The sequence below is a fragment of the Sus scrofa genome, chromosome 3 (assembly GCF_054392235.1).
Source record: "Sus scrofa isolate SSC_HxYL_T2T_F1_AM1 chromosome 3, Sscrofa_HxYL_maternal_Yorkshire_Landrace_v2.0, whole genome shotgun sequence".
NCBI lineage: Eukaryota > Metazoa > Chordata > Mammalia > Artiodactyla > Suidae > Sus > Sus scrofa.
The window spans coordinates 85,894,647-86,038,825 of NC_139385.1; the positions used below are offsets into that span (position 1 = coordinate 85,894,647).

Below are 144,179 nucleotides of genomic sequence, written 5' to 3' on the forward strand. Positions count from 1 at the left end.
TTTGTAGCTAGAAGATGATATGAATAGATTTCTGGTTCTTCTAAGACCTGCTTGATGTGGGTGGCCTGCAGCTCATTGGCACTGCAGGCAAGCTTCAACTATTCATCAATGCTGTCCTCTGGCTGTTTGAATGACCTCGTTCTGTTACTTAAACTTCAGGATCTTCCAGCATGGGTGAACAAGAGCAGCCTTTGTGTGCTGAGCCTCTGGTATTCCATCCATGAAGTCCACTGGACAGGGAGTCTGGGCAAGGCTACTTATGTCCAACCACTCCATTTGCTCCTGTTTGAAGTGCAGCAACAGCACAAGCTATGAACTGGTGGAATCTTCAGTAATACTTGGAGACCTGGGCTGGCCTGACTATAGCAGTTGCCACCTTCTGTCCAGATTTCCCATCCATTTGGTGACTTCTCTTTGGGAGTCTCTGGCTTGCCATGCCTATGATGAAAGTTCATCTCTGTATTTATCTTGGGTGGCAGTTGGAACTGCTGCAGGATTCCATTCAGAGCTGGAGGGTGGATGGAGACACCAGTCTTGGCACATGCATTCTTGTTTTCCAGATCCATTTCAGGCTCTGGGTCTGCCTGAATTTACTGCACATCATGTGCAGACACTGCTGGCCTCCTGTGCTGATGCTGAAAGAGGCACTTCAAGCCTTGGCCAGTCGCATTATTGTTCTCCAAAGCATTATGGGTCATTTTAACAATAAGTGTTCTGATTCTGCCTGCTTTCTGGCCTCTGCATTTGAAAAGTAGAGAATATTGCCTTTTCTATAGAGATGCTATTTCTTGATGCTATTTTTCCTTTCTCTCTCTTCCCCTCATTAAGGAAGGTTTGCAACTAAGCCACCCTCCCCTGACCTGGTCCAGGCCCTTTACCCCACCTCCCAAAACATGCCCTTTGGGTCTTTAAAACATGGTTGTATCTTTGATGGTGACTGTCACCATGATAGCTTTCATCTGACTCAATGAAACAACAAGTATTCTTCTGTTAACGACTTAGCTGTGTGATTGTGTGACTAGACGATACTTGGAGTCAGTCATAAGAAATAGCAAGTCATGCTGACTGCAAAATTCTTTGAATCTGTTTTTGATTCCATGGTATTGATGTGGCAAAGTAGCGGAAACTGAACTGAGTATAGGTCTGGCTCTGGTTCTGCAGCTAACTAGCTATGTGGCCTTGAACATGCTTCTTTACCTTTCTGGGTCTCAACTTCCTCACTCATTCAGAAATATCATTTGAGTACCCTTCATGTGCCAGGTTCTATGTTTATCACAGGCAAAGAAAATATGGTCCAGACACCTTTGTGGGTGTAGAACACAAACAAAAAAAGAAAGAAAAATAAGAAAGAAAAGGAAAGAAAAGAAAACAAGAGAAAAGAAAAGAAGGGAGGGAGGAAGGAAGGAAAGAAAACAGGAAAAGATGGAAGAGTAGATGGGGGAGGAGGGTAGAGAGATAAAGTAGGAGTTTGGGATTAACAGATACACACTACTAAACATAAAATAGATAAATAACAAGGATGCACTGTATAGCATGGGAAACTATGTTCAGTATCTTGTGTTAATCTACAATGGCAAAGAATCTGAAAAAAGCATACACACACACACACACACACACACACAAATCACTTAGCTGTACATGTGAAACTAACACAACATTGTAAATTAACTATGCTTTAATTTTTTAAAAGTTTACCTAAAGATGTAAATACCTAATCACAAATTATAATATAAAATTGAGTATAAAGTTTTTTCTTTAGCCATGGAACTATTTATTTAAAGAACATCTACCATGGAAGCCCCTGAGCTGACCTGGCTGATCTCAGATTCTCTCATACAGTACCGTGCCCTTGCTCAGCCCACGCCTACCACTGTGGCCTTCTCATTCCTCCTGGATGAGGCTAACACCTCTCCCACCTCAGGGTGTTAGCACTTGCTGCTCCTTTGCTTGTAGCACTGCCCCTACATTCACACATGGCCCAATCCTTCATTCTCTCATATCTTTGCTCAAATGTCACCTTAGGGAGTTCCCTCTGTGGCACAGTGGAATCGGTGCTGGGATGCAGGTTCAATCCCTGGCCCGGCACAATGGGTTGAGGATGTGGCATTGCCACAGCTGTGGCTTAGGTTGCAATTGCAGCTCAGATCTGATCCCTGGCCAGGAACTCCGTATGTCATGGGGCAGCCAAAAATGGGGGGGAGGGAGAATCACCTCAGAAAAGACAACCCTGGGAACCTTATTTAAAATAATTTAGTGTCTTCCAGTGCCCTCTTGCCCTATCCTGCTATGTCTGTCTGTCTGTCTGTCTTTCTTTTTTTTCTTTCTTTCTTTCTTTCTTTCTTTCTTTCTTTCTTTCTTTCTTTCTTTCTTTCTTTCTTTCTTTCTTTCTTTCTTTCTTTCTCTTTTTCTTGCATTCAATTCCATAAGTTATATACTCATTCTTTGTCTCACAAATGTAAATGTCATGGCAAGGACTTTGTCTTATTAATTTCTTTTTCTGAAAAAAAAAATTTTATGGCCACACCCACAGCATATGGACGTTCCCAGACCAGGGATTTACTCCAAGCTGCATCTGTGACCTACACTGCAGCTGCAGCAACATTGGATACTTTAACTCGATGGACCAGGCTAGGGATCAAACCCACACTTCTGCAGTGACCTGAGCCACTGCAGTCAGATTCATAATCCACTGTGCCACTGCAGAAACTCCTGTTTTATTGATTTCTAAGTTCTTTGCTACTATTACAAGGTCTGAGACAGAGTGGGAGCTTAATTAATTCTTGTTAAATGAACATGAAGGGAAAAAAACTATTGTGGAGTTGGTTTTGTTGAAACATTAAGGAAGCTGTGGAGTTCCCATTGTGGCTCAGTGGAAATGAATCTGACTAGGATCCATGAGGAGGTAGGTTCCATTCCTGGCCTCGCTCAGTGGATTAAGGATCTGGCATTGCCATGAGCTGTGATGTAGGCCACAGACATGGCTTGGATCCCTAATTGCTGTGGTTGTGGTGTAGGCTAGCAGCTAGAGCTCTGATTCAACCTCTAGCCTGAGAACCTCCATATGCCACTAGTGTGGCCCTAAAAAGACAAAAAAAAAAAAAAAAAAAAAAGAAGGCAGGAAGCTGTGTACTAGATCATCCTTCCATCTCTATGTAGACCCTGAGGACACTTCCAGGTCTAGCACTAGAGGATTTTGTGAATCTTTTCATCAGGAAAGAGGTCTCATATGCTAAACTTCATTCATTATTCATTAAAAAAAAATTCCAGACAGTTTGGGGGGGTGGGGGGATGTGCAAAAAGAAAACAGATAAAAAAGAAAAAAAATTCCAAAAATAAGTACCTTGGTTTTTGTTTTTCTGTTTTTTGTTTTGTCTTTTTAGGGCCACACCCACACCATATGGAAGTTCCCAGGCTAAGGTCAAATCAGACCTGCAGCTGTGTGCCCATACCACAGCCACAGCAACACAGGATCCAAGCCATGTCTGGGACCTACCCCACAGCTCATGGTAATGCCAGATTCTTAACCCACTGAGCAAGGCCAGGGACTGAACCCATATCCTCATGGATACTAGTCGGATTTGTTACCACTGAGCCACAACGGGAACTCCTGTACCTTGTTCTAAGAATTATGCCAATAGCACAAATAGCATTATCTTCTCTGTCTTGCAGTTCATGGTCTACCTATGAAAACAGGTTAATCACAATTATAATGATATGACAGATGAGCTGGGAAGACACGGAAGACAGAGCATGCATGACACCTCAAATTCCTCATCTATAAAAGGCACATCAACTTCGAAATGTCAAGTTTTTTTTATAAGAATGAAAGGGAGAAATGGAGGTGAAATTGCTTGAAATACTGTGTTATATCTGAAAATGACCAGTACTGGTGTGGTTATTCAACATCATATAGGATTTCAGCAAAGTAGCAGACTAAGGGACTCCAAAAGGATGTTGTTCCATGAAAGCAATGAGAAAAAATGCCCAAAACTATAAGAATCAGCTCTGCAGGAACTCTGGAAATTAACTAAAGACTGGCAGTAACAGGGAAAGCACTTATTCAAGAAAAACAGCTAAATCTATGTAAGAACAATGAGCTTTGTGGTGTTTTAACTTACCCTAGCTCAAGCCTCCACTTTCCGGCTCAGTGGCAGCCTTGAAAATAACAGTCCACATGCTCAATACCACAGAGACCAGAACAGGCCTTATTCACCAAGAATTGTAGTTATTTGACCTACTAGTGACTCCCTGGAAGACTGCTTAAAAGGCTTATCTTCATCGCTCTTGAGTCTAAACTCACCTCGTAGTAAAACCACCACTTAAGGGACATTTGTCAAAAATAATTATAGGAAAATGCTTTAGTCATTGTTGCCTGAAGCAATGGATAACAGTTAAACGAAACTATATACTAACCTCAAAGCTTGAAAATAAAGAATGGGGAATGAGGAGCTTTGAAAATCTCCTACATATTTCTGGGAATATAGAAGGCTACATGCATGCTCAGAGCTGTGTACCTGCTCAAGAAAGAGCAGAGAAAGCCCATTTCTGGTCTTGTGACTCTGTACAAGTGTAAGAAAAAGCCTAAGACCTAAATAAGTGGAAAGATGTCCCATGTTAATACATTGGAAGACTGTATTATTAAGATACTCCCCAAAGCAGTCTATAGATTCAATGTGAACCCTATCAAATTCCAAAGGCCTTATTTAGGAATGCACCTTTAGGCTGGCTAATACAGCATATACCCATGAGAACTGAAAATACATGTTCATTAATTAATTAGTACATGAATGTTCATGGCATTATTCATAATAGCCAGAAACATCCAAATGTTCATGAACTGATGAAAGGATAACAAATGATATCTCCTTTCAGTGGAGTATTAGTAAGTCATAAACAGAAATGAAATAATTTCTCTTGCTGCAAAAGAAATACATGCTACAACATGGAACGTCGTAAAAACATTATGCTGAGTGAAAGAGGCTAGACACAAAAAGCAACATATTGTATAATTCTGTTTTCATGAAATATCCAAAATAGGTATGCATAGAGACAGAAAGAGGAGTGGTAGTGAGAATGGGGAGTGACTGCTTAATGGCTCCAAGAGTTTCTTTGGGGATGATGAAAATACAATGGGTACCCGCAGTAAAATGCGTAGATGCACAACCGTATGCAACATTATATTATTGCTGCCCCCAGCTCTATACCCACCACCCTCACACTCCTGTTTCTCCAGGTGGGGGGGCGGGGAGGGTCTCCATCTTTAGCTGTATTTTAATTCTTATTCTAGTAACTGCCTCAGAGGAGATAGCAAATGACTGCACCAAAGTCCTCCAGCTAGGGGCCAAATTTATTCAACTCCCTTCAAGTGTTTTAAAGTATCTCTGTCCCCAGCTACAGCAGAAATATCAAAACATTAAACTATCAGTTTCTTCCTTCCCTGTAACTTCACTTCTAGGAAAATGAACATTTAAGTTCTACCACACATGCCAAGTCCTATCCAGAGCCTGGGATCAGGATTTAGTCACTGGGCATGGCCATTGGACTAGCATTTTCCTGGGGCACAAAAACCTGCTCTGTGGGACCTTTGTGGGAAGGTCAAAAGTCAGTAATTTGAGGAGTTCCCTTTGTGGCGCAGCAGAAGCAAATCTGACTAGTATCCATAAGGATGTGGGTTCAATCCCTGGCCTCGCTCAGTGGGTCGGGGATCCAGCGTTGCTGTGAGCTGTGGTGTAGGTCACTGATGTGGCTCGAATCTGGCGTTTCTGTGGCTGTGGTGCAGGCTGACGACTCTGATTTGACCCCCAGCCTGGGAACTTCCATATGCTGAGGGTGTACCCCTAAAAAGAAAAAACAGAAGAAGAAAAAGAAAAAAGTCAGTAATTTGAGTAATCAATAGGAAAAAACTTCATCAAAAGCAGTTAGTAGATTTTTTTGAAACCCCTGTAGTCTTTTACTCATTCAGTTTCATACTCCCTGCCCCACAGACTTTTCAAATTAAAAAATAAAAATAAACCAAAAGAAACAACCAAGAGCCTTCACAGTCAATATTTCACCCATACACAGCATCTTCACATGAGGTGCACAATTGCTTTCCGGAAATGGGGAAGACTGATTCCCAAGGGGAGAATCCAGGTTTTTCTCCAGTATTCTCTTCCTCCATGACCTGGTCACCCTCTGGGAAGGAAGGGAGCAAGTGTTCTCTGCGCACTTATTATGTGCCAACACTGTGATTACATTATTTACTTAATCCTCACAACTCTAGGAGGTAAATCTTAAAATTAGTTCAATTTTACATGGAAAAAGGGGGAGGGGGGACAATGCCTTGAAATCACACAGGGAGTAAATGACAGGGCCAGAATGCAAACTCCTATTTCCAGAATCTGAATTGTATGTTCTTTCCATTCTTTGGGGGCAAAAGAAGTAACGATTTCGAGAAGAATAGGACTGGACCTGGCCTCCCAACTCTCAGGTATTTTGGGGGGATTAAGAGGCTTCCTGAAGTGTCGTTCTGTTACTCCTTTAAGCATGATTTTTTAATATGAGTTGTGCATGAGAATCACTGGAGGAACATTTTCATTATAAACATGCCTGGAATTCACCCACTGGAAGATCTGGTTAGCAAGATAATAAAAAAGTGCTTTGATTTTCTTGTAATTTTTAGCAAAGATACCAAATAAAATTTTGAGAGCACTAATTAAGCTCAAACGAAATTTATTGACTAAAAAAAATAGACTTTAATTAATTGAGGCTAAGTTATTAGCCCTTAAAGACATCAGAAAATCTCATCAGGATGGCATTCTGTTTTCTTGTTTGTCATCCTTGAATCCAACAAGGTTGTCTGGGGTCTCTGTCAACAGCTATATTCAAAAGGCTGTTCTTTTTCCTGTCCTCAATTCAATTCAGTCATCTTTTTTGAATGCCGGCTCTTTGAAAGGCTAACTTTTTACAAGTCACATCAAGAAGAAAAGGCTAAATTTAACAAATATTTATTGACTGCTTGATGTATGCAGAGCCCCATGCCAGGAAATGCAAGTCTTAAAAGGAGAAAAGGGAGACAGTAGTGGGGAGAACATTCAGGAAAATCTATCAAAGCAATGGAGCAGTTCAGAAGACTTCTGCTAGATTTTAATGAATACAAATGTGATTATGTGAGTGTGTGTACAGTGAAACAAATATGATTCTTTTAAGCCTTAGGGGCCATGCAGTAGATTGTATTATTTGTTAGTAATTATTTGTTTGTACTTGTCTACAGGTAGAGTATACTTTGATGACTCCATCAGCTACAAGTCCTGGACCTTCTCAGCTGACTTTGGGCTTCATGTTCTGACTTGCTTTGGCCAATGGAACATGAGTGAACAGACTCAGTATGACCACTTGGATGGTTTGACTCAACTTTCTGGACTCCTGCCTTCCACTTGTAATAACATGTCTCAAAAGTGGCTGCTCATTCAGTCTTGGTCCCCAAACTAGAGGACAGAGTGACCTGGATCTTTCACAGGATCAAGTCCAGCATAGCACATCAGCACTAAGCAGAAACAACCACAGATCCATGAGTGAAAAATAAATGTTTGAGATTTATCCTACTAAGCCTTGAGGCACTTAGTAATGCACCATTATTGCTGCAAAAGCTAATACAGCCTGTAATGGTTTACAAAGACAAACATCATGAAATGCTGGGGTACCTAGAGATACTCCCTGAGAGCCCATCTGGTGTTAGTTTGCTAGGGCTGATATAACAAAACACCACAAACTGAGTGGCTTAAAAGACAGAAAGTGATTATCCTGCAATTTTGGAAGTTTGGAGTCTGAGATCAAGGGGTAAAGTTGGTCCCTGCTGAGAGCTGTAAGGAAGAAACTAACCCATGTCTCTCTCCATTTCTGGTGGTTTGCTGGCAACTTGTGACATTGTAGAAGCATCAGCTCAGTTTCTCCCTTCATCATCAAATGGCATTCCCCCTGTGCCCAAAGGTTTTCATAAGCATGAAACATTTTAATAAGGACACTGGTCATATTGGATCAGGGGCCCACTCTCCTCCAGTATCACTGCATCTTAACTTACTACATCTGCAATGACCCTGTTTCCAGTCCTGTGGTATTCTGTGGTACTGGGAATTAGAACTTCAGCATATGAATTTAGAGGGTACACAATTCAGTCCATAATGGCGCTTTTTATACTTCTGCTCCTTGAACCGTGGGAAGACTAGAGGCCAAACATGATTATGGCCTACTCTTCCCACCTTGGGCCACTAGCCCTTATTTTAATAATTCTCACTTTGAGAGGAGGGGTTGCTCATGACATGGTATGTGTTTGAGCCTTAGGCTTACGAACCTTGTAAATTCTGGAACCAGGATGAGAATCCAGGTGTCTGGATGTGAGAACATTTTTCCTATTCTGTTCTGCATTTTTGGTGGTCAGTGGTTTGGGGAGGCAGCTAAAGTAAATAGAATGAAGGAATTAACCAGTTAATGCTAGGAAAACAAAAAACAGCAATCATACACATTCAAATCACCCATAAACCTCATTCACCGTTACCAAAACAAAATTTCCAAGGTATGAAATCACTGAAGAAAATAAACAGATCAATGGTGGAGTACAGCTTTAGCAATCAGAAGAGGGAGTAAATATGGTCATATAGGATTTTTTTAAAATATGAAAGTAAAGTTTTATAACTTTGATGAAGTGAATCATTTTTTGGAAATTACAAAAATTGACTCAAGAAGAGGTAGAAATCATAGCAATCATAGATAAATGAAAAAGTAGTTAAAGGTCTCCTGTAAAAGGTAACAAACCCAGATTTATGCAAAAAGCTGATTGAACTGTGAGAAACAGATGATGGAAATCTCTCCCAAATATTTACCCATCACCCTTATGAACAAAAACTTAAAAAAATCCTTTAATAAACATAAGTAAAATTGGATAGAGCAGAAGACTCATGACCAGGATTTATTCCATTTATATAAGGCATGGTTCAACATTAGAAATCTATTACGTAATTCATTACATGAAAAAGTGAATGGTAAAGAAACATACTTACTATATGCTAAAGAACTTGATAAATTCAAAACTTTTTCTTTAAAAAATTCTTTATAAACTATGAATAAAAGTAAACTTAACCAGAAACCTAATGTAAAGAAAAAAGCAGATCCATTATCAATAAAACTTCATGTCACATATACCAAATGTTAACCTCTCAGCAAAGAATTAATGCTTTACTTCTCTGGAACAACTTCATGATCTTTTGAAATGTCTTCAGTGTTTTACTCCCCTGGAAAAGATGCTGTGGTGCCTTCCCAAATACTTTCCTGGATAAATACCACGTGTGTTATCAATGCTTATTTTAAAAATGGACCTTGAATTTTCTAAATTATGACACAAGTGCCACTTTTATCTTCCTTTTTGAGTGTCTTGGGTCTTATTTCCCCCACTTGATGTCATGAAATCCCTTTATTCTTTGCTCATCATAAGGCAATTCTTGAAGAGCTCTTAGGTTAAGCTTAGGCTTTTTTTTTTTTTTTTAAAGAAAAAAAAAAGACCCTGTGATTTTTATGTGAGAAAAAAATGAATTATTGTGTTTCCTTCATTTCTTCCTCCATACAATTATCTAGACAAAGAACAAAATAAAATTCTAACTCTGTTATCTTTTTTGTCTATATTGGCAGCAAGTCCCATACCTCATGGTGAAACCTTAGAAGCAATCCCATTAAAATGAGGAACAAGATAAGGAATCTGGCTATAAGTTCCCACTATTCAACACCTGTCAATGCAACAAGAAAAACAAATGAAGTGCAAACATTGGTAAAGAATAAACAAAGTTTCCATAGTTTATAGATGGTATCATTATCTAACTAGAGAATCTCAGAATATGATGAAATAAATGTTAAAACTAGTAAGACAGTTCACTAAATTGATTCAATAAAAGACCAACACAGGAAATTTGGATTGTTTTCTTATTCATAGCAATTGCAATAACCAATTATAAAATGCAAAGGAAAATATATTCCATTCATAAAACAAAAATAATTATGAAGTACTTAGAAATCAAAGTGACAAGAAATATGCAAGGTGTTATTTTAAAAACTATAATTCTAAAGGGGCTAATATATTTTTGGATGAGACTGAATTTGTAAATATGCACCTTCCCAAAAAATTAAATTATAAAATTTGTGCATTCCCATTAAAAGAATTACCATACGACTCAGGACTTCTACTCCTGGGTATATATCCAAAAGAAACAAAAATACCACTTTGAAAAGATACATGCACCCCAATGTTCATAACAGCATTATTTACAATTGCCAAAGTATGGAAGCAACCTAGATGTCCATCAACAGATGAATGGATAAAGAAGATGTGGTATATATAAAATAGAATACTAGTCAACCATAAAAAAGAGTGAAATTTTGCCATTTGCATCAGCGTGAATGGACTTGAAGCACATTATGCTAAGTGAAATAAGCATAAGGTCAAATACTGTATGATATCACTTGTATGTAGAATCTAAAAACTACAACAAATTAGTGAATATAACAAAAAAGAATCAGACTCATAGATATAGAGAACAAACTAATGGTTACCATGTGGAGAGGAGACGGCATAGAGGCAAAATAGGGGTAGAGGGGAAAAAAAGAGCTATTATGGGATTATATGAAATCATGTTTGAAAATTGTTAGGCATGATAGAATTTAAAGAATTTTTCATTCAGTAAAAAATTTGTGGGTTTTTTTTTTGTTTGTTTGTTTGGTTTTAGTTTTTGTTTGTTTTGTTGGTTTTTGTTTTGTTTTGTTTTGTTTTTTTGGTGGGAGGGTTCCTAGGTTAGTGATCAAATCCTGCCACAGTTTCGACCTGCACCAGCTGGATCCTTAACCCACTGCACCATAAGGGAACTTCCTAAAGAAGATTTTTTTGTCTTTTCAGGACCGCACCTGCGGCATATGGAGGTTCCCAGTCTATGGGTCCAATCGGAGCTGTAGCTGCCAGCCTACTCCAGAGCCAAGGGAATGCCAGATCCAAGCCTTGCCTGCAAACTACACCACAGCTCACATCAGGATACTTAACCCACCGAGTGAGGCCAGGGATCGAACCTATAACCTCGTGGTTCCCAGTAGGATTTGTTTCCACTAAGCCATGACAGGAACTCTAAGAATTTTTTTAAATAAATAAGTAAATCTCATAAGCCATAAAAAATCAGAATAGAATTCCTTATTGAATTTGACAAACTGAGTATAAAGTTCATATGCAAGAATAGCCGTGACAATTTTCTACAAGAACAAGGAGGGTTGTAGTAGGCAGCTTCTAAAGTGACCCCCAATGACGCTTGCTTCCTAGTATTCATGCCATGTGTAATCCCCTCCCCTTGAGCATGGGCCAGTCCTAATGTCTCACTTCTAATAAATATAATATGGCAAAAGTGGAGTTCTCTTCATGGCTCAGTGGTTAATGAACCCGACTAGGATCCATGAGCATGTGGGTTCCATCCCTGGCCTTGCTCAGTGGGTTGGGGATCCGGTCTTGCCCTGAGCTGTGGTGTAGGTCACAGACATGGCTCGGATGTAGTGTTGCTGTGGCTGTGGTGTAGGCCAGTGGCTACAGCTCTGATTCAACCCCTAGCCTGGGAACTTCCATATGCCGTAGGTGCAGCCCTAAAAAATAAATAAATAAAAAATACAAATAAGACCAAAAAAATATGGCAAAAGTAATGATATGTCACTTCTGAGATTACGTTAAAAAAAGACGTGGCTCCATATTGGGCACATGCTTTTGCTCTCTCATTTGACCAAGATCCAGGAAGGTGCCATGTTGCGAGCTGCCCTTTGGAAAGGCTCACAGGGCAAGGAACTGGTGTCTCCCGTCAATAGCCAGTGAAGACTTAAGGCCTGCCACAAGACATGAGTGGGCTTGGAAATGGATGCTCCCAGTTTTCCTGAGATAAACACAGCCCCATATAACATTTTGATTGTGGTCTTGTGAGAATTCCTAACACAGAGGCTCCCAGCTAAACCATGCCCAGGTTTCTGACCCACAGAAGTGGAGATATAATGTGTTTGCTGTTTGGGGTGATTTTTATACAATAATAAGTAATTAATAAATCCATAAATATTCCATTCCTTTAACCACAACTGCCTCAATACATTCAGCTTCCCACAGGAATGTAATGAGTCATGGGGCTCTGAAGATTCAAGGTCCCATGAGAGTTAAACCTCCTCAGGACTCCTACTCTTATGCCCAAGTAACCACATTGAGGGAGTTTGTGTGGAAAAGCAGGTGCATTCACCAAAGGAATGGCTTGAAACCTGTCTTTTTTTTTTTTCTTTTTAGGGCTGCACCTGCAGCATATGGAGGTTTCCAGGCTAGGAGTCTAATTGGAGCTGCAGCTGCTGGCCTATACCACAGCCACAGCAACACAAGATCCGATCCACGTCTATGACCTACACCACAGGTCACGGCAACACTGGATCTTAAACACTGAGTGAGGCCAGGGATAGAACCTACATCCTCATGGATCCTAGATGGGTTCATTAACTGCTGAGCCATGAAGGGAACTCTGCCTGAAGCCTGTCTTAACCTCACAGGGCGGTCACTGATTTCCTGTATTCAGCTATGGTCCTCAGCCTCATGGGCTCAGCCACCTGATTTTGTGGCCAAACAATTACTGATCCATCTCTTAAGAGGGGACTCATATTGGTCAAGCATGAGACTGAAGAATAAAATCATTTCCATTTTCAACTTTAGAAAAGAGAATTCTCGCTCACATAGGGTCACAAATACACTGATCTCCACGAATCATCTCTTCTCCCTGGATAAGCTTCTTGGGCAGCAATGGAAGATAAATAAGGTTGGGGAGCTGGTTAAAGGAATCAAATTAAACATTAATTACATTAATTATCGATTGCTACATCAAAATTACCCCAACCAAGCAGCTTAAAACAACCACTTTGAAGCTTTGAAGTGCTTCAGAACCTAAAATGCTGACCGCAGGACCTGGCAGCTCTCAACAAACAGGCGGCTATTAGTACCATCCATCACCTATGTTCTCACCAGTGCTTAGGTACAAGGGGGGCTGCACAGAGTCTTGGACAGAACCTGGGCCTTGGGATCAAAATAAATCTAGGTCCAAATTCCTGTGCTGCCATTTATTATCTGTACTTTTCACTTCGACTACAGGAAAGGGAGCTGCACTTTGCTTCTGTCAGAGGTATTTCAGAAAGCAAGTGGATGCATAATAGAGGTATTTAAGCCTACCTCGACGCAACAAATAGTAAATAGGCTTTAGAGACATAATGTACAGTATTGTGCAACATATTGCATTGTAATCATCAAACTTGCTAAGAGACTATAAGAATTCCAACCACTAAAAAGAAAGGGTAATTATGAAATGTTATAAAGTTGCTAGTTTTCACTACAACGGCCATTGTATCAGTCTATAAATGGATCAAATTAATGTTACAAAAGTCAAACATATGGCAGTAATAAAAACATAAATTAAATCAATAAAAACAAAACTAGATAACATACTGCCACAGAAAAAGAATAAAACTAGATAACATATTGCCACATATTGAGAAATCCAAGAATTACAAACAAAAATACCCCTTAACAAGGCTGAAGGGCAAAAACATTTTAGAACCAGGGTTACAAATTCAAATGTCTGCCTGTAGGCAATGTAAATAGGTAAAGCCTCTAGGGGCAGATAAAACTAGATCTGAGGCTCATCTAAATCCTTCCAGTCTTCACTGCCCCTGTTCCTGCTGGCTCCTTATTAAACCAACCAGTTATGCCATGGCCCATGTGCTGTGGCCTTTAAGAAGCCCCAAGCTTCCTCATCACCAGCTATCAGAGTCCCTGTCAAACATGGGAGATGAGAGGGTAGGAACAGAGGCTGAGCTGTCCTGCCTTGGAGTTTATGTAGTCTGAACGCTTGTGCTACAGTGGTTTCATCATTTTTTGGTATGGTGTAAATCTAGATCTGTGTATTTATTTAGTGTTTGTGTATTGTAGGAATTATTGAGTCACTTAAGATGGTTTTTTGCTGTTGTTTTTGTTGATAAGTCTGGTACAGACACAGAATAACACCATAAAGAGATATACGAAAGTGAAAGAGACTTAACTACACTCAAGTCCTAGGAGAGGTAAGCCCAGCACTACACACAGGGGCGCCACACAAGAGGACCACCAGAGAGAGTGGGCTCAACCAAGCAGGTAGGGATCTGAGAGAGAGATGACCTGTGGACAAGTGCTTTATTGCAGGTCAGGGTGAAGTCCATAAGCAAATAGTATGAGGGGATTCACTGCTGTGACTGAATGAGACTAGGTCACAGTCAGAAGAGGGCAAGAAGGCGAACTTCTGGTAGCAGAGCCAGCCTTATCACACAGGTGCACTTGGTCCCCTGGGCAAGTACTCCAGCCTATTTATGGGGATGTTCAGGCATCAGAAAAATAGGAAGTTTTAAAAATTTTAAATATAGTTTGATTTTAAAAATTATTTTGTGGAGTTCCTGTCGTGGAGCAGTAGTTAACGAATCTGACTAGGAACCATGAGGTTGCGGGTCCAATCCCTGGCCCTGCTCAGTGGGTTAAGGATCTGGTGTTGCCGTGAGCTGTGGTGTAGGTGGCAGACGCGGCTAGGATCTGGCATTGCTGTGGCTGTGGCGTAGGCCGGCAGCAACAGCTTTGATTAGACCCCTAGCCTGGGAACCTCTCTAAATATGTTAAGATTTGTTTTGTGGACTAATAAATGTTATATATCATAGAGAATGCTCCATGTGTACCTGAGAAAAATAAGTATTGTTGGGTGGAGCGTTCTGTATGGGTCTGTTAGGTGATTGGTCTATACAGTTGCTTAGGTTCTTTAGTACCTTACTGATCTTCTATCAGGTTATTCTATTGACTATTGAAAGTAGGGCGATGAAGTCTCCTACTATTATTGTAGGTTTGTCTATTTCTCCCTGCAATTCTAACCATATTTGCTTCATATATTTAGGATCTCTGATGTTTGGTTCTTATATATTTATAATCGTTATAGCTTCTTGATGAACTGACTCTTTTATCATTATATACTATCCTCCTGTGTCTCTTGTAACAATCTTTGACCTTAAGTCTATTTTGTCTAATACTTAGTATAGCCATCTTTGCTCTTTTGGTTATCATTTGCATGGAATATACATTTCCACCTTTTACTTTCAAATTATTCATGTCCTTAGTGCTAAAGTATCTTGCATATAGCATAGGGTCGGATCCTGTTTTTTTTTTAAATCTGCTCAACCAATCCACTTCTTTTAATTTGGGAGTTTAATCTATTTACATTGAACATAATTAGCTATATGGAAGGTCTAACTATTGCCATTTTTAAATTGTTTTCTGTAGTATTTTTTAGCTTTTGGTCTCTCAGAGAATATTTTCATGGTGCTCCTATTTGTAATTGAATGATTTTATATTTTGTACTAGGACAGAATGAAGTTGAGTAGGCCTACAGTTTTTTGGGTTTTTTTTTTGTTTGCTTTTTTTACAGAATCTGAAACACTTTGTTGAAAGACTCTAGACTCAAACGCAACATATATTTGATGATATTGTCTTATAAAAACATTTGTTAAAGAAAGGTACTCTGAATAGCACTAAAAGTACCTCTGAAAATATTTGGATTGACATATTTTTCCATTTCAATACAAAAAGTATATATATTTGGAAATAGCCTCCATTTAGCAGAATTGGCTCTAAGTTTACTAGGTACCTCAGCATCTATAGAATACTTTCTCTCTTAACAATATTATATTCTACAGAGAAGAGACAGATGAAGGTATAAAAAAATCTCAGATTGATTAACCGTAATGGCAATTTTGAAGAAAATTATAGATGACTTTATGAAAGCATTAAAAATAAGACCATATTGAAAAAAAATTCTTCAGTAAAATACTAGTGTCGCATAATAAGAGAGAGATAGCCATGAAACTAATTAAAGTACAAGAATATTTGCCCAAAATAAATATTGTGCTTATGTTATTTTAATATAAAAAACTCCATAATGGAATTTTAAATTTTGATCTAGTTTACATTATTATTCAAGTTTTTTTAAGATTTTTATTTTTGAAAAATAGTTTTGAATAAAACTCTTCTGCAGATCTCCCAATACAATAACCAACAAAGCCAAATTTTTGTTAACTAAATAAATATTTTAAAAATAACTTAATTCTATGGAGTTCCCATTGTGGCTCAGTGGGTTAAGAACACAGCATAGTCTCTGTGAGGATATGGGTTCAATCCCTGGGTTAAGGATCTGGCATTGCCACAAGCTGCAGCAAAGATGGCAGATGGGGCTAAGATCCGGTGTTGCTGTGGCTGTGGCATAGGCCGGCAGCTGCAGCTCTGATTCGATCCCTAGCCCAGGAAATTCTATACACTGCAAGTGCAGCACTAAAAAGAAAAAAATAATAAAAATAAAAACAAAAAATTTAAAAAATAACTTAATTCTAACAATTTTAGTGTCTCCTTTTGCTTTTAGAAGTGTCCCAGTGTGGTGGTATATTATATGGTCACTTTGGCTTTACATAACATGACTGAACATCCCCATGCACACTACAGGCCTCTGAGGCTTATGGGCTTGTTCTTAGACTCAGTCCAGATAAGTTCTTAGAGATAGAGTCACCCTCTCATTTACAGATGAGGTTGCCTCCTTAGAGCTGGCTGAGATCTGGGAGGTGGTATCTTCCACTGTTAGAAGAGGACTGGAGAAATTCCAAGGTAGGCACTCCTCAGACAAAGAAAGTACCCTGGGATATTCTGCAATAGCCAAACTGACGATGATACAGGGGGGTTTATCTCAAGGAAAGGATTCTCTCTGAAGCATTTGAGAAAAGTGCTGGAACTAAAGTTAAAAAAAAAAAAAATGGTAAACTGCAGACCTCACACAGCAGGAGAAATAAAGGTCATAAAGAAGACTGTATATGTAAGAAAATGGCAGCTGTTACATGTATCCAGTGCCTACCACAGCATGTGCCAAGCACTTGATGGGCACATTATACACATGGTCTGGCCTCATCCTTTCAACACATCAGTGAGATGGGTATTGTTATTCCCATTTTACAGTTGAAATCCTGAAGCTCACTCAAGTCTGAGGGCTCTTTGCTGCTGCACCACCAAGTCTTCCCCAGTAGAGGGGGGTGGAGAGCAATAAGGAAACAAAGAAGGAAAGAGCAGCAAGGGAAGAAAGGCAAGAAAAGGCAAGGCTACAACTTGTTCACATGAACTAGCATGAACAAAGATCCCACCAGAATGTGAAAGATCTAGAGGTTCAAAATAAATAGGTTTTGAAGGCTCTTGACAGCAGTGGTCAGGTAGAGCCTTTATTCATTCAATCAGAAACAAACATGCCCTCTTTTGGGTGATGAGTGTGCCGAGAGCCAAAGCTTGGAATTAATTACAGAGTGGCTACACTACCCGCCATCCTCTAGAAGTCCGCTGTGAAGTAGTGTAGAAATAGCCCAGGTAATCAGATCCACGGGTTGCTGGGGATGATGCAAACACATTACTCTCCCCAAATCAAAGCACTCTATTCATGTCCAGAGCTTGAAAATTCATTTCTCAGTAAAGGTCAAGAAAAGCAAACACTGTTTGAATTTAATTATTAAGCCAGCTGTCAGTCACTGGCCGTGACAGAGGCAGGAAGACATTTTGAGGCAGGAAATTGGCTGAAATTAGCATGACAGGGTCCTTGCATCTTTAATCAGGAACTCCTCTTTCAGAAATACTCAACCACTAAAACGTGATGCCAAGTTAGCATTTATTTTATTCCCTTATAGGTTTATTTCATTTTTTTTATGTAGCAAGTCTAGCAAACAAGACCTTAGTTGGCTAAGAGGATGGATTTCAGTAGGGCTGATAATTGGATTAATCTGTCATCCACTGTCCACATTCTAAAATAGTGTCCTGAAGCAAGATCAAGCCTGAGATAAAAATCTGACCTCTTGGCACACTGTCTTGTTTACATTAGCTGTGAGAGTTGGTTCAAGCATCAGGTGAACCAGTTCTATCCCTGATCCCATTGCTGCTAACTAGAAGCTGCTTCAGAAGGTGGAAGGGACCTGGTTGGTTGGAAGGGAATACTTGAATTGCTGATGGAGAGTGAAAGAGGCAAAGGCCCAAGTCACCAGCCATCCCCTCCTAGAACCACCATGGCCACTAATTTTTCCTCTGTAACTTTGGGGGATTCACTTACCATCTCTAATCTTTAATTTGCCAATTGCAAAATGGGAATAGGATACTCAAAATGGGATTAGTGATGGTCTGAAGGTGGTGGTGGTTGGGCAAATTTTTTTATGTTCTGTTTCTCTGTTTCCTCTGATTTTTTGGAAATGAAATCTTAAGCATATTGTAAAATTTAAATAATATTTGATCTTTATAGATCAATATTTCCTTAAAATTGTTACTATCTTGCCACTGATGAATGTTCTGACTTTTTTGATGGTTCTTCATACACAGGGTCGGTCACAACGGAGGAAACAATCCCATCATTGTCTCAAACTATAGTTGGCATTCTTCCACGGTCTACTATTATCCTCAATAAATTCTAAAATTGAAAGATAATCATATATTTACTACTTTCAACCATTACATATTCTCTAGTCATCATGATGAAACAGAAATGCTTTCTGAGGTTAATGTCTCTCACGAGGAGTTAATGAGCTCTATGGAAAAGTTCATAAAAGACTATTAGCTAACGTCATCAATTTGAGAAACTACCTAAAGGGCATGTTTAGTCACATTTTCAATAGCTTTTAAATTTTTCAGCATAATGATGGCCATAGAGAAGAAAGGACATTTTTGAGTTTGATGGAATTAGATAAAAATGATATAAACTTAAAGAGGAAAACAAAGTTTCAAATACACATCTAACACCAAACAAGGTTTTATTTTTAAGTTTAGTGCCTCTTATAGGTGTATTAACACATATATCATTAATATGCATACAAGATCTTATTTTCATTTGAAGTTGGGTTTTTTTCCCCCTTTTGGCTGTACCTGCAGCATGCTGAAGTTCCCAAACCAGGGACTGAACATGAACCATTGTGTAACCAGAGCCAAAGCAGTGGAGATGCTAGATCCTTAAGCTGCTGAGCCACAGGGAACTCACATTTTAAGTTTTTAAACTTTTAATAATTTGATGTTATTAATGGTTATAATAGAAATGTTTATAAGGTCTCTTGTGTTGTATAGATTTGCTTTTCTCTCAGCTTTTATGGACTCGGATTCTATTGACCATAGTGTAAGTCGTTTTCTCTTCTGGAGTATTCACTTTCTCAAAGTCGCAAGGTCTAAATTCAATTCACTTGAAAAAAACACCTACTGAGAACCATGTATACAGCATAGGTCTAAGAATTGTGTGACAAAAAGAGAACAGAGTCCTCTCCCTCAAGGAAACTGGACCCACGGGACTCTCCCAGGATGATCGTCCTTTCCCTGGCTGGGACAGGGCCTTCAGTCAATAATGAAACCCACAGGAGTCCTGAATGTCCCTGGTAATGTATCCTCCTGTCCTCCTTCAGGACACCACAAGCCTCAGCTGCCCATGAAGCCATGTCAAGACAGAGGCTGCAATTAGAGCTAATTATTTTCTATTGGGTTTATCTCTATTTGCCTCAGTCAAGTCCAAGATGCCACGTCATTCGTTCCTCACCTAGTATCTTATACCTGTGGGTTCAACATGTATACAAATGGGATTTAGTTTCTCACTCCTCCCCAACCCCCAAAACGTACCCTCTCACTCATAGTGTCATCCCCCAAATCCCTGAGATGCTCACCTCCTCTCTGAACAGTCTCATGCTCTGGGCCTATGTGATCTGGCACCTCCCTGCCTCTACTAAAGGGAGGAGTCTCTTATCCCTCCTGGCCTCCTACTCCTTCTCTCTCCTTCCTCTTTCTGCCTGCAGTACTCTGGCTTTCCTAATGTTTCTGAAACTCTCCAAGCGACTTTCTGCCTCGTGGCCTTTGAACCTGTTACCTCCATTGGGAATACGCTCCCCCTAGATTTTCACATGGCCACTGCCTGGTTCACTCCTGTCTCTACTCAAATATCCCTCCCCAGGGACACCTCTTCCTACCACTGATCTAAACTAGCCACCACCCCTCACACCCACCACAAGTCCCCATCCCACCACTTCCTATCTCCTTGTTACTTTTATAGCATTTATTACACTGCTATCACAGTCTGTTTTGTGGGCTTATTTGCTGCTATCCTGCTAGAATAAAAGCTACAACTGGGAAAGAACATTGTGCCAAGAACAATGTCTTCCACAGTCATAGTTACTCAATAAGTATTTGCTGCATGAGCACGAGTGACTATTCTATAACTTCTAGAATGCTCCAGAAATAAATATTAATGGTTATATGTTTCAGAAACAGTTAATACTATAAACCCAATTTTGAAGATTCACAGTACAAATTTGCTTATGCAAGGCTATGCCATGTCTCAGAGTGAGAAACTCATTCAGTCCAGTATTTAACAAACTTACTTCATTGCTGTATTCCTTTTTGAGTCTAACGTATAAACATCCTATAGAATCAGAATCCCACTTGAGAAAGGCTGCCATTGCCTATGGAAATCTGTTGAGGATATCTTAGGAGGGGACATATTCTGACCTTCGAGCAATACCTTGCTCCCTTCCCCCTTCAATTTTATTTCTCTCCTAGACCAGGAAAGGAACCTTACTCTTAGCAGTACATGCTCTTAGAATCTGGGAACCTGAGTCTACCTGCTAGTGGCCACTTGGGAGATTTTGTTACTCAATGAGCCACATGTGGACAAGATATGTGACATCAAAGCTTGTCTCACACAGGTCACATGAACCTCCAGTACAGCATTATCCAGTCTTGCCCAGTTCCAGCCTTCCTCCCAGTGCTCAATTCTTCTCCTCATTGTAGGATGTATGGAGAGTAGGATAAAGCCACTTGATATTGCAACTTGCTACTTTCTCCCAGATCATTGTATTGTCTTCCCATGAGCCTTGGTCTCAGGGAACACTGCAGCCAGAGCCTTAGGGAACCCGACTATAGGAAATATCTTGATCATATTACATAGACTCCAAATCTCCACTGGGGCAAAGTGAGTTCTTCAAGACAGAGAAATGCAATTTAGAGTGCTCTCTCCAATTTTGTTTGGTGCAGGCATAATTCTAACTTCTGATGCTTAAGTGAGAGCCACACCCAAAGCATTCCCAATCCTGTCTGAAGCATCCTAACAAATTCTTCCTAATTGATTACTCTGCTTGCTTACTTTTTACCTACGATCCTGCAACCAGGGTATTCTATTTGCCTTGGTAGCAGTTCAAAAGTTGACCTGGAAATATGAGAAATTATAAGCATGGAAGTGGTCTCCAAATGTTTTTGATTGCACACTGCATGAACAGGAAATTTTGAGCATGTGTATGTTTTATATCGTGTTTATATAAATACTTGACAAAGTATTTATATGTGCCATTATATTAATATGTGCATTATAAAAAATGCAAAAAAGTAAAAATTGTTAAGGATGAGGTCAACTCGAACTAATATTTGTAACATAGGATTCTATTAGGATAGAGCAATGCACCATTTTTTTTTTTTTTTGTATTTTAAGAAATTATCCCCAAGTTTGATATTCCTTGATTTTGTTCTAAGGTTTTTAAAGAAAACTTTTTCAAGCACAAAGTTAAAATAACAGTATAATGAACATCTGGATACTCTCCACCTAAATTGAACACTAATTAACAGTGTTATATTTGCATTATCCGTGTATGTGTATAAATGAAACCATTTGAAAATAAGCTAAATATATCATACCACTTCAGCTATAAACCTCAGTGAAAATGTTTCCTTCTTTTACTTTGTAAAAAATATTTATTATTAATAGTATCAGTAGTATGTCTATGTACTCATTAATTTGTATTTAATGTTTTATTATGAATGTAGAGTCACTAGTTTTTTGTTTTACCTGCAACTGTGGTGGTTTAAAGCTATACTTAAATCTCTAATCAGCTAAATATATGCTGGTGCACTGGGGATCTGCAAGAATTTTTTCTTTCAAGAAGCCACTGTATAACTGATTCATTTTGCTGTACACCTGAAATCAACACAACATTGTAAGTCAACTATACTCCAATAATTTTTTTAAAAAGACCCTGTACATATTCGAGCTTAGGAAGCACTGAAATAGCACATGTGTAACAGAATAAACTTTTAGACCTACTACTTCATAAAATGCCAAAATATTCACCTTAAAACATTGTTAGGTGTTTTAAAAAGACAAACTAACTTTTCAACATTTCTACCTGTCTGTCTCCTTAATGACTTTTGGAGAAAACAGGAAAAGAAAGATAATGATTAATCATAAAATCCCCTTAATTAAATGAAAACTGTAGTGTTGATTACACAGCTTAACCATAATGTGTACTTTAGTGTAATAATTCAAAGGCTTTTTGTTATTCCTTTATGCAGCATACATAAATTCTGACTAGCTTAAAGAAAATAAAAAAGATCCTGTGGCTGTTCAAAGGTCTGGGGACCTGCTCTTTAGAAAGTCACCAGTGCCCAGCTCCGACTGCTCCTCTCTGTCCTTATCCAGTACAAGTTCCCTGGAAGGAGCACCTGCTGGGCGGGCCAGGTAGGGTCTGGGCTTGCTCTGCATCAGTGGCTGAGGTCAGAGAGATAGGGGGGATGTGGCCCTGGGAGCCACTCCTGGGCATGTTCTCTGAGACAGTGGATCATCACCAGTGGGCAGCCTCCACTGAGGAAACTTCAAATATCCTATAAAATGAACTGAGGATGTCTGTCACTGGTGTATGTCTGTCACTGGTGTGATGGTGTGTTGAGTAAAGATGTGGCAATTTCACTAAATTTATGCTGTCATTCTGATATGGCTGATAGCTCTGTTTTGTTAAAACATCTTAGGTGAATGCTTGTGATTTTTACCAATTTAGAGGGACTATAGATAAGAGTGCCAGCTTGGAAAAAAGTTCAGGGGAACAAACATGTATCCTGGATTGGGAAAAATTTACATAAATATCCAGACTGATAACTCCAGACATTTTTTTTTTTTTTTGGCCACACCCTCAGCCTATGGAAGTTCCAGGGTCAGGGATCAAATCTGAGCTGCAGCTGCAACCTATATCACAGCTGTGGCAGTACCACATCCTTAACTCACTGTGCTGGCCACAGATTGAAGCTACATTGCCGCAGAGACAACGCCAGATCCTTAACCCACTGCAACACAAGAGGAATTCCCAGACATTTACTTATTTTACAAACCAGTAAACCTGCCAAGTCTTAAAAGGGTCATTTCTTTATCGGGTGGCATGATTAATATTTAGGCATAGATGATTTGTGCCATCTTGAAATGTCAACCATCAATCAGAAATAGCAAGTGCTGTATCTAAGAAGAAAATACAAGGCAGATTGATCTGTGGCTATTAATTAGTCACACTGAGCAAAATGATTTTTATCTCCTGTCACTTAGACAGCACTGTCAAAGGAAGGTAAATTCCTCCAGTGTCTAATCAACGCTGCTGGACACACGGCTTGCTTAATCTGTTTTGGAAGAACTAATTTCCCTTAAAAAAAGGATGAATTCCCATAATATGCTTTTATTAAGTTAGCATTAACACAATTAGGGAATATTCTGGACTTTCCATTTAAGCAATGGGGTGGGGTGGGTCTTGTTTGGAGTCTTCATTAGCTCACATTTTCCCACCTGCATTTTCTTATTCAGTGGTCAGTACCAGTAAGTGAAAACCTCCTGGATTTTTGCCTGACCCTGTTAAAATACATAGAATATCCATGATCACGGGTGTTTGTTTGCTGAGCTAATGATGGGGAGGAGTGTAAGCACCAAGACATCTAAGAGACCTTGCTCATTCAGTATTTATGATGGAAGCTAAACACCACAGAATGCCAAGAGATCACCAGAAGGGGAGAAGAGTCCTTCCAGAATAAAGAATGAGGAAGTCGTACTGGGGTCTTTCATCCTGGCTTACTTTGCAAGGCTTTTCCTCCAGCTGCCCCGGACTCCTCACCCAGTAATGCCTTACGGGATTATATTGCTAAATGCTTGGAATCCAGAGGGAACTGGGGAAGTAAAGCTTTAATTTTTTTTTTCCTAAAACCTATCAAACTTGTTCATTGCTTAACATCCATGGCATGGGTTATGCCTTGAATCCATAGAAATCTGCTGCATTTCAACTAGTTAAATAATTTTTGTTTTAATTTATGTTTTGGCAAAACCCCAGAAGCCATGGGCATAGAGGGGTTTGTCCTGGTCACTAACACAGTTTCATTGACCGAAATGTGGTTGATGGTATCAGAAATAATGCATGTATTTGAGTGCTTTACCTTGAGACTGCACTGATATCTCTTTCACTGCCAGCCCCGACTGGTATTTTCAGCAATGATTTTTTTTTTTTTTTTTTTTTTTACGCAAGTGGTACTTGAATACATTCTTGTTATAAGATAATAACATATTCAGGCAATACACTAGTATGTAGACTGAATTTGACAGTTCACTTTGTTCCCCTTCTCCTCCCACATCCATGTCCACTCTCACAGTATTATTAACAATTACCTGTATCCTGCTCTTTTTCTATTCAAACATAAGTATACACAGGCTCTTCTTTGCATAAGTGCAGTCATACTGGCCTCATAGTCAATGATTTCCTTTTTTACAAACGGCATTTCTTGCAGAGGTTTTCATATTTGTATATAATTCAAATATGTTCTTAATGGCTGCATAGTATTCCATAACATGGCTGCTTCTTAATTTACTTGATGATTTCCCTATTGATAGATGGAAATTAAGGTTCTTTTTTGTTTTTCTTATTACAGACAGAGCTGCAATGAACTTTTAGAATAGTCATCTTTATATCTGAATACAAATGTTTTTGTAGGACTGTTTCCTAAAAATAGGAACAGCTGCGTGAAAAGGCATGTCCTTTAAATATTTATAACTACGGCGAAATTGTCTTCCAGAAGGGCTTGACCAATGAATACTTCCTTATTATTACTGAAAGTATAAATGTTTTAGATTTTAAAATGATGGTCAAGAACTATTTCATCATTTTAATTTGTACCATGTACCAGTGAGGCTGAACATGTTTTCACAAACACACTGGCAAACTGCTTATCTTCTATGAATTGCCTGTTCATGTTCCTTGTCCATTTTTCTTTTACATTATTTGTAGGACCTTTTCATGTGTATACATTACATACACTGCCAAGTATGTTCCTTCAGTCTGTTTCTTTATTAAAACAAAAGTTGCTTAATTTTCTAAGTGAAATTTGTGCTTTTTTTATAGATTCTGAAGCGTAGGTTTTGCTGAGGACTTTCCCCTAGGTTAGGAAAACATTTTACATCTACTTTCAGTACTTTATTTTCCACTGTGTTTATTCTTTAATTCATCTGAATTTTATTTTTCAGAATCTGAGGCAAGAGGATAATTTCATTATTTTTCAATTTGTCCCAATTGGTTTAAAATTGCACTTTTATCATGAGTTAAATATATGTACATACACACCTGGGTCTGTTTCTGGAGTCTCTATTCTGTTTTATTCATCTATTTGTTTTTTCCTGCATCAATAGCATATTTTTCAAGAATGCATATATACCTCTATTGTTGACACAGACATTTTGCCTAGGTAGTCATTTTCTGTTTTCGTTAAAAAATTATTGATTTGTCTAGTGCATTTTTCCTCAACATGAACTTTAAAACTGCAAACTTATAAAAACTTCAAGTTGTAAAACTCTAAAAAAAATTCATTTGAAATTTTCTTTTGGACATAATATACAGTGAAATGATTACCACATCAAGCTAATTAAAGTATCTTTCAACATTGCATTTTCTATCTTGAACTATACAAGGCAACTTTCCATGTCTGTCTCTCACGCCCTACAAAGTTTTAATATTCTAATCCTATAGGCCTTACACATTTATGTTAGGTTTATTACTAGGCATTTTGGATTTTGTTGCTCTTTTTTTCTTTTTACGGCTACACCTGCAGCATATGGAAGTTCCCATGCCGGGGGTCAAATTGAAGCTGCACCTATGGCCTAAGTCACAGCCATGGCAATAGTGGATCCACACTGCATCTGAAACCTATACCACAGCCTGTAGCAATGCTGATCCCTAACCCATTGAGTAAGGCCAGGGATCAAACCCACATCCTCACAGAGACAACATCACAGGGTCCTTAACCTGCTGAGCCACAACAGGAACCCCTTGATGCTCTTCTAAATAATACATTTATTCATTACATTTTTCTAACTTGTTCCTGCAGGTGTAAAGGGAAGCTATTAACTTTTGGTGATTTCTATCTGCCCAATTTAAACAATACCCTTGTTATAAAAAAAAAAAAAAAAAAAAAGGAGTTCCCATTGTGGTTCAGTGGTAATGAACCTGACTAGTATCTGTGAGGACATAGGTTCAATCCCTGGCCTCACTCAGTGGGTTAAGGATCCAGCACTGCCATGAGTTGTGGTGTAGGTCACAGACATGGCTTGTATTCTGCGTTGCTGTGGCTGCAGTGTAGGCCGGCAGCTGCAGCTCCAATTTGACCCCCTAGCCTGGGAACTTCCACATGCTGAACGTGCAGCCCTAAAAAAGCAAAACCAAAAACAAACAAATACAAAAATTGAAAATACCCTTGTTAGCTTTAATAATTTTTCAGTTACTGTGTTTTCTAAGTAGCCAAACATGTTGTAATTGTTTGTAACTGATTTTCTTTTTTTCTATCCAATACAGAATGTGACTGTCTCTCCATTTCTATTACTTGGGGAGGAACACTCAGAAGAACATGAAACTGTAGAGGTGATCCTGGACATCCTTGTCTTCTTCTCTGGGACCACTTCTAACAGTTCCCTGTGAACTCGGATGTTTGCTGTAAATTTCTAATAAGTACTTTCATCAAGTTAAAGCAGCTTAGTTCTATTCCTGGTTTACCAAGCATTTTATTTTTGTTAGTTTGTTTTTTGAAGAACAATGTTGAATTATCAAGTACTTTTTGGCTTTTCATGAGATCCTAAGTTATTCCTTCTTTAACCTGTTAATGACACGAAGTACATTAATAGCTGTACTGACACTGAACTAGCCTTACACTCTCAGCATAAATTCTGCTACCTCAGGATATCTTAACGCACTGCTGGAGACACCTGAGTAATTATTTAGGATACTTTATATCTATGTTCAAATTGAGATAAGTTGTAGGTTTTTCAGTGTTGTCCTGGGCTGATTTGAAGAAGTGGGGAGTTTTCCATGTTCTTCCACACTCTGTAATAGTTCTTATCTAACAGGAGTATTATTCGCTGACTAAAGGTTTGATAGACTTCCCTAGTAACAGCCAGCATCTAGTACCATACTAGGAGCAGATCTTTGAATACTTTCCATTTTCTCTACAGCTATTGATCTATTCGTTTTAAAATCTATTTTAAAGTAAATTTTAGTTAAATTATATTTTTAAAGAAAGTCATACCTTTATCTAGATTTGTGAATTTATTGGCAAGAAGTTGTACCCACCCGTCTGACAAAAATTTTAGAACATTCATATTTCTAGTTCTAGCCCTTTTGATTTCTAATATTTGTCCTTTTTTGGCCAAGTGGTTATTTTATCAATCATCCCAAAGAATCTATTTTTGTGTATTATCGATCCAGTCTACTGCTTTTTTGAGTTTTTTATTTCAAGGTTTTACTTTATTCTGTCTTATTTTCTTTGGGTTTATTTTGATGTTTCTGTTGTGCTTCTTGAGAAAACTTAGTTGATTTATTTGTAGTCTTTTTCCTAATATATACATTTAAGGCTGTATATTATCCTTCTTCAATTATATCTTACTCTAAAAAAATTTTATTAGTGTATATTTGATTTACAGTGTTATGTCAATTTCTGCTGTACAGCATAATGACCTAGTCATACATATACATACATTCTTTTTCTCATATTGTCTTCCATCATGTTCTACCCCAAGAGACTGGATATAGTCTCCTGTGCAATACAACAGGACCTCATTGCTTACCCATTCTAAATGGAATAGTAAGTACAACTTACTTGATATATAACATAATACTCTCATTGCTGTTTCTAAATAGTTTATAATTTTAACCTAATTTCTTTTTTTGAAAGAATTATTTTAATCTGTTCAGGGGAATTCACAATTTCAGTAGTTAGATGTGTTTTTCCTATCCTTTGATTGTTAACTTCTAATTTCATAGGAAGTCTTCACAAAGCCACTCATGGAACTTCATCTGGGGAAGTTCCCTGATGGTATAAATATATTTGGCACCAACATGAGCTGCTAAGCCCACAACCTAATGAAGTTTAAAATCTCAAGAATAACTTATGGTGCTGGTGAAAGTACTATCCCTGTAGATTTATGGTTTCAGAGTACCAGCTACTTTTGTTTATGGCTTTCCACCTTGTGCGCTTCGTGAGAAATGGAGTCTCACAGATTAATTCCAAACTTCAGAATGATTAATTTTCCTTTGAGATGCCTCACATCCTGCTTGATTTTCTTTATTGAGGCTGCAGCAACTGCTCATCAGGGATACATAAAACTGGGCCTACACTGCCTGCTTTCCCAGAAGCTCTCCTTCAACCACCTCTCATCCTTGACACCAGAAAATAGTGTTTTACGGTTATGGGAAATAAGTGGTACTTCTGTTTAAATGGATTATTCAAAAGATCTAATAAAGTTTTTATACCGCACTTCCTCCAGACCAGTGGTCCTAAACCAAGGTTATGCCTGGTCAAAACGGGGAGTTTAATTCTAATGCCCCATCTGAAAGATTCTGACCTTGTAGATCTGTGATGGAGCCCAGAACTCAGCTGCTTAAAGAGCTTCACAGGTAATTCTGATGCACATCTAGATTGAGAACCACTTTTAAATTTTTTTAAATGCTCTTTACCATTCACATCATTCTGAATCTCCCACTCCACAGATTCCTTCCTCCTGTCTATAAAACACTCTCTTGAGCTCTGATTGTTAAATCAACACAAAATAAAACTTGACCACTTGTGTTTATTTTTAAACTTCTAAGGAATGACTTCATGTTCTCTCCACTACTTCTTCCTGAAAACCCTGCAATCTTGCTTCTGCCTCTGCTACTCGTGGGATAATAGGAAACATATATATTTAGTGTCTACCCCCAGTTCCTGGCACAGAGCTCCTGAAACCCTCATCAATTCCTAAGTGATAAGAACACTAGGAGCATCTTATTCTAATGAGGAAACTCTGGGTGAGCTCCCAGATGACTCCTGGATGGGCCTGGGCAACAGAAAAGACCAAGCCATGATCAGAAGCTTACAATTTTCTGTCCCATCATCTTCCAGAGAGGGAAGAGGGGCTGGCAATGTTGTTAATAATTGATTATGCCTACATGAGGAAGCCTCCATAAAAATCTCAATAAGTCGGGCTTCGGGGAGCTTCCCTGTTGGTGAACACACCCACGTACGTTAGGATGACATGCTTCAACTCCACGAGGACTGAAGCTCCTGGACCCTGACACTTCACTTAAGGATCTCTTCATCTGACCATTCATCTGTCTCCTTCTGCCATCTCCTTTCATATACTGGTAAATGTAAGATAATAATTCCCTGAGTTATGTGAGCTGCCCTAGCAAATTAATCCAACCTGAGGAGAGGGTCATGGGAACCTTCCATTTGTAGACAAACTGGAGAGGAGCTGTGGGTAACATGGGGACCTACTACTTGTAACTGGCATCTGAAGTAGGGTGGGAGAGGATCTACAGGACTGAGCCCTTAACCTGTGGGATTTAATGCTATCTCCAGGTAGACAGTGCTGGAACTGAGTTATATTGTGGGACACTCAGCTAGTGTCAGAGCATTGTTCAGTCAGGAAAACCCCACACATTTGGTGATCAGAAGTGAAGTGTTCTGTGTGAGTAAGTAAAGGAGACACACAGGAGGGAAAAATGGTATTTTTTTTTCTTAATTTTTATTTCTTATTTTTCTTCTTATTCAAGATTTTTCTGAGTGTGGGAGAAAGTGGGTATTCAAGAATAACATCAAGTTGGTTAGTCTGATGAGGAGAGGAAGGTTTGAGGGGAGAACGGAAGGCAACTGGAAGTCAGTAATGAACATGTAAACTCTGAGATGTCTGTCATACAGTCAAGTGGAGATGTTGAGCAGACAATTGGGTATATAAGCCTTGAATTTAGGGAAGAGGTCAGGGCTTGAGATACAAATTTAGAGTTATCTGCACAGAGAAAAAAGCTACAAGGTTGCATGAAATCACCAAGCAAATAAACATACATAGGAAAATGAAGTCCAAGGACTCTGCTGCAGGGTACTCTTAATATTAAGAGCTCATAGGATAGAGTTCCCTGGTGGCTCAGCAGGTTAAGGATCTGGCATTTTCACTGCTGTGGCTTGGGCTCAATCCCTGGTCTGGGACCTTCTGCATGCTATGAGGGTGGAAAAACAACAACAACAACAACAAACCTTATAGGAAAATGAAATATTCAACAATGGACAATGGGAGTAAGGTAGAGAAAACTCAAGATATCCTAATTTCCTAGAAGTCAAGGAACTGTTCCAAGGAGGTAGAGGGATTTATTGCTTCAAATGTTTCAAAAAGTCACTAAGAATGAAGGCTGAGAACTGATCATACATTAGATTTGGCAGAGTGATCACTGATGCCCTTGACTAAGGCAGTTTCGATGGAGAAGTGGTAAGGAAGGATTGATTTGAAAGAGTTTCAAAGGGGCAGAGGCACTAGTAACAGCGAGTATAGATGACAATCTTGGGGGAATTTTGCTGTTAAATGGAGAAGAGAAACGGACTAGTAAAGTTGTAGGGACAAGTAAAGTCAAGAGAAGATTTTCATTTGTTTTGGGGATGGAAGAAATATTCTTTATATGGTGATGGAAATGGTTCAGTATATAGGCCAAAACCCAATGACATGGGAGCGAAAGGAAGGAATATCCAGGAGCAAGCAAGAAGTGACTGAATCTGGGGATCAGCTATAAACAGGAATACACGATTCATCTGTAATATCTCAGAGACCAGAGAGAAAATGGGAATGACTAGGAAACAGGTAGATACAGCTGAGTCTGTGGAGGTTCTTATCTAAACAAGTCAAATCTAATCTCAGTACTTAGGTTTGTAACCATTCTGTATCAGCTGACAATGTTGGCTACTTTCTCTTTTAATACTCTGCTCTACTTTTAGTTTTTGCAACACAGCAAGTTCCTGACATCCTTTTCCTCCCTCTAACTGCTTTGAAGAGTCTTCTTTATCTCCCACTCCTTATATGGTGACACCCAAAGGTCTTGTCCTTAACTTTCTCTTCTTTATTTATCACTCGCCCTTTGGTGACCATAGACATTACTAGTGTTCATTCTGTCTGGTTCTCATCTTTTCTGGGTACCCAAACTGTACTTCCCAGTCCCCTTGCAGTGGGCAAGGCCACATGACAACTTCTGGCCAATGGACTTTTGAGCATGGGTGTCACTTCCAGTCTGAAGCATTTAATTAACAGGGGACAATCCTCCATCTTCTCTAGTCCCATGCAGGCATGATTACTAAGTTCTCATGTTCCAGTGGTGCAACTATAAGATGACAGAGCTTCTGAAAACCTGGAATGATGAGTTGCTACATGAAAGACTCTCTACTACTTGGAGAGTCACCCAACATAGAACATCTTGGCATAAGAAAACTTTCCTTGTATTAAGGCACTGAGATTTTGGAGTTATCCCATCATAACTAGCTTAATTGAATGGTAGAGTGATCTAATTGAGTGGTCCTCAAAATTTTGAGGCTTTAGGACTCCTTTAACTCTTAAAAATTATGAGGACTCCAAAGAGCTTTTGTTTATGAGGGTCCTATCTATAGATACTTACCTTTTTGGAAATTAGAGAAATTTAAAGTATCTACTTGCTAATGCATTTAAAAATAATAAACCCATTACACATTAGCACAAATAATATATTTTATGAAAAACAATTTTTTAAATTCAGTGAAATAAGTGGCATTGTTTCACCCTTTTACAAATTTAATGCTGGCTTAATAGAAGACAGCTGAATTCTCATTTCTGCCCTTGTATGTTGTTTTGCTTGATGTGTGTAGAGAAAATTAGGCCTTACGCAGATATGTAGTTGGAAAAGGAAGGAGTATTTTAATAGGCTTTTCAGATAATTGTGAATATTATTTTCGATATGTTACCAAAAATAGACAGCAGCTTCTGAAATGTTAGGTGCAGTGTGCAATATGAAACCGTGTTAATGAACTTCACAGACTCTGTTACATTAAGCTTCACTAGTCTACCTTATGCTTGAATGGATCGTTTACCCACGCCGATTTTATAACACGCGTTGGTCATTTGGAAAATACTGCCTTGCTCAGTTTTATAGATCTTCCAAACGTTGACACATTTCATTGTACTATATCACCGATAATATCATCAAAACAGTTTTTAAAGTTTTGGGAAACTATCAAGGTCACAGTGACAGATACAGGTGTTCTGAAATTCTTTTTTTGTTTTTGGTTTTTAGGGCTGCACCTGCAGCATATGGAAGTTCCCAAGCTAGAGGTCAAACTGGAGCTACAACTGCCAGCCTACATCACAGCCACACAACGCTAGATCCAAGCTCTATCTGTGACCTACACCACAGCTCATGGCAACACCGGATCCTTAACCTATTGGGGCCAGGGATTGAACCCACATCCTCATGGATACCAGTCAGGTTTGTTACTGATGAGCCACAACAGGAATTCCCAAAATTCTAATTTTTGTTTGAAAGCTCAGTTTTTACAACATATGTTGTTGGTTTCCTTGAAACAGTAGGCTTGCTTCATTTTTGAGGAAACATCTGCCACATATTCAAGTCTGAATAACCATAGTATGTCTGCCAGTCATTCTTTCAAGCAAAAATTATGTTACATGAAAACATTTCCTAGTTCAGCTCGCAACTCAATCAGAAAAAGGCTCTACCTCAAGACAAGACCGTATGTCAAAATGTAGCAAGGCAGGACACTGAAATCATACTCCAGCATTCCTTTTTCTGACTATTTCATTTCTACTCATTATGTTGATTGCATACTTGCCTCACTGCCTTTGTGAGCTCTGACGGCAGACCCCAGGTTCTTTTCTTTCTGTATTCTCCACAGTGTTCAGTCACTGTTACCGAATGAATAAATATCCTATCTTCCCAAATAGACTGTAAGGACACTGAAAACAGAAACTCTGTGTTATTCTTTGAAACACCAGTACCTACCACAGGGTCTTGGTAATAAAGAGAGCACAACTGTGGTTGTTTATGTTAACAAAGTTTATCATGTACATTACATAAGGATGGCCAGTAATGAGCTCAGTAATAATTACTCCCCCCCCCTTTTTTTTCTTTTTGCCTTTCTAGGGCTGCTCCAGTGGCATATGAAGGTTCCCAGGCAGGGGTCTAATCGGAACTGTAGCCACTGGCCTATGCCAGAGCCACAGCAACGCGAGATCCCGAGCCTCGTCTGCAACCTACACCACAGCTCACAGCAATGCTGGATCCTTAACCCACTGAGCAAGGCCAGGGATGGAACCCGCAACCTCATGGTTCCTAGTCGGATTTGTTAACCACTGAGCCACAACGGGAACTCAGCAATATTACTCTTTATCATTTTTCTTTCAATACCTACTGTAGGAGAGTAGCTTCATAAATCAGGTTTGCAAACTGACAGGAAGAAACCAGAGAGAGAGTTTTAGATTCTTGCTCAAAAAAGAGGAAATAATGGGAACGAGCTGGTCTCACAGAGAAGGGCTTGATGCAGCATGTCTGCGTATGATTTCTCTCTCCACGGGTGTGTGGGTGACATGTAACTCTGCACAGATAAATCAGAAGAAAGTCACTCTCCATTTATTCTCAGCTTTATATCACCATTCTGGAGAAGTTATGCTGAAATCTATTTGCTTTCATTGAAATGAATGTTTGCAACCACTAGGATCTTCTAATTCTAGAAACCAGCAGTATCAACAAGACCATCCTCAACCTGGGGGAAACACAGCATCAGTGCTCAAGCGTCACCGAAAAGTCTTCATGTCTACAGCTTCCCAAGGTCCCAGAAAACCCACCTCCCCTCAAGACAGTCAACAAAAATACTGGCTTCTAGAATTAAGCACATAGGTGAGAAATACATAGGTGAGAAATGCATATGTGATCATTTTTAGCTTGATGGAGAAGGTTAGGCTATAGTTTAATTCCATGAATACCAAACCAAGATAGGGAGAGGTGGCTCTTATCTACTGTCAGGGACAGCAATTAAAGAATCAAGTTTTGTTAACATTGCTTTTGAGTTCACAAATGTCATCAGCTTTCCATTTTGAAAAATCATTCCAATCACAGTCCAATTACAAGTTATAAATTTTCATTACACTTTAGTCAAACTGTGTACTTATATATTAGTTATACTCGAAAGTGTCCTCAGGATGATTATGAAAGTCACATCAAACTATCCTTAAAAAAACAGCTACACTTCTCTACTTCCAAGAAGAATATATTGCTACTGAACGCTTCTTTTCTTTCTAAAAGCCTAGCATCCATCACCTTTTGCGTTTTTTTTATAACAGCCTTATTGAGATATATAGTTCATACACCATAAAATTCCCCCTTAGAGTAAATTCAGTGTTTTATTGTATTTACAGTTTTGCACCATCACTACTTTTAGAATATTTTTATCAATTCACAAAGAAACTCTCTATGCACTAGGAGTCACTCCCTATCCTCTCCCTCCTCTAGACCCTGGCAACCACCAACATACTTTCTGCGTCTATGGTTTTGCTACATTGGACATTTCATATAAATGAGTTCACACAATTTGTGGTCTTTTGTGTCTGACTTCTTTCACTTAGCATAATGTTTCCAAGGTTTGTCCATACTGTAGCATGTTTCAATCCTTCGCTTCTTTCTTTATGGACAAAAAGTATTCTGTTGTAGAAAGAGACCACATTTTGTTTATCCATTCATTAGCTGATGGCCATTTAAGTGTTTCTACTTTTTGACTATTATTAATAATGTTTCTATGGACATTGTATACAAGTTTTTATGTGGACACATGTTTTTAATTCCTTTGGGATATATCTACGAGTAGATCAAGAAATACTTTAAGGATTAAGTTGGTGCAAAATAAGAATAAGTTCAAAGAATTGTTTTCACAGGTTTATAAAGCTCCCAAGACTAAAGGAACATAAGAAAACTAGTTCCTAAATAACAAAAGAGACAAAGTCAGAATAATAGATAATAATAGCCTAGAGAAGTATTTATATTTTCCTAGCTATAGTTTAAGTAAATTTTAATATTCTGAAATTACTTGAAAACATATTTTAAAACACTAGGAAAACAATTATAAATCTGTCTGGCTCTTTTAAGATATGAATTTTTAGGTTCTCTTAGAATGGAAAATATTAGTGTTTACCGAGGAAACTTTTGGTTTAGTGATTTATGATTTCAATACTCTATCTACTGCTCTGTGCACACATACCCTGTTATTAAAGATTCTAAACTATATTTCAAAGATTCTAAGTCACCTAAAATGAAGAGTATTACAAGGCCTAAAGTAGTTTAAGAATAGAGATTCAGAGATATACTACTTAAATGGAAGAAGAAGGGGTTTCTTCTTAATATAAAAGGCCAAAATCTTGAATGCTGGCAGACAACTTGCTATTTTCAACTGAGGATAAAAAAAGAAATATCATTTGAGAAAATTATGGCTAAAAATAATTTCTATATTCTTAATGTAAAGAGAGCACATTGAGAGTTAAAATAATCAGGCAGAACTTTAGTCTGAGAAAGAAATGGTCAAATTCTTTTGAGTTTTTCTGCTTTTAAACTCAGTAAATTACAGACTGGGGACACAAAATAACATTCCCTGCATGGTGGACGTTTCTCTTCTATAGTCTAGTTGAATCTATTTTTAAGTATCCATTTACTACTAAATCCCCCAAGTTTCAAAGAATAAAAGTTGCAGATAAAACTGCAAAATAAAGTACTAGAAGAAAATCATAGCCATTACATATGATGGATGTTATTTTTTTAAGTCTAATTCTGTTTGAAGAATTACTTTAATAGGAATTCGAAAGAAGCATGCTTTCCCATCAATTATGTAATTTGCCTGGTTACGCTTGCATAGTATTCTATGTAAAGACAAAATCTTGGGGGGAAAAAAAGACCAAAGTTTTATACAACCTATTGCTTTTACTTTTTATTACTAACACACAAAGTATATGAAAAATATCAATTATTTTTCTTTATAACTCTCTTACCATTTCCAGATGTTTTAAATAGGATGGAAAAGGAAAGCAATGAAACAAATTCCATTTACTACACTGATGGCTGACTTTTTTCAGTGTTTCATTTGCAAAGGGTCAACAGTAAAGTTATAAGAAGAAGGAAAACAGTGATCATTTAAGTGCTTCCTTAGTTCCTGAATTATTTTTCCACTAAGAAAAGATTATATATGAGCCATATACTATGCAGAGAAGAGTTACTTTTTTCTTTTTATAAACTTTTTTGCTTCTTTTAAAAGCTCTTCCGTATCTTCCTTCTCTAGGTCTTCCTTTCCTGGTTCCCAGTCGGAATCTTCATCTGTTGGCTCGTATTCCTCTTCCTCATCATCTATAAAGCTGTCATTCAGGTCATACTCATTGGGTTGCCCAACACTGTCATCTTCGTCTGAAATGCTTCTCACTGAACAACAGAAGTTTAGCACACAACACATCAATCACCACTCAATCTGGAATAGAAACATCTAACTGTAAAATATCTTTCTTGATCAAGAATTAATTTTACTTAATACATAGCTAACCACTACAAATTTCTGGAGAGGGGCTAAAATTACCATGTGTTATAATTCTAACTTTTTAACATTTGCTTAATCCTAACTTTTCCAACCATGAGGCTCCTGAAGTGAAAATGTCCTGTGAGATTCATAATTTAGGCCCCTTAGTCACATCGTAATCATATTCATGCTAGCCTACCTTCTGTGCTGGTAGAGTGTATTTTTGTCGCAATTATTACTGTCCCTCCCTGTGATGTGATTCTATTTACCCACCCCCACTGACATCAGACTGGGCCAAAGGAAAGTGAATAGAAATAATGTGTGCCACCTCCACAAAGAAGCTCTTAGCTCCTTTCTGTGGTCCTGCTCCTGCCATTTCCCCTCTGCCATGGGAATAGCATGTCCCAGACAGGGGTTGGTCCTTCAGCCTGGATTCAGGATAAGAACACATATGAGACAGAGCCACAGCCAACATGCAGCTACATGCATGTGACAGGAAGGAGGAAAACACCTATTTGCTGTTGTAAGGCACTGAAATTTGATGACTGTTTGTTATCATCAAATCAGACCTAGTGTAATCTGATCGACACATCAGAGTTATAACCAAGTGAGGAAATAAAATTTATATACTTTGGAAAGATTAGTTTTATAGATCTTGCAGCTCATGCCTCAATAAGACTAGGATTACTATGGTACAGCCATTAGAATTTACAGATTTTTAAATACTATTATAATAGTAGAATTCTTAATTCTAGAATTCTTCTGTCTCAAAACTCATTTTTTCCCTCATCCCATTGTTTTATTTTCTTTCCACAGCAAGCAACAGAGTTGGTTTAAAATCAGTAGCAAGAGACTCTAGGATGATGTGGAGCATTTAAGAAACAGGTAGGAAAATTCTATCTGGAAATCTTCTCAATGGCAGAGGACAATCTCTGTGATGACCAGCAAATGTATGAGTTAAAAATGTTTGTACTTTTGTATATGCATTAGGTAACTTCTTAAAAAGTTCATTTGTAATAGATATACCTTAAATGAAAGTCAAGAAATCTTATGGGGAAAAATCTAATGGGAGAATGATGACAAAGGATATAATTTTTCTGTCCTCTTAACTTCCGGAGCCCAGACAGTTATATTTTTCTTAATATCACTAGTCATTCCAAAAGGATTTGAGCTAGCTTGTGATAATAATAATGAGATAAAAAATGCAAATAAAAGTAGAAACTAAAACCAAAAAGCAGAATATAAGTATGTCAACCTTGATTTTTAACATAATTAATAGAAACTGAGCATCACATTTCTCCCTGAGTTTTCTTGCAGCCAAGGCTAAAAAGGCTACATAATAATTTACACAATTCTCATTAGCATAAGAAGCACAGCAGTTCCTTAAGGGAAATCTGGCATTATTATGTGTGTACATTTTTTATCTCCTGTAAGCATCTTGAGGGCATGTTTTATGTCTAATCGCGATTCCCCATATAACTCTAATGATAGAATACAAATTAAAAAACATTTAGAGGGTAGTCTGCAGATGCGGAAGGGAGAGCGGAGGAAAGAACATGAGTATTTCTGTTTTTATCCATTGCACTTTTGGAAGTATTCCATATACATAACTAATGACATCTCAATAATAAGTTTCTTTTAAGATTCAGAAATTATCTTAGCAAATTTACAAGAAAAACACACATGAAGCTAAAACAAACTTGCGGTTCTCCTACTTTGTTGGCTGTCCCTTCTCTAGCTCCTTTGCTGGATCTTCGTCATCTTCTAAATCTCTACATTTTGTAGTACCCAAATTCAGGCTGGGACACTGCACAACTGGCTCACTGCTAGCTTTTCTAACCTCATGTGCCACCGTTCACTTATACTCTTTGCCCCAATTCCACCCTAACTTCACTGCTCCTTGAACAGTCCCAGCAGGATCATCTCCAGGGCTTTCCCAGTGCCTGGCAAACTCTTCGCTCAGATAATCCGCTGTATTGTTCTCTCCTTTAGCCTGCTACTCTAATGTTAAATTATCAGAGTCTTACTGAAGTGGCACCTACCTGCCACCCCCACGCACACCCATGCCATTCTGTCCTCTTCACAGCTTTATTTTTCTTCTTAGCAAAATCACTACATGACATCATATTATTGTTAACATGTGCACCGTGCACGTTTGTGAAACCCTACAAGAGCAGGGCTTTGTCTCTATTGTATCCTCAGTTCCTAGAACAGTGTCTAACATGTCTAAGGGCACTTTATACATGTGTATACACACACATACACACATACATATATATATACACATGTTTTTTAAATATATGAATGGATGAACAAATGAACCATTTACAAATCAACTGCTGAACACATTTAGCTTATAGAAACCCTTATTATAACCTCCCTTTTAAATTACTAGACAGCCTGTCAACACAATGAATTACATTAAAGACTTTTATTTAAATCCTACTTGAAGGAGCTTCAAGCCTCAATGAACCCTGGAAATCTTTAGCAACTTGCTGGGCAGGCTCATTTGTTAAAGCAACAAGGACATATTAATCAGAAGAATCCCATTTTGTTTCATCAAAAAATAATGCTTATATCTATCAAATCATCATTAAATTTTGATAGATATAAACAATTATATCTTTGTTTAAGATATAACTAAACACATTCATGTTATTTTAACAGGAGGTCCAGAATCTGAAAAATTATATGCAACAGAACTTCATGTAGCTGGTAATCAGATTCCATCCCCTTTGCTTTATATGAACATTACATTACAGAACTTTAAAGAACTCTGTGCTTTAATAAAGGCACCTGGAAAGCCAAAGTCATGACAAGGGCAAGTCAGCACTAGAACTCAGCTCTGTGCCCTTTGTCAGTGGTACCACATCCACATTTCTCAACAGGATTTGAATGCTGACATGAGATTATCTTTGTGAAACCAATTAAATAGAACCTCTTATAGTAAATTCAACAAGTGAGTTTAAATATTCCACAGCACAAATGCAATCAAGATGGGAGTTTCTTTTCTTTTTTTTTTTTAAGTGCTAAAGATGTTTTTAGAGAAATAACAATTTCTGCCTTTCAGTGTCACTGTGCCACAGAGATAATGAAAGTTTACTTACTTGGAAAACGCTCTGAAGCAGTGTACTTGATCTGAATTATTACAGGATTTCCTGAATTGTGGGAATAATCTCAGGAAGCAGGGTTCTAAAATAAATATGACTAACACCTAATTTAGGAATAAAATGGCTATCTTTAGCAAAACAATTAGTAAGTTTTTTGCAAAAAGGATTTGAAGAAAGCAGAAAAATCACCCATGCATGTATTCTCTGGGAAAGCTGAAGCATGGTATCTGAATATCTAGATTTAAAGTGATGAAAGTAGTAAAGTTCACATAAACCTTACATAACACTGTCTGCTTTACAAAAATTCCAAAGAAAGCCTCTCAGACAAGGAAGCTTGTCAGAGACCAGGTAACTTGGTCATGAGGAGTCACAGCATAGAAGACTTCAAGCCAAGACCCCAGTACTGTACACAGAACGCCACGGTGAGTGAAAAGCTTATTGAAGCACAAAAATCATAACAGGAGATGAAGTAGTAGTTGTTTAATTTCTTTAAGCAGTAGCAAAAATAATTTTTATAGTTTAATTTTTTGTAGTTGTGACTTCCAATAGATTTCCATATATTTAAATGGCATAATGCCATTTAAAAAAAAAAAAAAGCTACATAGAGCATTTTCTTTTTTCTTTTTTTTTTTTTTTTTTTGTCTTTTGTTGTTGTTGTTGTTGTTGCTATTTCTTGGGCCGCTCCCGCGGCATATGGAGATTCCCAGGCTAGGGGTTGAATCGGAGCTGTAGCCACTGGCCTACGCCAGAGCCACAGCAACGCGGGATCCTAGCCTCGTCTGCAACCTACACCACAGCTCACGGCAACGCCGGATCCTTAACCCACTGAGCAAGGGCAGGGACCGAACCCGCAACCTCATGGTTCCTAGTCGGATTCGTTAACCACTGTGCCACGACGGGAACTCCTAGAGCATTTTCTTATGCTGCAACTAGCTTATGTGAAATAATTGCTGAGCATGTCTGAGAAATCAGAAGGGAGCTTGTTTCTTCCAAATCAAAGTGAGCTTGGAAGGAATAAATTCTTTTTCCTCTATTTTCACCTAGGTCGCTTCTAATTTTCTAGCTACTACTTACTGCTGTTTCTATGTGGTGTTCCATTTCCCTCATTTAATCAAAAGTCTTTTAAAACAGCATGGCTTAAGGAAAAGAGACTAGGAGGGTAGAAGCATAAAGATCTGTGTCATAAACAAGCCTATGATAGTAACCAAGGCACTTAGTGGAATTTCACTTTTTATCTATGAATCAAAGGACGTTGATTAAATGACCTCAAAAATTCTTTCCAACTCAAAAGTTCCCCAACTTCAAGGCCAAAGCAGGAATCTTCACTTTCTACAAATCAGTAAAATAATACGAAATGTAGAGATGAGGTTGACAGCTTGACTACTTGGAAGCAGAGCAAGAGAAATAAGCTGTCACTTATTTTTTAAAAACTGATGGGTAACACTGGACTATCATAATGATGAAAAATAACAACTTTTAGAAAAAGCAACAAAGTCTTTAACAAGTTTGAAACAATATATTAACTATTCAGTATTAGAATGTGGTCAGTTTTGACTTTCCTATTTATGCAGAGGAATTTGTAATATCAGAATGACAATTCTAAAATTTGTATTTAACATTTCCTTTACAATGTAAAATTTCACTGTCAGTTCTTATTCCAAAAACGAATGTAGAGCACACTGTGTCTTGTGCATACTGGAAGATTTTTACAAGGAGAAAAATATCTTTCCAAATTGCTGATTTTCTTCAAATAGTTTTTTGGTAACAAGATCTAAGAAGACAATATCTCAAAGCAGATTTACAGTTTAACATCAATAATTCTTCAAGTTTTATTCTCCTTTATTTCCCACTAAATCTTAGAACTATTTAGGATATTAATTTTCACTTAAGTGAAAAAAAAAATTTTAGCTGAATATCTCTAAAGATGAAAGCTTACTACATCCTATAAGAATAAACATTTTAAATGACTGATTTTACTACTAAAGACTCATCTCTCTAATGTACCAAGTTACTAATGAGGGTATTCATACTTTTAACTTTAGAAAAGCTGTTATGCAGGGGTCTGATTCACTTTACTATAAATGAATTTTATTTCTTTTTAAAAACACCATTGGCAGAGTTCCCGTTATGACACAGCAGAAACAAATCTGATGAGTATCCATGAGGATGAAGGTTTGATCCCTGGCCTCGCTCAGGAGGTTAAGGATCTGGCATTGTCGTGAGCTGTGGTGTAGGTCACAGAGGCAGCTCGGATCTGGGATCTGGCATTGCTGTGGCTGTGGTTGTGGCACAGGCCAGCAGCTACAGCTCTGATTCGACCCCTAGCCTGGGAACCTCTATATGCCTTCAAGTGCAGCCCTAAAAAGACAAAAAACAAAACAAAACAAAACGAAAACCCATTGGCATTAACCTTTTTTATATTCCAAATTCTCTGCCTTCCCCATTACACTAAGAAGCAATTTATAGAATTTCATTTAAGTCCTACTAATATTAGCTTTCTTTCTAGATCTTTTGGTTCCTACTTCTGAAAGAAAAGTATATATAAGCATGTGTGCATACAACTGCAGAACTAGAGAATATTTAAGATATGTCAATGATAATTGAGAGAGACTTTTCAAAGAAAATTCAGATACTCAGAGTTGCCTTGCTGAGAAAGGTATGATTCATTTGATACGTGTCAAATGCACTTTTATGAGACAATGCTAAAATCTGTCCAAAAAATAGAGTTTTAATCAAACATTATTATATTACTGCTTGAAAAAAAGTTAATTTAACAACCATAAATGCTATATAGCTTTAGATATGGCCCCAGGGAAGAAAGTGTAGTATAGCCTTCATACCATATTATCTCAGATAGAGTGATTATATTTGCGTCTGGAGGATCAAAGCACTAAAGTATATTTCAATAAGAAACAGCAAACAGAATTCTCCTGTGCTGACACTGATTATTTTATCACTTAGTCACAAGTTGGTTGTACACATACAAAGGCAGTATGTGGGGATAGTTTGCACTGTACATTTTCTCCTCTCTTCTGTGGGCAGAAATGCTGGATGCCGAATTGGCCTCTGTATTATATAAATGATACAAGGCAGCCATAATTTGTTTTGTAAAGGGAAAAAACATTAGGGTTCAGAAAAAAAGAAGGTAAACCACATTGACATAAACAGGACTGATGGTCATTTGATAGTTGCCTCTCTGGTCTATATCTCCCTGCTTCTTTCCTTAAACCTAGTTTCTACTCAGGATCCCTGTGGTTCTGAAGAAAGGGACTCTACCCTGGTTCCAAGGGGACCAGAGCCAGTCTCAGGATAAAAATCACCCCTCTAAAGACAGAAGGAAATTGGGTTGTTGGTGGTATTATTGACATTATTAATGAGCCAAAGCAACAAATTTTGTCTAAATCTAGCCCTACTTCTAGATTTTTCAGTTACAGAAGTGAATAAGATCTCTTTATCATTTAGACCGGTTTGAGATTTTAAGGTACTTGCAAACAAAAAATAACAAATACAAAGGTAAATATAATTGACAATGATTGTAGAAAACATTTGCTATATAAAAATTTATCATTTTCTAAATCTAAGAAAATCATTAAAATCATCAATTCCACAAAATCACAGAAGCAAGATAAAGATAAATTCACAACAACTGGAAACTGTACTTGTGATTAACAGAAGAAGCAAATGAAGTTTTCATTTTTGAGTTTCCTAAGGTAAAATTACTTACCTGGAAATGTACTATGTCTATATTCGATCTTGTGCTGGGGATTCTTCCTAAAAAAAAAAAAAAAGGGCAAGCAAATATAAGGTCTAGCTTGACAATCACTAAAAATGAAGAAGACTATTTAAATTAAACTAGACCACTCACTAACATACAAAGAAAATTAGCAATATGCTAATTTGAAAAGCATTTGCTTTGTTATTGTTGTTGGCTATAGTCACTAAGCTGGAGAAAGCATTTGCTTTTTGATTACATTTACTGAGTGCCTACTTCATGCCAGGCATAGGTCTAGATGCAAAGGAGGAGTGGTGAACCAAAATTCTTTCCTCATGACTTACATTCTACAGAAAGGCAGTATGAGACAAAATATATTGCATTTCTAAAATGCCAATGTTATACAGCACATATATATAATATATAAATATATAATGTAAATTAATATATAAAATATATAACACAAAATATCAAACAAGAGTGTGTGTATGTGTAGTATCTAAAAGGAGACTTTTAAGGCTCTTCTTGAATCCAAAAACAAAAGCATAGTTTTGAGTAAACAAGAAAGTCAATTTGCACTGAGAAATTTATAATAATAACATATCCCAAAGTCAAAGAGAAACTACTATTTGAATACCTATTTTTGATGACATATACTGATGATCCCTTCTATCATTTACTAAACAAATGTTTGGGCACAATGTATATATAAGACATTCTCCAGATAGTGCAAAACTGCCCAGACAGCAAAAAAAAAGTAACTGGTGGGTTATGAGCCACTTGGCGGGTACGTGTCTCTTAGCGGACTGACAAAGGAGAACATGGGAAACACTGACAATAGACATGTGCCAAGGTGTACAGGTCACATGAAGATGTTTGAGGATTCATGAGGAATAAACAGTAAGTCCTTAATTTAAGGATACACTAGGTGGTCAGTAGTTAATGTAAGCCATTGATTCATTCATCAGTGGTCCAAGAAATAGTCACAGAGCAATTACTACATGCCAAGCTCTGTGTCAGGTGTCAGCAACATTTCTTCATTTCTAATATATCTTCTTTTGGGGTAATTTTTCCTACAATATGAACATTATACATACTGCAAGAGTGCAACCACACAGTTAATTGGGGTCATAACCCAACGGTTTTGAAAAGTGGAAAACAGATTGACCAAAAGATTATGGGTTTGGGGTAATTAACTCAAATCTGACCTCCTGATGGAAAAGAAAATTGAAAGTTGAAAGAAATAAACTGGACAACTTAAATGTGATGAAGAGAGCTGCAAATGAAAAAAGCTGCCACAATGCAAAAAAGGGAAAAGAGAAATAGGTGTGATGTAATTTTGTGCTCAGAAAAGGAAAAGATTTTCAGCTCCATGTGCAGGTTTTCATCTGCCTTAGAGGGAAAATCTGTTTCTTTGAGGTTCTGCAAATAGTTTCCATCATGTCCTAGGAGGAATTGCTATTTTCCTTAAAATACAGGTATAAGACCGTAATAGAGGCCAGAAGAAACTAGCTGAGTGAGTGCTTTTCCACATTTAACTGAGAAAGCAACATTAAGTATCCTGAATGTTAAATTCCATAAATGATCCTCTCCTTCAAGGTCCCCCATAATCTCAGTTCCCACCTTTATTTGCAGCCCAAGCCTTCACGTCTCCTCTGGGAAAACAGTTTTTGCTTTTCTGCCATGGATACACACTTGCTCACAGCGTTTTTGCCAAGAATACTCTTTTAACTCTACACTGCTTGTTCAAGGTTCGAATCATACCTTCCTCAGCAAGGCAACTCTGATAATTACTGGGAAATATCTCTACAACAATTGTCTATATCTACCATTTGGTACTGAACACAGAACTTCTTATACTGCCGTCTAAATCTTCAACACAAATGTGTGTGTACTATCTCTATGGTCTGTCAAATATGCTTCTTGAGGCCATGGGTTTTTCTTACATTTTTAAATAATGTTTCATAGCACCTACAAGTGTACCTTTCACAACATGCCATTCAAAAAGGTTTTTCATAAATAATCTACTATGATACAATCAACTTTTTTCCTTCAAAAAAAGTTTATTAAGCTTTTCTGTGAGTTTCCAAAATGAAATAATTTTTATTTTCCTATTTCATAGGAAAAAAAAAAGACACACTTTTTGCTACCTCTACTATTATTTCTTAAGAAAATGACTGTTGAAAGAACTTGTATAAATCATTCACAATACAAACCAAAGCTTAAAATTCTCATTGGTTGGCGTACAAAAAAAAAAAAAAAAAAAAAAAGGTTTCTAATAATTTCTAGACTGTATTTTCTGTGTTTTCTTAACTTTTCTTATGTTAAAATTAATTTTTTTTCCCCAGTAAATCATAATCCATGGATCCTGATATTTTTAGAAGTCCACCCTTTGAAAGGCAGTTTTTCCATTGGACATGAGCCAAAGAATGCCTGCTCTCACTGGGTTGAAAAGACTGTCGATGTGCTAAAATTGCTCTGTACTCACACCTATAAAGTGAATAAAGTACTCACGGAATCTTTTTACACAAGCCTAAGAATAAAATATGTTTCCTGCCATTAACAGTTCATATTACTTCCCCAGGAAACAATGAAAACCTGACAAGCATATTAAGCAGACTCTACTGTAATCGGGTTCCTGAGATACTGACTGCTCAGCATCATAGGTTGCTTAGCTCTAGTTGATCAATCACTCCAATCACCAAAGAACACAGTGAGTCCTTCACAAATGCTTAACAGACAGATGCCACTGTGTCTCTGACTTGTTCTCATCTGGCTTGTTAAACTATCCATCACCAGAAATTATGTTGTGGAAGGGCTCAGGTTTTATGATCAGAAGAACTGAATGTGAATTCAAACTACCCAGTTTAGTGGTTATGTGATTCAGGTCAAGTCCTGTGACCAAGTCTCCACTTCCTTATCTGTAAAGCAAGAATACTACTACTTACCTCACACAGGGTTGTTCAAAGCATTACATGAATGATACATATAAACATTTGTAGGCCATTAAGCATTTTATAGCTGTCAACTATTTTTATAGAAACAGAAATCAATTTTACTTTCAAATAGCCAACAATGCCTAAAAATTCTATGTGCTAGTAAAAGTAATTGCCAACTAATACTAAATAGCTGAATTTTTCCTTCAATAATACATGCAATTACAATGGTTGAATATTTCCTCAATCACATTTCAGATATTTATGGAGTATTTTTCTAACATTTGTCTATGCATATCCCATTTTCAAAAATCATATTTCACAATAAAGCAGAATGTCTTTTTTCTATAACTTGGGTTAAGGCTAAGTGGCAATACTGTACATCTCTTTGAAGACTTATGAATACATGAACATTTCAAGGACAATGCCAAATCCCCCTATGACATTTTCCTAATAATGAATGGAAATACTCAGAGTTCATTCATGAAAGATTCACATCAAACTTTTTCACAAATGGCATTTTCTACAACTCAGCAGCCTCAAAATCGTGTTTTGGGTGTTTTTTTGGTTTTTGTTTTTTTAATTATCCTTTGGATTCTAAACATAGAGGTACACACCCATAATCATACCAGGTTTTCATGAGCTGTTATATTAAAAATATACATTTTCCAAAACATTTCTGATTTTAATGATATAGATACATGAATAGCAAATACTTATCTGAAGGAAGAACACTCAAGAAGAGAAAATAGAAAAAGTCTTCAAATTTACTAAGGCTCTGAGGTAAGGGTATGTGGGAAAACACACAAAGATTTGCACAGCTCGAGGGGAGTGAGTGAAAAGCAAAGGAGGAGGAACCGAAGTCAGAGAGGAATCTGTACACCATGGTAAAGAGTTTTGTGGGAAGCTATTGGAAGATTTTGAATAAGCAGAAATCAACATGCTGTAACTTATTTTTAGAGAATTGCTCTGGTTGCTGTGTGGAAAATGAACTATTAAAGGGCAAGAGAAGAAACGAGGATATCAGCTAAGAAGCTGTTGTGATTTATCAGGTTAGAGATGATGGTGGTTATGACTAAGATCACTGAGGTAGAGGAAGTAAGAAGTGGTCAGGTTCCCAATGTATTTTAAAGGTTGAGATGGCAAGAACTGCTGATGGACTGAATGAATGAGTGGTGTGAAGAAAAAGAGAAGAATCATGGGTGCTTTGTGGTTTGGCCTAAACACTATTTGAATGGTGAAGTCATCTACAAAGTTGGAGAACACTTGGGAAAGAGTTTTTTCGTGATAAAAATCATGAGTTCTGTTTCACATAAGTTTGACTGACCTATTTTACAACCAAGTGGAGGTACTTAAACATGTGAGTCTGGAGCCATTACACTAAATTAGCTCACCGAGGGAGTAAGAACAGAATAGAGAAGGGAGAGCTCAGAGAACTGAGCCCTGTGGTTTGGCAATAATTAGACGTAGGGGAAAAGGAGACAGCAAAGAAGGCTAAGGAAGACTAGACAGGAATGTAACTGATCTGACTTCATGAATATGACAATATTGTTCTCTGCTCTAGATTTCTCCACGACTGAGAGGGAGGCCCCAGAGCACAAATGACCCAAACTTCTTGTTTTCATGAGAAACTGAAGTCCAGGAAAATCAAATAACATGCAAAATTTTGCTACAGAAATGGCATAACTAGAACCTAAATCTGTTGATGTAAAAACTCATCTCTCCATCATAAAGAGCTACTTAAAGATTAACTAGGCAGTAATAAGAACAGAAACACTTTTATTCTTGTTTACTTCAAAAAAATTTGATATCTTAATATCAAAACTTACCCTCAAAATTTTTAATGAACCTAAAGTATTGTTTTACATCAGCTTCTATAAAACTGAGGAGCCTGCCAGATGCTCAAAATCTGCTCAATGAAAAAATGATCATGATATACCTTTGCTTTTATTCCCAAATAATTTATCTCACACTTTTGAAATTCAACACTCATTTTAAAACCTAAAGCAAAAACAAGAATCCTATGTTATAAAATATCTAAGTCTAAAATTTAGGAGAAAAAGGAAAATTAACATACATGATCTTTGTTAAATACTAAAAAGAGTAAGCCAGCATTAAAATAAAACAGTCAACTTGTTAACGGAAAATCATTACAATTTACTATCTCTGACAAAATAACTGAAAATTCATATATATGTGTAATTAACACTAAATATAACAAAGAAAAATAAATTATTATAAAAATAAATTTATATTCAAATAAAGAAAAACAAAACCACAGAAGACACTCCAGTCCATTCTGTCACAGCTACATGACACATTACACATTAACAGCAATGCTGTTACTGCTATTTCTAAATAAAAAAAATTATAGCCAAATCTTATGTAAACCTGTGTAGCAAATGATTAATGATGTCTAGAAGACTATCTTCTTAGACATGATTAAGGAACTGTAAGCATGGCAGGTGATTACAGCTTACTTCCTCTATATGCAAATTCTATAAAAATGGATTAAGATGCTATCAACTTTGACTATTCTTAACTACAACAAAATGATCGATATCCTCGCATGACTGATTCTGGGAAATCTCAACTGTGAGGCAATTACAGTTTCCTATAAAAACCTATTTATTTTGCCGCAAATAATAAAACATGAATTTACATTAAATACACATTCCTGTTTTTTATTAAGCAGCTTCTAAAAATTAGTATCTTGCAGTTTAAGGTATATATTTGTATACATGCTCAATTAGGATAATATTGCAATAACTTGGAACACTTCAAAAATAAAAGAGGAAACAGCAAAAGACTTTAGATCATAGCTTGACTGGGGATCAGCAAATAATAAAAGATAATATTTTACCATCGAATATACATTTTTAAAAATCAATTATTCTTGTGACAAAAACAGTATGTTCTTTCACACTATACAGACCATGTTGCAGATTCATTACAACGAGAGCACTTACAGTTGATGACTGACGCACTTTCTTAGGTCATCCCTCTTAGAAGGTATTATAATTAAAAAAAAAAAAAAAAAAAGTGAGGCATTCGCTTCTAAAAACACGAAGGCACCAACACTTTCATTTGTGCAATACACTCCTGCCTAAGGTTTTGTAAATCTAAGGCAATATATGTTAGTTTGACAACATTTTTATACTAAGCTGAAGATGGATTCAGTTCATTTTAGTGTATATATATTCTATGTTTAGTGCTTAATTTAACAACAAGAACAGGAGCAATGCATTGCGTAAAATTCTATTATGCACCAGAGGAAGTGAATGAGTCAGAGGCAAGCACAGCAATCACTGGGCCATCCTGGACATTAAGTACCTAATGGTCTAATTTAGAGAAGTACCTTAAGCTAATCAGAGCATTAAACTGAGACAGTCTTCAAACAGACTGTGGTACACTGCACAAGGAAAAAAATCAGTTAAATGGGCAAGATACTGAAAATGAAAATATCAACTAGTTCTTTCAAATGATCATTTTTTTGAGTTGATTTAATTTTGTTAGATTTTCAAAAGTATAATGTCAGACAAAATACTAACAATGCCTGTAATTTTAGAAAAAATTAAAATTGATAATTAAAGATCCTTTTCTCAACATCAACTTCCTATATTATATGGGCTAAGGAAATCTTTATTTTAACGATAGCATGTATTTATTAATATGTGATCCAAATCTGTTATTCTATTTTACTGTTTTATTCATGGCATGAAAATGTCTGAAAAATAAGTAGACCCATGCACGTACAGTTTTATGTTTTCATTCTTGCTCTATAGTGATAAAAACTTTGAACATATATGATAATACTTGCAAATACAATATGATAACATATAAACCTAGGTCCTGATGTAGTATAAGATTAAGATTATTTAATGTATTATACAACATTTGACATCAGAAAAAGAAAGTTATCAGAAAAACTATCAGAAAAAGAAAGTTATTTTCATACATTCAAGGAATTAGAAGGTAAGACTGGAAAGCAAATTCAAAATCAACCTAATATTTTACTTGAGAGAGTAATTGTTTTTACTTGAAAATAATTCTTATTCTATTGTGTGAAAGCAAATTTTTAAAGATAAAAGAGAGCAAAGATGTTTTAGCTCATGAATTTCATCTTCCTTCAAAACATGTCAACCATTATGGAATGGAGGCTTATCCTAACTTCACTTTTAGAACATACATATCTTTAGTTTTCTAAATATAATAATTTCTGACTGATTTTATGGGTTATTTTATGATCAGTGAGGCTGCAATATTTTTCTTCTGTGGCTAGAGGAAAAAATCTAGCATGCATTTACATAAAAACTTGCTTTAAGCAAGCTAAATTAGAACACTTTATCATTTTGATACAGTAGACTTATATTCTAGCACTGCTGAAATAAACATTTAGGCCTAAGATGGAGTCACTCCTGTCTAGGGCACCATCTCAGCAAACTGAAACTTAGATAACTTTCAGGTCCCTGTAAATGCTCTGCTTGACCAGAGACACAGCACCTCCAGTCAGCCAATCCCCAAAGGCCAAGCCAAATCTGAGCTCTGTATTTATTTCCTTAGTTCTTATCCTGAACAAGGTTGACTATGTGGCCAATCAGATATTTTCTATTTTTCTCTTGGGTTTTTTTGTTTGTTTTGTTGTTGTTATTTTTTGTTTGTTTGTTTTTTGTTTTTTGTTTTCCTATTTACAGCCACAAGCGCACATGGAAATTCCCAGGCCAGAGGTCAAATCAGAGCTGCAGCTGCTGGCCCACACCACAGCCAGAGCAACACCAGATTTGAGCCACATCTGTGACCTATGCTGCAATTTGGAGCAACACTGGATCCTTAACCCACTGGGCAAGACCAGGGATTGAACCCACATCCTCACAGAGAAAGCATCAGGTCCTTATCCTCTCTTCCTTGTTCTTCATTCTTTTTTTTTTTTTCTTTTCCTTTTTTTTGGCTGTACCCACAGCATATGGAAATTCCTAGGCCAGGGATCAAATCTGAGCCACAGCTGCAACCTACACCACAGCTGCAGCAACATCAGATCCTTAACTCACTGTGCCACAGAAGGAACTCTATTTGTTCTTTATTCTTTATCCCATAAAAGCTTCCTGTCTTCTGCCCCATGTTGCAGTTCTCCAAATGGAGACTGTTTCATGAAGTGTTAATAAAGTTAATCTGTATCACCCAAAGTGCCCTCTTTAAATCATTTTTTAACAGCACTAAACCAGTATATGGCTAAAAAAAAAAAATCTATTCTTGCAAATCAAGATTGTTAAAGAGGGAGGTCCCAGTATGGTGCAGTGGTAATGAGCCCAGCTAGTATCCATGAGGATTCCAGTTCAATCCCTGGCCTTGCTCAGTAGGTTAAGGATCTGGCGTTGCAGTGAGCTGTGGTATAGGTTGAAGACATGGCTTGGATCCCCACTTGCTGTGACTTCGGCATAAGCCAGCAAATGTAGCTCTGATTCAACCCCTAGCCTGGAAACTTCCAAATGCCATAGGTACAGCCCTAAAAAGCTTAAAAAAAATTGTTAAAGAGTAAACTGAACCGATCATAATATAATATCAATTTAGTTTTAGCAATGACACAAAATTAACCTACAAAATCATGTTTTTTGCTTAACTAAAAATGATAATTGACAAGAAAGGGTATATAAGTGTTTCAATCTGGGTTTCTAACATCTTGTTGATTTGAAAAATTCATGATTTCTTTAATCAGAGTACCTTATCTGGGTTTTTTTTCTAAACTCCAAAATATTATTTTGCCATTTCGCTAAAAAGACAACCACTATCAATACTTCAGAAGCTATCACTAACAATGGTGGAATCAGGCCATGTCACAGAGAAATGTTGGACTGGAGAAGAGAGGAGACTTGGCTTTTATCTCACTAGCTTGGAAGTCTTATCTTTTTAGTTTCCATTGCCTTACTGGTAAAATGGTAGTCAGAGTAAGCAATCAGATCTAGCAATCTCCAAGAATCTCTCTGAAAATACAATTAAAATTAATGAGGAGGAAAAATCTTAAGATTTTATCTTCAATCAGAAACAGGAGACCAAGCAGCTCAACAGATGAAAAATACAATATACATACATATAAATATATTTAGATAGAGACACTCTATTAGTACATGGAGTCACTGACCTTTGAGTAATTTCTCTTGACTACTCTGCCTTCATTTAAAGAGACTGATGAAATACAGGCAGCAATTTCTGACATCATTATTCTTAGCAAGGCTTTATATTTTGTTTTTATTCTCCTGGAGAACAGACACATTTGCATTTTGCTTCTGAAAAGGGTGCAGGACATCATGGCAGACCAGTACTCTTGTTTTAACAAACAGGAAAAAAAAAAAAAAAAAAGACTATAAAAAATATTTTTTGTGAGAGAATTGTGGGAGCAACGAGAAATTTTACATCATCATCTAGAGAGAAAAAGTTGTGAGCTGACAATAACTGGCTCTATTCTTCCCTAGAGCCCTTTGACAGTTCTTAGTATAGGCAAAGAATAAGATTTGGCCCGAGTGAAGGAACACTATCAGAGGAAAAGAGAAACTGGTAGAGCTTTTTTATGGCCTCATGAGGTTAGCATGATAGTCTACAAATTAAAGGAATCTAAAACACAAGGCTTATTTTTCCCAAGAAATATCTGTTAAGTTCCTGGGAGGATTGAAAGGCTTAAGGTCTGAATTTGGATCTTATATAATGCTGAGTGAAATCTGAACTTGGGTAGTTTCAAAGACAAAGTACCACTAGAAGGAAGAGATCTGTAACAAACACCTAACTAGTCTCCCCTCAAGAAATGTGCCTGAATTTAAGATGCCTGGGAGGTAGGCTAATAGCTCAAAATCTCCAGAGGGAAATTTGAGCTGAAAAGACAAAGACCTGACTTTTAATGAAATGTCTAGAAATATCGTGTCAAAGGAACAAGAATAAACCAGGCGGAAATTTATTGAAATGTCACCCTGGCTATTAACTATCTAAATCTCTAACTGGACAGAGATGACTTGCTTCCTGTCTGTCAAACAAAGGGGGTACCCTCACTGAGGGAAGCTAACATCTAGAGCTCCTAGAGTTCTTAATAAACAATGTTAGTATTAAAACAAAAAAGTACTAGACATGAATTGGCAGAAAAATATGACCACTATCACAATAAAAGAAACTGATCCAGATATGGTGGTTAACAAATACATATTTTAAAATAAATAAGAGTGTTAAAAAATGTCTTTAAAGAGAAGGGTGAAAAACTGGGGAATGTAAACAAAAAGATAATACTTTCACCAAAATTGAAATTTAAAAAAAGAAAATCATGGAATGGATATTTCAGAACTGAAAAATGAAGTTCTAAAATTAGGAATGCTTTGGATAGGTTTAACAGCAGACTAGTCAGAAAAGACAAGAGGATCAGTAAATTTCAAGACAAGTCAATAAGCAAATATCTAATCTGAATTAGTGAGGGGAAAAACTGGAAAGAACAAAACAATGTAGAAGAGACATGTGGGATATGGTTAAAATATTTAATATATGTTTAACTGGCATAGAAGGAGAGAAGAGAGAGAATTCTGGGGCAGAAGTATATCTGATGAGACAAGAGCCAAGCAATATCCCCATCTAATAAGACATCAACTTACAAAAAAAGCTCAACAAACCCCATATAGGATGAATACAAAGAAAAATATACCTAGACTCATCTTATTTAAACTGTTGAAAGTAAAACAAAGTTTTATCATTAAAAAAATGATACAGCTCTTAAGAATGATCAGAGTAAAAGGTACATTAATTTTAAAAGAGGAACAATAAGACAGAAAATGGACTTTCAGCATAAACCACGGATGCAAGAGTCAAGGAAAGAACATTTTTAAAGTGATGAAAGGAAACAAAACTTGCCAAGCTAGAATTCTATACCCAGTGAAAAGAGCCCTAAAAAACAGTAATAATAATCAAAATAAGCCCATTTTCAGGCATACAAAAGCTGAAAGAATTGTTTTCCAGCGGTTTCTCACTACAAGAAATACTGAAAGAAGACTGACAGAAGATGATCTCAGAAGAAAGCCTCCCACAGGTAATAGTCATACTCTGTTAAAAATAGGAAAAACAATCATCTAAATGCAATGGATAAACAGAAACATAGCAAGAGTCGATACACAGGCAAAGGGAAAAATTTCAAGTGAGTTTCTCATTTTTATGGCTTTTCCACTGAGGACAGACTGCAGTTGGTTCATTAAGAAAAACTGACGGAGTTAAGGGGAAAAATAGACCAACCTACAATATAGTGGAGATTTCTATACCCTTCCCTCAATAACTAAGAGAACAACAACAGAAAAAAAATCAAAGATAATGAAAATCTGAACTGTAACTACCTGTCCAAACTGACATTTATAGAAACTTATTGCCACAAACCATTTAAGTACACATGTTATGTTCAACAAAAATCAACCATATGCTAGGCCAAGAGCAAAGCTCAATAAATTTCCAAACCACCAATTATTAGGGTACAGAAGGGCCCTTATAATAAAAAGTGATTTGGCAATGAAATCAGCAAAATCCAAACTAAGGGATTATTCCTCAGAATAAATGGTCAGCTTTCTCTGACAAATATATTGCAATGGAAAAACAAAGAGAAACCTATTGATTAAATAATTTAAGAAATACAGCTCTTTTTTGGCCATATATGGACCTTAATTGGATCCTGATACAAAGAAACAAAATATAAAAAAAAAATATGAGACTATAAGGGAATTGGGATAACTGACAGGATACTAAATATTAAAGATTTATTTAGTAATGGTATTGCAGTATGTTTTTAGAAAGTCTTTATCTTTTAGAGATATACCCTAAGATAACTATGGGTCAAATGGGATGAAGAGATACAATGCCGAAGATTTGCTTTGAAACAACCTAGGAGTAGGGGTAAGATGGAAGGAGATGTGACATAGATGAAAAAGTACTGGCCATGACTTGATAATTTTTGAAAATGAGTTATAGTTTCATTGGCACTTTAGTCCACATTCCTCCTACTTATGTATATGTATAAAATTCTGCACTACAAAATTTTTTAAAAATGAAAAGTTCTATCACCATAATGCCATGAATTATGACATGAACTGTGAAAGGCTGTTTTGTTCCAAAAATACAGATAGGCAGATAGACAGACAGACAGATGCAAATATGTTTGTTCCACAAGTAATCTCACTCAACACTGCTTCATCAGAACTCAGTGTTTGATGAGTCTTCAGAAAATATTTGTTGAATAAATAAATAGGGGCAAGGAATGAGTTATGTTAAGGTTTGTATGTGCATGCACATGCACAGGAATGTGTGAACTTTTCCTGATTAATAAAGATAATGGGTATTTTTTCATAGATTTATTCAATCTAGATGTCTTTTTGGACAAAAACCCTGTACATATCACTAACAGAAAAACAAAAAGCAATTTGTAAGCCTTCTTTATATATTCTGGATATAAGTTATGTGGTTGCATATATATTTTTCTCACTCTGTGGCCTATTCTCACTCTTATTTTTTTGGCCACGACTGTGGCATACAGAAGTTTCCAGGCCAGAGACTGAATCCCCGCCACAGCAACAACCCAAGCCATTGCAGTGACAAGCCAGATCCTTAACCCATGCACCATAAGAGAACTCCTATTTTCATTCTCTTAATGGTATCTACTGGTGAAAAAAATATTAATTTTAATTAATCAAATATTAAATGTTTTCCATTTTAGTTATTGCTTTTTTTAAATTAAAGGGTAGTTGATTTACAATGTTATATTAGTTTCAGGTGTACAGCAAAGTAATTCAGTTAAACATACATCTTTTTTTCAGAATCTTTCCCATTATAAGTTATTAAAAGATATTGAATATAGTTCCCTGTGTTATACACTAAATCTTTGTTGTTAGTTACTGCTTGCCCTAGAGCCCTAGAAAGCAATTCCAACTTTGGAATTGTGAAAATTACTCTTATACATGTACCTTTAAAATATAATTGTTTTAACATTTAGCTCTATGATCCATCTGCAATTCAATTTTTCACTGTGGTGTGAATTTTCTTTTTCCAGATAAATATTTGCATCCCAATAGAATTAACTGAAAAAACTCATATTTTTCTCAATGCCTGCAATGGCCCTTTTCATGAATATGTCACCTGTACATACACAGGTCTGTTTCTGGGTTCTACTCTGCTCTGGCCTTGTTACTTTATCTTTGGGCACATACCACACTGCCTTAATTAATGCAACAAGTCCTGCCAAATAATCTTCTTTACTTAATATTGTCTTGATTATTTTTGGCCATTTGCATATTCATATAAATTTTAGAATCACATCATATTTCTATACAAAAACTTGTGATATATTCAGAGAAAACTGGCATTTAAACAATATTGAATCTTCTAATCATGAAAATTTCAGTCTTTATAATTACTTAGGTTTTCCTAAAAATTTTTTTCTTATAAAGGTTTTTATATATGTTATTAGATTTATCTGTGATACTTTTTGATACTACCATAAATATAACATTTTAAAAGTTTATATTTTCTAATTGATGGTTCTGGAATATAGAAACATGACTGACCTTGTATATTGACATTTATATCCAATAACCTTGGCAAGCACTTACCAATACTTATAATTCAATCAGAGACTAGTCTGCATTTCTTATCTACACAATGATACCATTTGTCAACAATTAAACTTTTATTTCTTCCTTTCCAATAATCATTCATTTTCCTTTTCTTATCTTACTGCACTGTCTTACATCACTAGTACAATACTAAATAGAAGTAGTAATAAAAGGTATTCTTCTTGTCTCATTTGTTATGAGAAAGAAAAATTTTAATATCTCACTTCTAAGTAGATGTTTGCTGTTTTGGGTAGATATGCTTTATGATTATTAAAGATGTGTTCTTCTGTTCCTATATTAAAATGAGTTTTAATCATAAATGAATTAATTTTATCTATTTTTTAAATCATCTATTGAAACGATTATATGATTTTCTACTTATTCTGATATGTGATAAATTACACTACTTTTTTATTAGTAAACAAACCATGCCTTCTTTGAATAAAATCAATTTGGTCATATTATATTTTTCTTTTAAACCATTGTTTAATTCACTTAAACTTTTTTTGATAAAGATATTTACATCTAAGCTCAAAAGTAGTTTTTCCTGTACTTCTTCATTCTTTTATTTTTCTTGCTGAGTTTTTGTATCATAAAATGAGTTGATGAATACAGCCTTTTTTTTTAGAATACAAAAATTGAATGTTTCTTAAGTGTTTGATATAATTATCCACTAAAGCCAAATGGACTTAGAATTTCCTTAATGTAAATCTCTTAATTATGTCTTCAATGTCTCTAATGCTAAAGGATTATTCCACTTTCTTTTTCTTCTCATATCTTTTCTAAAAGTTGTATTTTCTAAGAATTTTGTTTCTCCTAAATTTTCAAATGTATTGACATCATTGATGATAATGTAATTTCATTATTATCTGAAGGATATTCTGTTGAAATGGAACACTTATTTTTCAAATGGTAATGCATAAAGTTTTTTTATTTTCTTTCCAGTCTCAGAAACTTACTTGGCCTTCTTATTGAAAACCAAATCACAGAAACAGTAACAACTTCAAAAAGGCCAGTAGGTTCAGCAACCTGTATTCCAATTAAAGCTCTCTAGGACTGGAATCACTACTTTGGTAGTTTTATTTATTTTAACTTCATTCATTCATTAAACAAAGTTGCAGATAAAAGAGTCCTTACTGTCAGGAAACTGTCTGGAAGAGAAGCCGATCCAGGAAAGAACCAAACACAATCTTATTAAATAAATTCTACTGTGCAATCCATGGCCTAGATGGTCACAAGATGGCCCAGATGGTCACAAGAAGGAGGGAGGGGAGGTACTATTTTCTTCTAAAACTGAGTTTCACGTGTTGGCAAGAATGGCAGAATGGTAGGAATTGAGAGCAGCAGAGATAACATCCTGAATTGATTTGTCACATTAAGGAGTCTAGATCGAGTACATAATGGGGAAGAAATGACAGTTTTTAAATTATCTGATTTGCATTTTCCCCCCTCTTTTTTTAGGGCCACACCTTCAGAATATGGAAGTTCCCAGGCTAGGAGTTGAATCAGAGCTGCAGCTGCCAGCCTATGCCACAGCCACAGCAATGTGGGATCCGAGCCACATCTGCAACCTACACCACAGCTTGTGGCAACACTGGATCCTTAACCCACTGAGCAAGGCCAGGGATTGAACCCTCATCCTCATGGATATTAGTCAGGTTCTTAACCTACTGAACCACAATTTGCATTTTGAAAGTTAGAAATGAGGAACAATTTCAGGATTTATAAGGTTAATAATGTCAAAAATTTAGAATTATCTAAAAGAACATTATAATCCTACTTATTAACAAAATAAAAATCTATTATCTATGTAAATTTTAAAAAGTTAAAGGCCTTAAATGAGAGGCTTACCTGCAGTTTCTCCTGAATAAGTAACAGAGATTAAGCAGAAAAAGAGTACAACAAAACACTTCAGGTTTACATACCGATAACAAGATGCTCCATAAGGACATTCAGGCCGCTCATCAGCCTCATCTTGACACGTGACATGTACATCTCCATAATCACTATCACCAGGGTGACTGAAGTGTTGAAAATGGACAGGATTCTTCCTATGAGAGTGACAAATACACTGTCAAAAAATAATAGAATATACTAGGTTTCTAGATATAAGAGAAAAAAACAATTAATAGGATATAGCAGGAAATCAAACAATACACATCTGATTATTCCAGAATATGAACCAACATGCTACACTTAAAAACAAAGCTCATGATATCTAGTCAGTACAGAAGTCTTACAGTAGCAAAATAAATTTCTAGTAACATGAATATCAATGGGCAACTTGCAAAGAGTACTTTATATCGGATATATAGGATACAGAATGTAAATATTATAAGCATACATAGCTTTTGAACACTTTTAATAAAGTGAACACACCTATGCATCCTCTGCTAAAATAAAAAACAGAAAACTACCAACAATCTAGAAGTTCTGCATGCCCACTCCCAATCATTAAACCCACTTAACTACCCCAAGGTACCCACTATCCTATCAGCTGAAACAATGTTTCTTAAATTTTTTGGTCTGAGGGGAAAAAAAAACCATTAAAACTCCCAAGAGCTTTAATTTATGTGGGTTATATAACCTATTAGAAACTAAAATAAGAAATTTTAAAATACATTTATTTTAAAATAACAAACCTTTTACATATTATCATAAATAACACAATTAATGTAAATATCCATCTACCAAAAAAATCATAGAGACACTGCATCATACGTTATACATTTCTTTAATGTCTGGATTAATGGAGGACACCTGGATTTTCATATCTGCTTCTGTACTCAATCATTAACACAAATCATGTAGCCTCTGGGAAATTCTATTGTACACTTGTGAGCAAGAGAATCAGAGTGAAAAAGGTACATAAAGGATTATTATGAAAATGGTTTTGGTCCAAAATATTTCTTAAAAGCATCTAGGGGACAAGGACTCACCATGGTTTCTGGACCATATTTTGAGAAGCAATGTTATAAAACAACATATTAGTTTCATCTGTTCTTGAATTAAAATGGAAATGTATAGTATATACTTTTTTGAGAATGACTTATTTATTTGTTTGTTTGTCTCTTTTGGCCATTCCCATGGCATGTGGAAGTTCTTAGCACAGGGATAAAACCTATGCCAAAGCAGCAACCAGAGCCGCTGCAGCAACAATGCCAGATCCTTAACCTGCTGAGCGACAAGAGAACTCTGAGAATGACTTCCATTTGAATGATCATTCCACATTGTTGCATGTAACAGTAGTATACTTTTATCACTGTGTAACATTCCATTGTATGAAACTGCCCATTCCACTATCTGTCCATTCCACTATTAACAGACTTCTGGATTCATTCTAGTTATTGGCTTTCAGAAATAATACTTCCATGAACATTCTACTTTGGGTATACTATTAGAAGTAATAAACTAATTCAGCAAAGTTGCAGAATACAAAAATCAACGTTCAAAAACCAGTTGTGTTTATATATACTCGTAATAAACAATCCCAAAAGAAAATGATGAAAACTATTTGATTTATAATAACACTTAAAAGTTGGAGTTCCTGTCATGGCGCAGTGGTTAACGAATCTGACTAGGAACCATGAGGTTGCAGGTTCAATCCCTGGCCTCACTCAGTGGGCTGAGGATCCACCACTGCTGTGAGCTGTGGTGTGGGTTGCAGATGTGGCTCGGATCCTGCATTGCTGTGTCTGTGGCATAGGCTGGTGGCTACAGCTCTGATTAGACCCCTAGCCTGGGAACCTCCATGTGCCGTGGGTGTGGCCCTAGAAAGGACAAAAAGAAAGAATAATAATAATAATAAATAAAAGTAAAATATTTAGGAAATAAGCCTGAGGTGAAAGACAAGACAAGTTTAATTTCTATTACAGAAAACACAAATAAATAGACATCCTATGTTCATGGAATGGAAGACTTAATATTGTTAAACTACTCTCAAAGCAAACTACAGATTTAAAGCAATCCTTAGTAAAATCCCAATGATATTTTTTGCAGAAATAGAAAAATCCATCCTAAATTTCATGTGGAATCTCAAGGGACCTCGAATGGACAAGACAATCTTGAAAAAAAAGACCAAAAGGTTGGAGGTTTCACACTTTTTGATTTCAAAACTTATTACAAAACCACAGTCATCAAACTAGTGTGGTACTGTCATAAAGATCAAGGATATAGACACATGGAAGAGAACAGAGAGCCCAGAAATAAACTCAGGCTTATATGGTCAAGTGATTTTCAACAAAGGTGCCAAGACCATTCCAAAAGGAAATAATAGTCTTTCCAACAAAAGGTGTTGGGAAAATTGGATACTGACATAAAAAAGAATGAAGTTGGACCCTTCCCTTATACCACACACAAAATTCATTCGAAGTGCATCAAAGAACTAAACATAAGGCCTAAAACATAAAGCTTTTAGAATGGGGGGGGGGCTTCATGACACTGGATTTGTATACAATTTCTTGCCAAATGCAAAGACAACAAATGTAAAAGTAGATAAATTGGTCTACATTAGAATTAAAATTTTCTGTGGATCCAATTAATAGAGTGAAAAGGCAACCTACATACAGAATGAGAGAAGTATCTGCAAGTCATGTACCTAATGAGGGCTTAATATCCCTATACAAAGAACTCCTACAACTCAATGCCAAAAGATAAATAACATGATTCAAGAATGAGCAAAGGACTTGAATAGATATTTCTCCAAAGATATACACAAATGGTTAACAAACATATGAAAAGATGTTCAACATCACTAATCATTAGGGAAATGCAAATCAAAAACACAATGAGGTATCATACCTCACACCTATTAAAATGACCACCATCAAAAAAAAAAAAAAAAAAACTCAGAAAATAATAAATATTGGCAAGGATGTGGAGAAATTGTACCCTCTGTGCAATGTTGACAGAAATATAAAACGATAACATAGCTGCAATGGAAAACAGTATGGTGGTTCCTCAAAAAATTAAAAATAGAGGAGTTCCTGTCGTGGCACAGTGGAAACAAATCCGAGTAGGAACTATGAGGTTGCAGGTTTGATCCTTGGCCTTGCTCAGTGGGTTAAAGATCCATGTTGCCGTGAGCAGTGGTATAGGTTGCAGATGCATCTTGGATCTAGCATTGCTGTGGCTATGGCGTAGGCCAGCAACTGTAGCTCCGATTAGACCCCTAGCCTGGAAACCTTCATATACCATGGGTGTGGCCCTAAAAAACAAATAAAATAAAATAAAAATAGAATTATCATATGATCCAGCAATTCTATTTTTGGGTATATACCCCAAATAATTGAACATAGAATCTCAAAGAGTTAGCATTATTCACAATAGCCAAGAGTTAGAAGCAACCCAAAGGTCCATTGTCAGATGAATGGATAAACACGACATGGTTTGTATGTAAACTGAAATATTATTCAGCCTTAAAAAGAAAGGAAATTCTGACACTTGTTACAAAATGGATGAACCTTAAGGACCTAAGTAAAATAAGCCAGTCATAAAATAACAAATACTGTATTCTTCCACTTATGTAGCATAACTATAGTCAAAATGAACTTGCTTTAATTCCCAACCATTTCTGTGCTATTTTCATATATTTTAATTTCACAAATATTTTATACAACACAAGTTATTAATGCTTTATAAGTCAATATTCAATTTTATTATGTTCCTATTTTCCATGCTAAACAGCTATATTTCAATATAGGGCCTCTCCTGCTTTGCAAACACTGACCTCCTTTTTGTTGGCTAAGCTCCGTAAGACCGCCCAAAACACCACCTGCCCTCTTAGCTCTCAGCCTCAAACACTAAAATGCTGGCAAGTGTCACAAGGGGAAAAGAAGCCTTAGGGTCCCAACTGCCTCCATGTTCTCAAATATGGGTGTTCAGCTTTGGTAACTGTTCTCAGTGGGAGGTTTGGGCCTCAATAAGACACTTCGCCTTTATCAGGGATGAAAATCTTATTTTATATACTATTAACTCAGATAATTTATATGACCTTATGTAGATAGAAGCTACAAGTTTTTAAATTAAGGTATAAATTTCTTACATGCTAATGAGACATTTCTATTTCTGTCCAGTTCTTAAACCCAGTTTGCTTCATGGAGCCATATGCTATTAAACAGAAAAACTATATGACCCCCAAAAGAGTAAAATTTTCAAAAAGAACTTTTTGGAAGGAACAGTTTCTACAAAGTTAAATGCTGTTTTGCTGTTATTTTGTTTCACAAAGGAATAAGATGTGACTGCTTTAGACAGGTTGATTTTGAAGTGATGATTATCTGTATCTGAAATCTGTGTTGGAGATATAGGCTTGGGAGTTAATAGCATAACACCAAGGGACTGAATAAGACCACCCTTGAGGAATAATTTTCTATTAAGAGATAGAATATGAATATAAATAACCATAAATCAAAAATTAGGTATTAAATATAAGGTCTAATACCAAGTATTAGAAACTTATATGAAGAAGAAAGTTGCAGACTAGAGGATAAACAATTTAAAAAGGACATGTCAGAAAAGGACTCAGAAAGGAACTGAATGAATCTTGAAGTGGGACAGCAGTGAGGAAAAGGGAACGGCATGTTCAAAAGACAAATGACAGCATAACAGCATGGTGCATCCAAAGAATTACTGAGAGTTCAGGACCTTCTGGACTATGCTAAGAAAGCCAGGCTATAGCCTCCAAACAATTCTGTAAAAGGGAGTAATACTGTGAGATTTTTTTGTCTTCTCTCTCTTATTCTTTGTTTTTATTTTTTTGAAGGCAGATGACTCAGGCAACAATGAAGAAAAAATATGAACTTGAAGGCAAGTGTGATGACTTGTCCCAGAGAGGTCATGGTATGAGCTAAGACATGGCATTGAGGCTGGAGAAAAGACACATTTAACTGATTGTTATGATGTACATACATAACGAGTACTCAAAATAGGTTATTTTCCCCCTTTGTTACAAATATAAACATTTTGTCTTCAAGATTTAAGATTTCAATGGCAAATGTTTCTCAGGTATTAATTATGCATATGAAAATCAGTGAAAAAGTAAAATAACTATTCATAAGCTATGACTGATTAAAACTAACATGTATCATCATCAAATATGAATGAATTCAGTATAATCTTGATAAAATACTCAATCACATTTAACAAAGACAAATACAAGCCCAACACTGTTAGGGACTGAATTGTGTCATACCTCCCCAACCCTACACATTTATATGCTGAAACCTTAACCCCTAATGTGACTATATTTGGAGACAAGGCCTTTAAAGAGCTAATTCACATTAAATAAGGTCATAAGGGTAGGGCCTTGATCCAACTGACTGATGTCGTTATCAGATGAGAAAGAGACACCCAGGATGTGCATGAACAGAGAAAAGGCCATGTGAGGACATGAGAAGGCACCATCTGCAAGCCCAGGAAAGAGACTGCAGGAGAATCCAAACCGGCCAGCACCTTGATCACGGGCTTCCAGACTCCAGAGCTGTGAGATAATAAATTTCAGCAATTTAAGCCACCCAGTCCATAGTATTTTGTTATGGCAGCCACAGTAAACTAATACAAATATCAAACAGGATTTTTCAGAAATCCAAAATAACAGAAAGTTTATACTTCCATTCCCCAAGTTTATAAATTATGTTCCACATGCAGACCTAAGGCCACAGCAGATAGATAAAACTGTCAATAGATGCATAAATTATAATTGTTGAAATTGAACAATATCGTTACTCAAGTACTAAATGATACTGCATTTTTTTTGGCTGCACTCACAGCATGTGAAAGTTCTCAGGCTAGGGATTGAACCCATGCTGCAGTTGCAACCTGCACCACAATAGCGGCAACACCCAGATCCTTAACCCACTGTGCCACAGGGGAACTTCCTAAATGGCATTGCATTTTAAAGAGAGACATGAATGAAAAATTAAGAGAATATGTGACATAAGCATGCTATTGCATAAAAGACAACCTGTACTAGAATGTATTGATAAGACACTTGGTTTGATGAGCTGTAATGGCACAGAAATAATTCTGAAATACAGCTATGTATTTATCAGCATGTCAGTACAAACATAGAGGAACAAGAGACTACAAATAAGGAATTAGTTTGAATTCACAAAGTATGAAATCAAAAAATATGGTACCAGGTAACTAAATGAAGTATGGGAGTAACCAATCAATTCAAAGAATATATATTCAGTTGTTTTAGAAGGCATCATGGTGATTCAAAAGCACCATTAGAAAAATATGAACAAGGAGTTCCCATCTTGGCACAGTGGAAATGAATCCGACTAGGAACCATGAGGTTGCAGGTTCAATCCCTGGCCTTGCTCAGTGGGTTAAGGATCCGGCAGTGCCATGAGCTGTGGTATAGGTCGCAGATGTGGCTCGGATCTGGCATTGCTGTGGCTCTGGCATAGGCCAGCAGCAATAGCTCTGATTAGACCCCTAGCCTGGGAACTTCCATATGCCGCGGATTCGGCCCTAAAAAGACAAAAGACAAAACAAAACAAAATCCAAAAAAAACCTCACCAGTATAGTAAGATACCTAAACACAACCAATAATTTTCTTGAGAATTATTTTACATACAACTATTTTTGAAGCCCATCTTTCTAACATCTAAATAAGACATTAAATAAGCATGTATTTAAGGTCTGAGTGATTCTGTTTTCAAGTCTGAATCCCCCAGTTCAGATCCTTGCATTAATTAGCATATCCACAAATGAAACTTTTAATTCCTCACTATTATTTTAAAAGCCTCTAGCAGGATTTGCTAGAATGCATATTGAGAAAGTACAAATGAGCAGACACATGATAAAAACTCCTAACCTTTAGCCTATTGGGTTTTATTAGGCCTTTAACACACTATAGCATATATCTGCATAGCTATCTGCTATTGAAATGATGGAATTATATGCTACCCGTAATTTCATTTTACCTGTAGCAGTTTGCCCCATACATGCAAGATGTCCTCTTGAGCTTGTTTTCTTCAGAACCCTGTGGAACTGACCTGGTTGCCTCTGCATGCAAAGTTTCAGGATTGAAAGGATGAGAGCTGGACTCAGGATGAGACCTTTGAGATTCGTCCAGGGAGGATGTGCCTTGGGCACTTGAACAGCTCTCAGCACAGCTCCTCACCTTGTCGACTTTATTTGGTGTTCCCTTAGCAGTGATTTTTTGTTCAGAAACCTCACCAAGTTCCTCTACCGGGGTTTCATTTCTCTGTGTATTAGTTTTCACTTTATTCACTTCTGTATTGTGTAATGTGTTTGTAAAACGTGATTGTGGCATTTCCTATAAGACAAATCAGAAAAATAAAAAGTAAAGCATGTTTCAAAAGAAATAATGTAAATTTAAGCGTAAAAGTGTGAAACTACAACATTCGTGCAATATGTATATTTAAAATTTTTTATCCTTTTTTTTTTTTTTTTTGCTTTTTAGAGCTGTACCCGTGGTATATGGAGGTTCCCAGACTAGGGGTCTAATCAGAGCTACAGCTGCCGGCCTGCACCACAGCCACAGCAACTCCAGATCCGAGCCGCATCTGCCACCTACACCACAGCTCACAGCAACACAGATCCTTAACCCACTAAGCAAGGCCAGGGATGGAACCTGCAACCTCATGGTTCCTAGTCAGATTTGTTTCCATTGCATCATGACGGAACTCCTGATTCATATTTTAAAGTTATTAAAATACCATTTTCTATGTCTCTAGTTTGTTAACTTTGAAATAATCTACAAGTATTAGAAAAGGAGTTCACAGTTACATGAAATCTTTACAATTGTGTCAAACATCAGTGAAAAGTAATCAGAAAACTATAAATTTGCTTTCATTTAAATATAACCTTTGCCCCCAAAACCTTAAATGTCTCTTAAATTACCTGTTCAACAATATGTCAAATTCTTATCATGCAGTTTTCTTATAATGTCCTATAAGTTACTTTAACATTTTATTTCTACCCTCTAAATATAATCACGATTTTTTCTTATAGCTGAATGATGAAATTGCTCCTCCCTCACAAAAAATTTGCATGAAGTCTATGTTATGACCAACTTAGAAAATAAATATGATTCCTCTGAAGTAATATGAATAACAGTTTCAGTTTAACCAATTAAAGATATTTTGAGTCAAGTAAATATTTTCACTAGCAAGACAGAACTTTTTTAATGTGTACTTACCACAAGTACAAAGAGTAAGCCTGGTCTTACCCTATTAAAAATGACCTCTTAATTACTTATATTTGATGTGGAGTGGAAACTGCTCAGATAAACCCCAGTCATCTTGGTAACCATTTCCAGGATGTGATGACAACATAATTGATAGACGTGAACATTTACCCCTATGTATAACTATGAACTCATGTATTCTGGCTGTCTTCTGGAAAGAGCTGGTTTTAGTATTATTTAATATCCAACAGTTCAAATTTCTTAAGAAGATACTATCAGCATGACTTCTTTTAGACTAATAACTTAGGCGTTTTGACAGTTTTTTTAAGAAATAGTATGCAACTTTAAAATGTTATCGAAACTGATTTAAAACATTGTGAAAAGAACCTAGGTCTAATCATGGTTCTTGTATAGTATTGATAAGCTATGGGAAAAGCAATCAGCTGGCTGCCTCTTGGTGCTGGCTCTCAGCTGGTGGCATTTACGCCCCATCCCTCTTTCCTCCCAAGCCACTCAGTTACACCCCAATCTCATCTCCCTCTGCTACAGGACCAACTAACACATGCCAGGAACTGCAACCGTAGGGCGGAGCCATCCTGACCCACTTCCCTACCGGCAGTCCCCCACTGGGTTAACTCAACCTATTTTCTTCTTCCCTCTTCAGCAGTAATGGGGTAGGTAGGCTAATCTCTGGCTAATTAAACAGGTCCCATAAAATGTCAGTCCCCTGTTCCTGTTGGCATCTCAAAATGCCATTATATGTGTGTGTGTGTGTGTGTATATATATATATATATATATATATATATATATATATTTTTTTTTTTTTGCTTTTTTAGGGCCACATCTGAGGCATATGAAAATTCCCAGGCTAGGGGTCTAATTGGAGCTGCAGCTGCCAGCTTTTGCCACAGCCACAGCAACACAGGATCGGAGCCTTGTCTGCAAGCTACACCACAGCTCACAGCTACACCAGATCCTTAACCCACTGAGCAAGGCCAGGGATCGAACCTGCATCCTCATGGATACTAGTTGGGATCATTACTGCTGAGCCACAAGAGGAAATCCACAATAAATTCTCTTAGAGTGCATCCCTTCTTGATTTTAGAAAAGGAGAAAATAACTTCTTCCCATCAATGCAGCACTCTTCCAAATCTTAAAACCTTCTTGTCTCTCAGTTCTCTTTGTATAAAGCCTGGGGGTGGGACAGCAAATACTTCTCACGCCTTTAAAGAAGCACCTAGAGAAGGGTGTGGCTCTCACTGCTGGGAGCTCCTTTCAAACATGAGATGCTTATACTTAGTGCTTCTGTCTCCAACATTGGGCCTCAGCAACAGTTTGGGGACAATAGGGGAAAATATCATACTCGATGTCCTCTCACATTTATTATAGGCGGGAAAAAGGATACAACTAGGGAAATGGTTAAATAAAGTAAAACACATTCTTACCATAAACACTATGTGGAGGTTGAAAAGGATGATGTAGACCTATATATATCTAAGGATTTTTATAAAGACCTTATTTAAAAAAAATTTCTTTTTTGTCTTTTTAGGGCCGCACCTGAGGTACATGGAGGTTCCCAGGCTAGGGGTCGAATCCAAGCTGCAGCTGCCAGCCTACACCAGAGCCACAGCAACGTCAGATCCAAGCCACATCGGTGACCTATACCACAGCTCACTTAACTTACTGAGCGAGGCCAGGGATCAAACCCTGCATCCTCATGTATACTAGTCAGATTCATTTCCACTGAGCCATGACAGGAACGCCTCTAAGAATTTTTAAAATTATACCATATATATACTATGATTCTATCTAACTTAAAAAAAATCCCCTATATATCCACATGAGTATTTACTTGTGTAAATCCAAGTGAAAAGATTCAGAAGGATGCAAACCAAAATGTCAGTAGGGAAATGGAATTAAAGGATGAGGCAAATCAAGAATTTCACTTTTTACTTCACACGTGTCTGAATATTCTAACTTTTGTACAATAAGCATCTACTATATTACCCCTTAAAAAATGAAAAGCAAACCAAAGAAATGAAATAAGATATAAAATGTAAAGCATCTTATTTCAACTCCCTCTACTTTCTTGAAATGTTAAGAGTTTATTTTTTTAATATCTTCAACAAGGAATATGTTTATCATGTTAATTTAATCCAAAAGAGAGAGGAGGATAAAGTCACAGATATCAATACCATGGATCAGGGGTTCTCAAATACATTTTAAGAGGCATAAAAGCTGGAATTCATAATGTTCTTTATGGAACTCCATGAAATATTGATATTCAGTAGGCCCTTGGCACTCAAGAATTTAATATTCATGGTTTCAATTATTTATAAACGGCCCAAAAAATCCATTACATGCAGTAATTTGTAAATTTGCTGAGACATAAATTCGTACTGTACCAGTTACAAGGCTCATGAGCCAGAGCGAGTCACTGAACCAGCAAACGAGGGAAGAGGAAAGATGGAAGGTGCTCTGTACTTGAAAGAAGCAGGGGGAAGGCAGAGAGCTCCATATTTTATGGCACTCACATTGCTTACGTCCTAGATTAGATGAAAATGTGAAGGATGATGTTGTGAGAGGCTAGAGATTCATGACAGAAGAGGCCAGATCCCCAACACTGTAAAAATACATGCTAGAGACCTCAGGAATCAAGAAGCCTGGAGCTGGTGGAAGGTGACCTTGGTGTTTGTAGGTGGCTAGAACATACTATGAAGACTATTAAAATAGCCTGGTAACTTGTCCAACAAGTCCTCCCTTCTACTCCCTTTTCTTCTGAAATTGCCAGAACCTGTCCCATCTGGCCCTTTAAAATTCAGCCTCCTCAGAATCCAGAGGCTACACTCTAATATCTTTCTTTCTTCTTTTTTTTCCCAGCCATGATGTGAATGTATTGATATGGGATCTCAGTTCCCGGACCAGGGATTGAACCAAAGAACTCCCAACCCTTAATTTCTTATATTCCCTGGATTTTTTTTTTTTTTTTGGTTTTTTAGGGCTGCACCAGTGTCATCCATATGACATTAGACCCCAGGGTAGGGGTCTAATCAGAGCTGTAGCCGCTGGCCTATATCACAGCCACAGAAACTCCAGATCTGAGCCACATCTGTGCCCTACACCACAGCTCATGGCAACACCAGATCCTTGACCCACTGAGCGAGGCCAGGGGTCGAACCTGCACCTTCATGGATGCTAGTCAGATTCGTTTTTGCTGAGCCACATCAGGAACTCCCTTATGTTCCCTGGATTAAAGCTCAACTATAAGCCATAGTCAAAAATGTTCTCAAAGTAACTGAAGATCCTCACAGATTTGCTGAGGAATTTAATACAGTCATTCAAGCTTATCAACCTGGTTTCTCTGACTTATATCACCTAGTTCACATATTATCAGTGAAGACCAGGCCCAGCATTGGATAAAAACTGCTAACTGGGAAAATCTAGAAAGATCTCTAGAATTACAATGTGGAGACCAGCCCCCTCACTTACTATATAATCACACTTAAGCAATCATGAGGCGACTTCATCAGGTAATTGCTATAGTTTTTCCAAAGCCTGCGGACTGGAACAAAATTCAGGCTTGCACACAAAAATCTGATGATCTTGTTCACGCCTAGTGCAGTCAACTTCAGACTATTTTAGAAGAAAAATATGGTCTTCTTTCCGATGTTGATTCCACCTGGATGTCTGTTCGCTCTGTTTATTAACGGGCTGAACTGGGTCCTTTCCCTTCTAGTAAAAAGGACCAGGATGGAATGGGAAACCATGTCTAGTCCTGATTTAGTTGATCTCGCAAATTCACTACACTCAGTCTCTAGGCGCATCACCCGAAAGGAAGACTACTAAAATTCTTAATCTGCAAAATCTAGCAACTGAAGGCTCCTAAACAAAGCCAAAACCCTCCTAGTTTCTGCTATTATCACAAAGATCCAGGACATTGGGAAGAGACTGTCACAAACATAAGTACTTTAGACGCCTTAAGCCCTCTAACCAGGCTTTCCAACATCTCCCCAATTCTCAACGACAGGGCTCTGAGAAACTACAGGGGCTCTTCCCAATCCACCCTCACTATCAACCTGAAGAAACATTTCTCCAATTGGAAATGAATCTCTTCCAGTTCTAAATGATACCAGAGCCACATTCTCAGGGCTCAACCCCACTACTATAAAGCAGCCCCTAAAAAAGTTCAAATAGTGGGATCTGTACTGAGCCTCAAGAGTTTCCCATCTCTGACTCTATTCCCTTTTCTTTAGGCTTTTTGAGAGCTGCACATCCTTTTCTCTTTAGTTTCTCTGCCCCACTCATGTATTAGGGACTAATATTCATTTATTAGGCTGAGACTTCTCAGAGGCGCATCATTCTGGAATTTCTTTCTCCCAAGAGTCCAGAATTTGATGGCAGTCATTAAAATAACCAACCAAATGAATTAAATGATCCTTTGACATTTTTAATTTATTTTTTCCCTGACAGTACTAGACCTGATTCTAGAAACACTGATCATTTGTTCACAGTGAATCAGCTACTGCCCTCCTTATGAACGAAATCTCAAACTGATATGGGCAAAATTTACAGCATACTTCCCATCAAGATTCAAACAGGTCCCTCAAATCCATTTTCCCACAAGTAATCAATATTTTATAAGTAAGGAAGCCCTTAAAGGCATAAAGTTCATAACAGAAGATGACAAGGCTCAAGGTCTCATTATCCCTTACACCAGCCTGCTAAGAAAACCCAAGGGCTGAGGGTGGGGGTTTGTCCAGGATCTCCGAGCAAGTAAACAACACTGTTATCCTTTGACACCCTGTTGTTCTAACCCTCCATACATTACTGACATCCATTCCAACTGGAAGCAAATTCTTTACTGTTACTGATTTCTGCAGTTCATTCTCTGGTATTCCAGTTGAAGAGGCTGGCCAATACCTTTTTGCCCTCACTTGGGAAGGAAAACAATTCACCTGGACAGTAATGTGTGAGGGTTTTGCTGAGTCCCTCTTACTTCTCAGAAATCCTGAAGGCTGTCTGGATTATATTTAAGTTCCCTAGAGGTTCTACTTTGCTGTAATGTGTGGATGATTCACTTCTTTGCTCTCCTTCTCAGGCCTCCTCACAGGAAGACAAAATCTACTTGCTAAAGCTTTTAGCCTTAAAGGGACATAAGATCACCAAAGAAAAACTGCAGTTTGCCCAAACCTAGGTTCAGGTTTTTTTGTTTGTTTTGGTCTTTTTAGGGCTGCACCTGAGGTATATGGAAGTTCCCAGGCTAGGGGGCGAATCGGAGCTACAGCTGCCAGCTTTCACCACAGCCACAGGAACTCGGGATGTGAGCCTCATCTGCAACCTACACCACAGCTCACGGCAATGCCGGATCCCTGACCCACTGAGCGAGGTCAGGGATTGAACCCATATCCTCACGGATACTAGTCGGATTCGTTTCCACTGCACCACTATGGGAACTCCTAGGTTCAATATTTAGGGCATCTGATATCAGAATAATAGCTATACACAGATCCAGATACACTCCTGATGTCCTAAATTTTCCCAAACCCAATACTAAGTGCCAACTACCAACTTTTCTCAGGCTAGTTGCTTATCGCCAAAACTGAATTCCAAATTTCTTTCTTATACCCAAACCTCTCTGTATGCTTTACGTAAACAATAATAACCATGACCCAATCTTATGGGAAGAACAAAACAGCATAGCCTTTAAGTTCTTAAAGTTGAATTTGAGGAACCCACCTGCCCTTGAGAATTGCAATTATCAGATTTCTTTTTTCCTTTTTGTATATGAAAACAAACAGAATGCCCTTAGGGTACTCACCCAAAACCAGGGGAATCACTGTCAACCCTCAGTGTATTATGGCCAGCTACTGGACCCTGTGACACAGCAATACCCCATTTGCCTTAAAGCCATTATGGCTAGTGGTTAAGGCTACCCAGAAAATCGTGGGATCCCTTTTAACCATTTTTGTATCCCATGCAGTAGAAGCCCTCCTGAATTCTCAACACACTCAGTATTTCTCAGACAGCTGCCTCACTGTCCTTTTGTTGGGCTCCTCACATAACTCTTTTATGCTATAATAACCTTAACCCCCCTATTCTTCTGTCCTCTGTCACCAAAGAAGTCCCTCCTGCCTGCTTAACTCTAAATGATCATTTACTGACAGGAAATGCCTCTTGGTAATACTGACTTCTCATTGATTCATTGACGAGTTCTTATTTAAAAGGTGACAATGGCTGGAGTTCCCACTGTGGCATAGTGGGTTAAGGATCCATTATTGTTTCTGCACCAGCTCAGGTTGCTACTAAGGCATGGGCTTGATTCCAGGCAGGCCTCGCACAGTGGGTTAAGGATCTGGTGTTGCTACAGCTATGGCACAGGTCACAGCTGTGGTGTAGATTCAGACCCTGGCCTGGGAACTTCCATTAGCCAGGGGTGTGGCCCAAAAAATAAATAAATAAAAGGTGATTATGGCAAATATTGTGTGGGGTATACTACTGCAAATCCTCTTGATTGTTGAGGCAGCATCTTTACCTATGGCTACTCTGGCCTAACAGGCTGAATTATACACTCTCACATGAGCTTGTGCTTTAGCCAAGGATGAAACTGCCAATATTTATACTGATGGTACATGTGTTTCCAGAGCAGCTTGTGATTTTGGAATATTGTGGAAGCAATGTGGTTCCTTACTTTCAGTGGAAATAAAATTTTAAATAGCCCTTATGTCCAGGAATTACTACAGGCAACACTTTTATCTGCCTGCTTTAGCTATTATTAATATTCTAGGGCACTCTAAACTTGACTCTCTGGAAGCTAAGGGAAATGACTTTGCTGACATTTCTGTAGGAAATGCTGCCCTGAAAGTGGCCATGAGCATACTCTTGGACCCAAGGGACATTTCCCCAAATAGTAACTTAGAAAAACTGGCTAGAGAAGCCCAACGACTGGCCTCAGAAAAAGAAAAACAAGATGGGAAATTCAAAAATTATTGATTTGATAAAAAGAGAAAGCTCTGGTTTAGACTAACTAACAACCCAGTCCTATTAAAATCCCCACTCTTTACCACTGTACATACATTAAATCATTGGTCTACTAACAAAATGACAGCAGTCATGAATCAACATAGATGGGGAAACACTAAAAAGGCCACCAAAAGTATCTACCTCACTTGTCCCACTTGTCTGAAATACAACCCAAGGTCTGAAAAATGGATTTCATACAACTTGCTCTGGCTCATAGATATAAATATGTTTTAGTAATGGTGTGTGTGTGTTCACATACAGACTCCTCTTGCAGACAGGCCACTACTTCTTCTGGGCTTAATGTCCTTCTAGAAAATTGTTTAGAAAAATGTCCTATCTGGAAGAACTTCTTTCAAACTGCATGGTGATTATCATTTTACTGATCAGGCACTTCAACAAGTCTGTGCTATCTGGCCAGTTTTATGACACTTTCACTGCGCTTACCACCCTCAACCCTCTAGTTTAGTTAAATGTACTAATAGCATTATTATGACTCAACTGGCAAAAATTCCAAAGATCATCCAAATACTGTGGCTAAAGGTATTACCATCAATCCCTCTAAATCTCAGATCCACCCCTTTTGGAACTCATAAGCTCTCACACTTTAAAGTAGTGACAGAATGTGCAATGCACTTGGCTTTTTTTTTTTTTTTTTTTTTTTTACTTACAACTGGTAAAAGGAGAGATACTCCAACACTGCAAACACCTAAGTGCTTCTATTAAAAATAACCAGGTTTTAGTAGAGCAATCTTTTCACAGTGCACTCCTGGGAGATGATGACCTTAAACATTATACCTGGCAACCTGGATATTTCAACTATTGGAAAAAAATACCTCCAGAAGAACTCTCTTCAACCTCTCTGGAAAGACCCCAAATCAGATACTGCTAATCAACCGCTGTGCTGCCAAACTCCATGGAATAGACTCTTGGATTCACATGACACACCTAAAAAATGAACAAAACCCTGACTGGACCTGCACATCATCTGATGACCTGGAAGTGAAGATTTCCCAGAACTGAAATAGATGGCATCTGATGAGACAACCTTCCCAAGATATCCAGGCCAGGCCTGTTGGAAACTTGTCTGCCAAACCTTTGATGATGACACTTCAGACATTCTCCAATCTCTATGATCTTGTTAACAAATAGACTTTAAATTAAACGTGCCTGAAAATTCTTCCTCCTTCCCCTCCTTGATACATGAATGTGACCTCAATAGGTTTCCAATCTATGTACTTTCTCTCTCATGTGAGACAACAATCAGCAAAGGACCCTCGTGGGCATTAAAGGACAAAAGCCACTGAAATCAGAAAATCTGACTTTTGATCAACAATGCTTTCAGAGAAAGATCCTGATCAAAAGGGGGACATGTAAAAAATTAATAAACAGAAACTTCATTTATATAGAGCTGGGAGACCAGAAGGCAGAGCTCTCATGCCCTATGATGACAGCAGAGCACAACAGGAAAAAAGACTCCTCTTCTTTCCTGGCAAGGACCCAGCCAATGAAATAACATGGACTCTGTTCACTATAGCCCTCCCAAACTTTTTTTCCTCTATAAAAGCATTCTCCTTCCCTTGCTGTACAGGAAATTGCACATGGCTCACTCATGTTGCAGATCCCAAACTGCAATTCTCTGATGACCCCAAATAAACCGGGTTTTCAAAATAAGGGTACCGAATTATGACCAGAGTCAAATGGTCTCCACGTTTTTCCAGATTGGAAAATTTCTACATTAATAGAAATTTGTTTCATACAATGCAGGTACTATATTAAAGATTAGTTTCAGCAACCGGGGGGTCAGGGGGGTAGGGGGGAATCTGGACTTGTTTTTATCCTGATAAATTCAATAATAAAAAGCAGTTTTCGTTTTTCCTTAATGTATATATACAGTATATGATTATTTCTAACTAGAATACTTGATGATGAAAATAAACAAATTATGAATTTTTTAAAAATCACCTTGGATGAAATGACAGACTCTTCCCAATCAGCATCTTTACATTTTTTTCCTGTGTCTTGCTCTGCTGATATACTTTCTGAACTTCCTGATGAAATTAATCGTTTTCTTCCTTGATGTTTTATGTTTACTTGGGTCTTATCTTTGCAGATTTCTTCTTTTCCACTTTCCCGGATTAAATTATTATCTTAAATACATACAACACACAAACACCAAGAAAAAGAAGAAAATTACCTCCTGTACCTTCAAATGTCAATAATCCATGCACCCCCCCCCACAAAAAAAAGAAAAGAAGGAAAGAAAAAAGAAAAGGATAAAAGAACAAGTAAAATTAAAGTTCTACTTATATTAAGGCCAATCTGAAAATGCATATTTGCAAATCTTAGAAAGTATTAAGTGCACGCTGGCCGAGAGTTCCAGCCCTGGAGTCACCCAGGCCAAGATGGTAATATGGGCAGGCTACATCCTTTAACTGTTTTAGCTCACCTCTCTGAGCTTTGGTTTCACCATCTAGAAAAAGGGAATTATAATAAAAACTCATGGAGTTATTAGAAGAAAATGAGGTAAGATGTATAAACTATATATCTTAACTCATACATGTTAGCTATTTTTTTAATTTTAGCACTGAATTTCTCTAACAGAAAATGTAACACATTGCTATCAAATGACTTATATGAATACTTAATAAGCCCCTAACATCCACAGTGTGGAATACAACTTAAGTTACCTTAAATACAGATTAAGAACCCAAAATAACCGAAGATAACTACCTCTACAAATGTTAATGATAAAGAAAATAAGTCTCAATAACAAGGGACATTGCATTACACATAACACTTATCTTCAAGGTTCAATACAGTGGGGAAACATCAGTATCACATTTTGTTAACAAATTCCTAAACTGTCTAATCAGAAAAGAAAAAAGATCTACTTATTTTAAGAGGAAAATCATCATGGTTCGTCATCTTCCTCCTCTACTTCATGAAGGCAATGACTTTCTGTGCCTTGTTCACTGTTCCCCACTTATCTCTCTAGTATCTAGACCTATGCTTAACACAAAACTGGTACTCAATGAATATATTTGAGTAAATGAACTGTGAGCACCAACAGAAATTGTCCAAAGATCCCTAAAGCGACTGGGTACAGCTATGCAAGGCAATCTGTAGTCAGTAATCTAATGTTCTAAAGCAAGGATTATCAAACTTCTTCTGAAAAACACCAGAGGATAAATATTTTAAGTACTGTTGGCCATATAATATTTGTCACAACTACTCAACTCTGCCTTTGTAGTATGAAAGCAGCCACAAACAATACATACATGCATGAGCGAGGCTATGTTCCAATAAAACTTTCTTTACGGAAATAGGCAGGGGCTGAATTTGGCTCATGGGCTATCTGCTCAGAGTTGTTGTAAAGGATATTCCAATGGCCTGAAATAACACACCTCCACTAAGTTCAGAAAAGAAATACTGTCCATATTATTAAACAGAAAAATCATTGAACCAATTATAAAAATAATGTATGTCTCAAGGGAAACTTATGAATAAACTGACAACTATACTGGGACACAATTATTTAAATCTAAATTAGGAAACATTTGATATTATTTTAGAAACTGTCATAAATACTACTAAATAGAACTGACTATACAAAGTAAATGACCAAATGATACAACAGTTATAATTAGTCAAATAATGGGAAATATAATCAGCTATGATACTGTTTACTATGCTAAGGACTAAAAAACTATAAATAAGACACAGCTTCTTCCCAAATGGCAGTTTACTACATTCCAGGTGTCACACATGTATATAAAATTCTAAAATTAAATACACATATTTAAAATATTCAATTCTTTAAAACTCCAAATGACCTACCAAAAATATTCCTTTTAGAAACCAGAGCTCATTTCTTTTTGCATAGGAAGAAGCTAATTTGATGTTATTAAAAAGCTCTCCACAAAGTATATATAAAACAAATAAGTTAATCGGCTCATAACAATCTTTATATCTGTCATAGAAAATATTTTTCCAAATCCAAGATAGGTACAGTTAAATGACAGAAATACAAAAGAAATGAGCTATTAGAACAAATCCATTTATTTTAAACCATTACTAATTGCATTTAATTTATATGAATTGTTATACTAATACTATATGAATGCTAGCTCAACTATACACGTCATTAAAATAACATCCATCAAATTTTTATCCTCTAAAGAAACCACTCCTACTAGTTATACTAACAATTTGATGTGTATCCTTCTCAACTTTTTCCTAAGTTTAAGCAAGTATATCTACAAATACATAAATACATACAGGGCTAAAAATACACATGCTATTATTTCTGTGGGATAAATGCCTAAAATTAGAATTTCTCAACCAAAATGTGCTGTATACTTATTTTTAAGAGATACTGGCAAGGGAGTTCCCGTCGTGGCGCAGTGGTTAATGAATCCGACTAGGAACCACGAGGTTGCGGGTTCGATCCCTGCCCAGTGGGTTAACGATCCGGCGTTGCCGAGAGCTGGGGTGTAGGTTGCAGACGTGGCTCGGATCCAGCGTTGCTGTGGCCGTGGGGTAGGCCAGCGGCTTCAGCTCCGATTAGACCCCTAGCCTGGGAACTTCCATATGCCGCAGGAGCAGCCCAAGAAATGGCAAAAAGACAAAAAAAAAAGAGAGAGATACTGGCAAGGAACTTTAAAAGGCTATACCAACTCATACTTCCACCAACCATGTTTCATGATACTCATTTCTGTAAGTACTAGATATGATCAATTGCTGAAATTTTGATGAGTTTGATGAACAAAATCTGATATGTTTTAATTTACATTTTCCTATCTGATAGTAGTCACATATTTATTGGCTATTTGTATTTATTCTTCTGCAGTGTATCATATACAATGCCCAAAATTTTTACTTTTTTTGTATTACTAAGTAGGTACTCATTAAAACTTTCTCTTTTATAACTGCAACAGAAAAAAATCTCCCTCGATACTGTTTGTCATTCTACTATTTGCTTCTGACCTTATCTAAAGTGTCTTTTGCATTTTTTTTTCCTCTTTAATCTAAATAGATGGGCCACAGAGTTCCTTTGTGGCACTGTGGGTTATGGATCTGGCATTGTCACTGTAGCTGCTCAGGTCACTGCTGTGATGTGGGTTTGATTCCTGGCCCAGAAACTTTCACATCCTGCTGGCACAGCCAAAAGAAAAAAAATTGATTTGTTAAATTTTCCCTTATGGTTCTTGGCTCTCCATCACTTTTAAAAAATCTCCCAGGGAGTTCCCGTCATGGCTTAGCAGAAATGAATCTGACTAGTATCCATGAGGATGCAGGTTCCATCCCTGGCCTTGATCAGTGGGTTAAGGATCCAGCATTGCCATGAGCTGTGGTGTAGGTTGCAGGCAAGGCTCCGATCCCCCATGGCTGTGGCTGTGGCTGTGGTGAAAGGCTGGCAGCTACAGCTCCAATTGGACCCCAAGCCTGGGAACCTCAAGGCACAGGTGCAGCCCTAAAAAAGACAAAAAAAAAAAATTTTTTTTCTTTTTTGAGAAAAAATAAAGTCTCCTAGGAGTAATAAAAATGTTTTGAATATTTTTTTGAATGCCTTAATAGTTTCAATTTTTATATTGTTTACTATTTCAACAGCAGTTTATTTATGAATATGGTGTGAACGGTGCTCTATTATTATTTTCTTCCAAATGGAAAGCTAATTTCCCCATCATCATATTTAATAATAAATAATGCATCCTTTACCCCATCAATTTGGTTTTTTGTTTTGTTTTTTTAATGGCTGTACCCATGGCACATAAATTTCCTGGACCAGGTTCGGGGATCAAATCTGAGCCACAGCTGCAACCTATGACATAGCTGCAGCAACTCCAGATCATTTTAACCCATTGCACCTGACCAGGGCTCAAACCCATGCTACCACAGAGACAGACACCAGATCCTTAAAACCTGTGCCACAATGGGAACTCCTTTTCCCCATCAATTTTAACTGATAATTTTATATATATTAAACATATGTTATTCTAATCTGTTTTAGAGTGTTTCATTCTTTCTTAATGGCCTAACTTACATATTCCTATACCAGAACTATCAACTACTAACAAAGTAGGCACCAGGACAGATTGTGATAAAGAAAAGTTCTATAAAGAAATGAGTATTTGTGTTATTCAAACTATCCTTGAGTATATATAGAAAATCTCCTAATTCACAACAGTGACATAGTTCTAATACCAAAATCTGACATGGATGGCACACATGGAAAAAAATACTAATCACAGTATAGATACAAATGCCCTAAACTAAATATTAGCAAATCTAAAAGAGCATAAAAATAGTAAGCCATCACAATAAAATTAACTTACCATAAGAACACAGACATGGTGCACATGAGGAAACTTACAAACATCATTAATTACATTAACACATCAAAGTGCAGGACTGTTTCTCTACCAAAATTTTTTTCAAAGAATTCAAAAGTTATTCCTGAATCAGTCACCCTAAATATGAGAAGAGTATCAAAACCAAATACCAATCATATTAAATGCTGAAATACTAACAGAACTCCTGTTAAAATGAGGAATAAGATACAGATGACAATTTTATCTATTTCCATTTAAAATTTATAGGATTTAACTTAAGAAATAAGAAATGTTTTCAAAAGCTGTAGCTAGATCAGAAGAGCCAAAATTATCATAAGTCTATAGATATGATTATACAGCTAGAAAATCGAAGAGGCTAAAAAACAGTTAGAATTAATTAAATCATTTAGCAAGATGGCTGAAAATATACAGAATAATTAGCACTATAAGTAAACTCTGAACTATAATCAACTTGAACAATGTCAGTAAAATATTTATAATCTGTATCGAGTTGTCATACAGAAAATCGTCAGAGCACAAACTAACATGTAAACCAAATGCTCTGAGGACTACTTACCACTTTTGTCTTTACCAGTATGTGCCACTCTCCACACTCCATGTTGAGTTAGAAGACGGGAGAAAAGAGAACTACAGGGTAGTGTGATATCAATGAAAATATAAATGCTCCTTTTTCAATCTAGCAAAAAGTGTTATAGCCTAAGAGGTATGACATGTCTGGGACCTAGAAGGCTAAGGGAACTAAGGGGGGAAAAAAAAAAAGGAAAGCAAAGAGAGGGGAGGCCTTTACCCAAATATATTCACTTATCAATCACTATGGGACATGGAAAAACTTTTAGGCCAGACCTGAGAAATTCGTGATAAAATTCAAGGACTAGTACCTGGGGACCCAGAAACGTAAATAAACTAGAACCATACTGGTTGAAAACAAAAAGGATAGCCTGATCACAGCGAATACGCATATACATATAAGAATTAAACCAAAAGTTAAACTGAAAAAAATCCAGGACAGAATGCAAGGGCCTATTAATAAAATAAAAAACAAAAACAAAACAAAAAACCCCCAGAACATAGAGAGGGTAAATTTAGGTGGCTATATAGAGATATGATTCAGGGCATGGGCTTTAGAGTCACACAGAGCTAGGTCTCAATCACAGCTCTGGCACTTATTACGACCCTAGATAAGTCATTTAACATCGATTAACATTATTATTTGTCCTGTACTTAATGACAGAGAAGGTTCTAAAATATCAAGATGGTTTCAGATAGTCAAATAAAGATCAATGAACATAATATAGTACTAACACTGCAAAAGACATAACAAAAGTATCTTACATCTAAATGAGCTTAAAATGCATCCTAGAAACCGATTTTTAAAAATCACTAACATTGGTCTATTGAACTGGATGATATATTACTTAAACAAAACAGTAACAATAACAATAAAAACTACATAGCAGAAAAAGTCAAATCTATTCCAACCTTTAATTAACTGGATTCAAGTTACTAAACTGTCCTTTATTCCTAAATCATCTGCCTTTAAAAAAGTTAAGTAACCTAACTTCGCTCTTAGGAGTATTCCCTCAAAGTCTGCATGTGTAAGATATGACTGAATACAAAGACTTTTTATCTTATTTTGAAGCTTTAACATTTTAAGAACATTGTATACTATACAACATTCCTGTCCAAATCAAAGTCAAATTACTCTCATTTGTATTTTCAAGGTGAAATGCCAAAATAAGGGCTTCTTATTTTATATGGTAATTCTGTCGAGTGAAAGTTAATGGCCGTATTTATAATTTGAAGCAAATATATTCTGGACTATTAGAAGTAATGTAATAGTGGTAGTACAGAAGCGGTTACAGTACAAACTCTGAAAGAAAAGAAAAGAACTTGTTTGCAAGGAGGCAATTCACACTGGTCCAATTTTTGGTCAAAAGTTTTTCTTTCCATATTAGAGAAAATGTTCTACTGAAGGAAAGTGGCTGCTCTCTCTCCAATCCACCTCCATTCCCCACTCCCTTCCTGCAAATCGAGGAGTACCATACTTCATGAGAAATGTCACTGACACAAATATGTTACACGTGTAATGATAGAGGGTGGGGGATTGAAAACCACTGTCCTAGAATAAAACTCTTACCAGGAAATCCTACATTTAGATAGGAAGATTCTCCAGATTAAATCACATCTCCCTCAACACATAACATATAATCTATTTTTCCCAAAAGATCACTCTGTTCCTACCATAATCCAAATTAGCATCAAATAAGGAATATTCTGTATACAACATATTTGATTAAAAACTTTAGACGACTTCTATGACCACTATGCTGACTAGGAGAAGCTGTAAGAGTCATAATATTCAACTAAAATATATACTCAGCAGTGCTGTTAATATATAAAAGACAACATTCAAGGTAAAATGGCAGAATAGCCTGATTGAATTCATCATCCCAAACAAAACCATTTTAAATTTACAAAAACAACTATGTGAAGGCACTGGAGACCAACCAAAAAGGTAGACATGAAGAGTTTGACCTTGAAAAACTAACTGCAGTGACTGGGGCTTGTCAATTTGTGGCTTTTTTCTAGCCAAAGATTTGGGTCAGTTTTACACGTAGGTTTTGGTACTTGACCCTCTGAGGCTTTCTTCCTTCTGGGATTTTGTCCTGAACTTTCTACCTGCTCAGTGAGCCTCAGACTCTGTGCTCTGACCAGTTAAGCCAATGAGGCCGTAATTTTCTGTCACTTGTGAATTGGCTTAACTGGTCAGAGGACAGAGTCTGAGGCTCACTGAGCCTCAGAAAGTTCAGGACAAAGTCCCAGAAGAAAGAAAGCCTCAGAGGGTCAAGTACCAAAACCTACGTGTAAAACTGACCCAAATCCTTGGCTGGTTGGTAAACTACATGCTCACAGGGGGAAACCCCAGGAACTAGGGGAAAAGCAGCAGCTAGGAGCTGAAAGAACTATGCAGAGACAGCAACTGCTATCTACACAGAGAAAACAGAGTTTAAGGTCTGAATTAAATGCCCATTAAGAAAAGAGGAGAAGTTCCCTTTGTGGCTCAGTAGTAATGATCCCAACTAGCATCCATGAAGATGCGGGTTTGATCCCTGACTTCGCTCAGTGGGTCCGGGATCTGGTGTTGCCACGAGTTGTGGTGTAGGCACAGATATGGCTCAGATCCCACTTTGCAGTGGCTGTGGTGTAGGCCGACAGCTGCAGCCCCCATCAACCCCTAGCCTGGGAACTTCCATATGCCACAGGTATGGCACTAGAAAGCAAAAAAAAAAAAAAAAAAAAAAAAAGAGGAAAATTTCCTTTCAGGCCAAGTTAATTACCTATTAGAATAAAAAAATATTTGTTCAGAGGAAGATAAAATCAAAGTCTTTATAACATCCAATATCCAATAAACAGGAAAATGTGACCCACATAAAGGAAAACAAGCAGCTGTTAAGACATTAAACCCTGAGATGACTAAAAAGTTGCAAATAAAATGCTGACTAAATAACACAATGTAGTAAATATTTTAATATTCTCGAATCAATGGAAATACTGAGCAGAGGACATAAATCGTTGTGGTATCTGCCATGACAGTGAACTATGCTAGGAAACAAGTCTCGTCTTCTTTGAATCCTTCAGCACATAACACTGCATGGCAGTGCTTTTTTATTCAATTAATCTTAAATGCTCTTTATGTGATTACCTTTTATCGTAGGCATAACACTAATAGGTTTGAAAACCTATATTAATAAGTCCAGCACTAAGATTAATAGCATTTGTTAAATCAAAAGCAATTAGCAGAATGTTTTTTGATAAATAGCATAAAATAATGGCTTATGTTTTAAATTCAACTTCATGAACACATCTAAAAAAAAATGTTAGGCTAAGTTATACATTTACACAACCACCATTCTACCTCCACGTATTCAGGAAAACCTCCAAATTCTGCTTAATATTTCCTTGAAACAAACCTACCTCCACTGATAACTGCTACTGAAAGGTTTTGATCACTTAGATTTTCTGTTAACATCCATGCCGGAAGGATTCTTTTCCTCTGGGCAGGGTTTGGCTGTTGCTTACTGAAGTCTCTACTTTCACCTAGGAAAGACTAAAACAGCACCTACATATTAATTGGTAAAAATAATCCTGCATCCTTAATGAAACTGTAAAATTACTTACTTTGCAGAAAACCACCATTTAAAAAAAAAAAAATCCATCTGCGACTGTGAACTGAGTCAAATTTCTCAAAGAAAGAAATTCAATATCTCTATTAGTTGAAGTGTTTTGGTCTAGTATGATATTCTCCAGAGCTTAACTTTATTTATTTATTTTTTAATTTTGCTTTTTAGGGCCATACCCATGGCATATGGAAGTTCCCAGGCTAGGGGCTGAATTGGAGCTACAGCTGACGGCCTACACCACAACCACGACAATGAAGGATCTGAGCCAAGTCTGCAACCTACACCACAACTCACGCCAACACAGGATCCTTAACTCGCTGAGCCAGGCCAGGGATTGAACCTGTGTCCTCATGGATACTAGTCGGATTCGTTAACCACTAAGCCACAACAGGAACTCCCTCAAGAGCTTAACTTTAAAACAGCAAAACCCGATCAATGCTAGCAATATCCTAGCAATATCGTCACGATATGTCTAACTCAGTTGTCTTTTCTCTCCTCACAGTAACTTAAGGAACATGTTGTAAATGGATGATTTCTAAATTTCTTACCACACTATTCATAGTGGTTTGGGTCTTTACTATTTCTATGCCTCTTTCCAGCTGTGGGGCTGGCTGCGGTATCTCATCAGGCAAATCAACTGAGGAAGATTTTGGTGTTTCATTCAATTCATCTTCATCAAGCATCTGACTGTTCCTAGAAAATAAAAGTGAAATTCATTAATCATTTAAATTTAAAACACCTCTATTGCCTATCATGCCATCATGTGATTCTCCCAAGTACATCTAACTAATGAGTTATGTTCATCTTCTCAGAGTTATTAGCAAGACAAAAAAGCAGATTACAGCATACCAGAATAAAATATATGGACAAGAATATGTTCTTCGTCTTCTGCTCACTGTTATCACCATAAAATACATTAATCTTTCCAAATCACGGGCCTAGAAACCACAGCTATTTATAAGATGGTCAGTAGCCATCTCTTCAAGGCTCAAGAGCCCTCTATTTATTTAGAGAGTCCATAAAAGTTAAGACTGCCATCAAATATCCAAGGAGAAAATACAGACTGCAAGAATGTCAGGTAAGCTAGTTAGGCTCTTGAAGAAAAAAAAAGTAAAATCCTGAGGTCAAGTTCACACAAAGCTGATACTGGGGCTCTAGCTGGAACTTGTGAAATCTTCCCAAACCTGTACGTAGTTCAACTAAAAGCTAAAGCTAAGCGTTCTGATACAGGAGCATCCTCATTGTCACATGCAGAACATACGTGCAGAAACTATTATTCCTACTTGCTACAAAGTGTGGTAAGATCACTGTAAATTATTGGATCATTATTCCTTATGTATGCATAGAGATGATTCAACAGACTTATCATTTCGAACATTTGAAAATGCAGATGGAAATACTACTCAGGAATAAACAGGAAAAACTGCTGATGTGTAAAACAACTTGGATGAAAATCAAGGGCAGTCTGCTTAGTGAAAGGAGAAAGATACAAGAGGTACACATTGTATGATTCCATATACATGACATTCTGAAGAGGTAAAGCTACAAGGAGAGAAATCAGATCAGCAGTTGCCAGAAACTGGGGGTAGAGAAGGAGAATGACCACAAAGAAGCAGGAGGGAACCTTCTGGGGAAATGAAAATGTTCTCTATCTCACTGTGGTGGTATTTACATGACTACATATATTCGTCAAAGTGCACTGAATTATACATTTAAAAGGGCTGAGTTTTACTAGGTATAAAATGTCCCTCAGTAAAAGCAAACTTTAAAAAATGAGATTTCAAAAAAAATAAAAGAAAAAGAAAAAATAAGATTTCAAAAATTTATCTGAGAGAAGAATAACCAATGGCTTGTTTTATTTGTTTTAGTGTTCCTTATAGGAATAACCTCCTTCAAAGGCAGACTTGAAGTCATGGCAGGACTCAGCCAAAACAGAATAATTTACTTAGACTAAACTTCTGTGCAATATCACAGTTTTTGTTAATTCGAAAAATACTTTTAAAACACCTAGTGTGCGGGAGGCACTTGCCAGGCACTGGGATTCAGGCTTGAAAATGTATAACTGTATCAAATTGCACTCCCATCACAATATTCAAATCCATTTTTCTCACAGCATACAGAGGTGCTTCCAAGATTTTTTTCCTCAAATTTTATTAATATTTAATTTGAAAAATATTAAGAAACACTCCAGAGAAGCACAATGGCTTTTCACAATTTACAGTGTTAGATAGATAAGCAACATCATCCATTCCATTTCTAGTTTTTCTATTCTGGCATAAATTCAAGACTAGTATACACACATGACATGGCCATAGGGAATTTGTTTTACTATTTACCAAAAATACAATACCAAAAACCCAATCCAAGAACAAAATTCTATTTAACATTTAGTTCCAAGTAGGTCAAAGTACGAATTACTTTATTACACCTTTAAATATAAACATTGTCACTATGATACAGACCTACTTTTTATTTTATCTTCAAATACTTCCTCAAGTAATTAACTATCACAGGATTTATAACACAGTGTTACCAGAATTTGTTAAAAAAAAAAAAAACTTGGAATTTAATTTAAATACAATGTAACAAGGATAAATGAGTTGCCTTTTTCTTTGGTAATAGCTTTACTGAGATATAATTCACATAATCATAAAATTCATGCTGCTAAAGTATAAAATTCAGTCGTTTTTAGCATATTCACAAAGTTGTACAATGATCACCAATATCTAATTGTAGAATATATTCATCACCTCAAAAAGCAGTCCCATGTGCATTAGCAGACACTTCTCATTCTCTTCTGCAGCCCTGGCAACTCCTAATCTACTTTCTGCCTCTAGTGATTTACATTTTCTGGACACTTCATATGGATAGAATTACACAAGTTTTTTGTGTGAACAGGTATTTTCAATTATTTTGGATACATTCCTAGGAATGGAACAGCTGGGTCACATGTAATTCTGTTTTTAAAATTGTGAGGAACTACCAGAGTGTGTTCCAAAGAGGCTGCAACACTGTACAACCCCACTACCAAAATACAAGAATCACTATGCTGTACATCTGAAACTAATATCAACTATACTTTAATTTTTAAAAAGATGCAGAATAAATTCAAAAGGTCCCCTTGTGCCCCCTTCCTAGTCAATCCCTCTGGAAATAACCACTGATGGATTTCTGTCAGTACAGATTTATTTGCTTATAATAGAATGCATTATAAATTATACAGTAGATACTGTTTGGGGCCTTGCTTCTTTGGTAGATTCCTCAGGATTTTCTAAATAGACAATCATGTTATATGTGAATACATGGTTTTACTTCCTCCTTTTCAATATGATGCACTTTCTTTTTTGTGCTCAACTGGACCAGCTAGGACCTCTAGTAAATACTGAACACACAGTTGTGCGAACGGGTATATTTGCTTTGGTCCCAAGTGTAGGGAGAGAACTTTCAATACAAAGTGTCCATCAACAGATGAATTAAGTTGTTGCTGTTTTTTAATAGGAAGGAAATTTCTTTCTTTTCCTAGTTTTCTCTAAGGTTTTTTTTTGACTAATTTTTTTTTTTTTTTTTTTTTTTTTGCTGCGACCACCGCACACAGAAGTTCCTGAGCCAGGGATCATTTAAGTCCTACATACTGCCAATACAGTTCAATTCTAGAATGGTTTTTACTAAAGCATTTGTGGATGAATTGAGGAATTAGATTACAAATTACTTAATCACATTTCATCAGGCAATCTTACCTTAAAGTACATTCCATTTCCATTTCAGAATGTGTGGAGAAAACACGGAAAATGTATTTGTCAACCAATAAAGAAAAGCTATCTCCAGGATTCAACCAGCACCACAGATTCGTCTTCAATGGTAAGAACTGGCTCTTCTCAGAAGACTGATAAAAACATGGATTTGTGTGTATCTAACAATTTTTTTAAAAAAGAATAATGTTAAAACTTGAAATTATGACAGAAATAAAACTAAATATGAATTCAACAGTTGAATGATTCAAAATTTTAACATCAAAACAATTTTAAGTACAAACTTACACTTAAAAGTCTAATAAATCTGGCACTTATAAATACCACAATTATACCTATACATAAAAAGAAAAATAGATGCAATATACCTTCCATTTCTCTAGGAATCACAGAAAAAAGCAAAGTTATCAATTAACTGGTTAAAAGATACCTCTATTTTGCTTAAGAGAGATAACTGGACATTGTAAAGAGAAAGATAAAAATAATTGTCAGTATGGAAACTGAGTCTCCCTGAAAATTCTTTTCTGCTTATCTTCCTTTAATAATTTCTCATTATGATTAAAAATAAGAAACTACAGGAAGGAAAATCTTGATCAAATTTCTCAAGCAAACAACATACCTTTTTTTTTTCACTCCTCACAGAGGAATCTTCTTATTTTGTTTGACTGAAACTCCCATTATGAAGATTATCATCCATATTCAAATTGCAAGAGGTAAATATACTAAATGTCAAAACTATGACTATATCCACTATTTTGAATTATGTTTCTACTGATTACCTCATGTTAGCAAAGATAATGAAAGACACCTCCATAAGTAAGACTTACTGAAAGGCACCTTAAAAATTCTAACTAGAATCAAGCTGAAATTAGCCATCCCAAAAGGCTGAATAGACTTCTTGTCGTTTATATGATTGGGTTTCTTAAACAGATAAGATTTAATGCATAACAAAACAATCCACATCAATGCAGATGTTCAGATTTTTGTTTTGTTTTTGGGGGGGGTTTTGTGGTTTGTTTGTTTTTGTCTTTTTGCTTTTTCTAGGGCTGCTCCCTCGGCATACGGAGGTTCCCAGGCTAGGGGTCTAATCGGAGCTGTAGCCACTGGCCTACACCAGAGCCACAGCAACGCGGGATCTGAGCCGCACCTGTGACCTATACCACAGGTGTAGGTATGGCAATGCCGGATCCTTAACCCACTGATCGAGGCCAGGGATTGAAAAAAAGATTGAAAAAAGATTTAAAAAATCTTATGTAAAGCAACTCCCCCTACCATCCATCTATCTATTTCATCAGTTTAAACGACATTTTTTTCTAGAAACATCAACCATCTCTCCTGTACAGCAAGGTAACTACCACCTTGAAATTGGACTATGATGAACATTGTTTTTCTATTTATACTTCATTAAGATATCTTGAGATACAACTATATTTTCATGTATCAAAACCTTTTCTGATCTCAACCATTTAAAACATATGTAGGTATTAAGACATGTTTTATTTTTTCTGAGTTGAAAGGTAAAAACCCTTATTCCTACTGTAAAAAAATATTCATTATGGAAAAATTAAGCAAGCTTAAAATAGGCCTCTTTTTAATGCATTTTGAAATTCTAGAAATGCATCAACATTTTTTTTTCTTTTTATCCCTCAGCATTTTTCTTTTTATTGGGAAACTTGGTTAAAATTATTATTAAACACACTTTCACTTTCAAAAATCTTAATCCTTTATATAGACTATAATATGTACAGTATAAACAAGTCTAGAATAGTGTTATAAAAGCAAATAACGTTGTTAACTTTGGTAGGCTACTTTGCATAATTTATTTTACATTTGTTGTTTGTTCGTTTGTTTGTTTTGACTTGTTGCCTTTTCTTGAGCCACTCCCGCAGCATATGGAGGTTCCCAGGCTAGGAGTCGAATCAGAGCTGTAGCCACCAGCCTATGCCAGAGCCAAAGCAACGCCAGATCTGAGCCGCATCTGCAACCTACACCACAGCTCACGGCAACGCCGGATCCTTAACCCACTGAGCAAGGTCAGGGATCAAACCCACAACCTCATGGTTTCTAGTCAGATTCGCTAACCACTGCACCACGACAGAACTCCTTGATTTTATTTTTTTAAAATGCCTATTTCTACACAAAAATAACAAGGCATCTCAAGGGTAAATATATGTTACTCTGATTTCATTTCTATTATATACTAAAGCATGCCAAAGTAGCCACAAACTTTTTTTTTTCTTTTTAGGGCCGTGCCTGTGGCATTTGGAGGTTCCCAGGCTAGGGGTCAAATCAGAGCTACAGCTGCTGACCTACACCACAGCCATAGCAACGCAGCTGCATCTGCGACCTACACCACAGCTCAAGGCAATGCTAGATCCTCAACCCACTGAGCGAGGCCAGGGATCAAACCTGCATCCTCATGGATACTAGTCAGATTCATTTCCACTGAGCCACGAGGGGAACTCCAAAATATCCACAAACTTTTAATGAACATCCACAAAGTTGATGTTCCACTCCATCCAAAGGTCAAGTCCCTGATCATTTACCTATGAAGTATCCCAAGACCATTTGCAGTCACTGCCCTAGTCCACGCTCTTACCCACTGCTTGCATTTCTTGCTTGTGCGTGCTAATACCACATCAAGTCTCCCTATCTTTGTTCACCTCACTGCTTCCCAAGTTGTTCTTTCACATTTTCCTATGTAAGGCCTCTGATAATTCTCCAATATAAACAAAGCATAGCAGTGAAGGTTTCCAACCTCATCTCCCCACGTCGCACACCAAAATCTTCACCCTATACATACAATCTTTAATCCAATAATGGAGACCTACTCAAAATGCTTTTTTATCTACTACAGCCTCAGTAATGTCTTATCCCACCTGGTCTTTCCCCTTGAACTATCGGAACCAGTCACTATCAGCTCAAAGATTACTTATAAGCATCTGATAAATCACCACTAGTAAACGGGTACAGATAACTGTACCTAACACAGTCTTAACTATGATTAAAATGACTACAGAAGTCTCTAAGAGCAGGAAGAATCAATGATATTTCAACTGTCAGTGTTTAGTGAATAATCTCAGGAGTGGTTCCAAATAGTTCACAATAAGAAGTGAGGCTTGAAATCCACTGTATTTACTAAAAATACGACCTGTTGAATAGCATAGAGTTAAATAGATTCACTCCTAAAATTCTTTATATTCCATTCTCTACAAGATATCATATTGCACGATTTTTTAAAATTATAATCTAATCAATTAGGTAAACTAAATTTTAAACAGAATCCATTTTCATCCTCTAAAATGCTCCTGGTAGCAAACAGCTGGGCACATGAACTTACTGGCTTTCAAAACGCAAAGAAAATCACCCAAGTAACTTTAGCTGTCACTTCATATGACTTTATTTGATCAAATACCATAATATACTTTTAAAGTGAGCAGAGAACTATGGAATTTGGGGAAAAGAACCAGAAACTATTTAGCTCAATTGAGAAAGAAAATGACTCCATTTTAGAAACCTAACTATCTAAAGAGTATGTTTAACCAAGGCCAGGGAAGGGGAGGGAGGGTTAATATAGAATAGGGAGCATTAAAGCAAAAGCTGCCAGGAGAATAGGCATTAATACCCAAAAGCCCAAATTTTTAAAAAGAAAAAAAAAAAAAAAAGACAATTTTGAAAGCTGCAATGAATATTAATTTACCTAGTTCTGGCAACTGAATTTCAAAAAGATCTGACCTTAAGTCCTTCCTAGGTATATCTACAAATGGAAACATTTCTACCGTCTTTAAATCTGCATTAAAAGAAAGCAATAAAAGAGTTCCCGTTGTGGTGCAGTGGTTAAGGAATCCGACTAGGAACCATGAGGTTGCAGGTTCGATCCCTGGCCTTGCTCAGTGGGTAAGGATCTGGCATTGCCCTGAGCTGTGGTGTAGGCCACAGATGTGGATTGGATCCCGTGTTGCTGTGGCTGCTGGCGCAGCCACAGCTCTGATTCGACCCCTAGTCTGGGCATTTCCATATGCCGCGGGAGCGGCCCTAGAAAAGGCAAAAAGACAAAAAAAAAAAAAAAAAAGAAAGAAAGAAAGAAAGCAATAAAATAAAATTTGGAGATAAAAAGTAGACGTAGAAATTAAAAACAGAGCCTATATAAATTAGGTAGAAAATGATTTCTACCAAAAATGTCAGAGACATTTTAAAACTATATATAAGACTGCATAAGGACAGAGATGCAGTATAATTTATGCAACATCATATTTCTAAAAAGAGCTGTGAATGTTTGATTTTTAAAAAAAAAATCAAGTTATAATTGAAACAATGCTTAGAAACCTTCCATCAGCCACCCCTGATTTATCTCTCAGTGTGGCTCTCTGACTCATGGCTAGAGCTCTTGAGTGCTTTTACACATTGCTGGGCTTGGAAATGTTCCCTGCTACTCCTCTGCCTTTTAAGTGAAGCCTCCCGTTCCCGAAGTACACCATGGTCACCAGTGAGGAATGTTAGGGAGCCGAAGGACAAGGGTGAAAACAGGAATATACATAGCTTCTGCCTGAACCCTGAATATTTTTTAAATGAGGTTTCCTTTTTATATAGGCTAAGATCATGTTCTCATTCATGAGTATTTTAAAGATTCAGATGAATCTCTAAACAATATTAAATAATGACATAGTCCTAAGTCTATAAAATCTAAGATGCTAAATACAAAGACATATGGTTCTAAGAAAAAGTAAAACACTCAGGAAAGGAAAATGATTACATTTCTTTAAAAAGATAGCACAAACCCAAAGTCAAAGAAACATTCAGTTTGAGTATTTTTTCCTCAGCTGAAATCACTTGATATTTAAGTGATAGGTGGTTAAATATTAGGCATCTAGCAAATCAATCCATAGGCAAAGTGGACCAATCTGTATGGTCTGTGATCATCTTTTTCTTTTCCTAAAAATGTTCATACAGGAGATCTCAGAACTAAGGGCAAAAATGACATTCTAAGAAATCTAATGTTTGTTCCCAAACCTTATATCTAAATAAATACTATTGAATAAGTTTTTTTTTTAAATCTATGTCAAACTTCATACACTCCAACTTAAAAGTCACACATACAAGTCTAAAAGATAAGTTATTTAAAAGTTACAGACAAAAATCTAAAAATACTAATAAAAAAAGAGGACACATTATTTGGAATGAAAATAACATACGTACACATAAAGCTTTTGAAAAATAATAGAATACTATAAATATTTAATACCAATATGTTTGTAAATGTGGTCAAAATTGGCAACTACCTTGAATATACTCAAACTGACTTTAAAAAAAGGTACGTTTATGTGTATATGCAGCTTGTTTAAAAAGTATTTAATTATTAAAAAAAGAGATTGAATTAGATGTATAATTTTAATATACAATCTATAATTAAAAATCTTTCCAATTCCTCCCAAAACCGGACTCATATGAATTAAAGATTTTTTTCTTAATATCCAAACTCTTCCTAAGACCAGAAAAGATGAAAGGTTTTAGTTCCTTCAATGAGGCTAATTTAACTTTGATTCTAAAAGCACACAAGGGTAGGAAAAAATACTGGCAAACCCACATCCACAGTGAGTGAAAGATACAAGCTACCTAAATAGAGGCACGTACAGGGTGTGTGCCTTTTCACATATCCATGGGATTATAAATGTTAACAAAAATGGATACCACGCTCTTTGAAGTGGTGTAAAGGATGCACTATCCATGAAGGAAGAGAACTAAAATACAAATCAATTTTCGATAGCTTTCTCTTAAAGTTATCATTAAATATTAAAAAAGATTGATGTGTACCAAAAAAAAAAAAGGAGCTCCTCTTTTCATTTTTTTTTTTTTAATTTGGAGAGCATTTTTTAAACAAAATGAGTTGTGGGAAAGCTATTGTCATGTTTTATAGCTATTTTACAAGTACACTTATAATTTCATGGAAAGAAAAACAATCACAACTCAGAAATTTTCTTGTGCGATAGAAAGGGTACAATTATCTAAAGATGTGTTTTGAAAATCAACACAAAATGGCAAAACATATATATATATTATATATATATGTCTTTTGCAATTTATATGTAGTTATAGAACTATTCTCTCAGTCACCCAAGGACCAAAGAGTAAGTTTTTGATAAAATGAAATAAAAGCATGGACAGCTATGAATTTACCCTGAGGACTTAACCAACCACTGGCGATACAGTCATTTACAGAGAACAGCCGTCATTTTGCCTTTATAATGCATTTTCTCCCTGCTGATACAAGACTGTAGATTAAATTTAAATGACACACAAAAAAGCTAATATCATCTCCTCATGAGCTAATATCATCTCCTCATGTACTATTTCCAAGAACTGATAAGAGCTAGAGCCTTTTCTAAAGGGAAATAAATATTAGAGGGGGAAAAAAGGCAAATTCATCCAATTTAAAAGTACAAATTAATTTCTGCCCTAATTGTATTCATCTATCATTGTCAAAGATACTTTTTCATTTAATTGGATTTCTAATTTGAGGGAAAGTGGAAAAATATTTAATTTCTTAAACATAATGTAGAGTATACAGCATACATAAGGGATCATCATAAAATATTTGCTACGTTTAAAAAATTTTACAAAGTTTTTTAAACTAAAACGTCTCTGTCAACACTTTATTAGAGTTGTATATACAACTTGCTTTAGAAGATCAAATAATTTGTGATTGACTGGGGAACAGAGAATAAGTGATATTTAACACACATTAAGATAAAATGAATAAACTAGAAGTCATCTGCTCATCTCACACTCAACTATTTCAGACCGTAGAATTCCATTAAAAAATCAGTTTTAGAATTTATCTAAATTTATCTAAATTGTATCTTGAGGAGTTCCCGTCATGGCTCAGTGGAAATAAATCTGACTAGCATCCATAAGGATTCAGGTTCGATCCCTGGCCTCCCTCAGTGGGTTAAGGATCCAGCCTTGCCATGAGCTGTGGTGTAGGTAACAGATGAGGCTCAGATCTGGACTTGCTGTGGCTGTGGTGTAGGCCAGTGGCTACAGCTCTGATTCAAGCCCTAGCCTAGGAACTTCCATATGCTGCAGGTGTGATCCTAAAAAGATAAAATAATAATAATAAAATGAAATTAAAATATATTAAAAAATTGCACCTTGAAGGTGCAGCTACAATATGTAGCTGATTAAACAAATCTATTTCAAGGGGATAGACATTTTATTGAAACTATATTAATATAAACAAGAAATCAAGCACTACATAAATCAAAGAACCTATACATACATCACCAAGTCCAAGAAGCAGCTTTCTTTCAACTAATATAATGTGAATATAATAATTCTTGGGATAAAATTCAAAACCCAATTAAATATTTTTCTAAAAGCGCAATCAAATTCTAGTATTAGAGATGCACATATCCTTAAAATTAAATAAACTTTTTCATGTCTTCCAATGTTTGGTAGTTTGGCAATACAGAAATAACTGCAGTATACTGTACTATTCTTTACACTTTTTTCATGCTATAAATGTTCCATGATATTTTTTTAGAGCTATCATACAGGTAGATATGTTTGGACCCACCACCCCATTTAAGAATATTACCATTGTCTTTGATATTCCCTGTGAGTCTTTCCCTAAACATTCTCTTCTTAGTTCCCTCAGATGGAATTATCCTGATTTTTCTGTTTACCACTTCCTTGATTTTCTTCAAGGTTTTACCGCCTATATTTATGATCCTGAATATACTGTTTATTTTGTAGGATTTTTAATCTTATAATAAATGGGGCCATACTGTATACATTCTGCCAATGATTACTTTTATCATTCAGTACTATGTTCCTAATTTTAATCCATGTTTTTTCAGCTTTTTCTGTCATGTATATTCACTGTTGTAGTTTATTTCATTAAATAAATACATTTATTGATTTTACTATTGATGGAAATTTTTATTTTTTTTCTAGTGTTTGGCTAAATTATAAATAATTTTGCTCTTCAGGTTCTCGTACACATCTCTTGGTGTGTGTGTGTGTGTGTGTGTGTGTGTGTGTGTGTGTGTGTGTGTGTGTTAGGTCTGGCTTGGTAGGAATACAAGACTTCATCTTTACGAAATAACATCGAGTTATTTTCCAAAGTGGCTGCACTAGTTAGGCTCCCACGTATACTTGTTCTACATCCTCACCAACACTTGAAATTGTTCATCTTCGTGCCCATCTGTTGGGTGTGGAATGGTATCTCATTGGGGTTTCACTTATTTTTCCATCTAAATAAGGAGGCTGAGCACCTGCTTTTCATGCACACTAACTAGTCAGGTTTCCACTTCCACAATGTGCCACCTAAGTCTTCAGCCCATTTTTTTCTATCAGATTATCTTTTTCTCATTGATTGAAGGCATTTACTATAAATTTTGGATATCACTCCTTTGTCAATTATATGAGTTTTAAATATCTTCTCCCTACTATATTTTTCATTTTTACTACAGTGTCTTTTGATAAGCAAAGGTTCTTAATTTTATGTAACTGCCTTTTTTTCAGTTTCCTTTCTTTTACCTAATCTTTCAATCTTTCTGCTTTTTATATCTTATTTAGAAACCTCTCCCCACTCTAAGGTCATAAAGGCTTTTTCCTGTATTATCTTCTAACAATTACATAGTTTTGACTTTCACAATGAATCTATCTGGAATTGACTTTTGTGTATGATTTGAGGTGGGGGAAGGGAATACTTTTTACCGCCTGGAAACAAACAACTGTCTAGTATCATTCACTGGTATTAAAAGAAAAAAGTCCTCTTCTCCACTGAAAGGCAATGCCAGCTCTGGCACAAGTCAAATTTCCACATACATAAGGCTGAATCTAAGATTGCTTTCAGTTCTAAAAGTCTATTCAACTGAAGGCACTAAAACCTCTTGTGAGGATAAATCAACAATTAGTATTAACTTCAAGATTTTTTTTAAAGAAGAGAACACCAATTCGCAAAAGAATTCCAACTTGGAAAATATGATGAAAAAAAATGCTGCATAGAGTTCAAAGAACCTGAGTTCTAACTCCCATTTAACGACTTGCTAGCTATGTAGAATTATAAATTCTAAGCTGTCAAAAATAATGGTACCAAGAAAAGATTTAAAATATTTACCTTTTTTCCATGTATTTAAGTCACATACTAAAAGTTCATATAATAGATAAAATAGATAAAAATTGTAAATATTTAAAAGATAAATATAAACAAAGGTAAAATGTATTTTTAAGATAGATGCTCAGTACTTTATTTTTTAAAACAAATTCTTTTTTTTTTTTTTTTTCTTTTTTGGTCATGCCCACAGCATGGGGAAGTTCCAGGCCAGGGACTGAACTCATACCACAGCAATGACATGAGCCACAGCCATGACAATGCCAGTAGCCTGCCTGTACTACCAGGAAATTTCAAAGGTAAAATTTAAATAAATTAATTTTACCACCCCAAATTTTAGTTTTATATCTACAATCTAACCAGGAATGTTTGCTCTAACTACTAACTACCACAATTTGGTGCTCATAAAAATATCTGTTGACTTATATAAGCACAATCTATTTAAAGACCAAATAAAGGTAAAGAATGTTTTCTAAAAGGTGTCTTCTTTGACTGAACATTGTTAAATTCCCATATAGAACTTTGACCTACTTCCTAATGGATGAAACTTAACTCAGGGAAAATTTTCCATTAATAAAATCACCTTTAAGTATACTTATTTTATATTACCCATACTCTTTTAAATCATCACAGAAGTTCAAAATACATCTGAATACTTTTCATTCAAGTATAGACACAACTCCAATTAAGCATCTTTATTAAGCCAATTTGGAAAATACTCTAGGTATAAAAATCTATTAAAACAAGCCTATAATAGGAGTTCTCCTGCAGCACAGCAGGTTAAGGGTCCAGCATTGTCACTGCAGTGGCTTGGGTTGCTGCTGTGGTGTGGGTTTGATCCCTGGCCTAGAAACTTCCACATGCCGCCACAGGCATAGCCAAAAAGAAAACAACAACGAAACAAAAACAAGCCTATAAAATTTAAATGACTTTGGTTGCTCCTGCATCTCAACATAATCAACCATTACACCCAGCTATGGACTTTCTTACAGAATCTTATTTGTAATATCCATTCATGAACAAAATCATAATGTATCCATAAACTGGCAATCACCTTTCATTAAGAGTCTATATAAATGTAGCACTGCCCTATGGAGGGAAAAAAGATAGTTTAAATAGTTTAGATCTTTATCTCCCAGTTACCTTTTGACAACAGGATAAACATATTCTGACATCAATGCCCTATTTCCACAACCTTAAAAATAACCCCCTCCAATCAGGAAATGGAAACAGGTGGAGTTCCCATCATGGCTCAGTGGAAACAAATCTCACTGGCAACCATGAGGACACAGGTTCAATCCCTGGCCTCGCTTAGTGGGTTAAGAATCCGACATTGCCATGAGCTGTGGTGTAGGTCGCAGATACAACTCATATCTGGTGTTGCTGTGGCTGTGGCATAGGCTAGCAGATACAGCTCCGATTTGACCTCTAGCCTGGGAACCTCCATATACCATGTGTGCAGCCCTAAAAAGACAAAAAAAAAAAAGAAATGGAAAAAAGCGAGAGAAAGTTCAAATATTAATAATAATATATTTACCGGTTTGATTCGAAGCTGACCATCCACTACCTCAAGAATGGCATGTCTTCTGGACACTCTCTTGTCTGTTATCTATAGAGGAAAACATAAAAATTTCAAAGACAGCCACTTCCATAAACAACAACAAAAACCCTACAGCAATGTTTCTGAAACAGTGGGCTAGATATCATTCATTGATAACTGTATATTGAAACAGCTGTCCTCACTGAGCAAATAATGGAACAACTCAGAGATTCAGGGACCTGCTCAAAGTCACAGAAGAATAAACAGCAGAGACTCAAGGCTTCGAATCTAACAGATTCCAAATCCTTTCATGATGGTTTCCATCCAAGATAGACATTTAGTGGGGATTCTTACCAATAAAATTTATAAAGTGAGAAAAAATTCTATATAATATGTACTTATCAGAAAATATTTCAGATAAGGAAGTTTATAGTATGTTATAATGACAAAAGGTTTTAAAAAGCAGCAGGCCGATAAATGTAAGAAGTGTGACTACAAGCTTTGGAGTCAGACAGACCTGCATTTGCACTCAAGGCCATCAGCAGTAGTTAAGAGAACAGGAAGCCAAGAGAGGGAGAAGTGAAAACCAAGTATTTACAGTGAAGAAATTTTTAAAAATATATTATTTGCTTCCTGTTTTTGATAATAACGCCAACAATCACTTCTGCATATCAAAGTTTTAAAACTGCTTGCACCTTAAATGTTGAAATTGCCAATTAAGCCTTTCCTGCACAGCCATTAACACAATAGTTAAGCTTTCCTTTGTAATCTGTGCCTGATACATAATGAAAACATTTTAATCACCAACTTTACTTAACACCATAATCATTTGGCCTGTCTCTTGGTTACCTTAGTGTCACTCATCTCTGACCTTATCTACAACAGGACCAAAATTATTAGTTAAAGTAGACACTACAGCAATGCTTAAACTCAATTAAACCCATCAGTTCTGCAAAAACTTATAAAAATACAAACTTCCAGGAATCAGTATTCATTTTTTTAACCAGAAAGCTATTCTATACTTAAGGCTGTGACCATATAAAAACATTAACATCAGCATCACAGTGGAATGAATTCCACATACATGAATATTCAACAGAGCTACAGTTAGGTTTTAGAACATTTTTAAAAAATAAAGTATCTTAAAGGCAGCCTTTTTAAAAATATATCCACTATTAGTGACAACGGCTATTCCAGAAAATTAAATATGAACTAGTGATCTATTCTACCAGAAGAAAAGAGGATAGAAATTTGAAGGTTTTTATATTCTTTCCATAACATACCTTAGTGGGACCCCCAACACCAGTTACCTGATAGTGCACTTTACCATTCACATAGACTTTATCATTTGCATAGAACTTTCAGTTAAATGCTGAGCTTCACCATAACACTGTCATAGATATTAGTCATATTTTACATATTTGGAAATCAAAAGTCCTGAGAATTTAAGCTGCTTATGTAGGCCATTCTTCAAGCAGGTAGTACTCCAATCCAAATCCATACATATTAACAAAAATAAATGCATGAGAAAAGTAGTCATATATAACTCTATGCCTACGTGTAATCATTCGGAAGTAATTTCAAGAATTAAAAGAGTAAGAAGTTTCTATTTATAACTTGGGTGGTAATATCTCACTGTTAACTCCAATATCACAAATTGATTTTCTAACCAACAGAGTAACAAGTGTCAAATATAAAACCATGACATAATGATGGTTCCTGTACTGGTCCAGCTTGGGTTTCTTTCTTTTTCAAACCGTAGTTTCACAGGAAGCAATATAAAAGCATGATGTGACCTCTAGTGGACACATGTTTCTACAACAGTATAATTTCACTACAAGCTGTGCATTCCTATAGTACCCCATTCATTCCCAAGAAAACCACAACAAAGGCTTTCCCGCACTTCCCCTAGCTCTCTTTGCCTTCTGCCTTTTGTGAGTAATAAATGATCTTTCTAACAGGCCTCATCATACCTAACAAAAACAACATTTTATTTATTTATTTATTTATTTATTTATTTATTTATTTATTTTGCTTTCCATGGCCTCACACACAGCATATGGAAGTTCCCAGGCTACGGACTGAATTGGAGCTACAGCCGCCAGCCTCGCATCTGCAACCTACACCACAGCTCATGGCAACACTGGATCCTTAACCCGCTGAGCGAGGCTAGGGATCAAACCCTCAACCTCATGGATACTAATTGGGTTCGTTAACCGCTGAGTCACGAAGGGAACTCCCAATACTACATTTTAAAACAGGAGTGGAGTTGCTGGAAAGATAACAGTCTTCTAATAAAAAGGAACAGGTTCACTTGCCATGCACGTTTTTCCCTCTGCCATTCTCTTTTTCTGTCTGCTTATTACCTTAAGGTACAGCAGCCATCCTGTGACTACAGGCATGGATGCTACAAGTAAAGGATGACCAAGGAGGAGCATAGAAAAGCCTGTTCCCTGAGCAGCTGCACCAACCCTGGACTGATTGCCCCTGAGATTCTGTTCTAGAAGAAAAATCAATTTAAGCTGCTGTTCGTCACACTTCTGTTACTTGCAGCCAAAGCAATTATGATTAATACACATTATCCTAACAACTAGTATATTGATACTAGACATCTAACAGCAAAGATGTTCATTTATGCTCAGCCAGAGAAGGAATACCAGAAAACAGAAAAACCAAATAAATTGAGCATTCAAGTAAAAAACATTTAACATTAAAAGAATTGCAAAGTATACAGCAGGAGCTTAGAAAAGAAATCCTGAAGAATACACAGACTGAAGAATAATGCTGAACCTTACTCCTACCCTTTATCAGCAACAGCTAACATGAAAGCAATTTTTCTTCAGATACAATAGAAAAAACCCTTAAAAGGTAAAAATTTTGAATTCTTCATACTGTGTCCTGAAAGGGGACACGGTTTTCTGTTTTTATATCACTTTTGTATTGCTACAATGAGGATCCCTTATCTTTGATTTTCTGGCTTTGAACTGAGTATTTCCTGTACTATGATGCAGTACAAGTTTTCTCCATTTTGAGGACATGAAGTTTATAGTAGAAGAAAAGCTATGAAAACATAGAGAAACTGACTGTGATTTGTCTGCCAAATATTTCTTTTTGGCATTTATTAAAGTCAAACAAAATCATTTTCTTATGCTATCAGCAGAAATGCTTAGATGTTCTTGGAGTTCCCGTCGTGGCGCAGTGGTTAACGAATCCAACTAGGAACCATGAGGTTGCGGGTTCGATCCCTGCCCTTGCTCGGTGGGTTAAAGATCCGGCGTTGTCGTGGGCTGTGGTGTAGGTGGCAGACACGGCTCGGATCCTGCGTTGCTGTGGCTCTGGTGTAGGCTGGTGGCTACAGCTCCGATTCGACGCTTAGCCTGGGAACCTCCATATGCCGCGGGAGCGGCCCTAGAAATGGCAAAGAGACAAAAAAGAAAAAAAAGAAATGCTTAGATGTTCTGAGTCAAGGTCCCTGACCTATTTATTATTTCTAAAATTCTAAAAATAAGAAATGAACCTAAAAATAGTAAAAGCAGAAAAGCTACTGGACTCTGAATCAAACAGAATGGTACTTTTTCAAATTTACTGAAAATCCAACAGTAGTTAATTTTCTGACAATGTTTTCCTAGGAAATTTCTGAACACCACAGGCAGATATAATATAGTCCATCAATTCAATGTTCCCATTTAGCCTGGCTCCTATAAATGGAAGAACAAAGAGGCAAAGTTTGTCTTTTTCTGTATAAATTACATAACAAACCAAGGTCTAAGATAATTAAATTTTTTATTGTACAATACTTTACAATTTACAGTGTTTTCACATAAGATAGTTTGCTTTATCAACAACAAACTCAATCTTTCATGGTAGAGAAGAATAGCAAATTATCTGTTATGAAACTTAAACCTGTATTTTGAGAAAATGCATAAAACCTAAAGAAGCATGGGATCTATTTTAGGCATAATTTACACAAAAATTTTTCCCCAAACTTACTTTGTGTATGGTGGTCAGTAAAATCTAAAATTAAGACTCAAACTGTGGACAGACTGGTTACCATAAACCAGTCAACAAACCATAAAGTTTTCTTATCTAGAGTGCTTTTCAGTGCTGGGTTCAGCATATACTCCAGAGCTCAGTCATCAGCCCTGAGGCTGCCATAACATCAGATGATAAGTGGATCTTACTTCTCAACAGAGAAAAAGCTAGCTGATAAAAGATGTTTAACATCACTGCATGTGGAATGTGTCAAAGTCTAATTTCTGATACTAAGAAAGGCCAAGTCTGAGGAAATGGACTTGATTTTGGCCAGAGGCTGTCTAGGCAGATTCCAGTTTATGAATGATCTCTCTTTAAAAGGTTATTATATACTGGATGTGGTCTCTGAAACTTGTACATATACTTTCTCATGTGAGTAACAATGTAAATAATAGTTAGGTTATCAGGCTACCTCACGAACAACTATATAATCCATGATACTGATGAAATATGGATCTTTTAAAAGTGAAATCCAGTAATTTCCGAGCTCCTAATTCAAAGTCACCGAATTGTTAGCCAATACGATGGAACTGTTCTGACTTGCTGCCACTGAAATTTCAACTCACTTAAGCTGTCTGACTTGCAATTCTGCTTGCAGAGTGACTGCTACACAAATGTGAGAACATTATCCTCTTCATTAATATATTACAAAAGAGGTAACTGCGTAAAAAATAAGTACAGCTTAGTAAGATAAAACTGGGTCTAAATCCCCGCTTGGGACTTTGGGAAATGAAGGTTTCTCAATATTTATTCAGTTTAGCTCAGCAGACATTTCTTAAGACCTATTTTGTGCCAAGCATTCTACTTAGTGTGCCTAGAAGTGGTTTCCAAATCCTCTTTCTCTACAGAATCATCTTCAGAGCTTTTAAAAATACAGATACCCAGAAACTACCTCAAGAACTTACCAGAGAAAAGAGCTTGAACAGAAGCTCAAGAATATGAATGTGTCAATATTCATGAATACATTCATGAATATGAATCACTATCTCCAAATTATCATCTCTAATGTACTACTTACTCTGAGTATGTGAGAAGATGACATATTCACAGTAAGTAGTACATGGAAGACGATAATTTGGAGATAATGATTTAGAAATAAATATGTAGATGAAAAGCAGTTCACTACACACGTTATTAGAATGGCCAAAATCCAAAACTCAGACAACACCAAATGCTGACAAGGATGTGAAATAACAAGAGCTCTCATCCATTGATACAGGGAGTGAAAAATGGTACAGCCTCTTTGGCAGACAAGTTTGGCATTTTCTTACAACACTAAACATACTCTCACCATACTATCCAGCAACTACTCATTATTTACTCAAAAGAACTGAAAACGTACGTTCACACAGAAACCTGCGCGTGGATGTTTATAACAGCTTTACTTGTAACTGCCAAAATGTGGAAGTAACCTAGATATCCTTCAGTAGGCAAATGGATAAACAATGGACCATCTAGACTACGGAATATTACTCATCACTCAAAAGCCATGAAAAGACACTGAGGAACCGTAAAGACATACTACTAAATGAAAGAAGCCAACTGAAAAGTCTACATACATGTATTACATGATTCCAACTCTATGATATTCTGGAAAAGGTAAAACTATGGAGGTGGAAAAAGTTCAATAGTTGCTAGGGGCTGGGAGGAAGGATGAACAGACAGCACACAGGACTGTTAGGGCAGTGAAACTTCTGTAATCCTACGAAGCTGGATACATGTCATCACATATTTGTCAATACCCACAGAATGTACACCAAGAGTGAATCCTCAAGTCAATTATGGGCTGTGAGGGATACTGACATGTCAATACAGGCTTATCAAATATACCACTGTGACAGGAAATGTTGATAGAGGGGGAGATTGTGTGTGTGTTGGGGCACAGGGTACACGGGAACTCTGTATTTTCTTTTTTCTTTTCTTTTTTTTTTTTCTTTTCTTTTTAGGGCAGCACTTTCGGCATATGGAGGTTCCCAGGCTAGGGGTCTAATCGGAGCTACAGCCACCAGCCTACACCACAGCCACAGCAACGCCACATCCAGCCATGTCTTCGACCTACACCACAGCTCACAGCAACACTGGATCCTTAACCCATTGAGCGAGGCCAGGGATCGAACCCACAACCTCCCAGTCCTAGTAGGATTCGTTTCCCCTGCACCACGATGGGAACTCCGGAACTCTGTATTGTCTTCTCAATTATGCTGTGAACCTAATAAAATAAAGCCTATTTAAAAGAAGGAAAGAGAAAGGAAGGAAGGCCAGTACATACTGTAAAAGCAATGTTTGTAAAAGTTAAACTGGATCCTTAACCCACTGAGAGAGGCCAGGGATCAAACCTGCATTCTCACAGACACTATGTCAGGAGCCACAATGGGAACTCCCTAAACCAATTTTTTTAACTTAAGATAGCTGTAGATTCATGGTTTAAAAATATATTACCAAAGATCTCTTGTACTGCTTACTGTTCCTCCAGCAGTAACATCTTGCAAAATTATAGTATAGTATCGCAACAAAATAAGATATTGATATCGATACAGTCAAGATACAAAACAAATCCCTCACTGCTGTTTTACAGCCATACGCAACTCTCTCCTGCTCCCCTCAATTCTTCTATAACCCCTAGCAACCACTAATCTGTTACCATTTTTATACTTTTGATTTCTCAAGAATATTATGTAAATAAAATCATATAATATGTAACCTTTGGGATTGGCTGATTTCACCTAGATAGTTCCCTGGAGATTCATCCTGCTGTAAAACCTTTTAATTGGTGATCATGAAGCAGAATTACAACTTCATAAACAAAGACCTTGGTTTCACTGATGATTCACACTAAGGCAAAGGGCATGAGAAAATGAAACTTCACTATGCTCTGTTACCTACAAGTATTCTTTTTTTTTTTTTTTTTTTTTTTTTTTTTGCTTTCTAGGGCTGCACTTGCAGCATATGGAAGTTCCCAGGCTAGGGGTCAAATCTGAGCTACAGCTGCCATCCTACGCCACAGCTGCAGCAACGCCAGATTTAAGCCACGTCTCCGACCTAAACCACAGCTCATGGCAACACCAGATCCTTAACCCACTGAGCGAGGCCAGGGATCAAACCTGCATCCTAGTCAGGTTCATTAACCGCTGAGCCATGATGGGAATACCCTCGTATTCTTTATATGAGTTTTTCTGACACTTTAAAAACATGAAGACATTCTCACAGTCAAATTGTTTTACACATTGGAATTAGAAACCTTTATGCTTGTGTGGCCAGGAAGGTTTGTGAAACTTGCCTCCAAAAGACATGGCTAGCTAATTTAAGAGAATTCAAAATCATCCTTATTATTATTAACCATTCATATGGATATGAATTAACAATGACCTTCCTGAGTTTTTTTACTTAGAAATAAGCCTTTGCTCTCTTACACTACAAACAAACAAACTCAATGAAATTGCCATCTGAAACAACAACCCTCATGTGGAATTTAAACCACTGTAGAGAAGAAACACCTGACTGTCAGCACTAAAATCTTAAAAACCACAAGGTGATTTGTTTTTCAAAGTTTTCCTTCAAAGCATCTAGTATCATTTATAACCACTTCTAACACCCCCCAAACTTGGCAACGGAATCTCATCACTAAATAACCATTCAAAAAGAAAATGCAAAGTCCTGACCAAAAAATTGACTTTCTACTCCTTAGCACTTTTAAAAGCAGAAACCAAATAGGCTTATCTCACATTACCAAGCCTATTACACAACGATCAAGCTACAAATAATGAAGGGGTCCGTGACCTGTTGCCAGCTTTATAAAATAAGAGGTTTAAAATTCATATCATTTAAGCTGATCCACAGCACTCTTGCAAACAATACAATTTGTTAAGGAAATCAAACCTCATTAGTCACTAGACATAAGATACCAGGTGAAACTGGGTATCTTACTCTGTTAAATTTCTAATTGAGAGAGAGAGAAAGAAAAATAGGGGTAGAGATAGAGAAGAAAGGAGGCAGGGAGGGAGGAAACTTAACTATGCAGTTCCTTCAAAGATTTGTACAGGTTAATAACCTATGGAGAAAAGTAACAATATTATTTAAACATTTAAATACCTGTCCAGAAAAAAAAGCAAATGAACTTGAACTTTCTTAATAACCTTACTACATATACACACACACTCATACATTCACACCCCTTTAGAACTGACTTTCCCATCACCACCTTGAACCACCACTCCCTTTCCTGCTCGGAGAAGGGTCCTAAGGCCAATACCAATGGTTCCATTTAGACACTGGAGGTTAACTGGGGTTAACAGTCCATATTCCTCACTCCCTGGTATTAGCTCACTGACACAGGTCGGTCTGGACAGTTCAAAAGAAAACTAGAGGCAAGGATGCCTGGCTCATTCATCTCTGTGCACCGCAGGGCGCTAGGATCTGCACAGTGTGCGGCACAAAGTGGGCACTAAACCAGACATGCTGAATGTTAAGAAAAAATATATACGTATTGAGGGAGAGATTTACAAAATTCCGCAATGTAACTGGCAAGTTTTCAAACTCTTAAACATCCCAGAGGAAGAATGCATAGCCTATCGGCACTCGGTGTCCAAAAGCTTAAGTGTGCCCTTTAAATAACCAATCTATAGCTCAACTTTCTTATTTGAACAATGAAGATAATAAGAGTACCTAACTCAAAGGGTTTAGAAAAGATTAAAGTTGATACAAGTGAAGTTCTTAGATCAATGCCTGGAACACTACATACACAGAACGGTGGGCCATCGATATTACTGAAAAAGACTATACAATAAAAGTTTGGCAAATGGGCCAAAAGTTTAAAAGAAATTATTCTAGAACAGCTAAGATCAGAGGTTGGCAAACTTTTCCCGTAAAGGGTCAGATACTACTGCAAATACTGTGGCCTACCAAGCCAAGAGGCAATATTCTCAACTCTTAGAGCAATTATTCTCCACGAAAGACTAATTCAGGTTGTTTACACTTTACATTTGAAAATTTGAGAACCATTCTCAGTATATGCCCTCATACAAAAAAACAGGCTGGATTTGGAGCCAGGGCCAGTTTGCAGACCCCCGCGTAAAAGGACAACGATGATACCCCAAGTCAGTGTTTTTAAAGGCAACAGAAGGAAAAGTCTGAAAGTTGCTTCGAGTTGACTGAAAAAGTGCTGCCCCCAAACTTCTAAAATCCAGACAGGCCTGGCCGGCGTGCTAGCAAATCGGGGAAGGTCCGGGAGAGGGGCCTCGGGAGCCGGCCAGGACCTCGCGGCCGTCCCGACCAGCAAAGCCCCCGCCACACTTACTCCCAACAGCGGCCCGCGGCCTATCACCGTCTCCCCGGGCGCCAGGGCCACCCGGGGACCGCCGTCCTGCGGCTGCAGCTCGAAGCCTCCGGACATGGCGGCGAGGATTAGACCCCTTTGGAAGGAGAGGGTCCCCCCAGCCGTTTCCGCCTTCCATGAACACGCGCGGGGCCTACGCAGGTCCCGCGAAAACACAGGGGGAGGGGGAGTGAAAACTGCGCCCGGGTGTGTCCAGGCCGCGCGGAGCGGGGGCCCCGGCGCGGGGTACCGAGTCCCGGCCCTCCTTCCAGCCAGTGACGCACTCGGGGATTCCCCCTTCACACAGCCTCCAAACTATTGTTTAAAACCCCCGGTCAACCCCCCCAACCCCATCCTTCTCACCGCCCACCCCGCTCGAAGGACACCGGACCTTGTAGTCCGTGACGCCTCCCTTCTCCTCGCTTGCCGAGCAGAGAGGCCCCGAGAAAACTACCAATACCAAGAGTCAATGCGCTCGCCTTTCTGAGCCTGTGCGAAATCCGAGTCAGCAAGGCGGGGCTAGAGTGGGCGGGACCTGAGAGACCTTGGAGAAGGATTCGAATTCTGGAGGATTTAAATCGCTGAAGGAGAGTTCGCTGCGACCCTGTAGGTAGGAGGGTCTTTCCTTCCGGCTGACGTCGGGTGGGCGTGCAAGGGGGCGAGGACCCGGTGTTCGAAGAGTCTGCGCTCGTCCCGCCTGAGCGGCAGTGACAGTTCGTGCTGACGGTTGTTATTGTTGTTTACTTGTCATTGCCCCTTGATCTGTGGACTATGGCATCAGCAATCTGCACGGGGCACGCCAGTAGGGTGGCTCAGATGGGACGTGGGGTCATTCCTTCCGACCTGCGGCGTCCGCCTCGGGTGAGGGCTGCTGAGAGCCGGGTGTCTGCGCGGCCTTCCGATCTCTCCGTCCGTGTGACACCTGAAAGAGGGTGAGCTCTCACCTAACTAGAAAGGTAATTCAGCACGATTTGGTTCATAAAGGGGCAGAAGAAGATAGTTTTCTAGGTATTCAGCCAAAGCTGGACTTGGAGGAAGGAAAATACCTAGTGGGATTTTAGGAATCTCAGCAAGGCACCCCTGTCTGTTAAATTCAAAAACGTTCATCTGCCTCCTCTGGAATAACTGTAACGGGAGAACGCATTTTATCCCCAGTGAGCTCCCGGGAGAAGTAGCAAATGTGCGTGTTAGTGCACAGGAACTGTCTCCTAATATGAGATTCTTTTCAAGAATAGGGTAGTTTGGTTTCAGTTTGTATTGCTGCGGAGCAGGAGGGTGGTGTGGCAAAAACTTAACTCATGAACTTGTTTTTACCAGCTTGCTTTCTTACTTCCCCAAACTCTGAAGAGGAAGTCCTCTCTTGAACTCGAACACTGAAATTCTAACCATTGTAACTAATTGGGATGATGAACAGCCAAATGAATGGGAGCATCTGTGGGCCTGGCAAGTCCAGAAACAAATAGGTGAGTCGCACATCTAGAAAGGGGAATTTGTCCTTAGTTCAGCTAGAAGTATTTAGCTGTATCTGAAACCACTCCTGGCTACCACCCCTCATTAATAGGAGGAAGTGCAAAGTGGAATAAACTGATTTTAAATAAATATGAACTGTCTTTATATGCAAAAATAGCTCCATGCTTTCAACTGATTTCAGAAGCCGTCACCATGCACCTTAAACTAGCTGAAACTGGACTTTACATCTTTAGTCATCTGCTATTGTTTATAGTTGCTTAATAAATGTAACATTGTTTATAATTGTTAGTCATTGTTGCTTGATGGCCTCAGTGACTATTGTCTTAGTTCATAATTAACTATGCATGTAGGGTAGCTTGGGGAAGCCATTTCTAAAGCACTGCTCTTATAACTAATTGAGTATTTGGGATTTTTGTCAGTGTAACCCAGACCTCAGCCTCTTGTCCATTTCAGGTATATTTGCATCAAATGTGACACCCTGCCCATTAGGTACAAGTACCTAAGCAATTCTTATATAAACTACTGAAAGTTCATCAGGTTGATGAATAAGTCAAAAATTGTAGGTGAAAAACTTAATGGCAAGGCATTTATTCCCACAAACAAGTATTCATGAGTTTAATAGAATTGAATCATACACATTTTCAAAAGTATTTTCGATCAGTACTTGGGATGGAATGTGTTCTCATAGTAGTCATTTCTACTACTAAAAATAAATTACACTGACTGTGAAGAATCACTTCTCTATTTTTTAAATTTTTTTAGGGCTGCACCCATGGCATATGGAGGATCTCAGGCTAGGAGTCAAATCGGAGCAGCAGCTGCCATTCCTCCCGCCCCCCGCCACAGCCACAGCAACGCAGAACCCAGCCTCGCCTTTGACCTACACCACAGCTCACAGCAACACTGGATCCTTAACCCGCTGAGTGAGGCCAGGGATAGGACCCGCAACTTCATGGTTCCAGTCGGATTCGTTTCCGCTGCACCAGGATGGGAATTCCAGCTCTATTTTAGATAATACTCTTCAGGAGCAGAAAAACAAATGTTTAAAAATAAACCCATTTACCAAAAATATCTAAAAGAAGAAAAGAAGTAACATGTTGGGTGCCTCCCATGCACAGTTCAGATGCGGGGCTGGATGTTTTACACATTACCCAGTGAATCCTTGCAAGAATGCACACATGAGAAGCATTATTTGCCCCATCTTACAGATTGAGAAGCTCAAGTCAGTAAAGTGAAAGTTCTTTAAATCATACCCAGAAAATCTCTGGTTCAGAGCAGGATCTAAAGACAGTGAGTATTTTTGTGGGTTTTTTTTTTTTTTTTGCATCATTTTTTTTTTAATTTTTTCCCACTGTACAGTGTGGGGATCAAGTTACTCTTACATGTATTCATTTTCCCCCACCCTTTATTCTCTTGCAATATGAGTATCTAAACATAGTTCTCAATGCTACTCAGCAGGATCTCCTTGTAAATCTATTCTAAGATGTATCTGATAACCCCAAGCTCACGATCCCTTCCACTCCCTCCCTCTCCCGTCCTGCAGCCACAAGTCTATTCTCCAAGTCCATGATTTTCTTTTCTGTGGAGATGTTCATTTGTGCTGGATATTAGATTCCAGTTATAAGTGATATCATATGGTATTTGTCTTTGTCTTTCTGACTCATTTCACTCAGTATAAGAGTCTCTAGTTCCATCCATGTTGCTGCAAATGGCATTATGTCATTCTTTTTTGTGGCTGAGTAGTATTCCATTGTGTATATATACCACCTCTTTTGAATCCAGTCATCTGTTGATGGACATTTGGGTTGTTTCCATGTCCTGGCTATTGTGAATAGTGCTGCAATGAACATGTGGGTGCATGTGTCTCTTTTAAGTAGAGTTTTGTCCGGATAGATGCCCAAGAGTGGGATTGCAGGGTCATGTGGAAGTTCTATGTATAGATTTCTAAGGTATCTCCAAACTGTTCTCCATAGTGGCTGTACCAGTTTACATTCCCACCAACAGTGCAGGAGGGTTCCCTTTTCTCCACAGCCCCTCCAGCACTTGTTATTTGTGGATTTATTAATGATGGCCATTCTGACTGGTATGAGGTGGTATCTCATGGTAGTTTTGATTTGCATTTCTCTTATAATCAGTGATGTTGAGCATTTTTTCATGTGTTTGCTGGCCGTCTGTATATCTTCCTTGGAGAACAGTCTATTCAGGTCTTTTGCCCATTTTTCCATTGGTCTATTGACTTTTTTGCTGTTGAGTTGTATAAGTTGTTTAATATATTCTAGAGATTAAGCCCTTGTCTGTTGCATCACTTGAAACTATTTTCTCCCATTCTGTAAGTTGTCTTTTTGTTTTCTTTTGGGTTTCCTTTGCTGTGCAAAAGCTTTTCAGTTTGATTAGGTCCCATTGGTTTATTTTTGCTCTTATTTCAATTGCTTTGGGAGACTGACCTGAGAAAATATTCATGGTGTTGATGTCAGAGAGTGTTTTGCCTATGTTCTCTTCTAAGAGTTTGATGGTGTCCTGTCTTATATTAAATCTTTCAGCCATTTTGAGTTTATTTTTGTGCATGGTGTGAGGGTGTGTTCTAGTTTCATTGCTTTGCATGCAGCTGTCCAGGTTTCCCAGCAATGCTTGCTGAATAGACTTTCTTTTTCCCATTTTATGTCCTTGCCTCCCTTGTCAAAGATTAATTGACCATAGGTGTCAGGGTTTATTTCTGGGTTCTCTGTTCTGTTCCATTGGCTTTTTTTCTGTCTGTTTTGATACCAGTGCTACACTGTTTCGATGACTGTGGCTTTGTAATATTTCTTGAAGTCTGGGAAAGTTATGCCTCCTGCTTGGTTTTTGTTTCTCAGGATTGCTTTGGCAATTCTGGGTCTTTTGTTGTTCCATATAAATTTTTGGATTGTTTGTTCTAGTTCTGTGAAAAATGTCATGGGTAATTTGATAGGGATTGCATTGAATCTGTAGATTGCTTTAGGTAGTGTGGCCATTTTTACGATATTGATTTTTCCAATCCAGGAACATGGAATATCTTTCCATTTCTTTACATCTTCTTTGATTTCTTTGATTAAAGTTTTATGGTTCTCAGCATATAAGTCCTTTACCTCCTTGGTCAGGTGTATTCCGAGGTATTTGATTTTTTGAGGTGCAATTTTAAAAGGTATTGTATTTTTGTATTCCTTTTCTAATATTTCATTACTGGTATACAGAAATACGACTGACTTCTGGATGTTAATTTTATATTCTGCTACTTTGTTGAATTTATTTGTCAGTTCAAGTTTTTGGGTTGAGTCCTTAGGGTTTTCTATGTATAGTATCATGTCGTCTGCATACAGTGACAGTTTTATCTCTTCTCTTCCTATATGGATGCCTTTGATTTCTTTTGTTTGTCTAATTGCTGTGGCTAGGACTTCCAAAACTATGTTGAATAGCAGTGGTGAGAGTGGGCATCCCTGTCTTGTTCCAGATTTGAGTGAGAAGGCTTTCAGTTTTTCTCCATTGAGTATTATATTTGCTGTGGGTTTGTCATAAATGGCTTTGATTATGTTCAGGAATGTTCCCTAAAGACAGTGAGTATTTTTAACCTCTGCCTTTTAGGTTACTTATGAGGATCATTTACTATAATATCAAGCTATGAAGAAAAACTCCCAGAGGAACCACCATTCAAGAGAATTGAGCTCAGAGGATGCTGAGAAGGAAAAGAAAGAGAATCAAAATAACTTTGTTGAACTGCTGCCTCCAGAAGTTACTTTTAAAATTTTCAGTCAGCTGGACATCCGGAGTTTGTGCAGGGCTTCTATGACCTGCAGGAGCTGGAATCAAACAATAAGACACAGCGACTCCCTGTGGAAACCTCATTGCCTGACTGTGAGAGCTGTGTGCCAAAGAGAGATAGATGATGATCTAGAGAGTGGTTATCCCTGGAGGGTAAGTTTCATCTTTGCAGCCTGCAGTGCTGTTGACAACATGGTGGTAGGTTGGAACCCACTCTGCCTTCTGCTTGGAGGAGGGAAGAGTCCATATAGAGAACCACATTCAGAGTGCGCTGGCTTTGGGAATTAAAGTCGAATTATTATTCTTTCTTGCAAACCACACTACCTCCCATCCATCCTTTTATATTTTTAAAATGCTAAATATAGGCATTCATCTCTGTTAACCACCAAGAAAGTGGCTACTTCATTTCACTCTACCTTAACCAAACCCCCAGCAAACTCTATAGCTCACTCTGTTATACACATACTCGTTTGTATATGTGTATTTCAATGTAAATACTTAATCTTTTCAGCCTCTCTAGTTTCAAACAAACTCACTCACCAGCCACCTACTCCACTCCTTAACAGTGATGGTTTACCTCTTTCAGGTAATACTCCTGAGGAATTACCAGAAGAGTAAAGTGAAACATGAATGGCTAAGTGGCAGATATAGCAACATATGTTCTCCCATTAGCCTACCAGAAAAAATCATGTACCCAATGGATGCGGACACATGGGGAGAAATTCTAGAAGCAGAACTGGAAAGATAAGAAAAACCACACAAAGGTCTCCTGACTTTGAGAGTTTAAAATGAAAATGACTCTTAGGTTATAAAAGATATATCTTTATCCATCCATTTTTTGTTTGCCTTTTTACTATTTAATACTTCAAAGAAAACTAAGTATAAAATATTATAAAAATAGAACTTTGTTTTTATTGTGCACTTTAGTTTTAAAATGTTTCTGGTTTTACTGTAATGTGGAAAATCATGAGATGTTATTTATTATAAGAAATACTATATTGATAGGGTGATTTCAGAATGTATTGTTTCATGTATTTGTGTTAGTCTGTTGCAGTTCTTTAATGATAAGAGTTTGATTGGTATTTTCTGCTTCATGATTATTCAGAAATTCAGGAAACCATTTGAAGAAACTGACTTAGAGACTTATTCTTTAGCAGACATATCTAGGGTCAGAGAAGATCCCTAAGTGAAATTAATAGCAATATGTTTAAATGTATAACAAATTTATATTTCAATCACTTTAAGTTTTCTGTTTCAGTGGAATCAGATTGAATTGTCAAGCATTAAAATCCTTTGTAAATGTGGTTAACGTGTGGTTAGTTTAAAAATCAGACCAGAGAGCTAAAACTTGTGAAATTAAGATTCTCATTACTGGCCTACAAACCTGGAATTGCATTCGGGGGCTGAAAATATATGGAAAGCTTCCAAAACATATGTGGAAAATATAAGGAGCGCTTCCAAACACGTAACTGCCCTCAGAACCTCCACACTATTTTTTCTTGGCAAAACTTACCTTCTTTCTGACAGCATTATAGCGCCATCTAGTGTACTCCTTGTAGATAACCAAGGTAGAGGACTTGAGCTCCTTTTTGTTTTCTCCACACTTAAAATATTATTTTAGAGAAACCTATATACTTGATTTGGTTGGGTTTATTGCTTTATAGGAATCTTTAGCTTTTGTTATCTTTTTTCTTAAGAGTAGATGCTAGAGTATTCACTATACTAGATTGTTTATTCTGAAGCTCTGATCAGCACCATGGTGTCTACAAAACCTTTTAGCTAGTGTTGGGTTTTCTTTTTACAGTGGGCTCTGTAACATGAAAATAAGAGTCCAGGAAATAAGTATTGAATAGATCAGAAAATATAAGAACGATGCCTCCATGCTAAATATATTCCCTTGTTGGATCAATTGGTTGTCTCCTACTAGCTTCTTGGAGTTAGAAGGGACCTTGACAATCAGGCAGTCCAGTCTCTAGGACTATTCAGGAATAGTTCTTCCTCTCACCCATGAGTAACTCTTTTCTTGGCAAATTCTTTTCATCCTGACCTGAAAACCGTCCCTAATTTCCACTGGATTAAGTGACCTTCTTAAGTTTCCCATAGTTCTTTGTACATACTGTTCTCAAAGCTGTCAGACTACATTAAAATGTCTGTTTTATTTGTCTTTCTCCCCCTTTAGACTGTGAGCTTCTTTATGGCTGGGACCATTTATTTATTTTTTTTCCAGGTTCCCAAACATGGAATATAGTAGCTATTCCATAAAGACTTGTTAAATTATTTCTATATTATTTATTTCAATCCTACCCAGAATATATAATAAAAACCATTTACCATATGGTTAATGGACAAGATTGTATTGAGATGCAATGTTCAACCCATTAAGATAAATGGAATGCTTAATATAATGCTGGTATGGGAAGAATTATTCTTATTTTCTTAAAAGCTGTAAGAGAAAAATAGGAAAGCAGGAATATTATAATTTTTTGAATAAACATTTGAAAATACCTTAATCCAAAAGTGTTACTTCTTTTTAATTATTGTGTCACCCCCCTTAGTTTTAAGGATTATTTTGTTATATGAATAATCTTTAGGTTTTTTTGTCTGTTTAGTGCTATACCATTAAAATAATCAAAATCCAAGTTATAAGCTTTCACAGTCTACACTGAAAGGAGAGCTTTTGAACTTAATGATATATTTTATGGCATGGGCTTAGAATGACGTGTGCATTTATCAGACCGAGCCATTAGCATCTGGGAATGTGTGTGGGTGTAGTAGAATGGAAGGAAGGAGATAAAATGCCATGTTACACATACACAGTTTATAAGAAGAGGCAAGGTTATTAGGGATAGAGGATTAAGGAATTTCCAATGTTCTTTAATATTTGATCAGCTCAAGATCTAGTTTGGGGGGGTTAATTTTTAAAAATTTATTTTTTCTTTTCTTTTTTCTTTCTTTCTTTCTTTTTTTTTTTTTTTTTTTTTTTTTTTGTTAGCGCTGAAGGTTCGGCATATGGAAGTTCCCAGGCTAGGTGTCGCAGAGCTACAGCTGCTGGCCTACACCACAGCCACAGCAACACCAGATCCAAGCCGTGTATGCAACCTACACCGCAGATCCTTAACCCACTGAGCAGGGCCAAGGATCAAACCTACATCCTCGTGAATATTAGTCGGGTTTATTTCTGCTGAGCCACAAGGGGAACTCTTGGAAAACTTTCTTTAGTTGTTTCTAGGTTATAACCCAATCTTAGGACATAATCATCAATAAAAACTATATGAATATAAACTTTAGACCTTAGAATAGTCATATACTCAACCCTAATTTGAAAAATACACCCCAACCATTTTAATTTTATATTTGCTTTGACTTTATATAATCTCTCCAAAACTTCAAATATTCTAACAATATTAGCAAAAATGAGTAGTGACACTAGGAAATGGCTTGGGAAGAATCATACATAAGATGGAAGATCACACATTTTATTTAAAGTGGAGTTGAAAGACCAAAACCATCAAATGGATGGAATTAGATCAACAGTAGACAAAGTTGATTAATTATAATAGCCATAATTTACTGAATGCCTACTCTGCCCCAAGCATTGTGCCTATCTGTTACTTTATATCCATTTTATTCATGAGGGAAGTGAAAATTAGAGAATGTTCTTAGCTAGTTCAACCCCACTTTCTGGGACCTATAAGTATGTAATGCATAGTAGGTGCTCATTATTTTTTTTGCATGAATGTAAAGCTTTCTGAGAATAAGTAACTCAAATAAAAGAACCAAGAATGTTCAACTTTTTATTTTGAAAAATTTCAAGCCCACAGAAAAGCAAATACATATGACAAAGAACTCACGTATACCCTTCACCTAGATATACCAGGAGTTAACATTTCCATATTTATTTTATTATTTGTTTTTGCTGAAGCATTTGAAAATAAATTGCAGACATAATACTTCACCCCTAAAAACTTCAGCATGCATCTCCTAGGAATAAGTATACTCTCCTATATACAATATCATTATCTTATCCAAAATTATTTATATTAACTCAATAATATCACCTAATTTAAAAATCCCTATTTAAAAAAATAAATAAAAATAAAAATAAATAAATAAAAAATAAAGGAGTTCCCGTCGTGGCGCAGTGGTTAACAAATCCGACTAGGAACTATGAGGTTGCGGGTTCGGTCCCTGCCCTTGCTCAGTGGGTTAACGATCCGGCGTTGCCGTGAGCTGTGGTGTAGGTTGCAGACGCGGCTCGGATCCCGCATGGCTGTGGCTCTGGCGTAGGCTGGTGGCTACAGCTCCGATTCAACCCCTAGCCTGGGAACCTCCATATGCCACGGGAGGGGCCCAAGAAATAGCAACAACAACAACAACAACAAAAGACAAAAAAAAATAAAAAATAAAATAAAATAAAATAAAAAATAAAAAATAAAAAATCCCTATTTAAGTTTACCCAACAGTCCCCAAACTCTCTTTCTCTCTCTCTTTTTTTTTTTTTTTTTTTTTTTGGTCTTTTTTTTTCCTAGGACCTCTCCCTCAGCATATGGAGGTTCCCAGGCTAGGGGTCCAGTTGGAGCTGGAGCTGCCAACCTACACCATAGCCACAATAACGCAGGATCCAAGCCACATCGGGGACCTACACCACAGCTCACAGCAATGCTGGATGTTCAACCCACTGAGCAAGGCCAGGGATGGAGCCTGCATCCTCATGGATGCTGATCAAATTCATTTCTGCCAAGCCACGATAGGAACTCCCCAAAACTATCTTTTTAGATTTTTTTTTCCCCAATTCAGCATCCAGACAGGTCTACATATGCATATCTTTTTTTTTTTTTTTTCTTTTTAGGTCCATACCCATTGCATAGGGAAGTTCCCAGGCCAGGGGTCAAATTGGAACTGCAGATGCCAGCCTATACCACAACCACAGCAACACCAAATCCAAGCCACATCTGTGACCTACACCAACACCAGATCCTTAACCCACTAAGCAATGCCAGGGATCAAACCCACACTGTCACAGAGGCAGCGCCAGGTCCTTTACCTGCTGAGCCACAACAAAAATGCCGTATCATTTTTTTACATTCCTTTAATCTCTTCTAACAAGAAGCATCCTGCTGTCTTTGGTTTTTTGTCAGGCTATTGACTTTTTTAAAAAGAATTGGGCTGGTTATCTTATGGAATGTTCTATAATTGATTTGTCTGATTGTCCCTCCATGATTTGGTTTGGATAAAACATATTCAGCAATTGTATTGCATAGGTGTTGTGATATACTTCTTATTGCACCACACAGAAAAGCACACACTGTCCAATTAATTGTTCTACTATATGAAACAGTAAGTCTGATCATTTTCTTTCTCTCTCTCTCTCTCTTTTTTTTTTTTTTTTTTTTTTTTTTTTTTTTTTTTTTTTACTTTTTAGGGCCCCACCCACGGCATATGGAGGTTCTCAGGCTAGGGATCCAATTGGAGCTAGAGCTGCCGGCCTACTGACGCCACAGCCACAGCAATGCAGAATCTGAGCCACGTATGTGACCTACACCACAGCTCACAGCAACACCAGATCCTTAACCCACTGAGCGAAGCCAGGGACTGAATCAGCAACCTCATGGTTTCTAGTCGGATTCATTTCCACTGCGCCACGATGGGAACTCCTGATCATTTTCTTGAGGAGAGAATCACTAGGTCTCTCCATTTAAAGGGATATTTTTCCATAGAGCCAAGACTTCTTTTTTCGGAGTTCCCATTATGACTGAGCGGAAATAAATCTGACTAGTATCTATGAGGACACAGGTTGGATCCCTGGCCTTGCTCAGTGGTTTATGGATCCAGCGTTGCCGTGAGCTGTGGCATAGATCACAGACATGGCTTAGATCCCGCTTTGCTGTGGCTGTGGTGTAGGCTGGCTGCTACAGCTCTGATTTGACGCCTAGCCTGGGAGCTTCCATATATCACAGGTGCAGCCCAAAATAAAATAAAATAAACCCAAATCTCTTTGACTTCAGAGACTAAGCTTTTAACGACTAAAGTATAGTCTCTTTTATAAATGTGACTCTTAGTTTTTATGTTGAGGTAACATGAAGGACTATCATGAAACATCTCTCATTACAAAAATATAGATAATCTGGGAAAAATTAGTATTAAATACATAGAACATGCATTTCTGCTAATGGCAAAACAGGTAATTCTGACAAGCCTTCCTACTTATGATAACTTCAAAGCCTTGGGGCAAAATTAATCTATTTGAAGGCATCATAGAGCTAATAATATAGTAAAAAAATGTTGAATCAGTTGTGGGGAAAGAAAGGGAACAAGAGAGGTTAAGCCCATGATTGAGGTTACTCTTGCCATGGAGCATTTGCCAACTTTTGCAGAAGCAGCTGAGAGATTAAATAAATTTTGAAAGCCTACAGGGCTACAAGGACAATGAGTAGAATCTAGGGTTTACTAAGTAATGAGGAACCAGTAACCCCTCTTCTTAGTAACCTCCCTTCTTGTGCTTTGGGACCCAGAAGGAATGGAAGTGACCTGGAAGTACATAGGACTTCACAGGAAAACCATGCATCTTCAAAACATCTCAGCCTCTGAAACTGGAATGAGAGGATCCAAGAAGAATAATGCCCTAGACACCTGGCAGAAGCAAAAAAAAAAAAAAAAAAAAAAAAAAAAAAGTCCTCTTTGGAAAAAGATGTCAGGATTGTAGGCTTTACATTATCTCTACAAGCATTTTTTTAAAATGATATGCACATGTGCATGCCCCTCACACACACACGTAAGGAGACATGATAACATGAATAAAAATAAACAGAAAACCACAATAGAAAAGATCCACAGTTGGAGTTATCAGATGAAGTCTCCAAAATAACAAGGCTTGACGTAAGTAAAACTAATAAGTAGAGAAGTGAAAATAATATTGAGTCACATAGAAATTTTACAGCTAAAAAATAAAATGGCATATTTTAAAAAAGTAGTAGATGGGTTTAACAGCAGATTAAATACAGCTGAAGAGAGGGGAAAGCATTGGTGAATCTGAAGAAAGGTACAAAGGAGATATCCAGAATGAAGCAAGGAGAGAAAAAGGATGAAAAATACAAATGAAAGCATAGTGGGAAAACCTTAATAATGAAGTGAGAATGTTGATGTATGTGTAATTCAAGTCCAAAAAGCAAGGAGGGGAGTTCCCATTGTGGCTTGGTGGTTAACAAACTCCACTAGGAACCATGAGGTTTTGGGTTCAATCCCGGGCCTCGCTCAGTGGCTTAAGGATCTGGTGTTGCTGTAAGCTGTGGTGTAGGTCACAGACACGGTTTGGATCCCACGTTGCTGTGGCTGTGGTGTAGGCCAGCAGCTACAGTTCCAATTAGACCCCTAGCCTGGGAACCTCCATATGTCCTGGGTGCGGCCCTAAAAAACAAAAAAAAAACTAAACAAAACAAAACAAAAATCAAGGAGGGATAGAATGGGATAGAAGCAATTTTGAAAGAACTTCCCCAAACTGATGAAAGACCTCATGCCACAGACTGAAGAAGGTATACAATCTGTGAACATGCTGAATAAAAAATTACACTTACTAATCTATATCCAAGTAAATCTGCTGAAAAGTAAAGACAGGGAAAAATGAAAGCAATGAAAAAGGACAAACTACCTCTGGATGAACAATTGAATGATTTCTTCTTAATGAGAACAAAGGAATATTATCTTCAAAAACACCTCTTTTTTTCTTTTCTTCATTCATTTTTTTAGGGCCACACCTGTGGCATACGGTGGTTCCCAGGCTACAGGTCTAAACAGAACTGCAGCTTCCAGTCTACACCATAGCCACAGCATCGCCAGATCCGAGCCGCATCTGTGACCTACACCACAGCTTAAGGCAATGCCAGATCCTTAACCCACTGATCGAGGCCAGAGATCGAAACTGCATCCTCACAGATACTAGTCAGATTCGTTTCCGTTTCCACTGAGCCAGGACAGGAACTCTCAAAAACACTATTCAGAAAGAAGAAAACTACCAACCTAGAAATCTATACCCAAAGGAAATGCTTTTCAAGGAGGGTAATGAGTACCTACTGCGGTGCAGTGGGTTAAAGGATCTGGCGTTGCCAGAGCTGCAGTGTAGGTCACAGCTGCAGCTTGGATTCAGTAACTGGCCTGGGAACTTCCATATGCTGTGGGTGCAGCCATTAAAAAAAGAAGAAGAAAGTAAAGTGAAGATATGCTCAGGAAAACAAAAACTGGGAGAAATTCTTTATCAATGGGCTTGATCTAAAGTATAGATTGAAAGGGCAAAAGGAATATATTCCCAGATTTTAACTGGTTGGCATATAGGAAAGAAACAAGAAAACCAAGAGAAGTGGTAAATATGTGGACAAATCTCAATGAATACCAAGTAGAAGGGAATAATAAATTCTGCAATGGAAAGACAAAAGTATTAGAATAGATTTTTTTGTAAAACTATATTACCAGTTGGAACTTGGATCTGCTTGCCCAACACACAGCAAAGCCAGTTTACTGGTACCAGACTGTGGTGAAGGAAAGTACGGCATTTTTTGCAGGTGCCAAGTGAGGAGAACAGGCAGCTCACGCTCAAAAGACCCAAGCTCCCCAATGACTTTCAGGGAAGCATTTTTAAAGACAATGTTTGGGGGTGAGGGTGGCAGGATACAAGACTTTGTTCTGATTGGTTGGTGGTGAGGTGATGAGATGGTGTTTCGAAAATCTTAATCATCAACATTCTGATTCCAGGTGTTCCTGTCGTGGCTCAGTGGTTAAGGAATCTAACTAGGAACCATGAGGTTGTGGGTTTGATCCCTGGCCTCACTCAGTGGGTTAAGGATCTGGTGTTGCCGTGAGCTGTGGTGTAAGTTGCAGACGCGGCTCGGATCCCACGTTGCTGTGACTGTGGCGTAGGCTGGTGGCTACAGCTCTGATTCGACCTGTAGCCTGGGAACCTCCATGTGCCACAGGTACAGCCCTAGAAAAGACAAAAAGACAAAAAAAGAAAATTCTGATTCCAACTGGTCCAGGTTCTAGTGCTCGTGCTCAGCATGTAGTCACCATCCTCCACCTGGGTGGGGAAAGGGGGTCTTCTTTCTTAAAGAACAGCTTAGAGATATCAATATCTGTCAGATTTAAGTGTAACCCTTGTCAGATTTAAGTGTTACTAGAACTCTGTTTTATGCTGAATTATTCTCATTACTCTCCTTGTTTAACTGCTTTTCCTTTGTTTCTGCCTTCCCTTTCTTCCTGCGTGAGTAATTGCCTGTTGCCTCCTCTTTGGAACTCAGGGAAATCCTAGGAGACTAAAGCCTTTTTCTACAAACATGAAACAGAAGACACAGAGGGGCTTTCGCAGGCTCCTCCTTGGTTTCAATCCCCCGTTTTCTTTGATACGTCTCAGTATTAAGGGGAACAGGTGCAGGACAAGAAAGGGAATAAAGTTTTGATAGAGAGGTTAATCGCTAACTGTGTAGAGGGGACTTGATTGCAACTATATGCATTTTACAAGAGAAACAAGTACAAAAACAAGCAGAAGAATCTGAAATCAGAGTGGGAGATGTTATTACACCTCTGTCGGAAATTGAATGAAAAAAACAGACAAAAATACAATAAGGATAGCTAAGAGTAATACTACGGCTTCATATATGTAAAAAAGACATAAACCAGAAAACATCAACAGAAAGGCATTGGAGAACTGCCAACGTCACCAGCACTAGAGGGACCAAGATTCTGGAGAAGAATGGGTCTGGAGAGGTGAGCTGATATTCTGTAGTTTTCTTTTCCCTGAAAGCATTTGGTAATTCCGAGTGTGATGCAAAAAAACTGAGAATCTGGCCTTTATCAAGACAGGGGGCCTTGGTGGGAGAGGCAGGGAATCTAGCAGAGCCCTGGGTGGTCTCAGGAGGGCCAGAGCGACAAAATTGGAGACTAGGAGGCTCAACCAGAAGGGAAAGGCAGAGAGCTGTCCTAAGATATTGGCCAAATTCTCAATCTCTATGGGATGGGAGGCTAAGAAGCTAAGCAGAGAGCCTGTAAGGAGCAGAGCCGAGCTTTCACATGGCCTCACTCTGCCAAAGGGACAGTGACTAGAGTTGTGGGTCCACCAGCCAGAGAGGCCTAGGTAAACAGCCGGGTTCTCAGTTTAAACCCCTGGAGGGCTCCACAAAAAAGGCTCCTGGCTTAATTCAGCTAAATCCCTAACTTGATTAAGATGAGCAGACCCCTCGACCTCACAGAAGACAAAGTACCCTCTCTAGAGGAAGATAATATCACCTGGAGCCTCTAGAAGTTATCATCTACAATGTCTGCATCCAATTTTAAAATTACCAGGAAATGCTGTTAGAAGGGAAGGCAACAGGTAGGCCCCAGGGAAACCACTGGCTTTGTCCCCTATGCTGTTCCTCAAGTTTCCCACTCTGCCTGGATGACAGAAAAGGGGAAGGAGAAAAGGGGAAGGATGACAGAGAGGGGAACTCTAAATGTGAATGCCAGATTTAGCAAATAAAAGCCCACAATGTCTGGTTAAATTTGAATTTGAGATAAACAACACATCATCTTACTATAAGTATATCCCAAATACTGCATAGGATATACTTATACTAAAAAAAAAATTTGTTCGCTTTTTAATCTGGAATCCAAATTTACTCGGCACCTGGTTTTTACCTGGCAACCCTAACCCGGAAAAACTGAGTAATGTGCTGAGCCTGAGTTGAGGTGGAAATGACTGGAGAAGTTGCACATGCAAGGTTAAGTGTCATAGCACGTCCCAAGCCCGGTCCCAATTACATGCTCCTCACTGTACACAGAATGGTTGCTGACTAAGGGTTAACACTGGAAGGTAAGCCTTTACTCTGACCCCACCTGCCCAAAGACCCTACAACACACCCCTTTCCACTCTTGCTGCTGATGACTTGTGCTGCTGTAGGACATCCTTCTCCCAGGTTCCAAGAGGAACATAAAAAGATCTGCCATGCAGTCTTCAAACGTGTGTAGGAGGCATTTCCACTCTCAGCCTCTCAGAGGCGCCCCCTGTAGACATCCTTTAGTTTTCTACGATTTTCTTCTTTCCACCAACTGGCAAAAAACTGAGTCTTTTTTTGAGTGGGAATGTGGCCGAAATTTCATCATAAGTTGCATCCTTCCTATTTTAGGGTGCTTCATTTCCTAAACACTGTCCTCTAGTGTGTAAAGTGAATCTCTTGGAATTCAGAAGACCCTTTGCTCAAGTGCCTGGATCTTTGTATTGAAAGCCTGACTGTGAAAACTTTTGTATCTTCCATGCTTCTTTTTTAAGTCTTTTAAATTTCAAAGCAGCCCTGGTTCCTTCATTCTTAGCTGTATCCACCTTCCTCACCAAGCTCTGGATGCCTCACAGGTGGAGAACAGCAGAGAAACTGGACTTATGGGGGATGGAAAGTACAGTGGGGAGTGTTAGCCAAAAAAAATCAACCCATTCTGCTGTTACTGTACACAATAAAACAATACGGGAAAAGGAAAAAAGACTAAGAACAGTGGAGACTTAAATGAGACCAAAGTTCATAGTACCCAGCAAGTCAGGTCTGATAAAAGCTCAGCATTTTTATATTCAGCCCTCTCCTAAATAAACCCACTTTTTTAGTAAGCCCATTTTGCATTTTTCCAGCACCTCCCTAGGCCCTGACACTCAGGGCAGAATGGATGATAAAACTAGAGTTTTGCAAACCGTACCAATTTTGCTATGTTACCATAAACATTAACTTGTCAAGAAAAAAAATTCAATAACCGTTTTCTTTTCTTTTTTCTTTTTTTGTTTTTTCTAGGGCGCTCCTGCAGTATATGGAGGTTCCCAGGCCAGGGGTCTAATTGGAGCTGTAGCTGCCACTGGCCTATACCACAGCCATGCCAGATCTGAGCCATGTCTGCCACCTATACCATAGCTCATGGCAAGAGGCCAGGGATCGAACCTGCAACCCCATGGTTCCTTGTTGGATTCATTAACCACTGAGCCACAACGGGAACTCCTTAATAACCATTTTCTGAGACCTGCTTTTAAGCTCTAGGTCTCCTGAGCCCTATGGGGAAGAAACCAAATGCTAGTTTCCCAGTTGGCTCATTTTGATTTTAGTAGGACAGAATTATCTATTTGATCATCACCCAGGGAAAGCCTGGTAGAAAATACATAAAATCATTAAAGAAGCTTTCTAAAAATTGCATTTGAAAATTGCTCAACTTAATATGATGTCTGTGGGTTTTGTTGCCAATGAACAGAATTTCCTTTTTATTCTCATAGATTAACAGCAATAATAATAAAAATGATCAAAGGCTTTTTACCATTCTTTTTCCATGTGTGGTCTACTGTTTTATCAGTTCATCTTCTTTGGTCTCTCCTTGACTTCTTTTATTATGTATTTTTAGATTTTACCTTTTCCTTTCCTGTTTTGTCTTGAAATTTTTCAAATATCCAAAAAGTTGAAAGAATAGTATAATGGTACAATCGCTGAGATCTCTCAGTTATTAACTTTAGCTACATTTGCTTTATTTATACCAGGTTTCTGTACCCTGGTATATTGACATTGTAAGTTGTTGAGGGAGCTGTCCTATAATTTGTAGGGTGCTTTAACAGCAACCCTGGCTTCTTCTCATTAGATGCCAAGAGCACCCCTTCCCAAGTAGTGAAACAAAATTGTCTCCAAACATTGCCAAATGTCCCTAATATAGAACTGGCTTATAATAAAAACGCACACTACTGTCACTGAGCTAAAATATTTGAAAGTATATTTTCAGCCTTCATATGATATTTTATCCATAAATACTATAGCATGTTTTTCCTAAGGACCCACACACACTCCAACATAACCACAACCCCATAATCACACCCAAGAAATTTAACTTTCATGTAGAAATATATCAATTTTTAAATATATCATTATTAAATATTAGAATTTAATAGGGCTATCTCTTGTAATAACCAGCTCAGATCCATATTCTACTCAATTGACGACAAAAAAGTATGATTTCAAGCTTCTGAATGCTTGCCACTCTGATAGTGAGAAATGATATATATTTTTTTTATTTTAAGTGAGAGTTGAAACAATTTTTTATTTTAATATTTTATTGATTGATTTTGCTTTTAGGGCCATGCCATGCATATGGAGTTTCCCAAGCTAGGGGTCAAATCAGAGCTACAGCTGCTGGCCCATGCCACAGCCACAGCAACGTAGGATCTGAGCCACGTCTGTGACCTACACCACAGCTCGCAACAATGCTGGACCCACTGAGGGAGGCCAAGGATCGAACCTACAAACTGGTTGTTCCTAGTTGGATTCGTTTCTGCTGTGTCACAATGGCAACTCCAAGAAATGATGTATTAATGTAGCTTTTTGCTGTGATTTATTATGAACTTTTAAAACATATAATAAAGTTGAAAGAACTTTCTCATTGTAGATTTAATTTGCACTTCTTTTTTCATAAATAAAATTCATATGTTTAAAGGCACTTATATTTTTGGTATATATGAATGTTTGCTTTTCTCAATTGTTAAGTGCTTTGTAAATAGGAAAAATTAGCTCTTTATCTGTGGTATATGTTGCATTATATTTCTCCCAATTTGTCACTTGTCTTTAGATTTTCTTATAGTGCTTTCTTTCTTTCTTTTTTTTTTTTTTTTTTTTTTTTTTTTTGGCTTTTTGGCTTTTTAGGGCCGCACCTGCGGCACATGGAAGTTCCCAGGCTAGGGGTCCAATTGGAGCTGCAGATGCCAGCCTACACCACAGCCACAGCATTGCCAGATCCGAGCAGCATATGCAACCTATGCTACAGATCATGACAACACTGGATCCCTAACCCACTGAGCAAGGCCAGGGATCGAATCCACATCCTCATGGACACTAGTCAAGTTTGTTACCACTGAGGCACGACCAGCACTCCTATAGTGCTTTTTTCATAAAATTTCTTTTTATTAACATAATCAACTTTGTTAATGTTTTCTGCTATTGCATCTGGATGATGAACATATTTTAAAAGATTTTCCCACAGCAAGACTATAAAGAAATTAACTTAGGGTTTTTTTTCCAGTACAATTTTGGCTCATTTTTCCATTTGAAGTTTTTCCTAAAGTATGATGTATGTTATAGATCCAAAAAAAATTTTTTTCAAATAGCGTGCAGTTGTGTTAATACTGGTTTTTTTTTAACAAAAAATGTCTGTTTTTAACCCAGTGACTTGAGCTGTCACTTGACTAATAAAATTTACTTGGTTCTATTTCTGATTTTTCAGTTACGTTCCAGATCTATCCATCTATTCACATCACATTGTTTTAGTTTAAAAGGATTTGTAGTATGTTACTATTTAATAGGGTTATCTCTTCTCATTGACCCTTTTCCCCACAAGGTTTTCCTATATATGCTTGCATGTTCATTTTTCCATGTAAACTTCAGAATCCATTTATCTAGTTTCAAGAAAAATACTAGTTGAAATTTTATGAAAGTAGTGTTGAATTAAAGATAAGTTAAATCTTTATGATGTCAAGTTCTCTTACCCAGAACCAATAAATGTGTCTTTCAGGAATGTTTTGCATTTTTCCTCATATGGGTTCTACACATTTCTTTTTAAGTTTATTTTTCAAGTGTTTTAATCTTTTATGCTGTTATTATAAATGGGATTTTTCTCTTCCTTTATCTTCTAATTGGTTATCATTACCAAAACACACACACACACACACACACACACACACACACACACACTATTAATTTTGTATGTTAGTTTGGTAGCCTGGTAACTTATTGAATTATTTATTTGTATTGATATTATCATTGACTCCATAGAGTTTTCCAGATCTTTGTTATAGTATCACTTGCAAATAGAATTTTACCTTTTTCCCCAATATTTATGTTTCTATTTTTTTCCTTGAATGAGTACACTGATCAATGCATCCGTTATGTTGCAAACATCTTTGCCTTGTTCCTTACCTTAGTGAGAATGCTTCTAGCATTTCTCCATCATAACATTCCCTCTCTCTACCATATGTGTGTGTGTGTGTGTGTGTGTGTGTGATCATGTTAAGGGAATATCTGTTAATTTCTATTTCATCTAATATTTGTATTAGGAAGGCATACTTAATTTTATTGAAGGAGTTTTCGGCATCTATCATTTTAAGTTATGCATTTCTCACCTGAGAATTTGTAAGAATTTTACTAATATTATGGTACTCGTCTACACACACTGTAACAACAGCCTCTTAGGCTGCCATAACACACACATATGTTTTCTCAGATCCAAAAAACCAACAATATTGAATCATATGTTAGATCATATGTTACAACTTGGAAAAATTTGATAAATAAGCTGCCTTTCTTCTCCAAAATTGTCTTATAATAATATCTTGAATTAATTAAGTATATTTTATATGGATTTGTATCCATAAAACAGACTTGGAAGCTTGTTTTTTGGGGGAGGTTGGGGTTTTTTCAGTTGTGGGGGTTTTGTTTGTTTGTTTGTTTTTCGTTTTTTTTTTTTTGGCCAAGCCCTCAGCATGCAGAAGTTCCCAGGCCTGGGATCAAACTCAAGCTATAGCAACTCCAAATCCTTAAACGCTAGACCACCAGGACACTTCCAAAAGGTATTTTTTTTAACATTACTATTATTATTTAAAGATGCAATGAAAGCAAAGTAACTTGAATGATATCAAACAGCTTTTACATGGAGGAAAGAGACCCAGATCCTAGGTCTGACTCAAATGTTTCTTTCACACCATCCTTGAGACCTGGTCAATGCTAATCAGTTACCAGCAGAGGGAGCAAAATTTCTGTTGAAACCAGACAAAGAGTTTGAGCAAGAGTGGAAAGACTTCATTTCAACCTTGCTTGCTCATTGGAAAATTACAGATGTCAGAATTTGTCCAAACTCTTTTAGTTACAAATGTCAGAAATGAAACTAGTTCTACCCATCCCAGGTGAGAGGGTTGGACTGAGAGTGGAGTGGAGTCTTTCCTGGAAGAGAATGTCGGGTATAATCCAAAAATGACAAACAGATTTCTACAGCCAGAAAGTTAAGAGATCAGGAGATACAATACACCAACGAAGAGAATTCTCATCCCACACCACCCTCTTGTCCTGGCTTGACCGCCCAACGGGTTTCCACCTTAATTTCCAAACACAATTAAAAACATGTGAATTCAATCTTGTAAAATTTTTTTCCAAAAAAAAAAAAAAATCCAAGTTGTTATTCTGTGCAGATGTTTTTCCATTGAGGTATTATTTCATTTTCCACGGGTTTGTTCTCCAAACCTTCAGCTCAACGCCTCCACTGATTCTGTAGTTCTTTGAGGGTGGACTCTGTGAGTATATTCTACCAAAGTAAGAATGAATGCAAGCTCTGAGGTGGTTGGTTCCAATGAGACATTTATGGCTTAACAGTCTTTAGGTGTAAAGAAATTTCTCATCCTTTTTACTAACATTGTGAAAAATTCTACTCCCTTATATGAAAAGACTATAAATGGAATTCACCTTTAGAATCCTGTCTTACTCTTTCCCTTTGAAACTCACTTTGGCAGCAAGAGTGAGCCAGGGACCTTGGGGAGTTGGCAAGCTAATCAAAATTCACATAGGAACACAGCATTGTAAATCGACTCTAATAAAAGAAAAGGAGAAAAGAAAGAAATTCACATGCAAGATTCCATTTCATTTGAAAACACACGTGTCACATCTAAGTTTTGAAATTCGTCTCCTGGATGACACACTTTTGGTGTGGATACAATATCGACATTTCAGAGTGGAAAGAAAATAGGCCCAAGTGTAATGTAGAATTTTATCTCATTATGACTCAGTTTTGGCTCCATAGGACTACATTCCTGAACTTGCACAAAAATCACCACTCAAATTTAACTTATAGAAATGTATAGCTACTCGAAAGTGATGCTTATTGTGGAGAAATGTATCCTCCCATCAACCCTTGGAGATATTTCACTCCTGCAACTGCCCCTTATCAACAGTGTGGGCAAGTCGTCTATGCCTCAGATTTTCATCTATAAAATGAAGATGAGAAAAGTGTTCACGTCGGGGAACTGCTATGAGGATTAGCAGTCATGTCCCATCTCCCCACACCTCCTGCCCCTCCTTAGCCACCACTCACCTACTTTCTGTTTCTATAGATTTGCCCATTCCAGACATTTCATTTTGAGTTAATTTCTTTCTACTGTTGACCTTTGAACAACAAAGGTTTGAAATGCAAGACTCCACCTAGATCCAATTTTTTCTTCCACTCAACGCATGCTACAGAACTGCCTGATTCCAAGGGTGGTTGAATCCGTAGATGTGGAACACAGAGGGAAGACTATGCAGTTTTGTGTGGATTTCAGAAAGCATGGAGAGCTAGTGTCCACAGCATGGACAGCTGTGTAGTGTGAGATAGGGAATATCATTCTTTGTTCTTTGCACTCCAATTGTCCCATCATCATTTTTTGAAAAAAAAAATGTTTTTTTCCTATTGAATGGTAGGAAATCAACTTGTTGAAAATCAGTTGACCACAAATGTGTGGGTTCACTTCTGGACTCTCCGTCCTATTCCACTGACTTATCTCTCCTGATGCCAACACCCCATTACCTTTTTTTTTTTTTTTTTGTCTTTTTTAGGACCACACCCGAGGCATATGGAGGTTCCCAGGCTAGGGGTTGAATCCAAGCGGTAGCCTCTGGCCTGCGCCACAGCCAGAGCAACCCGGGATCCAATCCACATCTGCAAACTACACCACAGCTTGTGGCAATGCCAGATCCTTAACCCACTGAGCGAGGCAAGGGATCAAACCTACATCCTCATGGATGCTAGTCACATTCATTTCCGCTGAGCCCCAAGGGGAACTCCCCTTATCTTCATTATGTAACTTGGTAACTAAATGCTGAAATCGGGAAGTGAGTCCTATAAATTTGTTCTTCTTTTTTAAGATTCTTTTGGCTACCCCGTGTCCCGGAAGGATGGTTTTTAAACTTTACCTTAGCTGACTGAGTGTTTCATAAGGAGGAGACAGAAAACTGTCCCAGGGGAAAAAAACCTCTGAGTGATTGGACTGTCTCTCCTGCCAATCTCAACCTCATGTATATTTCTTTTGTAGCTGAAGTTGAAAAGTCATTAACAATTCATTGATACTTAAGGACTACTTTCCTTCTGGTATATTCTGTATTACTTTTGTTCAGAAATAAATAGAGCAATAGAAATATTACTAAGACCAGGTAGAATGGATACTCCAGGCCAGTTACTTGCTTTTGACCAATAGGCCTGCTCTTGGCATTAAAGAGTCACTTGAGAAATCAGAGACCCTGGCAATTCAAGCCATCTCTGCCTTCAAGAAGCTCTGCTCCCCTGGGAGTTACTTTAGACCAAAGGTCACTCTGAGTAACTCACATCCCTTGTCAGCTTTGTTTCTTTTTGAGTAACAGGAACTTATTTTTCCAGATCTTCAGTCCACAAATACTTGGGGATCTGCAGTTAAATTTTAACAAGTTTTAACATTTTGCTGTTGTTCACATTTTCCTCTGGTCTTTTGCCACCTCTCTATTTTTGTTCTCTCTCTCTATTCTTTAGCTTGTTTTAGCTTTGTCATGATTTCACCCTTCTCAATCTTGGGGTCTAGAATTTTTGCTTTTTGTCATATCTATTCTTGACTCTACAGGGTATATTTTATTCTTTCTATATTCTTTTTTACTTAGCCCTAATTTTATCCTTAATCTGTGTTTCATTTTTTAGTTATGCCCATTTTAATCTTTCGTTTGTATTTGTTTACATTTTCAACCAAATGTATTACTTAATTTTCTGAGTTGTCCTGGGCTCAGACCTTTTGTTTATAGTTGTTTTTTCATTCTTTAAAATCCTTTGGGCAGGATTTATGGGTCTAGGAGTAACACAGCTGTGGTGAGATCCACATCACAGACAGAAACACTGAATATTCTTTTCCTTTTAGCCATCTCTTTTCCGTCTTACTTTCTGGCTCTGCTTGGCAGATCATCTGTCTTAGCGTTTCTCTCCAAAAATAAATGTAAACTGGGTTATACCAGAAATTCAGAAATGGCACCTCCTTCACATGGCTCTAAACTTCCTACTTATGTAAAAAGCGTATTTGAAAAGCTGGAATGAGTGCCCATTATAAGGAGTTTCATGTTCTGGGATCTATGGTCTCTGACATACATGGCTAATCAATGTAAGGGGCAGAGATTTAGGCAGAAAGTACTTCCTCCAATTTTCCCTCTGGCAACACATAAAGTATCAACTGTTGAAACCGGAACCCCATGAGACATCCTGCAGCAAATTTTCTCCATTCTGCCTCCAAATGTCACACATCGGTCCCCTTCTCTTCAACCTCACTGCTCACATGGGCTAAGGCCATGTCATCCCAACTTTGCTTCTTCTTCTTTTTTTTTTTTTTTTTGGTTTTTTTGGGGGGTTTTTTTTGTTTGTTTGTTTGGTTGGTTGGTTTTTTTTTTGTCTTTTAGGGCTGCACCTGTGGCATATGGAAGTTCCCAGACTAGGGGTCAAATTGGAACCATAGCCAAAGGCCTACACCACAGCCACAGCTATGCCAGATCCAAGCCACAGCATGCGACAATGCCAGATCCAACCTACACCACAGCATGCGACAATGCCAGATCCATTAACCCACTGAGGGAGGCCAGGGCTCAAACCACCATCCTCACGGATACTAGTCGGGTTCTTAACCCACTGAGCCATGATGGGAACTCCTGCTTCTAATTTGGATTCCTTCTATTCCTATAGCAGCTGAAGTGATTTGTTTCTATATCAAATCATATCACTCCCTGCATAAACCTGTCAATGTCTGTCTTTCCACTGTACCTCAAATAAATCCAAACTCTTTACTGGGGCCTCCGCTTGGTGACCTGGTCCCTCCCACCCCTTCCTCCTCACTTTTTTCTCTGCACCTCCTCCCTGCTCAGACGCTTCCCTGACCCCGCCAAGCCCTTTCCACCTCAGAGCCTTGGCGCATGTGATTCCTTTGTCCTAGGCTGCCTGTGTCCTGCTCTTTGCAAAGACAGCACTCTCATCCTGCAGGTAGGGTGACCTACCATCCTGGTTTGCCCAGGTCTGAAGGGATTCCAGGGATTCAGGGCGTTATCTTGAAAACCAAGAACATTCTGAGCCAACTGGTTAAACCGATCATGGACTTTCGAGTCTCAGCTCAAGTGTTATTCCTCGGTAAATCTTTCTGGACTGCAATGTCCGTAGCGAGGTCCCACCCAACGGCCCGTTAGTCCTCAGTCCTCAGGTCAACATCCAGGGAGGACTCACTACATACGCTTTGCATAAACTTTACTTTATGTATGTGTTCATTGGCTTTCTATCTGTCTCCTCTCCAAATGTCTGAGTTTCATGGGTTACCATGATGTCTGCCTTATCCCCTGTCACATCCACAGTCCCCAGCACTGGGCCTGGCACACAGTTGTTAAATGCAGGAAGGGGGAAAGGAAGGAAGTGGGAATATCTTTAACAAAACACCCAGGCTTATTTTTTTTTTTTTTAATGGCCACCCCTGCAGCATATGGAAGTTCCCAGGTTAGAGGTTGAATCAGAGCTGCACCTGTGACCTATGCCACAGCTTGTGGAAATGCCTGATCTTTAACCCACTGAGAGAGGCCAGGGATCAAACCCGCATCCTCACAGAGACTATGTTGGGTTCTTAACCCACCGAGCCACAGTGGGAACTCCCAGGCTTCCTTTTTTAAGGAACCATATAATGTTTAACATTCTCCCAAACTCCTATGGAATAAGGCAAATCATTCTTCACAAGCCAACTTCCGTGTATTTTAGTTGGATTTGTGTCTATTTTTTAAGGAATTACCCTTTTAGTGTCTGAGTTCAGTGTGTGGTTTTTTTCATCTGTCCTTGTATTCCTTTCAGAATCAAATAGCTTCTGGAGGGTCATTTGATTCCTTTAAATATAGAAATTATAAACCCCAAATGCTTTCAGGAGCCAAACTGACAATAGAGAGCGAAGCAGACTGAATGTAAGAAAAGTCAACTGAGGAGTTCCTGTTGTGTCTCAGCGGGTTACAAACCTGGCTGGTATCCATGAGGATGTGGGTTCAATCCCTGGCCTCGCTCAGTGGGTAAAGGATCTGGCATTGCTGTGAGCTGCGGCGTAGGTTACAGATGCAGCTCAGATCTGGTGCATTGCTGTGGCTGTGGTGTAAGCTGGCAGCTGCAGCTCTGATTCAACCAATAGCCCAGGAACTTCCATATGCCACAGGTACAGCCCTAAAAAAAAAGTCAACTGAAGAAAGACGAACTTACTTTGTTTTTACTCAACTATGGCTTAACCACACAATCTCATACACATTTGTAAAATATTGGAGGCTTTTTTTGAAAATGAAATGGAAACATTATATTTCAACAAGTGAAATATAATTATCCTGAATACTTCCATAGGTTTTACACAACTTATACACACAATATAAAAGTGTTTTTCCTTTATTTAGTTGATATATCTGTGTTCCTTACAAGCTCCTAACCTGAGTTTTAGAAGGAAAAAGAAGGTTTATGATTCAATCCATTCTAAACCTTAGACCAATCCAAATAACAGAAAGTATATTACATATCAGATTTTGGAGAAAAAAATTCTCATTATTTTGTATTTCTGTTTCTTTCTACACTACTGTTATTCAAAATGGTAAAGCGCATCTGGGGACAGAGGGAGTCACGTGGTTTTGCACCAGAAGAAGTCATGTGACCTCTATTTCCCTATCCTCATCTGGTCTATGGCTGCTGAAGTGTAGCTGAAGCATAGTTGGTACTTGTCCGAGAGCTTTCTCCTGGCATCTACTGCTGACTTACATTTGATGCACATGTGGTCTCTGCAGTCTCATGGGTCTTAGGTGGAAACTAAAACAAAGACCTAAAAAAAGAATAAGTCCGCATGATTCACTGACCCACCCAGACCCAGACCTGCAGTCTCCACTCTATCGGACCTCCACAGGCTAAGGAGCCAAGCCCCATGAAGTGGCTGATTTTGCAAGGACAAAGACAGCCCCAAGGAGAAAGTTAAATTTCACACCATGATCTCAACTGCCATCCTGGACCTATAGAACTCAGCCCATGACCCCTGCCTATAAAACCTGATTCTCTCCCAACGTCGGGGGACTCTGAGTTCCTCTTGCTCGGTGCTCCCGGCCACTCTGCTGGTCAATAAATCTTGCTTGAGATCTCACTGCTCTGGTCAACTGTTTTTCTTTCCCTGGTGCTCTAACAATGGAAACAGGTCTAACCTTGGCTGTACCCTCTTCCAGGTCCTCCGCACAGTCTCATTGGTTCCCCTCCAGTATCTGCTGTGGGAGAACACACTCCTACCAATGACAGGCATGATGACAAGCCCCCTGGCTCTCAGTATGAAACCAAGAGAGGCTTGGTGTCTAAATTAGAGTTCCTCAGAGTTCCCGTCATGGTTCAGTGGTTAATGAATCCGACTAGGAGCCATGAGACTTCGGGTTCGATCCCTGGCCTTGCTCAGTGGGTTAAGGATCCGGCGTTGCCGTGAGCTGTGGTGTGGGTCGCAGACGAGGCTTGGATCTCGTGTTGCTGTGGCTCTGGTGTAGGCCAGTGGTTACAGCTCCGATGGGACCCCTAGCCTGGGAACCTCCATATGACACAGCAGAGGCCCAAGAAATGGCAAAAAGACAAAAAAAATAAAATAAAAAAAATAAACTAGAGTTCCTCTCTTCTTGGCCATGTCCCAAAGCTCTCTTGGCTATGCTGGTTCACCCACATTGCCACAGAGCCTCCACATAGGAGTCTCCTCCAGAATCTCAAACTGGGAGCAGGAAGCAAAACCACTCTCCTTCAATCTACCTGAATCTTCCTACTCCACATCAAGGTCCAAAGATGGACAGTCACAAGACATATCTATCTCTCCCAAGTCCTTCTCTCTGCCTTTTCCCACAATCCCATCACTAGAATGGGTGAGTTTCCATGACCATTGCCGCTTTCTGTGCTCTGACCTCACCACCTTGCAATCCCAGCAGGAGTCCTTCTTTTTTTTTTTTTTTTTTTCCAGATGCACCCGCGGTATATGGAAATCCCCAAGCTAGGGGTCGAATTGGAGCTTCAGCCTACACCACAGCTGCAGCAATGCTGGATTCAAGCTGCATCTGTGACCTATAGCCACAGTTCATGACAACATCAGATCCTTAATCCACTGAGAGAGGCCAGGAATTGAACCCATATCCTCAAGTATACTATGTCAGGTTCTTAACCCCCTGAGCCACAACAGGAACTCCAAGTCCCTTCTTTACAGTAACTATATGGTCTCAGTGTTCAGGCCTTAAAAAAAACCCTTAAATCCATACCCCCCTCACCGCTAACTGGATTTTAAGCCTGCCGTCCCACTGTAAATCTAACGAATGTCCAAAAAGAAAAAAGTAATATCACCTTGTTCTTACTCTCATGTTGTTTCTGTAACAGATCGAAATCTCCCCCAAGGTTAGCCAGGGAGATGGTCATATAGTAGGAAAGGCACAGTAATACTTTTCTCTAAATATCACCTCTATTAAATTACATTTTCCTTTCTAAACAGCTTACTTCTTGCATTTGGAATTAAAATCTCACACATTTCCTTACCCACTAAGATGTCACAGTCAGGTATGGATTTCTTACTACAGTTTGCCATGCAGAATTTAGTCTTAAGTCCCGTACATAAGACAGATACTAATTTTTACCCATAATTAAATAGGCCGATCACAAATATAAGTATTTCTAAATATGAACACAGTCTTTGCACCATGTTTTTTATATCTAGACTAACCACTCTTAAGATATTTGTAAAACTCTGAAATCCCCTTACTTTGTCTTTATGACTTTGTTTAACTACAATTTAGTAACTTCCTTTTATTACAATTTTCCACGCTGTCACTTTTCAGTTAGATGGTAGAAAAGAATAGTCTTGGCTCATTTTCATAAAGTCTGAAACGAGAGACCTTCTTGAAATTTAGTTCTTCGCTTTACTCTTTATACTTTATACCATGGTATCTATTTTTGGAGAATGACTTCAGTGTAGCAAAGTGGGTCAGATTTTTCTTTGCTAGTTTAATTTCCTCAAGAAAGATTTCTCCAGGAATGAGTAAGTTACATAACACGTTTATGTCACCACCTTTGGATGCCCACACAGGACTGTACTCAGTGCGATGGGTTGAAATGTCAACCAAAGGACCAAGTCTTTGATCCAATCCTACTCGTTATCAAAGATAAGGAGTCTTTCTTTTAATGGCATAAAACAAGTTGGCTGTTTTGTTTTGTTTTACATTTCAAGCAATGTCTTCAACATTTTGCAGAACTGAATCATTCAACGGCTGCTACCACATTGTGCCGTCAGTTTACTAAGCGGAGTATAGAACTGAGTATTAGTGATGGGGCCATATTTAGTTTATATCGATGCATCCACAGAGTTTTCCATATTTTATTTCAAGGACAGAACATTCTTGGTGACTCTGTCATAAACACTTGTGTGTATCATATCCTTGCAAACTATTTTGTCGTTGAATTAAGTTTTGTAACAAGTCCAGCATTAACACCAACAATCACAAGTACATAATCATTTTGATCAGCTTATATTAAAACACTCAAGACTTTTCACAACACAGGATTAAGTAAAGGAAGAAGAAGTCCAAGGATTGAGCCCTGAGACACCCTATTATTCAGAGATAAAGAGGAGCCAGCAAAGGAGACTGAGAAGTAAAAGAGGGAAAACTAGGAAGTGGGAGTTTTCGTCGTGGCTCAGCGGTTAACTACCCACCTAGCATCCATGAGGTTGAGGGTTCGATCCCTGGTCTTGCTCAGTTGGTTAGGGATTTGGCGTTGCCGTGAGCTATGGTGTAGGTCACAGACACAGCTCAGATCCCACGTTGCTGCGGCTGTGACATAGGCCTGCAGCTACAGCTCCGATTGGACCCCTAGCCTGGGAACCTCCATACGCTATGAGTGTGGGCCTAAAAGACAAAAAATCAAAACCAAAACAAATAAACAAACAAAACAGGAAGTGAAGGGCTGTAAGGAGGCAGGAGGAAGCAATGATGTCAGGTGTCACTAACAAGACAAATAATAGGATAATTAGGACCATTACCAACATGGAGGTTATTTATGTGTCCAAGAAACTGACAGGTACGATTTATTGCATATGTAAATCTAATTGGAAATATTATTGTCCAGGAGTTGATAAAATGAGTGAGAACTTATAGGACACAAATGAGTGAGAACGTATAGTACAAATTGCATGGAATTTTTCACTTAACGGTGGCATTTCCCAAAATGGTCCCAGATAACCTGGACTCCACTGCTCCTCTTTTTTTTTTTTTTTTTTTTTTTTTTGTCGTTTGTCTTTTTGTTGTTGTTGTTGTTGTTGTTGTTGCTATTTCTTGGGCCGCTCCCGGGGCATACGGAGGTTCCCAGGCTAGGGGTTGAATCGGAGCTGTAGCCACCGGCCTACGCCAGAGCCACAGCAACGCGGGATCCGAGCCGCGTCTGCAACCTACACCACAGCTCACGGCAACGCCGGATCGTTAACCCACTGAGCAAGGGCAGGGACCGAACCCGCAACCTCATGGTTCCTAGTCGGATTCGTTAACCACTGCGCCACGAAGGGAACTCCTGCTCCTCTTTTTTTTAAGGCCGCACCTGTGGCATATGGTAGTCTCTGGGCTAGGGGTTGAATCAGAGCTGTAGCTGCCAGAAGACTACACGACAGCCACATCACCACCACGGATCTGAGCCGAGTCTGCAATCTACACCACAGTTCCCTCAACTAGATCCTTAACCCACTGAGCGAGGCCAGGGAGCAAACCCATAACCCCGTGAGTACTAGTCAGGTTTGTAACACACTGAGCTACAACGGGAATTCCCTCCACCACTGCTTTGGTCATACTTTCAGGACATTCTCTCCCCTTCCCTACTTGTACTTCGCCTTTGCTGTACTGGCATCCTTGCTGGTCCTCAACCATACTCCCAACCTCAGGGCCTTTGCACTTGCTGTTCCCTCTGTCTGGTATGCTTTTCTTCCAGATATCAACATGACACAATCTCTTTCTTTAGGCCCCTGCTGCAATGCCATCTTATTGGAGAGGATTTCCTCAATCCTTTCGCTAGAAGAGCACCACTAGCCATTGACTCTTGACCCTTTATTCCTATTATCTTTTTATGTAATAGTTATCATCATATTATAATTTATCCATTTAGCAAGAATACAAACTCAATAAAATCAGCAGCTGAAATAGTGCCTGGCACTTAGCACTTATTCAATAGGGGTTTTTTTGTCTTTTTTTTTGTCTTTTTGGGCGGCCGCACTCGCGGCATATGGAGGTTCCCAGGCCAGGGGTCTAATCAGAGCTGAAACTGCTGGCTTACTCCAGAGCCACAGCAACGCCAGATCCAAGCTGCATCTGCAAGCTATACTACAGCTCAAGGCAACGCTGGTTCCTTAACCCACTGAGTTAGGCCAGGGATCTAACCCACAACCTCATGGTTCTTCATCAGATTCGTCTCCACTGCGCCATGATGGGAACTCCCAATAAATATTTTGAATGGGTATTTACTAAATAAATGAAATGAATGAAAAACAACTATCCAGAATATTTTCATAGTAACTGGACACAGTATGACTATTCATCTGTCAAGAAGGGTGAAAACCCCAACTGTGGTTAAGGTTCTTATTTTTAGAATCTACGATGCAAACATCTTGCAAACATCCCCACACCCACCCTTTTATCTAATAAGATGTAAATGTCTACCTGAGAGCATGCTCCCCAAAGCTCCGTTCCTATCTCTAAATACACTCCTGTAATAACTGTTCCTGAAGTTTCTTACTTCATTTTGAATGCTTCCAAAAATATACACTAAATAAGCTTTTGCTTACACACCAGCTAATAGGATTATACAATTATAAAATCTACATATTACTTTAAATTTTCTTTCATTTTTAAATGATGCTTTGACTATGTTAACTCTTTAATAAACTATATATACTACATATTATATTGAGACTTCACTTTTTAACTTTTAACTTCACTTTTATTCATTTTTGAAATGTCAGCTTTTAAAAAAAAACTTTCAAGCTTCATAAGAGAAAGAACACAAAGCATTCAACCACTTAGCATTTGTAGCCAACATCCGGGTGTCCAGATGGAGTAGAAAAGATAAATAAATGCTTCGTGTGTGTGCACCTTATGTACAGACACCGTGGGCTTTAGAACAGCATCCCTGGCACCCTTGCTTCAGTGCAATATTGCAACAAGTCAAATAAGGGGATATTTGCATTTTGCTGACTCATTTGACAAAGACAGAAATACATGGGTAAATGCAAATGAAGCATGAGAATGGAGAGTATGGGGGGGGGGTGGGGGCGGGCGGTAATCCTTACCCAGGGCATATGGAAGTTCCTGGGCCAGGGATCAAATCTGAGCCACAACTGCAACCTAAGCTACAGCCGTGGCAGCAATGGATCCTTAACCCACTGCACCAGGCCAGGGATCAAACCTGCACCTCAGCAGCCACCAGAGCTGCTACAGAGACAACACCAGATCCTTAACCTGTGCCAGAGCAGGAACTCCTCCAATTTCTGATAAGACAGTGAACCCTGAATAATCATCCATATGGAGAGAGAACACTTAGGATTGATGCACGAATGCATGATGATCGCCACCAGAATGTGTGAAAATGGACACGTAACAGAATAGTGTTACTATCCTCTTTGAATCTGAATGTGCCTTTTATTCCTGAGAATAAAACCTGGCCTAGTCATCTACCTGCTGGGAAGAATGGAGGGGATTTAGAATTGCCAATAGATTGTAATAAAGAAATATTGGGGTCTTACCTTTATTTTCTCAGCCTTGCTAAGAGCAGGCAATCAGTAAGTAACTGTGGAAAGACTAAATGAGTGAGTAAATAACACAAAGAAAAGGAATTTTTTTTTTTTTTTTTTTGTCATTTTGGGGCCACACCTGCAGCATACAGAGGTTCCCAGGCTAGGGGTTAAGTCAGAGCTCTAGACACCAGCCTAGGCCAGAGCCACAGCAACTCGGGATTCAAGCCACATCTGTGACCTACACCACAGCTCACAGCAACGCCAGATCCTTAACCCACTGAGCGAGGCCAGGGATTGAACCTGTATCCTCATAGATGCTAGTCAGGTTCGCTAAGAGCTGAGACATGACGGGAACTCCAGAAAAGGAACTTTCCACTTTAAAGGATCAGGGAAAAGATGTTTAGGCACTTACTTGTAGATTAACCCAAAACAACAAAAAGAAAAAGAATCAGCAGTATGAGTTGCAACTTCATTGAAATTGAATCGCAGTTTGAAAGCAGCAAGTAGATGGAAGAGTGGGACAGGGTTTAGCAGAGGAAGGGGAATTTTAAGTGCTTGCAGGGGGAGATACCAAAAAGAATCTGAGTGAAGAGCATGGTGGAAACCCGGAAAGGATCAGGAATTGAAGGTACAATGCCTTCAGGAAGGCAAACATAGAATTCCAGGTCAAAAATAAATTTTACTCGGAAATTTGTAGGTACTGTCTTACAGTTTCAATGTTGTGGTTGAGGAGTCCAATAACATGCTTATTCCCAGTTCCTTAAGGGTGCCTTATTTTTCTCTTTTTTTCCTCTGACATTCTTGTAGTTCACCATGGTGTGCCTGGAAAAACCCACACTATACTTTCTGTTTAAAACTTTCATTTTTGAAGTTCCCTGGTGGACCTAAGCATCGTCACTGCTGTGGCTCATTGTTACTGCTGTGGCAGGGGTTCAATTCCTGGCCCCGGAACTTCCATATGCCATGGACATGGCCAAAAAAAAAAAAAAAGCTTCCATTTTTTATATCACAATCTCTTTAAAAAATAAATAAATAAATAAATAAATAAAACCTTTAAGTCAAATCCAAGCTTAGGATTTTTTCAACTTTCATCCCACTGCTTTATTGGTGATCAAACTTCAGGTTGCTTTTCTACCTCTAAATTACACGGATTACAAAATTACCAGATAGTTTGGTGCCATCAACTCCAGCATCGCAATTGTAGTACCTCAGCCATGCAACTTTAGAGATCCTATGTATTTAAGGGAATGAGGACTCATCAGTCAACCTTGATTAAAATTAGAAGCAATATAGGAGTTCCTGTCATGGCTTAGTGGTTAACAAACCCAACCAGTATCCATGAGGAAGCAGGTTCAATCCCTGGCCTCACCCAGTGGGTCGGGGATCCAGGATTGCCGTGAGCTGTGGTGTACGTCGCAGACGAGGCTCAGATCTGGCATTGCTGTGGCTGTGGCATAGGCTGGCAGCTGAAGCTCTGATTTGATTCCTAGCCTGGGAACCAGCATATGCTATGGGTTCGGCCCTAAAAAGACCATAAATAAATAAAAGCAGTATAAACCACCTTCATTGTGGGCCTTGTCTTACCCAGCCAGTACGCTTTTTATAAGCATTGTCTAAAAATTTGGAAAATGCCCCTTGTATACTGAATCATTACTGTTAGCACAAGCTCAGGTGTCTGACACACAGTGGGGCCAGACCAACTGAAACGGCAGAGTTTGGAGCAGAGAAAGGTTTACTGCAGGGCCAAGCAAGAAAATGGGTGTCTCAGGGACCCCAATACCCACAAACTCTCATATGAGTTTTCAGCAAAGCATTTTTAAAAGTCAGGTGGGGAGGGATGTCCTCAGGGTATGTGATCAGCAGGTGCCCAGTTCTCTGACGCTGATGGTGAGGTTACAGGGCGGTGTCAAAGGGCCTAACATTATCAGTCCTTAGGCTCTGAGCGCTCAAGCTCGTCCAGTACTTTCCACTTGGTGAGGCGGGCAGGGGGGGTGGGGTGGGGTGGGCTGTAAAGCAACTCAGGAAATATGCATCAGACGCTTCAGAGGAGCTAGAACTGAGGTCCAGGCAAAGAGCCTGTCCCTGGGAAGGCCCCCGAGGGTCCTAGTAGGTTACATTACCACTGAAGAATATTTGCTGGACTGTCTGTCTCACCAGGAGAATGGCCTCACAGGCAAAGAGCAGAACTCCCAGAAAACAAAGGCCGTGTCAACACCCAGGACAGAGCCAGCCTTCTGGGTTGATCAAGGAGGCTGCTGCATATTTGTGTTGCTTCTGGAAAAGTTCTTCTCCATCAAAAAGAAAATAAAACGAAGGAGTTCCCATTGTGGCTCAGCAGGTTAAGGGCACTGACATAGTGTCAGTGAGGATTCGGGTTCGATCCCTGGCCTCGATCAGTGGATTAAGGATCCAGCGTTGCCAAAAGCGATGGCCCAGGTCACAGATGTGGCTCAGATCTGTTGCTGTGGCTGTGGCACTGGCTGGCAGCTGCAGCTCCAACTGCAGCCC

General features: G+C 37.8%; 2 protein-coding genes and 1 long non-coding RNA gene across 8 annotated transcripts; 1 reads left to right on the plus strand and 2 right to left on the minus strand.

Annotated features, from left to right (window-relative positions):
• Window positions 1-4,983: 4,983 nt before the first annotated feature.
• LOC110259994 (uncharacterized) lies at window positions 4,984-9,758 on the minus strand. Its single transcript, XR_014841799.1, has 3 exons — window positions 9,673-9,758; window positions 8,330-8,432; window positions 4,984-5,837 (listed from the first exon to the last, which is right to left on the minus strand). It is a non-coding gene; the product is annotated as an uncharacterized LOC110259994 (long non-coding RNA).
• Window positions 9,759-33,270: 23,512 nt separating this feature from the next.
• Window positions 33,271-108,911, minus strand: APLF (aprataxin and PNKP like factor). 4 transcript variants are annotated; one of them, XR_014841797.1, is made up of 12 exons: window positions 108,593-108,911; window positions 99,265-99,336; window positions 88,601-88,773; window positions 85,412-85,556; window positions 84,658-84,790; window positions 76,292-76,476; window positions 66,080-66,435; window positions 59,075-59,200; window positions 52,673-52,854; window positions 49,506-49,540; window positions 43,613-43,659; window positions 33,271-36,687 (listed from the first exon to the last, which is right to left on the minus strand). XR_014841797.1 is itself a non-coding variant. In XM_005662500.4 (10 exons), the coding sequence occupies exons 1-10, from the start codon at window positions 108,686-108,688 to the stop codon at window positions 36,485-36,487; spliced, it is 1,536 nt and encodes a 511-aa protein (XP_005662557.1). In that variant the 5' UTR covers window positions 108,689-108,911; the 3' UTR covers window positions 33,271-36,484. The 4 variants fall into 4 exon arrangements, 1 of the variants encoding a protein (XP_005662557.1); XR_014841798.1 differs by lacking the exon at window positions 52,673-52,854; XR_002342624.2 differs by lacking the exon at window positions 49,506-49,540.
• Window positions 108,912-109,127: 216 nt separating this feature from the next.
• FBXO48 (F-box protein 48) lies at window positions 109,128-116,364 on the plus strand. Of its 3 annotated transcripts, none has more exons than XM_021087421.2 (4): window positions 109,128-109,566; window positions 109,928-110,073; window positions 113,678-114,007; window positions 114,441-116,364. In XM_021087421.2, exons 3-4 carry the CDS (start codon window positions 113,714-113,716, stop codon window positions 114,600-114,602), a joined length of 456 nt encoding a protein of 151 aa, XP_020943080.1. In that variant the 5' UTR covers window positions 109,128-109,566; window positions 109,928-110,073; window positions 113,678-113,713; the 3' UTR covers window positions 114,603-116,364. The 3 variants fall into 3 exon arrangements, with proteins under 3 accessions (XP_020943080.1, XP_020943079.1, XP_020943083.1); XM_021087420.2 differs by having other exon boundaries at window positions 109,128-109,220; XM_021087424.2 differs by having other exon boundaries at window positions 109,128-109,216.
• Window positions 116,365-144,179: the final 27,815 nt, after the last annotated feature.

Bases quoted from the DNA above. Each gene is read 5' to 3' on its own strand.
- APLF (XM_005662500.4), bottom strand. From the start codon at position 108,688: ATGTCCGGAGGCTTCGAGCTGCAGCCGCAGGACGGCGGTCCCCGGGTG. The intron at 84,791-85,411 runs GTAAGAAATTTA...GTGCTGTTTTAG, and splicing joins AAACCACTATGAATAGTGTG to TCTTTCCTAGGTGAAAGTAG. The intron at 36,688-43,612 runs GTAAGTAATTTT...TCTGTTGTTCAG, and splicing joins TAGACATAGTACATTTCCAG to TGAGAAGCATTTCAGACGAA.
- FBXO48 (XM_021087421.2), top strand. From the start codon at position 113,714: ATGAAGAAAAACTCCCAGAGGAACCACCATTCAAGAGAATTGAGCTCA. The intron at 114,008-114,440 runs GTAAGTTTCATC...TACCTCTTTCAG, and splicing joins AGAGTGGTTATCCCTGGAGG to GTAATACTCCTGAGGAATTA.